This window comes from Thunnus maccoyii, chromosome 7, assembly GCF_910596095.1.
Source record: "Thunnus maccoyii chromosome 7, fThuMac1.1, whole genome shotgun sequence".
Classification (NCBI taxonomy): Eukaryota; Metazoa; Chordata; class Actinopteri; order Scombriformes; family Scombridae; genus Thunnus; species Thunnus maccoyii.
The window spans coordinates 27,446,346-27,565,399 of NC_056539.1; the positions used below are offsets into that span (position 1 = coordinate 27,446,346).

The 119,054-nt window shown below is 39.3% G+C and overlaps 13 protein-coding genes across 16 annotated transcripts; 10 read left to right on the forward strand and 3 right to left on the reverse strand.

The window, feature by feature from the left end:
- The first annotated feature begins 2,493 nt into the window (after positions 1-2,493).
- On the forward strand, positions 2,494-21,243 carry fam102bb (family with sequence similarity 102 member Bb). Its single transcript, XM_042416745.1, has 11 exons — positions 2,494-2,780; positions 7,442-7,562; positions 9,082-9,111; positions 9,598-9,714; positions 10,170-10,216; positions 11,134-11,228; positions 13,894-13,995; positions 15,087-15,321; positions 15,986-16,122; positions 16,849-16,918; positions 17,817-21,243. Exons 1-11 carry the CDS (start codon positions 2,635-2,637, stop codon positions 17,857-17,859), a joined length of 1,143 nt encoding a protein of 380 aa, XP_042272679.1. The 5' UTR covers positions 2,494-2,634; the 3' UTR covers positions 17,860-21,243.
- Positions 21,244-21,298: 55 nt separating this feature from the next.
- henmt1 (HEN methyltransferase 1) lies at positions 21,299-26,016 on the reverse strand. 2 transcript variants are annotated; one of them, XM_042416743.1, is made up of 9 exons: positions 25,836-25,998; positions 25,447-25,559; positions 24,702-24,836; positions 24,331-24,513; positions 23,482-23,668; positions 22,603-22,816; positions 22,275-22,404; positions 21,844-22,001; positions 21,299-21,724 (listed from the first exon to the last, which is right to left on the reverse strand). In XM_042416743.1, exons 1-9 carry the CDS (start codon positions 25,917-25,919, stop codon positions 21,612-21,614), a joined length of 1,317 nt encoding a protein of 438 aa, XP_042272677.1. In that variant the 5' UTR covers positions 25,920-25,998; the 3' UTR covers positions 21,299-21,611. The 2 variants fall into 2 exon arrangements, with proteins under 2 accessions (XP_042272677.1, XP_042272678.1); XM_042416744.1 differs by having other exon boundaries at positions 21,612-21,719; positions 25,836-26,016.
- Positions 26,017-26,752: 736 nt separating this feature from the next.
- Positions 26,753-33,345, forward strand: LOC121899817 (trace amine-associated receptor 13c-like). Of its 2 annotated transcripts, XM_042415514.1 has the most exons (3): positions 26,753-30,752; positions 31,278-31,365; positions 31,898-33,345. In XM_042415514.1, the coding sequence occupies exons 2-3, from the start codon at positions 31,280-31,282 to the stop codon at positions 32,706-32,708; spliced, it is 897 nt and encodes a 298-aa protein (XP_042271448.1). In that variant the 5' UTR covers positions 26,753-30,752; positions 31,278-31,279; the 3' UTR covers positions 32,709-33,345. The 2 variants fall into 2 exon arrangements, with proteins under 2 accessions (XP_042271448.1, XP_042271447.1); XM_042415513.1 differs by having other exon boundaries at positions 26,753-31,365.
- A 2,824-nt stretch (positions 33,346-36,169) lies between these two features.
- On the forward strand, positions 36,170-39,180 carry LOC121900863 (trace amine-associated receptor 13c-like). Of its 2 annotated transcripts, none has more exons than XR_006097120.1 (2): positions 36,170-36,938; positions 38,302-38,363. XR_006097120.1 is itself a non-coding variant. In XM_042417437.1 (2 exons), the coding sequence occupies exons 1-2, from the start codon at positions 37,626-37,628 to the stop codon at positions 39,110-39,112; spliced, it is 984 nt and encodes a 327-aa protein (XP_042273371.1). In that variant the 5' UTR covers positions 37,556-37,625; the 3' UTR covers positions 39,113-39,180. The 2 variants fall into 2 exon arrangements, 1 of the variants encoding a protein (XP_042273371.1); XM_042417437.1 differs by lacking the exon at positions 36,170-36,938 and adding an exon at positions 37,556-37,798 and having other exon boundaries at positions 38,302-39,180.
- Positions 39,181-43,936: 4,756 nt separating this feature from the next.
- Positions 43,937-45,581, forward strand: LOC121900571 (trace amine-associated receptor 8a-like). Its single transcript, XM_042416998.1, has 2 exons — positions 43,937-44,106; positions 44,627-45,581. The coding sequence occupies exons 1-2, from the start codon at positions 43,937-43,939 to the stop codon at positions 45,435-45,437; spliced, it is 981 nt and encodes a 326-aa protein (XP_042272932.1). The 3' UTR covers positions 45,438-45,581.
- A 6,326-nt stretch (positions 45,582-51,907) lies between these two features.
- Positions 51,908-53,478, forward strand: LOC121900572 (trace amine-associated receptor 13c-like). The gene is made up of 2 exons (XM_042416999.1): positions 51,908-52,077; positions 52,593-53,478. The coding sequence occupies exons 1-2, from the start codon at positions 51,908-51,910 to the stop codon at positions 53,398-53,400; spliced, it is 978 nt and encodes a 325-aa protein (XP_042272933.1). The 3' UTR covers positions 53,401-53,478.
- A 2,068-nt stretch (positions 53,479-55,546) lies between these two features.
- LOC121901060 (trace amine-associated receptor 13c-like) lies at positions 55,547-57,764 on the forward strand. Its single transcript, XM_042417700.1, has 3 exons — positions 55,547-55,618; positions 56,134-56,326; positions 56,805-57,764. The coding sequence occupies exons 2-3, from the start codon at positions 56,157-56,159 to the stop codon at positions 57,613-57,615; spliced, it is 981 nt and encodes a 326-aa protein (XP_042273634.1). The 5' UTR covers positions 55,547-55,618; positions 56,134-56,156; the 3' UTR covers positions 57,616-57,764.
- A 2,157-nt stretch (positions 57,765-59,921) lies between these two features.
- On the forward strand, positions 59,922-61,403 carry LOC121900573 (trace amine-associated receptor 13c-like). Its single transcript, XM_042417000.1, has 2 exons — positions 59,922-60,091; positions 60,596-61,403. Exons 1-2 carry the CDS (start codon positions 59,922-59,924, stop codon positions 61,401-61,403), a joined length of 978 nt encoding a protein of 325 aa, XP_042272934.1.
- A 1,820-nt stretch (positions 61,404-63,223) lies between these two features.
- On the forward strand, positions 63,224-64,705 carry LOC121900574 (trace amine-associated receptor 13c-like). The gene is made up of 2 exons (XM_042417001.1): positions 63,224-63,393; positions 63,898-64,705. The coding sequence occupies exons 1-2, from the start codon at positions 63,224-63,226 to the stop codon at positions 64,703-64,705; spliced, it is 978 nt and encodes a 325-aa protein (XP_042272935.1).
- A 1,823-nt stretch (positions 64,706-66,528) lies between these two features.
- Positions 66,529-68,010, forward strand: LOC121900575 (trace amine-associated receptor 13c-like). Its single transcript, XM_042417002.1, has 2 exons — positions 66,529-66,698; positions 67,203-68,010. The coding sequence occupies exons 1-2, from the start codon at positions 66,529-66,531 to the stop codon at positions 68,008-68,010; spliced, it is 978 nt and encodes a 325-aa protein (XP_042272936.1).
- A 1,821-nt stretch (positions 68,011-69,831) lies between these two features.
- LOC121900576 (trace amine-associated receptor 13c-like) lies at positions 69,832-71,316 on the forward strand. Its single transcript, XM_042417003.1, has 2 exons — positions 69,832-70,001; positions 70,506-71,316. The coding sequence occupies exons 1-2, from the start codon at positions 69,832-69,834 to the stop codon at positions 71,314-71,316; spliced, it is 981 nt and encodes a 326-aa protein (XP_042272937.1).
- Positions 71,317-72,076: 760 nt separating this feature from the next.
- Positions 72,077-105,135, reverse strand: LOC121900577. Its single transcript, XM_042417004.1, has 42 exons — positions 105,117-105,135; positions 104,752-105,009; positions 103,413-103,673; positions 102,447-102,713; positions 101,217-101,480; positions 100,409-100,666; positions 100,041-100,304; positions 98,958-99,218; positions 98,040-98,300; positions 97,089-97,352; positions 96,568-96,828; positions 96,154-96,414; positions 95,739-95,999; positions 95,081-95,350; positions 94,144-94,404; positions 93,730-93,990; positions 92,390-92,653; positions 91,639-91,899; positions 91,121-91,381; positions 90,713-90,973; positions 88,893-89,153; positions 88,475-88,735; positions 87,195-87,452; positions 86,851-87,111; positions 86,584-86,633; positions 86,194-86,404; positions 85,358-85,618; positions 84,523-84,783; positions 84,175-84,435; positions 82,767-83,027; positions 81,105-81,365; positions 80,706-80,963; positions 79,196-79,459; positions 78,757-79,017; positions 77,540-77,800; positions 77,194-77,454; positions 76,769-77,026; positions 75,738-75,998; positions 75,042-75,329; positions 74,545-74,781; positions 73,749-73,814; positions 72,077-73,418 (listed from the first exon to the last, which is right to left on the reverse strand). Exons 1-42 carry the CDS (start codon positions 105,133-105,135, stop codon positions 73,135-73,137), a joined length of 10,305 nt encoding a protein of 3,434 aa, XP_042272938.1. The 3' UTR covers positions 72,077-73,134.
- A 2,299-nt stretch (positions 105,136-107,434) lies between these two features.
- Positions 107,435-116,563, reverse strand: LOC121900579 (fibronectin type III domain-containing protein 7-like). Its single transcript, XM_042417008.1, has 14 exons — positions 116,560-116,563; positions 116,107-116,376; positions 115,406-115,669; positions 112,720-112,838; positions 112,443-112,584; positions 111,194-111,460; positions 110,816-111,076; positions 110,433-110,693; positions 109,927-110,178; positions 109,327-109,587; positions 108,964-109,227; positions 107,943-108,203; positions 107,593-107,843; positions 107,435-107,470 (listed from the first exon to the last, which is right to left on the reverse strand). Exons 1-14 carry the CDS (start codon positions 116,561-116,563, stop codon positions 107,435-107,437), a joined length of 2,913 nt encoding a protein of 970 aa, XP_042272942.1.
- Between the last annotated feature and the right edge of the window lie 2,491 nt (positions 116,564-119,054).

The following is a 119,054-nucleotide window of genomic DNA, read 5'->3' on the forward strand; positions in this document are numbered from 1 at the left end:
TGTCTATCTGAGAAGAAGTTTGAAGTCTTGGCGGGGATCCCAAAATTTCCAAAGATGCCAAAAAATGCCAGAATTAAGTTTTGCGAGCCATGTATAAAATTATGCACAACATACAGTATATCGCATATTTATTTTTGATGCAATTCGTGGTGTGAGTATTTACAATACAAGAATGTTCACTGAAGCATGGAAACAAGTTGGTAGATAATATCTGCTGCAGTGTAGTCATAGATATATTGTGGATTTTTCTTATAAAAAAGTTATTTAAAAGTTAGTTTAAAACATTATAAGAGACTGTCAAGAGGACAGTTCAAAATAGAGACCCACAACAATACTTGAATCAAACCACAGGGTGGCGACAAATGTTATATGACAGCAGCTGGAGTCAGTTTGTTGTTGTAATTAAATCAATGCTGCTGTTGTCCTGACTGACCACCAGGAGGCGACATAGAGAGGAGGCGGGCTTATTTAAAGTCACATCAAGCTGTCATCACTGTTCATCCTCTTAATCAACGCTTACATCAAGATAAAAGCAGAGACACGCTTACATTTAAACACCCAAGGACGCATTATATGTGTTGTTGATTATTTAATTGAACAAAAGGTAATAGCAGGGGAAGAACTTCAACATTATTTCTACAATTTTAGTTATACATTTACTTAAATGAGTTTAAGACTTACTGAAAAAGAAAACAAATGAGCTGATGATAAGGCTTCCAACACTTAACAAAACAACTAATTTAAGTCAAACCTTTACAATTTTTGAGTTTCCTGTACATGTAACGTTTAAAGAATAAAATACTTATCTAGTTAGGAGACACTGATTGATTTCTTGTTAAGTACTGATTTTAACTTTTTATGTTGAAGTCACGTTTCTACTATAAAGTTATTGTGCAATAAAACTGTCAGAAATATGTGTTTTTATTTTCCTGTAGGGGTCTTGTTAAAGGACCAGTCTGTAAGGTCTGGTGGTATCTAGCAGTGAGGTTGCAGATTGCAACTAACTGAATACCCCACTCTCCTCTCCCTCCCCTTGCAAGTATGTAGGAGAACCTACAGCTGTCGTGAAACTCCCCAAAAACATGTTTGGTTTGTATGTTCTGGGCTACTGTGGAAACATGGCGGTGCAATATGACCACAGATTGTAAAAAATAATGCATGTAGCCACTGTGATGTCACCCAGTGGTTTGTGGACTCCCATTCTTAAACCTCGAGTTTGCATTTTGACTGTCACCATGTTGGATTTTTGGAGTCAGAAGTGACCATTTGGACAACAGGGTGAAGCTGAACCTAACACTAGCGGCTAGCTACTAGCTTGGTTAGCGCCATGCATTTACAGTCTATGGTTACCTGTGATAATGCTAATGCAGGGTTTTTTTTAGTACAAACGCTGAACAAGACTTTTTTAGGTGACCAAAATGTTACAATTAACTTTCATGAGCTGAAAACAAACTGAAATAGCAACGGCTATGACTATACTTTGTGAATCTGGGGTTACGCCATATTTATGTCATCTAACCAATGCTGTCACCATGGTAGCCCCTGTCACTCAAAGTAGCCAAGCCCTTAATTATGCATAACTTTAAGCCTTAATAAAAAATTTAAACAGGTGAGTTATATAAAAATTCACCCCTCCGCACATGAACAGGGAAATAAGCTAAAGAGACCAAAAGCATTTTTCGTATCAGGCTGTAAACATGTTTGTTTCTGCTATAAAGTTTTAACAATAGGGTCTATGGGGATTGACCATGGATGTATTATAAGAGCTTGATACCGGAAAAATGGCACCCATTCAATCCTATAGGAATTGCTTGGCTGGCACATACGCCAAAAAAGTCTTTAGCTGGGTTTGCTTCTGCGTTGTGTGGCCCACTGAATATGCGCAGTAGTATTTCCCCCGCTGGCCCCACCCGCGAGTTCTCACTCAGCCCATAGACTTTACATTGAGATGAAGTCACAGATTTTTAAATTGCTTTTCTTAGCTCGAGGAACATTTTACAAATATAAAACCTCCATGGATCAAAAGTTCACAACAGAAAGAATCATAATTGATGTTTGCAGTTTTACAGACGTCTCTTTTACAATTGTGGTCTATGGGCAAAATGCTTTTTGGGCCACAGGGGGATTTTTCGCTGTAATACCTTGAGTGACCATTGGAAAAAATTGTCCGCAAGGCTGAGCAGCTCTTACTATACATCCATGGGATTGACATTTCTCTGTTGGCTTCATTTTTCAGCCCCAGTTGTGGCTTGAACATGGCAGCTTCCATGGAAGAGGACCTGCCCCCTATGTAGATAGAAAGGACTCATTCTAAGGTAATGAAAACACAACAAATCTTATTTTTCATGGGATTATACACTAATTAAAACATACTTATAAATATTATATTCCATTTCTGCCAAGTCTGTTCCACTAGATGCCACTAAATTCTACAGACTGGTCCTTTAATGTGTTTCAAAAACCGCTTTTATTCTGAATAATGACAACAGGAAGTCGCTCTGTGTTTAGTTTCACATTTGACTGTTGTCACATCCCCCCACAACACTACACTGGATCGGTGCGACGACACAATGGGGCTGTAATGTCAGCGACGGGCGAGACTGGAGCATCTTCTCAAGAGCATTGAGACTGTGTATGGATTTAATGATGATGAAAAAGAAGAAATTCAAGTTCAAGGTGGATTTTGAGCTGGACGAGCTGTCATCTGTCCCCTTTGTCAACGGTGTCCTCTTCTGTAAAGTCAGACTGCTGGACGGCGGCTTCTCCGAGGAGTCTTCTCGGTGAGGATGTTTGATTTTTATTTAATACAGGCATGAAACACACTGTCTGGACCTGCTTTTTTTATTGCTCGCAGGTTAAATTAACACAGTTACATTAGCTTTTAGCTCACAAAGCTACGTTACGAGCTAACAGGCTAACGTTACTAACCAGCTAATGTCAGTTATTAACGGCCAAATTTAACGTCACCGTCCGACCAGAGATTTTAACCAGAAGGCTAAATGTTAAGCAGAAATATAAACTACAAATTAACACCGACTGGCGGAAACAAACATCATCCCTGTGTAACAATGAGCGTGTGTATTAGTTCGTATTGTCTTCATATTCATAACACCTTTGTGTTTCATAGGCTAACTTCCTCGCTGAGGTTGTGGAATTGATTACTGTGCAGCTGGCAAGTCACGTAACTGCCACAAAGCCAAATATGCTTCCTTTATTTATTGCTGTCTAATCAATATTCCCCAGTCATTTCCAGTGAAGTAGGTGAAAGGAGTTTGACTCTGTTGCATACTCAACTGATTAATATTGATGAGGCCATGTCAACTGATGCTTTAGTGCTAATGCAAGAACAATGCATAGTTGTCAGTGGTGGAAAGTACATTTACTCGAGTACAATTTTGAGCTACTTGTATTTTACTTATGTATTTCCATTTTATTCTACTTCATACTTCTACTCCACTACATTTCATAGGGAAATATTCTACTTGTTATTGCACTACATTTAATTGACAGCTCTAGCTACTTTTCAGATGAAAATTTGACACAATGGATAATATAACTAGCTTTTAAAATACAACACATTATTAAAGATGAAACCAGTGGTTTCCAACCTTTTTGATGTGTAGTGTTCCTCTTTGTGCGAAAAGCAGGATGTAGTCGGGGTCACATTTCAGATGTCTATGAGTTGTTAACAGCTCCCCCAAATAGTGGTTTTTCCCTCTAAACTTCTCACATGGTTTCATTCCAATAAATGTTCAAACGATCCAATATTTCAGCAAAAATCAAAGATTAGAGAAAAAGTCCAAAAACTGAAAACAGATTTGTGTATCAGAACTTAGTTTTTTCTTCTTTCCTCTCCCATTAATCATCTCACAACCCCTCAGATTTATCTGGTGACACTTTGGAGGGGTCCGACCCCTAGGTTGGGAACCACTGGACTAAACTAGCTAACTGTACATAAAATAGTTCAAACTAGCTCCACCTCCAGCAAGTACAACAGTAACATGCTGCTCTAACACTGATGCTTCACTATTAATAATCTAATGATGTCATATAAATAATATATCAGTCAGAGGGACCAAATCACTACTGTTACTTTAATACTTGAAATACATTTTGCTGCTAACACTTATGTACTTTTACTTGTAAAGGAGTATTTTTACACTGCTGTATTGGTTTACTTCAGTAAAAGATCTGAATACTTCTTCCACCACTGATATTTTTTAACCCCCAAAAGTCACATACAGAAGTGCTTTCTCAACTAATTATTATTTTCATTATTGATTAATCTGTCGATTATTTTCTATATTAATTTATTTGTTATTTGGTCTATAAAATGTGGGAATGCAAGAGGCTTTCTCAGAGGTGTGTGTGTGAGTGTGAGAGAGACTAAAGAAACCAGAAAACCTTCACATTTGAGAAGCTGGAACAAGACAAGAGAACGATTAATCGATTAAGTAGTTGGGGATTAATTTTCTGTTGATCAACCAATCGTTGCAGCTGTAATCTTGATCAATTGTTTGGTCCATAAAATGTTAGATAATAGTGTAAACTGTCCACCAGATTTCATGTGGTGGTGTAAATGTGATAATTCACAAATAATTGTTCATTTTTACACCCAAATAGTTGTCAAAAGCAACTAGAAGATGGCATAAAATACTTTGCCATGAAAGGAAATTACCATTAGTCATTCAGCGTCATCCTGCTGTACACAACAGTGTCGGGACAATGTTGTCACTGCTGACTAGTTGGGACAAGTAAACACAGTCTTCTCTTTTGTAACCGGTTCTGCACTTTCACCCATCAGTTACAGTCCGACTGGCTTCTACCACTAAAGAAAGGAAAAACGCATTGTTTTGGAGTGAGACTGTAGAGATTAGATGGCTTCACCCTAATTATGTAACATGCCTTCTGTTTGCTCTATAGTGAATAAAAAGGCCCATTGTGTGTGGGATAATTTGAATCAGGATGGTAATAGGATCATTTTATTATTGCTGCAATTTTCTTTGCACTGTTTTTTCATTCGTGAGCAGCCGCTGCAAGAAATGAATGTCAAGAAACGATGTACTTTTAATCCCATAACCCAGACAGAGAAGTTCACATAGTTGAGATTCATATTAAAACATAATGTTCTGAAATGTTACAGCTTGAGTCATTAAATTACATTTTTCTGCAGCTCTAAATTAGATTTCTAGTGACGCTCTTTTGAGTCACTCCATCTCTGAGTGTAAGGGAAGTGTGGATTGTTGTTTTATGAGCCCTTGTTTTCCTTTGGCGTGGTTTGTCATCAAGACTGCGCCTTCGTCTCTGCCCAAAAACAAAGTTCCCTTGTTATTCTTCTTTGAGAAATTTTATGGATAGATTCAGACCTGCTGCTAAGACACAGAAAGAAGAAAAAACACACATCAAATCCATGTGAAACAGATTTGTTTTCTGTGTACCGAAGTGTTTCTGAGATTCTAGGAGAGCAGCTGCAGCTGAACATCTTACGCATGTAGAGAGATGAGAGAGACGTCCTCCGTCGGTGCTTAAAACCAGACTTACGCTCACTAATAGGATTTTACTGCACTGAGAAGTGCTGTGAACTAACAGTACATGTAATCAAGTCAGAATTTCCAAAGCACACAATGTCCAGCTGGCTGGGAGTTCCCTCTCTCCGACTCTGGAAGTTCACTCAATTTATCAACCTCAGGATAAAGTCAGCGTTTGTAAAACATTTGTCACGCATCTGCTGCTCTTCATGCATATGGAAGCAGGGATGCAATGCACAGCACGGGCCTGTATAGTCAGTCTTAACCATCTAATCCTTACACTTACTCAATCTTTTAAGTCTTATGTCATCAACAATACAGTATGTTTCTGTCTGTCTTCTATGTCTATTTTGGCATTTTTTTTCAGATTTAAAGTCTTTTCAAATATTTATTTTACTTGTTGCATTTGTTGAGAGGAAGAGTGGTCAGCCCTGCTTGTCTTTAAAGCCAAGAATAGTAGATCAGAAATGCATTGCGTTCGGGCTGTCTTGACAGAAGGGAGTCGGTTAGGTGAGTGGGAGAGGAGACGATGCCAGTGAGAGAGGGGCCATCTGGGATATCGTAATGCTGCCCACGCATACACACTTTCTCTTCCCTTTCACTTCAGTTCCTCCTCTCATTGAGAGTAGACTACTACTCTCATTTTAACCTCTAGTTATTGGCCGAGGATGTGTGTGCGCACGTGTTTCGATTCCTACTCTCATGTCAATACAAGCCGCACCTGCCACCGTTACCCCAGGATCCAGCAGTCCGATGAATCAATAGGTGAAAACAGGACTGTAATTAATTAGCTTGTTTATTAAGAGCCCAGAAAAATCTGAGGATAAGCACATAAGCTTGTATTGGCAGCTTGATTCAGTAGCAGGGAGGAGATGTAAGGATTGGTAATCCAGTAGTCATTCAGCCTAAGTGGTTTTAAGTGTTATGTAACAATGATATTAAGATTACATGAAGTTGTGCTTCCACATTTTATGACTAAACAGAAATATAACCAGGAAAGAAAAAGACAAGGCAGTAGATCAGTTTTATGAATCTGCAGTAAAAAAAAAAAATCATCTTTGAAATCTACTAAAATGTTTTTGAACACTGAGAAGAAAATCTGTTGTGGTGTTATATGCAACACTGAGAGAGTATTAGACATGAGTCATTATAGTTACACATTTTCCCAATTTTGTGTTTTATAGTTGTAAACATTTGTAGAGTTACAATGATTAATCAATTTTTTAAATGTCTAAATTCTCTGATTCCAGCTTCTCAAATATGAATGTTTTCTGGTTTCTTTGGTCCTCTATGACAGTAAACTGAACATCTTTGGGTTGTGGACTGTTGGTCTTGACAAAAGAAGGCATTTGAAGACGTCACCTTGGACTTTGGGAAATAGTGATTGATATTTTTTCAACATTTTCTGACATTTTATAGACCAAACAACTAATTGATTAATCGAGAAAATAATGGACAGATTAACTGATATTGAAAATAACCGTTAGTTTAGGTCACATGACAACAACTGAACAATCTCTGTGACAACTCAATAAACTTGCATATGCTCATGAAGGCCACCAGATGTGTCTGAAAGCTCAAGAAATGACCTGTAAGTGGACCTTGTGATTAGAATTTTTTTGTCAAACTAATAATTCCAAGGTCAATAATTAATCGTTAAGCTTAACCTAGTTCTTTCTCATGTGTAGCATGTGCTGCATCAATGAGGCAAACTGTGGATTATGAGTTATAATGTATATAATAATATATCTATAATTTATAAAGAAAATGAACTGGCTTTCTAGTTGAACAGACACATGAAAGTTTGTGCCTATGTCTATGTAAAATCTGTGAAATTGGCTTTGAGCCCACAGACTGTGCGATATCTGAGCCTGCCTCGTGCTAAAAGAAGTCTTTGTGATTTCCTCATACAGGGAGCCGGTGCAGGCCAACTGTGTTCGATGGAGGAAGAGGTTCTCTTTTCCTTGTAAGATGAGTGCCAGTGCAGGGACAGGTGTACTGGACCCCTGTGTGTGTCGTGTATCTGTCAGAAAGGTACAGTATGAGTCTTCAGACATAAATATGTTTATGGTATAGATCCACGATGTCATGCTTTGAATGCTAACAAATGTTATCAGGTTAAAGATGAATCAGGCAAGAGTTTCATGCAAATATAAAAGCCATCGGTCTTGTTGGTGTTAATATAAGGCTGCGATAAAGAGGAGTGTCTTGCAAATTTGTAGCATTGATTTTTTTTGTCTGGATTAAATTCTGATATTGGTTATGTTCAATTTCTGTGTGGCAATTAGAAACTTGAGAGTGAAATGTGAACTGTCTCCCAAACAGCAGATAGCAAGCACAGCATTCTAAAGAAAACTGACTCATCAATGTGAAATCTTGTGCCGCTCATCCTTTTGTTATCCTTCAACCTTCAGCCTTAAACACGAGTGTGCTCTGTGCAGTTACAAGAATTTATGTTGCATAGTTTTGAAGTATATGTGGGACAAAAACGTCAGTAAGAATGAGGATAATATAATAATAATAATAACCATATCTTTATTTACATAGCACTTTTTAAAAACATTGTTTACAAATTGCTTAACATCGTCTGCACATTTATAAACACAAATCACAAAGCAAAAACACATGAAAATGAAATGCATTTTTAAATTACAGTGTTTAAACAAAATACATCTGCTCACAGAATAAAGTAAAGCAAAAGAAAAGGAGAGCAATGTGGGAATTAAAACCATCAGTACTAAATAATAATAGACAGTGAAAGACGACATCACATAAAAACACATCTGTAAAAGTATGTTTTAAGAAGAGATTAAAAAGTGTCCCTTTTATTCCAGTCAGTGAAATGGTGTGAAACTGATCACATGTGTAAAATACCAACAAAACAGAAACTCACTTGTGTAAATTGTGCTCCATAGCGCTACTAGTGGTCAAAAACTCCACAGAGTACCTTTAAATTACTAAATTATTAGTCTGAATAACTTTTATGCTGTACTTTTTCTGATGATGCAAAGGAGCACATTCGTAAAATTTTATTATTGCTGTTTTAATATTTCCAGCTCATTTTTAAGGAACCGTGTGAAGTTTACTTGTAAACAAAACTTCTGTTTCTAACCAAAACACATTGTGTTTATCCTCGAGGTCTGACAAACTTGTTGAATGCATTCCCTTCCTCATAAAACATTTGCAGAGATGATTTTTTTTAATTATAATATTGCATTATTTACATTCATGTTTGCTTGTTGGTAGTGTTCTTCTTCACTACTTTTTTTGGTGCATTGCAAATTTGATGGTGTGTTACGACCGATGAGCAGAACAGCATGAATCCGATTACATATGCAAAATACCAACAACCAATGTTTAAATTGTGCTTCATAGGGCTACTAGTGGTCAAAAACTCCACAGAGAACCTTTAAATTACTAAGTTATTAGTCTGAAGTTCAATAACTTGTATAACGCCACATTTCACAGGACCAGGAATGAAGCCTCAAGACTATTTAATGATTTGAGACTTTTTTTGAGTAACCTTTTAATCGTTTATGTTTGTCTTTTCCAGGAGCTTAAAGGTGGAAAGGCTTATGCAAAGGTATTTCCACACATGCTTCTGTTATCCCACCCCCATCCCCTTACCTAACCTCCAGGTCACCTAGATGTATAGTAATCAGCCATATTTATGTAGATAGTCTTGCGAGCCCTCGGCAAACAGATGGTCTCTGATGCCTGCAGGTTGGCTCATTATGTCATATGTGTTCACTTTCACTATTTGAAAGTAATTTACTCAGCATGCAAAACCTCTTCTACACGCTTCAGACTTTATAAAATCATTTTTTATTGAATGTTAAAAGTGCAGCAGATTACCAGCCAGTCATGTAAGAAAAAAGCAATTGGAGATCCTGTCCTTTTCAAACAAGGTGAAAAGTTCAAAAGTGTTAATATTGTTCAGTTTCCTTGAAGTTTGATGATGTGAAGACTTGTCATTTTACATCCAGAAATTGTCACAGTGCTGATTGGGTAAAAGATCAGTCTCTTGAGAGAGACAGAAGGTCATCTTGTGTCATTCTTTCTTCTACAGCTCGGTTTTGCAGATCTGAATTTAGCAGAGTTTGCTGGCTCAGGGAACACAACCCGCAGATGTCTGCTGGAAGGCTACGATACCAAAAACACCCGTCAGGACAACTCCATTCTCAAGGTAACATTGAAGCTACGGTAAAACATCCACAGCCGTCTTGACTTCTTTAGGACACCTTGGTGTTTTGAATACAAGCCTGGTATTTTGCTTAACTAGGAACTAGCAGGGAAAGCGTTTTTGCATAAACGTCTAACATTGCTAACAAGAACAATGGCCAGATGCCAAGGTGGTCCATTAGATTGTAGCCAGAAATAAACCACTGAAGAAGAGCAGTATCAGCTGTGGAAAATAAAGGGAAAATGTAGATTTCTGTCTTACCACTTCTGCCATTTTCTGTGACATTTCATGAAGCATTATAACAATCCCTAATTTGTGACAAAGTTCCTTCTGAAAAAATCCTAATTCAACATTTTGAGTTAATCAGGGAATGCAGATTCTCTACAGCTTTTGATGATCAGTTGGTCTTGTGAAGCTGGCATTAAGTACAACTAAGTTTGTTTTTTTTCTGTTAATAGGTTATCATCAGTACGCAGCTCATGTCAGGGGACCCCTGCTTTAAAACGTAAGTGAAAGTAACATTTTTCTACTTTTATACAGTGTTAAATCTGGTGAGTTGTGGTTCTGTTAGGTAAAAAGTTAAACTTTCTTATTTTAATATGATCGAAAAATCATCTAATTGCAAAAGCGTTTAGACCAAAAAAGCTTGTGGTTTAAGGATGACTATTATTCTAATGCTTGTGCTCACAGTGGACCTTCTCAGATTTGGATATTTCAGGTACCTTAGGAAAACCAAAACCAACCCATGACCTACACCGCACTGTAATTTAAAGCCATGTCCTCTTTGTTCTTTTGTTCTTTTGCTCTTTGTCTTTTATAGGAATAAATGTTCTAAAGTTATGACATGATATGGCTAAATGCATTTGTTCAGGAGCTGTTCCAAAAATGCTAGTGTATAGGTGTGACACTAACAGCTACCACACCTAAAACACCTACATTGTGCTTTTTCAAACCTGGAAAAGTCTCCATAATCCAATAATCAGTTTCCCACATGTCAAAATCACAGGTTTCACCCTGCAAGTGATACACTTTTAAATTATCATACAGCTTCTTCTAGTAGAAATATGCTTTTCAGTGAAAGTATGTGTCAGTACAGAGAAAGAAATGCTGCTTTACCTAAGGGCAAAATGTGACCTAAAAATTATTCAGTAGGCTGTATGTTTGTGCCAAAAGCTGTATCTTCTTTTGTTTCAGCATGTGTTCAAACACTAAGAATCTACAGCTGTATGACAATATTTTATGACCTAACCTGTCTCTCCATTAATCTTTTTTTTTTTATTTTATTTTAATCCTCTTGTGCCCCATTTCCCCTTGTTTTTGTCTTTCTCACTTTGTATTTTTTTTTCTTAAGAATTATTTAAAACAGACACATTAAAATACAAGAGAGGAAATAAAGCCTCATTGTCTGTCCTCTGTCATCAGGCCTCCCTCCACAGCCACAGTGATAGGGATCCAGGGGGATGGAGAGAGCCTGCTGGAGGAGAGGAGGGGAGGGGACTCACAGAAAGCCTCTTCTGGTGAGACCGACCACGCCACATTACACTCCTGTGCTCTGCTTAGTCATCCCATTTGCTTTTCTAAACATTTACAGGCTCCTGATACAGCACACTTCAGCCATCCCATTGCACGCTGAGCTCATTGTTTTTGTAGATTTACATCGGAATGATATGTGTACATTCCTACCAGCTTTCAGGAAAGCTAAAATACCCCCCCCCCCCCGGCATTTTGGCTTGTAATTAAAAGGCTGAAACAGTATTCCATTTTGATTTTAATCCCACATGTAGAGTTGTGTGCTGCAGACAAATACAGAGTCAGTGTGCTGTGTGAAGCATGCTCACTGCATGAGTGAAGTCGCTCAACGTCACCTCATCGCTTGTCATTGCAGTCAAGTTCTACTCTATGTATATAGCTTTCTAGCAAACAAACAAAATGACAGATTAAGAGACGGTAATCTGGTTCCACATATAATTTTAGAGTGATTATAATCCAAGTTTACTGTCCAAGTTCAGAACAGGGGAGGATGCAAGTTATTGTAAGTATCACTATCTGATATAGTTCTGTTATATTCCTTTTTCACCCTTATTGGCACTTTATAGCAAGCAAATGTACTGTACGTTGTTTACAAAATGAACTAAACCACAACCTCTGATTTGACACATTATTACATATTTCGCCCCGATGTTGTGTCCCTAGCAACTTTGAAAACACACCTAGCCTTTGCTAGCTGCCCTGCCGCTGCTTTACATTAAGAATTTTTACACAGGGAAATGACTGGAAGGCTTTTATTGTGAAGCAGCTGTAGGACGGAAAGCCTTATTTGTCACCAAGTTTGGCAACTAACATCTACTCTAAGTGTGATGTCCAGTCTGATTTTTTTTTGCCCATTTTTAGTACTTCTTTGTTGGTGTATTGGTTAAATTAACTAGTTAGAAAAGCTGTAGGTGCTTATTGCAGCTTGGTTGAACTCAAACCTCCAACACTCCAAGAAAAGCATCACTCTTTACAACGCTGCAGCACATCACGATGTAGTTATTTCAATTTTCTGGAAATTTATGGGGAGTTCATTTGATCACTTGTGTTCACACGCTCATGTCATGACAGTTGGATCCATGTAACCGCTATTTATCTCCCATTCAGTGTTATGAAAATATTGCTCTTCCAGCTGTCCCCTTCTGCTACATTTCTCTCTCCTGTTTCACCCCCCTCCCCACCCCCTTCCTCTCCTGTCCTGTGTGTGTGTGTGTTCATGTATGTTGAATGCTTGTTCTGCCTGGAAGCTTCAGTGTAGTGCAGCTTTTTCATGTATAATTTAAACTCGCTCTCTTTTAGATTAGCTACAATCTGCTCTGACCCTGTAGGCTCTTACATGGTTAAAAATAGGACTGTGCTCAAATCTGTTAAGGGGGGGCTGTGTGCTTGCATGTGCACGTGTGTGTATTTGTTGGTTGTATATAATGCTTCTTTAGCATCATCATCATGTCCTGGCTATGCAGGTTTGCATTGTAGGTGCAGGTATATTAACTTACATGTGTCTGAGCTTTCTCTTTCACTTCAGATAGGATGTGTGGTGATTTTTTTTTTTTTGCTGATGCTTATTCTGAGAGACACAGACTGAGACAAATAATCCATTAAGATATCGTGTGTGTCCTTCAATGGCCTTTTTCTATTTTCTGTTGTGTTGCTAAGGTAGAGGCATTTCCTTCCCTGCAGGCATTTGAACTCTAAAATGTTTAGCTTTTTGACAGCTCTGCCTTTTACTGGTCTGGCCATTTGACATTAAAACGGTTGCACGTGTTCATGTTGCTGCACGAGTTCTAAACAGGCTCAAACTTTTCAGACTGTTCACACTGTTTCACCTCAGCTGTCAAAACTTCCTCTTCAGTCACACATTTTCTTGTGATGTGTTATCACAGATTGCAGAATCACTTGTGTTGCAATACTGATAAGCAAAGTATGGTGAAAGGATTTCATAAGGAGGTAACCTGTTATTTGCAGCCATTCTTCTAAACAAGAAAGTACTGTGACCAGACGCTTGCCAGGTGTGGTCACTCATTCACTCAAGGATGCTTCAATGAAGGACGATGTGTTAGAATCATTCTGTGTTTGTGCTGGTCTGTAGTATTTCTCACCTTGGAAGTTATTTGTCTACACAAAGAGGATGTTTTCTCTGTATTTTTGCATTATATGTTGCTGATGTTGCCAGTTGAAAGCAATAGGGTGCAAATAAACACTGCATTGACAGTATCCAGACTGCATACAATTTAAAACACCAAGTGAGTGTATACAGTATGGAAGAAACAGCACAAAATGGGTCCATGTCTATGATTTCAAATAAAATCTGACTGTATTTCTGACAACAGACCAGATACAGATACAGTCATATGAATATCTGAGGTTGGATGTTTTGCAAAGCAGAGAACAGTTGACACCTGTAATTGTGCTGCTGATGTTATTGATTGACTTTGGTCAAACATAATTCTAACCAGAACACGTGTTGGATCACTTATTTCAGCAACTCTTACTTTAATTTACAATGTATATGTGATACTACACAGATTTGGTGTTTATTACTTCTAAAACAGAGGCAAGTGATGGCAGTTTTCTCCAATATAACAGACTCTTGTAGAGCTTTTTCAGCCTCCGTCGTGCTACATCTGTCTCTTCTTCTGTTTTCTAATCTAGCCGAGAGTCGAGAAGGGAAGTGTCCTGTTGTTTCAGATGAGCTTGCGGGCTGCGGCCACTCACGGACTTCCAGCTACGCCAGCCAACAGTCCAAACTCTCAGGTAAGGCTGTTTCTGCTTGGAAATAAACTTCAAGCTTCATTCAGACGCTCAGATTTTGGTCTGCCGGATCAACGGTAGGGTTACTAGAGGTGGCGGAATAATGGGTAAAACGTCACGGGGCGCTTATAAAGGGGGACGGGTTGGTATGTGCAACTCAAGATGATTAGTCTGCCTCATGACAAACACGGTGTTATTGGAGCTTCCATGATTCGTCACGCCAGAAGGAGGGAGGGAAGTGATAAAATAATTTTCCAGTGACACTCCACCGGAGAGTTCAGACCTGAGGCTCTAGTTTCCATTACAGACAGATCAGATGACAGTAATAAAAGATCACAGGAAGTGCAGAGATGTACTGCAAACAGCTCTAATGGCTCTCTAATTTAGACTTTAAAAATGTATTTCCTGTTAAGTGTAACTCTCAATAGATTTATTTGAACCTCTTGTTAGTGTGTGGGAAGTTTGCTCCTCCATGGCTGCATTGAACTGATGCCCTGAGATGTCTCTTACTTTAAATGGCTCGCTGATGACAGGGACAGCAGTGTGTGGGTGGGTGTCACTGCAACTCCACTGAACTGCTAAATCATTAAACGCACTGCAAGTTGCAAATCTGCACAACAGCAAAAGGGGTTTAGAAAAAAAAGCAACAGTATAATGCTTCATAAGAATAGCTGATTATTGATTTATGAATGAATATTTTAATTCTGATGGTAGACAGTATATCTGTTTTACATTTGTCTTCATTGGGAAAGCAATTATTTGAGATTTATGTGCATATGATATCAAATTGATCCATTTTCATTAATGTTTAAATGCAGTTAAGACTTCTGGTGCTATTACTACATACTATAATACACCTTTGCAGGATTCTCAGGGCATAGAGATACTTAAACCTGCTGACAGATCTACTGAAATACCCTATTGGGAGTTGAGATGGCAAAATATTAAGAGCTGCTGATTAAAGATCAATTTTTACCGACTTCACAAGAGGAAAAGCATAATCATTTCAGTTTGAAAACATTAAAGCACCCTTGAGGTAATTCTAGAGCATATTATTTAACAACTGCTACTGAATCATTGCCTATCCCTGTCAGGCTACAGCACAGGTCACTCCCGCTCCTCCAGTATGTCAGAGTTCAGCCACCGTAGAAACCATTCGGTGGGGAGCGCCTCAACAGGAATCGGCAGCATCCCAGAACCCAGCGAGGACCGAGACAGAGAGTCCAGACCCTGTCCCGCTCTGCCTGAACATCCAGCCCCCGCCGCCACCTCTAGCAACCCTACGGGCACACCTGTCCGGAGCGCTTCGTCCTGTGAAAGACTCAACAGGTGAGCAATCAGTTCATTTTGCAAGTAAAGGAGCATAAAGAAATACAATTTATGAAAAGAAGGTATAGATGTAACCCCTGTCAATAGTACTGTTTAATTAATAGTCAGTGATTCAAACATTTGTCATCTTTTTATTGCAGATACTGTGCAAAGGACAGAAATAAATGCATGAGAAACATATGTGAGCACAAAATAGAGCAGCAGTAAGTTATATAGGGGAAGTTAACAAAAGTCCAACATAATCGCACCTTAGAGGTTTGTCACGTTTCAGGAAGCAGATGTCGAGCGGTGAAAAGCTTTGAGGCAGAGCACAGGAAGAGTGTCTGTTGTTTCATTATGTGGTGTCAATGACACGTATTGTTTAAAATAGCTTGAGGTGCTGGTAATCAAAAGAGAAACAAGGATCTACTGTATCAGTAGCCATCAGTAGCACTGATGACTGTGTGGCTGTCACCGAAAACAAACATTTTTAGTGATAATGAGTCAACTATAAAAATCATTTTCTGCTGCCCTCTGTGAAATCCTACGGCTCACTGGTTTACCACACCCCTGCTTTTAGCACTAAATGCAAAGTTATGACATAAAAAACACATCCTCAGTTTGCAGTGGAAGCTATTAGTGATCAAATAGACACAAAATGACTCCATCAGTATCCTCCCCACAGACACCCAGTGAAGCAGGACTCTATGGAGTCTCAGCTAAAGAGAATGGACGACACGCGGGTGGATGCCGACGACGTGGTAGAAAAGATTCTCCAGAGTCAAGACTTCACACCGAGCCTACTGGACTCCAGTGCGGAAGGTAAAGACACACACACACTAAAAATAAAAGGATTGTCTATGTTCTGTATGTTCCCAAATAGATTTTCCTAATCTTATAATGTCTCGTCAGTGAACAGTTAGAGTTATAAGATGCAACAATATCCTCAAACCCTGGAGTCACATATCAAGTAAAAATACCAGAAATTTGCTATTTCCAGGATTTACTTCATTTCTCTGTTTAATGTCATCATTAATTTAATATTTTGGATTGTTGGTCCGATTGAGAAAGTAATCTGAAGACATTACCTTGGGTTTTTGGAAACTGTTTTTGGCATTTTTCATGGTTTTCTGACATTTTATAGACTAAAACATGAATTAACCAAAAAAATAATTGAATACTGATTAATCCATCTATATCTTAATCAATGGATTAATCAATCATAGAAATAATCGTCAGTTGCAGCCACACTCTGAAGGATTACTGTACTGTATGTGTCAAGTGCAAGCTACTTTGCATAATGCAATAATTAACTTGACAATATTATGTTACCCCCATGAGTCAGTCTGTGTACTTTGAGGAGTAAAGCATTGTTTTTTTCTTTCCAAGGCCTCATCCAGCTCAAAGCTAGAAAAAGAAAGCTGCTGTCTATACATGAATATTTTTAGATTGCCTAGCAACTGGCTGCTCTTCATGACAAGAATTATACAACAGGATGAGGGTGCTCTCTGTACTGACTGAATGTTACTACAACTGTGTCTGTTTCAGAGGAAGGCTTGCGTCTGTTCGTAGGCCCTGGAGGAAGTACAGCCCTTGGAAGCCATCACCTTCCCACCAGGTGAGACTTTTAATCCTTGGGTTATTCACTGAACTGAAGTCATGTTACACGATTTGTTCTTTATAGTAGGTGGAACGGGTGAAGGATGTGGATGTAGTTTTTTTTGTTGCAGATTTAACCAACACTGTTTATTCCAACTTTCTCTTGATGTGACTTCACAGTAGCTGCTGTCCAGGACAACATCTTACTGTTTCAGTCTTTAATTACCTTTTACGCACAAAGATAGTTTCCTAGTAATCCTAACCCTGTTGTCCACAAAGCCCACAGATCAAAACTAACAATGCGTTAAGTCTGTTGCTTAATACTCGATAGCAGTCTGTAGCACTTAACCAGGAGACGATTTGTTCCTACTGGAGTAAATCTTTAAAAATTAAACACAAATATATAGTTTTATTTTGAAAAAAGGCTACATGATAATATAAAACAGCTGGGCACTGTAGTCTTTGGCAAACATGGTTCAAATAGGAGTAAATGGTGCATTTGTTTGGGGCTTTTTTCAGCTGTGAATCAATACTGGTTAGTATTTATGGCAGCAGGGCAGTGTGTATGGCTGGACTTAAAGTAAAAATAATTGAATTACAGTGCTGATGTTCACTGTAATGTACGAATATGGCTCACTGGTGTGTTTTTAATAGTTTTTGGACGGTAGTGGAGGTCTACAGCACAGAGGAATAAGCCATATCAAGCTTTGGCTACACTGATAACACTTATAGGATATCATCAGCTTTATCCTTTAAATTTTGATCTTGCTCGGTGCAGTCTAGCAAACATTTAACAACAGAAAAAGAGGAAATGAAATGCATCGTAAGCTGTGAGTTCCACTTTGTATATGAGTCAGATATACCATACAGTATGATAGCTAATGATGGCTGCTTTTGTCTTTTTTATGTCATTCCAGGGTCGGTGCTGGAGCGTACGAGCAGGTGGTGATGAAGCGTTAAACCTGTAGCCTCTCAGAGACAGACTGACACTGACACTTACATCCAAAAAACTGGAAGTGAGGCTGTGTCCCCTTTCAATCTTAATTCCTGCAGCACACACGTTACCTGATCAGCACTATCTCTTAACCTGATCACCCAGTGAATGGTAAACAGTGCCCTCCTGTGTTCATATCTGCTACATAACACTGTAGCTTCCTGATAGATTTCTGAGAGTTAGAGGTGGACGGTTATCATCTCAGTGTAAACACATACAGCTGTGAATCATGGGAAATGAAACCCATTGACCAGAGTGTTCAAAGTATTTAACATGCATGTGAGGAGATTTTTTTAATTCTGGCTCCCTGTGTGGAAACTTTCCACTCATGTTCTGAGTGTTTCCGGGTTGTCGTGCAGCAACCAAACTCTTTAAAAAACCATTATGAACTGGAAGGAAACCATTAACCTTTCCTCTTTAATGGAGGACTTAAGGACGGGCTCTGTGTGCGCATCATCAGAGCAAACCGAACTCTACACTGAAGAAGAATATGCCATATGTTTTCAGTACATTCCTTTTGTCTCTCAGTGATTACGTGTTTGTCGTGGACTTCCTTTTAAAATAGGACGTTCTATTTAATATCCGCCTATAAGCTGCTAAAAAGCCGTAGTTGTAAGCACTCTGAAAATAACATTGGTGTTTTGAAAGTGAGAATATTTTACTACAAAGACGAGGCGTCAGACTCGAGATATTAGATGTGTGAACGTGGACTGTGTGTGAGTGTGTATGTGTCTGCTATGTGGTAAGACCACTTTTGTTAGTAGTAACAGTAAAGCTGTTATGGAGGAGGGATTTGACATGATCTCCTGTAAGGAATGCTATGTTGGTACTTGGATTGAGAAAATGGAAAAACATGAAAATTTACTGCTTACTTTTTATAATAGAGGACCCTGTTCTTATTCATCTGGCACGCTGCTGAGGATTGTTTAGAAGATCTTGCAGTACTAATCTGCCCTTCAAAGGCAAAATGCAGTGACAACATATTTGGTGAAAACTGACTTAAGATGGATTTTTAAATGCTACATATTGGAGCTAAAAAACCAAACAGCAGTAGCTGCACTCTGGTTTCATATTGCTCCCAATGTTGCAGTAATTACCTTTTAGTTTGGTAATCTCTGGGCTCTTGTTGCATTTACTGCACTCTGGCTTTTATCTTTAAATGACAAATATCCATTTTGATGATCCAACATCTTGGTAATTCAGTTTCTTATTCTGCATGACTAAAGTCTTAACACGGAGAGGAAAAAAACTCAGCTAACTTCTGCCGGCTTTGCTTTTCACTCCCTCCAGTGAAATTCATGCAGTTTGTTGTGGTTAAGCTACTTTTAAAATCACATATTTAAATGCATTCAATTGTAAATTAATTTTACTTTTAGTATAATGTAAAATAAATGTTAATAATAGATAGACATTAGCAAAACAGGTTTAATTCCAAAAAGCCATAGACTATATATAATCAAAATAAAAGTGTATTTTCTTAAACTAGTTTAAAAGGACAAGAAAGCTGAAAGAACACATTTTGTTTATAGATATTGTATTTTCCCCTCACATTCCCTCGAGATCCAAAAAAAACAAAACAGTGCAGTATCTGCATTGTTTTTGGCGGTATGTAGATTCTATGGGATTCATTTTTGGGAGTAATCAACCTAAAAAAGGTTCAAAATGAAGGCATTACTTTCTATGTTACAGTTTGGCAGCTAGTCTGAACACTAAACCCCTTTTTTCTTGACTTAGCTGCTTCTGTAGTTACTGCTCTCTGCCTCTGTTGGGCAATACATGCCAAATATAATAGGGGCTTCTATGATAAATGTGCTTATAAAGGGCATATATCTAATTTCCAGTGTTTCAGATGCATATCTATTATATAGCTACGCTTTGCAACTCAAATACATCTATCTGAGCTGGGAGGCTTGCAGTACATCTGTGAACGAATCAAAGATCCTGTGACAGACAACAGTTCGGTTCATGTGCAACTAATGCATACTGTAGTTTGTTTCACTTCAGGATTGTACAGTGAAGGACTAGTTCAGTAATCCACTGCCATGAAGAAAATACTCAATAGCACCTGTATTTGAAAAGACCCAGAGTAATACAGTAGTTTTGTGTGTGTATGTTTATCTCCTAGCGTCATATCAACTGTTAGAATTAACAACAGGCTTTTAATCACAAATTCAATTGATACATGAACACTTATCGCTGCAAACAGAGATTTAATCTTAACAGTGTACATCTGCTGAGAGTTTAGAAATCCAGATAGCGTCATGCATGTTGACTATTTGCATCTCTAGGCTAATAGGAGATTTAAGTGCGCAATTAATTAGACTGACAGCAAATTAGCCAAAGTACACAACACACTGTTTTTACCTGGGACTCTGTCAGGCCTATGCATAATGAGAATATTAGGAACATCATAACTAGTGTTTGTAATCTGTCTCCTGTCATAAGCCATAGTAGATGCAGGATACTTACCTCTTCTAAATAACCTATATACATGTCATCTCTGCACAAGCGTCATCAGTCTATGGTGTTTTAACTATACGTCAGTGTTCTTCGTCTTTCTGTTCGTACGTTCTGCATGACTAAGATGTCCTTTTGCTAGCGAAATAGCTCTCACTTAATATCGCCATCATATTTGCAGAATTTCACATATTTGTTAATGTCCTTGAGATTTTTGATTTGATATTGTGCCATCTTTTAATCTGAACATTTCCACATTGAAAGGAACTATTTTGTTTACCTATCTAGCATGTAGGAAATCTGTTTGTTCTCATTACTTCATGTTAAATGCAGATGTCTGCACAAAACGTTGGTGTATGATGTGACTGTAAATCAGTGTTCTCCGTTCGTGTTTTTATGTTCAGCATGATTTAGATGTCCTGTTAAAAAATCACATTTACAGGACATCATCGTCTTTGTGTTTGATACTTTCATTACTGATACTGTGCCATCTTTTTGCTAAATATTTTAGTATTTAGGAAAAAGTGTTCTCACTACATAAGACAGTGTTTAGTGTATGATTTATGGCTACCGGATAAACTATTGGAGTTTTTTTTGTTGTTGTTGTTGTCTTTTTGGATAAAAATCACTTGTTTTACCTGTGTGACACAGGTAAGTTCATCTTGGTACCTAACATGTTGTTACAAACATGGTTGCTTCTTCTCTTCTGTGAAGCTGTTATCTATATAACTGTAAAATGTATTCTCCTGTAAAGTGATGTTCTGCGCTGTTCTGACACTGTCCAGTGTTTTCTGTTACAGACTTGTCCTTTCAACCAACATTTGCTTCCTGAACAAGTGTACTGGATGCTTAAAATGTGTACGTTGCACTGTTAAATAAAACAGTTGAAAGCCTTCAGCATGTACAGATTCTCCTTCAAACCAGGAAATGCACAACAGTCACAATATGAACATTTTCTCACATTTACAATTTTATTGTACTATTTACATGTGGAAGTTGCATTCAGTCAGTACACTCACATTTTAGAGGCCAATGGATATTTTATTGACCTGCTTTAATCAAGATATTTGTAATTCTCTGAACTTTGCATTCCAAAAAAGCCATCTAACAAATCCCAGATCCAGAGTTTCCACAGTGTAGTTTGGCATTTGTTAAAACAACCTGTATTGTCCAGCAGTGACCGAGGGAAACCACTTGCTCAGTCATGATTTCAAGTCATCTACGTGTCCTGAAAACAAAGCTGTATCCTCCCTCTTTCTCTTCAGGATCCAACAGCCTCCCAGTCTTCCTCGTCCACAGCACTGTGGGAGCACTGGGTGGCCTCTGCATACCCGCTGTCCTCCAAATCACTGTGATCCTCTTCGTCCTCCTGGTCTAGGAGCACAAATACTGCCTCTTAAAGACTCCCCTTCTCATTATAAATGCTGACATTTAGTACATTTAAAAAAAAAAAAAAAAAAAAAAAGACAACTGGTGGAAAATGGTAGTAATACCTTGTTCTTGATTATATACAAGCACAGCAGAGCCGTCCTCGCTCAGTTTAACTTCGGGGTCATCCATTAGTAGATGTCTGAGATTACTGAGACTTCCACCCAGCGCACTGACTTTGGGACAGCAGGACCACAGCACAGCCAGGGGTACAGACACACACCTACCAGCACAGATGAAAGGCAATCAAATCCAGCATGTGATGGGACAGTGATTGGTCAGCTGTAGCAATATTCAACGCCTGTTAATCTTAAAACCTTCAGATTTATTAGTTTGATAACTTTATGAAAGTGTTTCTGTATTGTATTGGCAGAGAGGCCAAGATGTTAACTAGTCAGAAGTGCAGATGTCACTCACAGAAACGAGGATCCTGGTCATGATCCACATGCAACAAACTGCCTTACTGTACCTCCTCATGTTCCTCTAGGAAACGCACCTGGGTGATGTGCACAACTCCTGTTGTTCTTGGCCGTTTGTCCAAAAGACCTCTTTATACTCTCCTCCTTCATCCTCTGACAAACTTCTCCCCCACTTCTGCACGGGGCTCTTCATCTCTCCTCCACATGCTGTTGGTGTGAGGTTTGATTTGTTTTCCAAAAAAGGAAAAGGCATTATATTGGCACATAATTAGTCATATTGATTAAAAACATAATCTTGCATTTACACATATAAGGCGGCCCCAAACATTATTGGTCAATTTTACTGCCACTATAGCTTTAAACAAAAATTTAAGCAACATATTATGAGCTGTTGTGGATGTTCACCTGTCTGCTTCTCCTCCATGTCCATGTGTCCCTCTGAGACACGTTCTTCTCCTCCTTCCTCAGTGTGGCATAGTGTAAAAGCACCATTCCTCTCACCAGTCTTCTCCTCTATCCATCCCCTCTTCAGCTTTTCTGCCCAGTACACTACCTCGCTCACCAGGACCCTCCGCAGGATGTTGTTGTCTTGCAGGCTGGGGTAGTTTATGCTATACAGCTTAAAAACAAATGTATACATGGACTGTTTCAGAAAATTTGACTGCTGCCCCACAGCAAAGTGATCCAAATACATCTCCAGGGTTGTCCTGTGACTGATTTTTAGAGTCTTCTAGATCTCTACTCTGATAAACTAGTTTACTCAGCCCTCTGACCTCTGTAAAAGGGCTTAAGGTCTACCTGTACTGCAGTTCCTAGCAGTCACCAGTAGAGGGCGACAAAGTTCAAAAAGTACTTATTGCTTCTCTGATAAAACTCACTACTGTCTCCTCAGGTTATCAAGTTTTGGGGCTGAATATTGTATTACTACTACTTGATTAACACTGTATTTATGAATAAAATAAAGTTCAAATCAGTTATATAATAAACACAGTGGTATAACTAAATAACTCAACTCTCAACCAACTGAAAAAGGTTGAGACGGATTTCTGTGTCACTGATTTCTGTTTGCATACACGTCAATTTCAAAAGCTCAAACATTGTTTTTAAGATATTTTTATACTATTTTGGCCTTTATTTGATAATGACAGTAGAGGGCAACATGAAACTTTGACAGAGAAAAAGGGTAACCAAAGTCCCCATGAATTGGTCACACAGCGATTATGTGGTTTTGTGTGAAGCACGATGTCCGACTCAAAACACATGAGATAAAAGAAATCTACTCACCAGTGTGTATGACAACAAATCTTCTGCATCATCGCCAAACAACCTGTTGCAGCCATCTCTCTCTCCGAGCCTGTGAAACACACCGATCTGGGAGCAGAAGCCGACTCTCTCCTGCTCTCCTGGAGGCGCCTGTCCAACACCAGTGAACTCCACCTCATAGCCATACTCCAAGCACACTTTCAGAGCCCTAGGAACACAATTCAATTCAGTCTTTATTGTTAATAAGAAAAAAATAATGAAATGATTATTCAATTAGCCCAGTTTGCTAAGAAGGCATCCATCCTCGAAGACTGAAAAATAATACGTTAGTGACTTCCAGGAATCTTTTTGTAATTAAGAGTTATTTACTTTGTTGGTGTGTTTTTTAGGCTGCAAAGTTTAAATGGTTGCCATGTGGTTAAAGTTTAAGATAACTAACAAAACAGCTTGTGAACATAGCATTATATCTTATGACTGCATTATATTTTGGTCAACAGGAGCCGATTCAAGTGTAGAAACCGGTGCCTATTCTCAGAAAGGGGGGATCTGTAGAACTGTTGACTTCGGTGCAAAATGATTGCTCTACAGGAGAGTTTTTTTATGTTTCACGTCATTCTGAGGGACTGACACCAAACTAGCTGTTTTCCAGTTATTTAATCCAGCATTAAACTCCATTGCAGCAGTGCTGGAAACATCCTTATGACATCATGTCACTGGTGTTTAGCCAATACGTGTATAACAGTGTTAATGTGTTTTAGGGTGGATTATCTATTAATACCCCCTGTCTCTACTATCTTACTTAACACCCTCCACTCTATGCTGTCTATCACTGTCTAAAAAGCCCTATATGGACCCTTAAAAACAGCATACCAGGACTGGAACTCAGCTCTGGTCCACTCGAACTTGTGGTCACTGTGCCTGAAACCTGCCAGTCCTGGGAAAAGGGGGTTAAACTCAGAGTTTGGGGTGCTGACGATAACTGCCGCTGGGGTCATGTAACCAAACACCACTTCAGAAAACAGCTCCACATCAGCAAGATGGAGGTGCTCTATGCTGCAGACAGGGAGGGAACATTTTGATAAATAATGACACACAGAGGGATAGAGAGAAAGAGTAAGAAACAAAAGAATAAAAAAAAATATAGATAAAATATGAAACAACAAAAAGACTCATTAATACTGATAGATGCCACAGCACAAAAACTTGAGTCATTGAGCCTGAAGGGCCAAACAGCAACTTACAGCTCTATACTGGTCACCAGATCAAATCCTCTTAACCGTGTGTCTTTTTGTGTGACTGAGCCCTGGTACAGCTCTATACACAGCTGATCGTAACCTGGCTGCAGATAGTCAGTTGATATCGGAGCTAATCCATGCCTGAAAGGACATACAAGCAGAATCTTAACGTTATCAAGCACCCATCACAGTACAGGTCTCACAACAACAAAACACAAAAGATGATTGAGGAATCAAAGATCAAGTTGTGCTTTGATCGTTTGGAAGCAGGTGGATAAATAGTTTCTGAAGTTTAGCACATGAATCACCATTTCTGATGGGAGAAGGACCCAAAAATTGTTATTGATTTACATGTTTTAAAAAGTCTGTGTCCCTGTAAGTTAAACTATTGATATTTAATTTGGGTCTGAGACTTTGCCACTTTTTTTTTAAACTGTTGATAATCTGATTTCATAATGTGGGCTGGATATTAATTCAATATAATAATTAATCAATTTACAGTACTGTGATAACATGATAATATTGTGCTACAAAATTATGTTGTCCGAATGAATGACTTCGAGTAAATCTATTCTCTGATATAATGCACTAATGGTTGAATAGTTCATTGCATTTTACAGCAATTTGACTATTTTGGGTGACTTACAACAGTACAACAGTAAGTTACATCTAACGTATCTCAACATATATATATTCATTGAAAAAACTCATGATAACGCATTCAGTTACGCCTTTCATTTTCAAAACATACATCTTTTTTCGTATCGTGGCACCGTTCAGGTCGACTCCAACCAGCAGTTCAATTTCACGGCAAAACTTGAGATTTTTCAGGAGTCTGCACTCGCTGCAGCCCAAGTCCACCACCTGAGGACAGAAACAGGACAGGTAGCTTAACCAGCGTCAAATAAGTGACATCTGTTTTGGGCTTGATGGAGCAGAACAGTCAAACGTTAAAGTTACCCAAACCCTAAATAGATAAGCCTGCTGTGGCTAACTAGCATTAGCTCTGTTTTTAGAGTTAGCCGTTAATTAGCGTTACGTGCAAGTTAACGTTAGCTACGATAATTAGCTTGATTGTCGTAAGAAAACGTTGATTCCCGAACGACAGTGTTGAATAAAGACTTTAACTAAGCTACCTACCTTCTTAGGTTTGTTCCTCTTGACAAAATCGATGACAAATTGATGTCTCTGTCTGTGAAGCGGCGGGCTAAACAGCGGATCCATGTTTAATTGAAGTAACGTTAGCTCTCTAACGACGGACGTTAGTCCAGCAGACTGTAGATGGCGCTATTGTGTTCTTAAGCGCTAAATACTCTGGGTGTTTTTCCAAGGTAGCAACAACTATTTCTATGTCCGAGAATGACTTCCAACTGAAGCCACATTTGCACGTAAAGACGTAAAATATCTTTAAAATGTGCATTTTGTCATGGTTTTGAAATGCTAGCTAACGTTACCATTTCTTTCTGTCTTCCTTGGTCTTTTCAGATGTAACTTTAGTTAAAGGATAGATCCACAATTTTTTCAACTCTCTCAGACAGGTGCCCATATTAACACTGTAAGAAGTTTTCCTGTAATCATTCCTCCTCTTCATACTGGCTATTAAAAGGTCCCCCTCAAATGTGCTTTCAATGTAAGTGATGGAGGCCAAAATCCACAGTGTTTCCACACAGTCACTTTGTGCAAAAATGCCTTTAAAAGTTTATCTGAAGCTTATATGAGGTTTCAGCAGTCTGAGTTAGTCATATCGAGTGGATATCTGCTAAATTTACAGTCTTTTTAGCATCACATTCCCTCAGCCTCCCTGTTGAGCAGCAGTGGAAGTATAGTAACACAAAGAGGGACTTTGGCACTAAAAAGACTGTAATGTTGAAAGATATCTACTTGATTTGACTCATTTGGACGACTGAAGCTTCATATTAGCTTCAGATAAACTTTAAAATAATTTTGCACCGAAAGAGGCTTGTGGATTTTGGTCCCCATCACTTAGATTGTAAGTACATTATGAATGGATCCTCTAGTGGTCAGTATGAACAGGAGCAAGAAAAACCTGTTTCAACGTTGATTTGGGCACCTGACTATTATTTTAAGACGGACTTGAAAAATTACAAAGCTGTCCTTTAAGGTTATGATGTAGGTTAACTAGAATGTATGCTGGAAATCAACTCATGTAAAATTTCTTGAGTCATGTGCCATTCACCATTTTTTGAAGACCACTGCCTTTTAGTGGGGGTCCTCAAATAGATTTTAGGTAATGGGTTACAATAACCTGTTTCACAAGTATTATTTGTGTTTACTGGTTGGTTATTTATTTGCAAGGGATGGGACCGTGTCAAAACATTGAAATTATGAGAGGAGATGCTACACTAAATGTATTACATCAGGTTTACAAGTAATTAGCTGACAGTCCACCACTGCAGTCCACCACTGCACCAGACACAAACACAAACTCCCTGAAAAACTGACGAAATACCTCAGAGAGTATGATATTCCCTTAACTGAGAAGAAAACATGTCAAATTAGGAGCTATATTGCATAGCAGCCTGTTCACACATCCTTGATAAATAATGATGCCTCAAACCACAGAGGCATTGCTCCAATCAAAGGTGTAAAGAAAACACACCTTCTAACATAAACACATGATAGTCTTCTCTCATCAACACATGATGTAATAGTTTGGGAAACAGCGAGTAGCCCTGTTAGTTACTTGGCCAATTCATTGCTTTGGGTGAATTTCAAGACTGTATTAGGCTGTTTTGCCTTTCAGTCACTTATTTCAAATTTACACATCCAGAGTCATGGACAAAGAAAGGAAATGAACAACAGACCAAACATGAGCTTGTTACAGGCAGCTGACTTACAGTACACTCAAATCACGTTGAAATAGCTTTGACTTCACACACCTGGACTAGTCCTCAAATAATTTCACATGTTGCTGGGCCTCCAGATATTTATCATCAGTATGTAGATAGCTGAATTTTATCTACATGTTGCTGAAATATAAGCTTACTTCTATTTAGTGCTGATACAGTTAGTCGATTAATTGATTAGCTGAATAATATTGACAACATTTCCTGTTTCCAGCTTCTCAGATTATTAATTAAGCATCTTTGGGATTTGGACTGATGGTTAGACAAAACAAGCAAGTAGAAGTGTACATTTTTTACAGTTTTCTGACACTTTATGACATTAAATTATTAATCAATTAATAAGAAAAATCAACAGATTAATCAATGGAAGTTTTTGTTAGTAATTCTTAGTTTTATTTAGTTTTTGACGCGGTTTTTTAATGTCTTTTTAGGTTAACTTTGGCATATCCAAACCATCACTTTCCACCATCATTCACACCGATGTAATGTAGTAATACTCTTGAGTTGTTCCATTTCCAACATGAAGAGTTACATATATTGTAGTTTTTTTTTTTCAGGACAAAACATATGATGACATGTAACCACCTCACTTTGTAACTAATAGCCTATTGTTTTTGTGAAACTACAAATTTGATACACAATGATGCTGTAAGAAAAACATACGGAGGCTGCTGCTGTCACTTAGCATTTGGCTAGCATAGTTTAGCATTTCTTGTTACCCTCTGGTTTAAATGGGGTTGAGTTTAGTTTAGACAACTAAAACTGCTTGGCTCAGGGTCAGTTCACCTAAATCTAACTTAACTCAAGTGTATCTCGCCATTGTGGTTCTCGTAGTGTTGAAAAATTACATTTAAAAATTTCAAGAGCAACATCTCTGTCCAAGTAATGGAAATGGATTATCTGTTACTCTGGATAATCCACAGAACATACGATTAAAGATGATATAATGGCCTTTTTTGACTCATTTTTATAAATACTGAGCCTATTTTAAACGTATCTGTGAGATTTTATTTACCAAAAGTTGTTTAGATTTCTCTAAATCCATCTTTCCTTACAGCCCACATTCCCCTGTCCTCCAGCAGACTGTTTCGGAAGCTATTTACATAAAATTTTTAATGAGCAACTTCTCCAGTTGGCTTGAGGTGTGGCCCGACATTCACCCCTGGCCAACTGGAATACTACCAAATGAACAATGCAAATTCCCTTACCTCATCTTTACCAGGAGTAATGGCTGCAGCAGGAGACGTAAGACAGTATGTAGCGGTCTATGAACCACAGTCTGATACTGAATGGGAAGGGGAAGAACCTGCTATTGCACAGTTTAGATTTCAAAATACGGTAAGATTGTGTCTAAGTTTCCTAACAAAGTAAAAGTCATAGCCAGATGTCGCTAGCTTAGCTTTAGCGCAGATATTACACACAGTTATTATATTCCTTTTGCTGAGTAACAGAAAGAAACAATATTCATGAGTGTGCTTGTTTAAGACTTCGTCCAAAGATTGAAGATGAAAAAGTAGAAAATCCTGCGGAGTATTGAGTTTCGTTAAGCAGACAGTCAGCTATAAAATGTGTGGAACACACACACAACCACTTGCCAATAACAGAGGGAAGATTGTCTCCAAAAATGAATTTCATATAAATTTCCAATTGTAAGGCTGTTTAATTGCAAACTCCCACTACAGAAATTACGGCAGGGATGGCTCATGCTAAAGCTTCCTAGAATATTTGATTTGACTTTCTGGTGTGACGTACTAATGGGTTCCGCCTCAACACCGCTAACTCTTGAACTGCGAATTTAAAAATTTCAAATAACTTAAAAAGACTGAGGAGATAAAATTGTGTAATTTTACAGCACAGGAGGGCCACCACCATCACCCCAATTCATCCCAAAGCTCATTTTCTTGTTTTCCACAGTACTAGCCCTTTAAAGAGTTTTCATGTCACCTATTGACAATATAAACTGCTATTTTTATTGAGTAGACTCTAGTTTGGACTTAATTCTAATTGGGACCTCCTCAAAGTTATGTGATTTTGACTAGGCCAACATGTCGGATCCTCAAGTTCAGACTGAGAGAGATGCAGTTACCACAGCACAGCAACGCCCAAGGGCAAGACAAGAGTATGTATATGAATACCTTTCTCCCCTGGTTTATTGGTAAGTATTGGTATTGGTAATAAGTTCCTTGTTACCTACAGTATGTTTAATAGGAAGGATGCTATGAGGTTCAGTGAGTGGCAGGCTGGGATAGAATCTTACTTGCCGGCACAGGGTCTAGGAATGGTCCAAAATATAGATTTTGTGTTAAATGTGCTAGAGGTTGATGCTAAAAGGGAAGTTTTGCTGCTCCAAGCAGTTAATAGGAATTCAGACAGTAAGATATTTGATGTCCTTGCCAATTAATATCAGCCACCTCAGTCCATTGCTTATATAAGGAGTCAGTTTTTTAGTTGTAAACAAAAAGCAGAGGAAAGGGTGGGGTCATTTATACTCAGGTTTCAGGAGTCTCATGATTAATGGGTGTCTGCAGACCTGGTGTCACACTAAGAGACCAGTTTGCCTTAGCCCTATAACCAGGCCCAGACCAGCGACAGATCCGACAGACACCAGGGACGTTTGTGCAGGCTTGTGCATAGGCCCTCGAAAAGGAGTTGCTTAGGCATGGGGACGTAGGGGTCATTCACACTAATGAAGAAGCTGTCGCAGTCCCAACAGTTGGCCCATCCAGCAACCTCTACACCAACAGTGTGCCCCCAGCCAGAGCTCAAACAGCTCAGAGACAACTTATGGACTGAATTACAACACAACATCACAACTCAGATGTCAGCAACGGGGAACTTTCTAGTAAAGGAGATAAAGGTGCAGCTGGCTGGAATGGTGTCAAGCCCCCATCAATCAATTGCACCCCCAGTTACACCTATTGTGACAGCTCAGCGCCCCTGAAGAACACCATCCATCTCCTCCTATGAACCCTGTGGGTTTCAGTAGGATGCCCAAGGAAGGCCAATTTGTTAAAACTGTTGAGAGATGGGTCATGTACAAAGGAACTGCCCAAGTCAACAGCCCAGGTAGGCAGTTTTTCGGGATCTTCGACTGCTGTAGGGCAGGTGGCCAATGAACAAACCCAACCAGCACCTCCTGGGAGGCAGGTATTCGTTGGGAAATGCCCTGAAGTAGAAGTTGTTTTGACAGGTAAGAGAATTCCTTTAGCTGGACACAGTATCCCCTGTGACCTCTTTTGGGCCGGTCTCTCCTTCAGGAGATCCATGGTGATGAGTCAATGGAGGATGCAAATGATATCCCCCATTTATCATTACGAGCAGCTAATGGCCTCAGAGTATCTTATGTGGGGTTTGTAATTCTATACTTTAGGATCAGGGGCATATAGGTAGCAGAGAGGAGTCCCTGACATGTCTGAAAGAGTCTCTGTGGTAGTCCACATTGGACCTGACAAGTGGGTATTAGCAGATGGTAGATGGGGACAAATGGGAGTGTATGGAGAGGAAAAAGGGGAGGGTAAAAGGAAGTATGATGGAAATGAAGAAGATGAGAGTTAAATAACTGATGTCATGAAGAAGTGAATCAGAGGGCTGCTAGACCTCATCAGGTCAAATCTATAGTCACTGCCTCTGATGATGCTAGTGACACTGGAACAAGCAGAGCTCTGCACCCTTCCCCGCAACACCTCCTGCATGTCAATGCCTGTTTCTCCCAAAGCCATGCTCATCAAAACACTGCTGTACTGCATCGCTCTGCTCACCGTGACGCTCAACCTGTTGGTTTTAATCTCCATCTGTCACTTCAGGTACAGATGCTTTTATTGAATTATTAAGACTGGTAATGTGTAATAGCATGTAGAGGTGTTGGGGCAGTTTGACTTTTAGTGGAAAGAGCTCAACATCAGTTTCCATAAAATTATGCTTTTTAAAATTCAATGTTATAACAAACAGTGCTATAACCAACTTTGGCTATTGGTCCACCCTGCATGCATGCTTTTTGAATGTTTTTAAAATGCTAACACAGGCTAAAGATCTTCATACTTTAACTTTTAAATGAAAATGTCTTTCTTAATGGGCTTCTCTGTATAAAGGTGTCAAAATAACAGTAGTCATGATAATCTCCGTTTCCACTTAACAGAAAACATGGAGATTTATTTTGCATGTAGAGTTTGGTTTTCATATTGTTGTGTCTATAAAAGTAAAATAATCTGTAGGTTATATTCTGTATTCTCACAATATTTGCTGTGATCTAACTTAATTTTCATTGTGTCATGAACGGAATATGATGAACATGAGGATACTACCACTAATCAGCATAATCATAATCTCTCACTCCAGGCAGCTCCACACCTCCACCAATGTCCTCCTCCTCTCCCTGGCTGTGTCTGACTTGTTTGTGGGCCTTGCACTGATGCCAACTGCAATCGCCACGCTGCAGTCCTGCTGGATCCTGGATAAAATCACATGTGCTCTCTGGATCTTGTTTAGCTCTATCCTTACATCCTCTTCTATTGGAAGCATGGTGCTCATATCAGTGGATCGTTATGTGGCCATTTGTGCCCCTCTGCACTATTCTTCCATGATAACGCAAAGAAGAGCTAAAATCTGTGTGTCTTTGTGTTGGATCTGTTCTGTTATCTACAACTTCACAATACTAAAAGATCACTTGTCCCAAACAGATATGTTAAATCCCTGCCCCCAAGAATGTATACTTATCATAAGCTACATATCAGGGGCAGTAGACTTTATTCTGACCTTTTTCTGCCCTGTTACTGTCGTCATAGTTCTCTATATGAGAGTGTTTGTGGTGGCTGTGTCACAGGCACGTGTCATGCGATCTCAAATTGTAGCTGACAAATCAAGAACTCTGATTGTAGTTGCAAGGAAATCTGAGATGAGGGCTGCTAGAACTCTTGGCATTGTCCTACTTGTGTTTATACTTTGTCTCTGTCCATACTACTCTCCTTCTCTAGCAGGACAGGACAACACAGTTGATGGTTCATCACCTCAAGTTTGGCTTTTTTTTTGTAACTCCACTTTAAATCCTCTGATCTATGCCTTTTTCTACCCCTGGTTTAGAAAAGCCATTAAACTCATTGTCAGCCTTCAAATACTGCAGCCAGGTTCCTGTGAGGCCAAGATAATGTAGAAAATAGCCATATACTGTATATAAACTGGCTCATTTTATTAAAATGAATTGATTGTAATTGAAGGTGAAGTAAATTTGTTTTGTTTTGTCAACTGTACACATCAGCTCAGAGTATTTTTTAAAGAACACAGTGAAAGCACAGTGCTGTGACATCCAGTAAATATATTAACTTGGGAAAGATAGCAAAAAGAGGTATATTGAGAATATAAAATATATTTAAAAACAAATAATTTACCAGTGTAGATGATGGAGTTTTAACAGCCTGTTTAGAAACTACTGAATAGTTATTCTTACAGTTTAATCTTACTGTTTAAAAATAGAACTATATCTGCTGTATATATCATGAATGAGGTTCTGTAGTTGCCTAAATATCGCAAAGAAAAAAGAAAAATGCATGATTTGGCTAAAGTCTACTGAATGGCCAAATATAATGAATGTCATTATTTGTGTAATTGAGGCTTGTGTTATCAATATACTGTAAGTTGTGCATGTGTTATACAGGCACCTGTATAAGTATGGCATACAAAAATGACTTGAAAAATATGACACTGCTGTCTTTAATATGCAATTATGTTATGTCTTTTCCAATTTTCTAAATGTGATGATGTGTGATGAAATGTGATTATGTAGAAAAGAATAAAACTGATAATATCTAAATCTGAGTCACATCTTTTTCCACAGACTCATACAAACAAACTTAACCCAACATATAATGCTAAAATAAATTGTTGTGAAACTGGTTTTGTGATATAAAAGGTCAAATTGATATTTTTGTGTCAGGAAAACTAGATAAAGAAGACAAAACAAAACAAAAGAATACTGTATTTTTGTGACATGCTCATAGTGTTTTAGGAATTTAATTGCTTTTACAGTAAAGGGATATATTTGAATTTTGAACACAAAGACCTTATGTTGGTTGAGGAAATTTAAGTAGCAGGAGCATGATACACCTACAACTAGTGAAGTGAAGTTTCCAGACTGTTGAGAGTTCCTTGTGGACCTTTTTTCACAGGAAACATTTGGACATGTCACAGTAAGAAGATGTGTATGTCTCTGTATAATCATTTTCACATAATCTGGCCTTTTATTACTCAATCAGAAATGATACATTTAATTTTAAAACAACAGGAAGACTAAGAAGAATTTACAGTGTTTCACACAAGCTTCATTGTTACCAAACAGCGGCTGCTGTAGGTTGTAGTGCAGGTTTCCTATTAGTAAAGGGAAATCAGTAATAGACGGTCAGTCTTCGTATCAAACTGTATGGCAAAAGATGATATCCATAAAAATTCATTTTGATGGACTTTTGATATTGAAACTCACACTGGTCTGCACCTTGCAGAATTCTCAAAATTATGAAGTGAAAGTCAGTAACCAGTTCAATACGACACAAACAGATATACACACACTGAATCTTTAAAAAAAAACAAAAAAGCAAAAAACATTGTCAACAATGATGTTTGTACAGAGCAGTAATTTAATGTTTTCACAGATTTTCTTTATTCTGCAATTTCGGGGACTGTTAAAAAAAGATCTGCATGTTGCATGGTTTTAAAAAAATATTGCTTGATAGATTAATAGCTGAATTCTATTTGATGCTGAAACGTAAGTCGATTAATCGATTAGTTGATTAATATTTACAATATTTCCCTTTTCCAGCTTCTCAAATGTCAGAATGTGCTGCTTTTCTCTGTTTTATATCATTGTACATTAAATGTCCTCTAGTGTTGGACTGTGGGTCAGACAAGACAAGCAATTTGAGGACGTCACCTTGGGCCCTGGAAAACCGTGATGGACATTTCTCAATATTTTTTGACATTTCATCAATTTGACGATTAATCGATTAATAATTTAATTGAAAAGATGATTAAAAAAATTAATCAATTATAAAAATAATTATTAAATGATTTAGTTTTTTTATTGGCACAAACTAAAACTGTAGACACTGTAGTAATATTCTTAAGTTGTTCCATTTCCAACGTGGAGAATTACATATTTTGTAGTTTTTTTGCCAGGACAAAATATATGACAACCCGTAACCACCTCACTTTGCAATTAATATCTTGTTTTTTTTATGAAATTACAAATTTGAAACACAAAATGTTGCTGCAATAAAAACATAGGGAGGCTGCTGATCTGTTACTTAGCATTTGGCTAGAATAGCATTTTCTGTCAACCTCTGGTTTAAAGGGGGTTGAATTTAGTCTAGGCAACTAAAACTGTTTGGCTCAAGGGTCAGTTCACCTAAATCTAACTTAACTCAAGTGTATCTAGCCATTGTGGTAGTCAAAGCGCTGAAAGATTACATATAAAATTTTCAACAGTAACATCTCTTCTCAAGCAATGGAAATGGATTATCTGTTACTCTGGATAATCCACAGAACATATGGTTGAAGGTCTGGTATTATGGCCTTTTTCGTCTCATTTGTCTGGATGACAGGTCAGGCAAGAAGAGTGGGCCCACTGCAGCCCCTGGGAACGAATACAGTCCTGGACAAACAAAAGATTAATGGAACCGTTACCTTGATCTGGTTGTTGACGCTGGGCTTGCTTTACCAATGACTCTATTTCCCAGGTGATAGAGGCAACGAAGCAAGTGGGTAGCAGGATAGGTTCAGGGTTAGCAGTTGACTCCTCAACAGTAAACTACCATGACAGGACATCAGGTTTGGCATTATGAGAACCTGGATGGAACCTGGTGAAAGAGAAATTAAAAGGACCAAAAAACAAAGCTCATCTTCTTTGTCGAGATTTAAACTGTTTGGCAGATTGGATATATGAGAGATTTTTCTGATCTGTCCAAACAATGAAGGGCTAGACAGTACGGTCCAACCAGTGATGCCACTCCTCTAGATCCAGTTTGACAGCAAGAAGATCCCGGTTACTGATGTCATAATTTCTTTCAGCAGGTGACAGCTTGCAGGAGAAAAAGGCACATAGATGAAGTTATCAATTGATGATTGCTGGGATAGTACTGCACCTACCCTGGTGTCGAAGGCATCCACCTCCACAACAAACTGGCGAACAGGATCTGGTTGGATGAGGATTGGTGCTGAGGCGAAGCAGCTCTTAAGATCTTTAAAGGTTGCTTCAGCCTCAGGAGACCACATGAAAATAGTGGAAGTGGAGTTGAGGGCAGTTAACGGAGCAGCTATGCGACCGTAATCTTTAATGAATCTCCTGTAGAAGTTGGCAAAGCTCGGGAAGCATTGCAACTGTTTCAGGTTAGTGGGTTTTGGCCATTCTGTAACAGCTGTCACCTTAGCTGGATCCATCAGCACCTGCCCCTGTTCAATGATATAGCCAAGAAATGACACAGAAGATACATGGAACCTTTCTGCTTTTACATACGGCTTGTTCTCCAGGAGGTGCTGTAGGACCTGACGCACATGCTGCTTGTGTTCCAACTGGGTCAAGGAAAAGATCAAGATATCATCAAGGTATACAAAGACAAACCGGTTGATCATGTCACAGAGGTCATACGGAGGAGTATGCATATGAATGCCTTTCTCTTCTCGTTTATTGGAGGTCCTTTGTAACCTACAGTATATTTAACAGGAAGAATGATATGAGGTTCAGTGAGTGGCAGGCTCGGATAGAATCTTGTTTGCACAGGGTGTGGGGACAGTCCAAAAAGTAGATTTTGTGTTAAATGTGCTAGATGGGGATGCTACAAGGGAAGTTTTGCTGCTCCGAGCAGTTAATAGGGATTCAGGCAGTAAGATATTAGATTTCCTTGCCAGTTAATATCAGCCACCTCAGTCCATTGCTTATATAAGAAGTCAGTTTTTTAGTTGTAAACAAGAAGCAGGGAAGGAGTGGTTTCAGGAGTCTCATAATCAATGGGTGTCTGCAGACATGGCTGAGTCAGATCCAGTGTCCCTTTAAGAGACCAGTTCACCTTAGCCCTACAACCAGGCCCAGACCAGCAACAGATGTGACAGACACCGGGGACAATGTTTGTGCAGGTCTATGTATAGGCCCTCGAAAAGGAGTGGGCAAAGGCTCTTGAAAAGGAGTTACTGAGGCATGGGGAGGTAGGGGTCATTTGCACTAATGAAGAGGCTGTTGCAGTCCCAACAGCCCACCCATCCAGCAACTTATGGACTGAATTACAACACAACATCCCAACTCAGATGTCAGCAATGGGGAAGGCTCGAGTAGAGGAGATTAAAGTGCAGGTGGCTGGAATGTTGTCACACACACAGACTACCGGCAGCAGTGAAACAGGTACGCTATTTCTGAGGTTTTGCTGTTTACTACCACAGAAATCCAGTCCATTGGAGTCAAGAGTGTCAGCAGAGTTTGGACCAGCTAAAGCAAGCCTTCTTACAGGCACCTATACTGGCTTATGATAATTACGACCTTACTTACAAGGTGTATGTAGATGCCAGTATGTAGGGTTTAGGGGCAGTGCTCTACCAGGTTCAGGATGGTAAAGAGAGGGTAATGGCCTGCACAAACCGCAGTCTACTACCTACTGAGAAGAATGACCAAAACTTTAGCTCATTCAAACTTAACTGGGCAGTCACTGAAAAGGTCAAGGGCTATCTGTGGGAGGCCACTTTTACTGTGTTCGCTGACCATAACTTCTTAGTTCACCTCCACACAGCCAATCTAGGGCCAACAGGGAAAACACGGTGTGAGAGGTGGGGAGCAATACTGGTTGAAAAAGTGAGTGAGCAATGAAATGGGGAAGAGAGCTTGTGAGCTGTGAGCTTGTGAAAGTTTGTGAGTAGGAGGAGTTGGGGTGGTGGTAGATGGGGACAGATGGGAGTGTATGGAGAGGAAAAAGGGGAGGGTAAAAGGAAGTACGATGGAAATGAAGAAGATGAGAGTTAAATAACTGATGTCATGAAGAAGTGAATCAGAGGGCTGCTAGACCTCATCAGGTCAAATCTATAGTCACTTCCTCTGATGATGCTAGTGACACTGGAACAAGCAGAGCTCTGCACCCTTCCCCTCAACACCTCCTGCATGTCAATGCCTGTTTCTCCCAAAGCCATGCTCATCAAAACACTGCTGTACTGCATCGCTCTGCTCACTGTGACGCTCAACCTGTTGGTTTTAATCTCCATCTGTCACTTCAGGTACAGATGCTTTTATTGAATTATTAAGGCTGGTTATGTCTAATAGCATGTAGAGGTGTTGGGGCAGTTTGACTTTTAGTGGAAAGAGCTCAATATCAGTTTCCATAAAATTATGCTTTTTAAGATTCAATGTTATAAGACCAACTTTGGCTATTGGTCCACCCTGCATACAAGCTTTTTGAATGTTTTTAAAATGCTAACACAGGCTAAAGATCTTCATACTTTAACTTGTAAATGAAAATGTCTGTCTTAATGGACTTCTCTGTATAAAGGTGTCACAATAACAGTAGTCATGATAATAAGAAAGCATGGAGATTTATTTTGCATGTAGAGTTTGGTTTTCATATTGTTGTGTCTATTAAAGTAAAATAATCTGTAGGTTATATTCTGTATTCTCACAATATTTGCTGTGATCTAACTTAATTTTCATTGTGTCATGAACGGAATATGATGAACATGAGGATACTACCACTAATCAGCATAATCATAATCTCTCACTCCAGGCAGCTCCACACCTCCACCAATGTCCTCCTCCTCTCCCTGGCTGTGTCTGACTTGTTTGTGGGCCTTGCACTGATGCCAACTGCAATCGCCACGCTGCAGTCCTGCTGGATCCTGGATAAAATCACATGTGCTCTCTGGATCTTGTCTAGCTCTATCCTTACATCCTCCTCTGTTGGAAGCATGGTGCTCATATCAGTGGATCGTTATGTGGCCATTTGTGCCCCTCTGCACTATTCTTCCATGATAACACCAAGAAGAGCTAAAATCTGTGTGTCTTTGTGTTGGATCTGTTCTGTTATCTACAACTTCATAATACTAAAAGATCACTTGTCCCAAAGAGATATGTTAAATCCCTGCCCACAAGGATGTACACTTATCATAAACTACATAGCAGGGGCAGTAGACTTTATTCTGACCTTTTTTTGTCCTGTTACTATTATCATAGTTCTCTATATGAGAGTGTTTGTGGTGGCTGTGTCACAGGCACGTGTCATGCGATCTCAAATTGTAGCTGTCAAATCAAGAACTCTGACTGTAGTTGCAAAGAAATCTGAGATGAGGGCTGCTAGAACTCTTGGCATTGTCCTACTTGTGTTTATACTTTGTCTCTGTCCATACTACTGTCCTTCTCTAGCAGGACAGGACCACACAGATAATGGTTCATCACCTGAAGTTTGGCTTTTTTATTGTAACTCCACTTTAAATCCTCTGATCTATGCCTTTTTCTACCTCTGGTTTAGAAAAGCCATTAAACTCATTGTCAGCCTTCAAATACTGCAGCCAGGTTCCCGTGAGGCCAAGATAATGTAGAAAATAACCAAATACTGTATATAAACTGGCTCATTTTATTAAAATGAATTTATTGTAATTGAAGGTGAGTTAAATTTGTTTTGTTTTGTCAACTGTACACATCAGCTCAGAATACGTTTTAAAGAACACAGTGAAACCACAGTGTTGTGACATCCAGTAAATATATTAACTTGGGAAAGATGGCAAAAAGACACATATTGAGAACATAAACTTTTTTTTTTTTTTTTTAAACACTTTGCCAGTGTAGATGATGGAGTTTTAACACCCTATGTTTAGAAACTATTCAATAGGTATTCTTACAGTTTAATTTTACTGTACTTTAAAAACAGAACAATAACTGCTGTATATATAATGAATGAAGTTCTGTAGTCGCCTAAATTTCACAAAGAAAAAAGAAAAACACATGATTTGGCTAAGGTCTACTGGATGGCCAAATGTAATGTCATGACCTGTGTAATTGAGGCCTATGTTACCAACATAGTGGAAGTTGTGCATGTGTTATACAGGAGCCTGTAATTCTTGAAAGTATGGCACACAAAAATGACTTAAAAAATATGACACTGCTGTTTTAAATATGCAATTAAATTATGTCTTTTCCAGTTTGCTAAATGTGTTGATGTGTTGTAGAAAAGAATAAAACTGATAAGTATCTAAATCTGAGTGACATCTTTTTCCACAGACTTGAACAAACATACTTAACCAAAAATGTAATGCTAAAATACATTGTTGTGAAATTGGTGTTGTGATATAAAAGACCAAATTGATATTTTAGAATAATGAATACTGTATTTTTGTGACATGCTCATAATTGTAGTGTTTTAGGGACTTAATTGCTTTTACAGTAAAGGAATACATTTGAATTGTGAACACAAAGACCTTATGTTGGTTGAGAAAATTTTAGTAGCAGGACCATGATACACTCACAACTAATGAAGTGAAGTTTGTCCAGACTGTTGAGAGTTCCTTATGGACCTTTTTTCACAGAAAACATTTGGACATGTCATAGAAAGAAGATGGAAACAACAAAAATAAATGATGGCTTAATTCCATTTAGTTATTTTGGTTTCAGAGTGCTCTTTACATACGATAGACTCTGTATAATCATTTTCACATAATCTGGCCTTTTATTACTCAACCAGAAATGATAAAGTTAATTTTAAAACAACAGGAAGACTAAGAAGAATTTACAGTGTTTCACACAAGCTTCATTTTTACCAAACAGCAGCTGCTGTAGGTTTCCTATTAGAAAAGGGAAATTAGTGACAGATGTTAAGTGTTCATGGTCATGTCTGTTTGATAGTCTGCCTAAAAATCAAACTGTATGGCAAAAGATGATATCCATAAAAATTCATAATAATAAAAAATTCCTTTTGGTGGACTTTTGATGTTGAAACTCACACTGGTCTGCACCTTGCAGAATTCTAAAAATTATAGAGTGAAAGTTGACATACCATAATTCCTTCAGTTACCAGTTCAACACAACACAAACATACACACACACATTGAATCTTAAAAAACAAACAAACATTGTCAACAATGATGTTTATACAGAAGGGCATTTTAATGTTTTCACAGATTTTCTTTATTCCACAATTTCCGGTACTGCATGCTGCATGGTTTTAATAAATATTGCTTGATAAATTAATATAAATTAATAGCTTAATTCTATTTAGTGCTGAAACGGTAGTTGATTAATCGATTTGTTGATTAACATTGACAACAATTCCCCTTTCCAGCTTCTCAAATGTCAGAATTTAATTGAAGAGATTATTTTAAAAATTAATCAATTATAAAAATAATCATTAATTGTAGCTCTAAATTATTTAGTTTTTTATTGGCACAAACTAAAACTGTAGACACTGTAGTAATATTCTTAAATTGTTCCATGTCCAACATGGAGAATTACATATTTGTAGTTTTTTTGCCAGGACAAAATATATGACAATCCGTAACCACCTCACTTTGCAATTAATATCTTGTTTTTTTTGTTTTTTTTTAATGAAATTACAAATTTGAAACACAAAATGTTGCTGCAATAAAAACATAGGGAGGCCACTGATCTGTCACTTAGCATTTGGCTAGAATAGCATTTCCTGTCACCCTCTGGTTTAAAGGGGGTTGAATTTAGTTTAGACAACTAAAACTGCTTGGCTCAAGGGTCAGTTCACCTAAATCTAACTTAACTCAAGTGTATCTAGCCATTGTGGTAGTCAAAGCGTTGAAAGATTACATATAAAATTTTCAACAGCAACATCTCTTTTCAAGCAATGGAAATGGATTATCCGTCACTCTGGATAATCCACAGAACATATGGTTGAAGGTCTTGTATTATGACCTTTTTCGTCTCATTTGTCTGGATGACAGGTCAGGCGAGAAGAGTGGGCCCACTGCAGCCCCTGGGAACGAATAGAGTCCTGGACAAACAAAAGATTAATGGAACTGTTACCTTGAATTGGTTGTTGATGCTGGGCCTGCTTTACCAATGACTCTATTTCCCAGGTGATAGAGGCAACGAAGCAAGTGGGTAGCAGGATAGGTTCAGGGTTAGCAGTTGACTCCTCAACAGTAAACTATCATGATAGGACATCAGGTTTGGCGTTATGAGAACCTGGATGGAACCTGGTGAGAGAGAAATTAAAACAACCAAAAAACAAAGCTCATCTTGTCTGTTGAGATTTAAACTGTTTGGCAGATTGGATATATGAGAGATTTTTGTGATCTGTCCAAACAATGAAGGGCTGGTCAGTATGGTCCAACCAGTGATGCCACTCCTCTAGAGCCAGTTTGACAGCAAGAAGATCCTGGTTACCGATATCATAATTTCTTTCAGCAGGTGACAGCTTGCAGGAGAAAAAGGCACATAGATGAAGTTATCAATTGATGATCGCTGGGATAGTACTGCACCTACCCTGGTGTCGAAGGCATCCACCTCCACAACAAACTGGCGAACAGGATCTGGTTGGATGAGGATTGGTGCTGAGGTGAAGCGGCTCTTAAGGTCTTTAAAGGCCACTTCAGCCTTGGGAGACCACATGAAAGTAGTGGAAGTGGAGTTGAGGGCAGTTAGTGGAGCAGCTATCCGACTGTAATCTTTAATGAACCTCCTGTAGAAGTTGGCAAAACTCGGGAAGCATTGCAACTGTTTCAGGTTAGTGGGTTTTGGCCATTCTGTAACAGCTGTCACCTTAGCTGGATCCATCAGAGCACCTGCCCCTGTGCAATGATATAGCCAAGAAATGACACAGAAGGTACATGGAACTCACACTTTTCTGCTTTTACATACAGCTTGTTCTCCAGGAAGTGCTGTAGGACTTGGCGCACATGCTGCTTGTGTTCCGACTGGATCTGGGAAAAGATCAAGATATCATCAAGGTATACAAAGACAAACTGGTTGATCATGTCACGGAGGACGTCATTTACTAAAGCCTGGAAAACTGCAGGGGCATTAGTCAGACCAAATGGCATAACCAGATTCTGAAAATGGCAAATGGGTGTGTTAAATGCGCTAGATGGGGACACTAAAAGGGAAGTTTTGCTGCTCCAAGCCATTAATAAGGATTTAGGCAGTAAGATATTAGATTTTCTTGCCAATTAATATCAGCCACCTCAGTCCATTGCTTGTATAAGAAGTCAGTTTTTTAGTTGTAAACAAGAAGCAGGGAAGGGGTGGAGCCATTAATACTCAGGTTTGAGGAGTCTCATAATCAATGGGTGTCTGTGGACATGGCTAAGTCAGATCTGGTGTAACACTAAGAGACCAGTTCACCTTAGCCCTACAACCAGGCCCAGACCAGCAACAGATGTGACAGACACCGGGGACAATGTTTGTGCAGGTCTATGCATAGGCCCTTGAAAAGGAGTTACTGAGGCATGGGGAGGTAGGGGTCATTTGGATTAATGAAGAGGCTATTGAAGTCCCAACAGCCCACCCATCCAGCAACATCTACACCAACAGTGGGCCCCAGCCACAGCTCCAACAGCTCAGATACAACTTATGGACTGAATTACAACACAACATTGCAACGCAGATGTCAGCAACGGAGAAGGCTCTAGTATAGGAGATAAAGATGCAGCTGGCTTGAATGGCGTCAAGCACCCCTCAATCAATTGCAGCCTTGGCTACAACTATTTAGGCATTTCAGTGCCCCCGGAGAACGCCATCCATCTCCTCCTATGAACCCTGTGGGTTTCGGTGGGATGCCCAAGGAAGGCCATCAGCACCTCCTTTGACGCCCTTTGACCTGTGTAACACCCCTGCGACCTTCCAGCACCTGATGCAAAGGTGTGTGGGTGACAAGGTAAATGAATACTTATTAATATATTTGGATGAAGTGATGATCTGTTCCCCTTCTTTTGACATTCACCTACAGCATTTGGAGCATGCTTTCCAGCAACTTAAACAGCACGGCCTCAAGCCACAGCCCCAAAACTGTTGTCTCTTCAGAAAGGAGATGAGGTTTCTGTGCCACGTTGTCAGCAGTCATGGGTTGGCTACAGGTCCAGAAAAGACAGCAGCTGTGAGAGACTGAGCAGCACCAGTAACAATTCATTTCCGCCCATGCAAAAACACAGCTCCCTTGCATAGCCTCCTTCGAGGGAAGGGGCCACAGAAAAACAGTCCAGTGGAGTCAAGAGTGTCAGCAGAGTTTTGACCAGCTAAACTAAGCGCTCCTATAGGCACCTATACTAGCTTATGCTTATACTAGCTTGGTTGGAAAAAGGGAGTGAGCAATGAAATGGGGAAGAGAGTGAAAGTTGGTGAGAAGGAGGAGTTGGGGGGGGGGGGGGGGGATCTGTTCAGATCTGTAGTCACTTCCTCTGACGATGGTAGAGACACTGGAACAAGCAGAGCTCTGCACCCTTCCCCTCAACACCTCCTGCACATCAACACCTGTTTCTCCCAAAGCCATGCTCATCAAAACACTACTGTACTGCATTGCTCTGCTTACCATGACGCTCAACCTGTTGGTTGTAATCTCCATCTGTCACTTCAGGCACAGCTCTTTTTCTTGAATTATATTAACTGGTCATGTGTAATAGCATGTAAAGGTGTTGGGGCAGATTAACTTTTAGTGGAAAGAGCTCAAAATCAGTTTTCATAAAATTATGCTTTTTTTAAATTCTATGCTATAAGACCAACTTTGGCTATTTGTCCACCTTGCATACAAGCTTTTTGAATGTGTTTTTAAGAAAACTAAAACAAGCTTAAGGTCTTAGTGCTTTAACTGGTAAATGAAAATGTCATTCTTAATGAGCTTATCTGTATAAAGGTGTCACAATAGCAGTAGTCATGATAATCTCCATATCTGCCCAGCAGAAAGCGTTAAGATTAACTTTGCATGTTAAGATTAACTTTGCATGTTAAGATTTTTTTTTTTTTTTATTGTTGTAAAATATTCTGCAGTCTCACAATATTCGCTGTGATCTAACCTCATTTTCATTGTGTCATGGGCTGAATGTGAGGCATGTGGGGATACTATCACTAATCGGCATAATCATAATCTCTCACTCCAGGCAGCTCCACACCTCCACCAATGTCCTCCTCCTCTCCCTGGCTGTGTCTGACTTGCTTGTGGGCCTTGCAGTGATGCCAGCTGCAATCGCTACCCTGCAGTCCTGCTGGTTTCTGGAGGAAATTACATGTGCTCTCTGGTTCTTGTTGAGCTTTATCCTCACCTCCTCCTCTGTTGGAAGCATGGTGCTCATATCAGTGGATCGTTACGTGGCCATTTGTGCCCCTCTGCACTATTCTTCCATGATAACGCCAAGAAGAGCTAAAATCTGTGTGTCTTTGTGTTGGATCTGTTCTGTTATCTACAACTTCATAATACTAAAAGATCACTTGTTACAAACAGATATGTTAAATCCCTGCCCCCAAGAATGTACACTTATCATAAGCTACATTTCAGGGGCAGTAGACTTTATTCTGACCTTTTTCAGCCCTGTTACTGTTATCATAGTTCTCTATATGAGAGTGTTTGTGGTGGCTGTGTCACAGGCACGTGTCATGCGGTCTCAAATTGTAGCAGACAAATCAAGAACTCTGACTGTAGTTGCAAAGAAATCTGAGATGAGGGCTGCTAGAACTCTTGGCATTGTCTTACTTGTGTTCATACTTTGTTTATGTCCGTACTACTGTCCTTTTCTAGCAGGACAGGACACCACAGATGATGGTTCATCCGCTCAACTTTGGCTATTTTATTGTAACTCCAGTTTAAATCCTCTGATCTATGCCTTTTTCTACCCCTGGTTTAGAAAAGCTATTAAACTCATTTTCAGCCTTCAAATACTGCAGCCAGGTTCCTGTGAGGCCAAGATAATGTAGAAAATAGCCAAATACTGTATATAAACTGACTTATTTTATCAAGGTTAATTCAGTTTGATTGGAGATGAAGTAAATTTGTTTTGTTCTGTCAACTGTACACATCAGTTCAGAATACTTTTTAAAGAACACAGTGAAACGATGGTGTTGTGACCTACAGTAAATATGTTAACTTGGGAAAGACAGTAAAAAGACACATATTGAGAACATAAGCTATATTTTTTTATAAACAATTTGCTAGTGTAGATTATGGAGATTTAACACTCTTTGTTAAGAAACTATTCAATAGATATTCTTACAGCTTAATCTTACTGTACTGAACAATACTGAACAATATCTGCTGTATATATAATGAATGAGGTTCTGTAGTCGCCTACATATCGCAAAGAAAAAAGAAAAATGTATGATTTAGCTAAAGTCTACTGAATGGCCAAATATAATGAATGTCATGACCTGTGTAATTGAGGCCTATGTTACCAACATACTGGAAGCTGCACATGTGTTATACAGGCACCTGTAATTCTTAAAAGTATGGTACACCAAAAATGACTTAAACAATATGACATTGCTGTTTTCAATATTCAATTAAATGTCTTTTCCAGTTTGCTAAATGTGATGATGTGTTGTGTCCAGACTGTCGAGGATCCCTGACAAACGGCATGATTATGTAGAAAAGAATAAAACTGGTAAGAATCCCAATCTGTGTGACATCTTTTTCCAGTCTTGTACACACAAACTAAACTTCATATATATTGCTAAAATACATTGTGATATTGGTGTTGTGATATAAAAGGCCAAATTGATATTTTTATCAGGACATTGAACAGTAGTATAAATATTCAAATACTAAATAATGACAGTAAAAACTGACTAATTACAAAAATAAACAAACAAAAAAAAATATGTTTGTGATGTATTCATAATTCCTAGTGTTTAGGAATTTTGTTGTTTTTACATTTAAGTAATATATTTGAATTTTGAATAATACAAGACACTATGGTGCATGATACAACCACAACTAGTGAAGTGAAATTGTCCAGACTATTGAAAGCTCCTTATAGACCTTTTTTCACAGAAAACATTTGGACATGTCACAGTAAGAAGATGTAAATAATAAAATGAATGATGGCTGAATCCCATTTAGTTGCTTTGGTTTCAGGGTTGTCTGAACCTTTAAATACAATAGACTCTGTGTAATCATTATTATATAATCTGGTCTTTTATTACTCAAGAAAACGCAGAAATACGCAGAAATAATTTTTTTAGACACAGGAAGAGTCAGAATATTTTACAGTGTTTCACAGAAGCTTTGTTGTCACCAAACACCGGCTGCTGTAGGTCGTAGTGCAGGTTTCCTATTAGAAAAGGGAAATCAGTAATAGACTTTCAGTCTCCATGGTCCTGTCTGTTTAATGGTCTGACTAAAAATCAAACTGCATGGAATCAAGTTGACATGTCCATAAAAATTAAACAATTTTTTGTGCGGCATATTTGGTTTTGATGGACTGCTGATATTATTGACACCCACAATGTGTTACACCTTGTAGAATGGACATTCTCAAAATAAGAAAATTAAAGTTAACGTACCATGATTCCTTCAGTTACCAGTTCAGCACAACACAAACATATAAACACACACCTAAGTTTTTAAGAAAAAGAAAATTGTCAACACTGATGTTTATACAGAGGGGCGTTTTAATGTTTCACAGATTTTCTCTATTTTGGAATTTCTGAGACCTGTCAAAAGATCTGTCAAAGTGTTCACAAAATGAGAAGGCATACAATACATCAAAAAGAGAATATACTGCATAGTTCTAAAAACTATTGCTTGATAAAGTATCATTTTATTTGTTAACACTACTTTCAGTTTAATAATTAACCAGATAATCTAATAACCTTTCTCAAAAATAGAACTATTTTTGATAAATATAATTTCATCAATACTTAGTTAGACAGATATAATGCCACATGCTCCTATGATACCAGCCACAATTATGATAATGTATATAACCTATTGCTATCAAAGATTTATAGGAATTTCAATCTAAAGTTCTCCTCATGTTTGATCATAATTTATTTGTGACCGTCAGGAGGGCAAGGAAGGGCCTCTGCAAAAGATGCACAGGAATAACTGACGTTTATGCCTTGGCAGTGTACCTCCTACACCAACAGAAGAAGACAGTCCCTGTCCAGGAGACCAGGAGGGTTGGAGTGGGTTGACAGGTCAGGGTAGCAGGCAGTACCAGGGTTTTGCTAGCCCAGTTGATTCCTGTGCCCATGTTCGAGCTTACCAATCCTGATTCAGTTGTATAGTCAGATCACCATGCTCAGGCGGTTGTGATGAGGTTAGACTAGTTTGGTATTAATGTTTCTGAATTGTGCCAAACTGACATTGATTCTGAACTACCCAAGGAACAGACCAGCCTGGTTGCCAGAACAAAATTTGGCATTGTACTTTTCTGCAAGTGACAGTTCTATCTCACACAGGCTCGGCCCTCTACTGGACTCTAAGGGTAATACTCCTCTCCAATCACAAGCATGTAATCGCTCACTGAAATTTATATGTACATAGCTGGCCAATCAGGATGCGCCTACTGATTATGTGTGTCCGCACCCTATATAAGTAGCGTCTTGCTGCCGCTTACCATCCTCTTTTCTGCTGGTAACTTCTCGTTCCTGCCTGCCATGCCCCTGTCTCATGGCCACTGCTGCCGTGCATCACTTCTGCTTCAACTGCCTCGGACGTTTCACTTCGTTGTGATGAGAGTGAGCAGGAGCTTGAGATAGATCACTGTGGTGAAGATGAAATCATTGCTCCATCTGGCCCTCCACTGCCGCTACCGCCACCACCGCCTGAGACACTCCGGGCAGCTTCTCATCTGTCTTGGCAACTTTGCTGACTTTCGGACATCCTCCGCTGACATCTGTTCACCAGGATTTCCCGAAAGTCATGGCCATGGTGGCATACCGGTTGGGCTTCCTTTGCCCATGCCCAAGCCGGTTAGCAGGCTCCATGAAGGATTTTATGGCCTGGCTCATCCTGCTCAACCTGCCTTCGTTTTTCCTCCTCTACCAGACATTTGGCAGTGCATCGAAGCGTCTTGGAAGGAGCTGCTGAAAACGAAGTCACCAGTGGTGAGACTGGTATCCTTCCTGAGAATGCAGGGCCACACGGAGACAGGCTGTCCCGCTGTGCCCCCTTGGAAGAGGTCCTTGAAGCCATCCTGATTCCCCGCTTGACTGGGTGGACACCAGCTGGAATATTTTTCGAAATATTCCAGCTGGCTGCGCAGCTGGCCATGGCAGCGAACAGTCTTGGTGTGTTGGGCATCACAGCAGCAAATACACCGCTGTTACACCGCATGAATTGAATTTCTGGGTCACACCATCGGTCGGATTAACAACCTCGTTTTTATGTGTGGTGACTGTTGCAGGACGAGCTCACGTCACGTGTGGTTGGGACTCACTACCCTACAGAGGAAGGACAGAGAGGACCTCCTAGGAGCTCCCATGTCGCTGGACGATCCCATCGGATCCTCACCCAACCAGTGCAGCGCACCTCCCTGGGAAATGGTGACGTGGTTATATCCATACACAGAAATAATGCCACGCACCCACACACTGACAGGAGTGAGGAAATTTCATGTCTGCTTAGTGTCGGCTCTGTCTCCCGCTGTTCACACCGCCCTGCTTGGGACCGGCGTATACAGCACTCCACTTGGGGTTACGTTAGCGTGGCTGATGGTGTTACTTCATCAAGGAGATAAATCTATCCTCCCAAGAGGAAATAGATTTTCTCTCCAAAGAGATCCAGGACCTGTTATCGAAACAGGCTGTCTTAGTCTTTCCCGCTCACGACAGACAGAAAGGGTTTTACTCCACGTACTTCCTGGTTCCCAAGAAGATAGGATGTTTCAGACCCATTTTGGATCTCTGGATTCTGAACCAATGTATCGCCAGATAGACATTCCGCATGCTGACCATCAGGATATTGCTGGCACTGATTTACCCAGGCAACTGGTTCACCACCATCAGCCTGAAAGATGCGTATTTCACGTTGAGGTGGTGCCAAAACAGAGGAAGTTCCTGTGTTTCGCCTTCCTGGGGACAGCCTACAAGTACAACAAGCTACAGTTCAGCTACTCCCTGGATCCCTGCATGTTCAGCAAGTGTGTGGACATGGCTCTGCAACCGCTGAGCAACCGTGGCATGAGGGTCTTCTTCTACTTAGACAACCTCATTGTCATGGCCAGGTCCAGATATTGGACCATTTTCCACACTGCCAGACTGGTGCTGCACCTAACTCAGGTAGGCTTTGCCATCAACTGGAGAGTCCCCAGCCTACAGGCAGAATATCTGGGGGTTGTGCTTGATTCGGCCAGGCTACACGCTGTTCTGTCAGAAGCCAGAAGGCAGTCCTCAGACTGCGGTGGGGAGTGGTAGTGAAAACTTTGACTGTCATGCAGGCATTGGGGCTCATGGAAGTGAGCCATCCAGCTATTCCACTGGGGCTCCTGCACATGCACTGCCTGCAACAGTGGTTTGCCAGCTCCACAGAGGCACAAGCATCGCTTGGTGAAGTGAGGGAGTGGCTGGTAAAGCCCTATCCAAGAAGCGCCTAGCTAGTTGGTTTTGTGAGTGCATCTCCCGAGCCTACAGGCAGGCAAGTAAGGATCCCCCACTGTGTTCCAAGCGCATTCCACACATGGTGTGGCAGTGCTTACGGCCTTGTTCGGTGGGGTAAGTGTCAAAGACATATGCACGGCGGCATCCTGGTCTACGCCTTGTCCATTCATAAGGTTCTATCTCTTGGACATGATGGGCTCCTTTTCAAGGTCCATGTTCGCAGGTGCAACTCAGGACTTGTGAAAAGGGTGGTGTGTGTGTCAGCTGTGTTTACCTGACCCCCCCGGGCAAATATATGCCGGCATTCTCCCGTGATCCAAGAGGACTCTAGGAATGGGGTGTACAAGGTCCTCAGTATATGACCTATGACCCCTGTGAGGTTAGGTCATTTTTTTCACCCAGCTCCGGTCCATGTTAACTGGACTGGGTTGGGCCCCCTACTGCTCCGCTAAGTGGCTGGGATTATAAAGGGGCCACAGCAACTAAACCTGTGGTTGGCTGGGCTCAGTGAGGCAGTCTGATGATGTGGCGTGGCAGGGTGTACATTCTTCAGGCTCCGCCTACTGCACCCATAGAGTCCAGTAGAGGGCAGAGCCCGTGTGAGATAGAACGAAGGTTACAATATTGTAACCCTAGTTCTATATCCACAGGCGAAGCCCTCTACTGATGGACCTGGCCGCTCCCACGCTGTTCAGTGAAGTGGTTTTGGATGGTGAGTGGCAGCGAAGCGCCGCTTATATAGGGTGTGGGATGCATGTAATCAGTAGATGCATTCTGATTGGCCGGCTACATACATGCAAATTTGTGTGATTGGAGAGGAGTATTACCCATAGAATCCAGTGGAGGACTCTGCCTGTGCTTATAGAACTAGAGTTACAATATCGTAACCTTTGATATGTTGAATCTCCATGTTTCAATATGTTTAATATGTAGCAAATCAACATTTCAACCATATGTAACATATCAACATTTCTAGGGTTAGGGTTAGGGTTAGTGACGTAGTTCAGATGACATGTATATGGGCTGACTTTCCTATTATTGGCTAGAAAGTTCGATTGAAGAAAGTTGGAAAAGCATCAAAGCAACAGAGAGCACTGTTCAAGACCATCTCACAATTAATGTCCGCTTCCAGTGTCAGTGAGATGTTGGGACATTTGCAGCTGTTTTTATTTTTTAATATTTTTTATTTTAACTCAAACCATAATCTTTCCCTAACCCTAACGTATCCGTGGTTTGCAGAAACGTACAATGCCAATGCTTTATTCTGGCGACTGGGTTGAAAAGACACAGGGGACTCCACCTGGATCCTCACAAGGAGGGTTGGTAGCAGTTTCGTCATTCATGTCGACCTAAACTGGAGGTTCTCTCTCCGAGGTATAGGGACTAACATGGTGGCTGGGACAACCATCATTTTAGTATGGGGTGGGTTATGTCATCTATGGACAGTATTTACTGCTATTTGTATTGAATGGACTCTGGTCTGGACTAAATTTTAATTGGAGCCTTCTCAAAGTTGTGTGGTTTGACATTCATAGGGGCTTTTTCTTTGGTAGACAGTAGTAATTCTGTGACATTTAGTGTTTTCTTTAACACGGTATTATTATGTCCATCCTGGCAATGTCTGGTCAATAACTAGACAAATAATGACAGGGAGCAAAACTAGTGAGTAGGGGGGGGGGGGGGGGGGCAGATGGAAGTGTGTGAAGGGGAAAAGTGGGAGGGTAAAAGGAAGGACGATGGAAATGAAAAACATGAGAGTTAAATAACTGATGTCATGAAGAAGTGAGTCAGAGGGCTGCTAGACCTCATCAGCTCTCTGTTCAGATCTGTAGTCACTTCCTCTGACGATGGTAGAGACACTGAAACAAGCAGAGCTCTGCACCCTTCCCCTCAACACCTCCTGTATGTCAACGCCTGTTTCTACCAAAGCCACGCTCATCAAAACGCTGCTGTACTGCATCGCTCTGTTCACTGTGATACTCAACCTGTTGGTTGTAATCTCCATCTCTCATTTCAGGCACAGATGCTTTTTTTTTAAATCGTTACAGCTGGTAGAGTGTAAGAACAGGTAGAGGTGTTTAACTGGTGGTTTAACTGTTTGTTAAAAGAATTGAGCATCAATTTTCATAAAATGAAATTTATGCTTTTTTAAATTCTATGCTATAAGACCAACTTTGGCTACTTGTCCACCCTGCATACAAGCTTTTTGAATGTGTTTCTAAAAAGCTAAAACAGGCTAAAGATCGTAATACATTAACTTGTAAATGAAAATGTCATTCTTAATGGGCTTCTCTGTATAAAGGTGTCAGAATGGCAGTAGTCATGATAATCTCCATTTCTGCTAAACAGAAAGTGTGAAGATTTATTTTGCATGTTGAGTTTGGTTTTCATATTGTGTCTATGAAAGTAAAATATTCTGTTTTCTCACAATATTTGCTTCGATCTAACCTCATTTTCATTGTGTCATGGATTGAATATGATGAACATGAGGATACTATCACTAATCAGCATAATCATAATCTCTCACTCCAGGCAGCTTCACACCTCCACCAATGTCTTCCTCCTCTCCCTGGCTGTGTCTGACTTGCTTGTGGGCCTTGCAGTGATGCCAGCTGCAATTGCCCTGCACTCCTGCTGGTTTCTGGATGAAATCACATGTGCTCTCTCATTCTTGTTGAGCTTTATCCTCACATCCTCCTCTGTTGGAAGCATGGTGCTCATATCAGCTGACCGTTACGTGGCCATTTGTGCCCCTCTGCACTATTCTTCCATGATAACGCCAAGAAGAGCTAAAATCTGTGTGTCTTTGTGTTGGATCTGTTCTGTTATCTACAACTTCATAATACTAAAAGATCACTTGTTACAAATAGATATGTTAAATCCCTGCCCCCAAGAATGTACACTTATCATAAGCTACATATCAGGGGCAGTAGACTTTATTCTGACCTTTTTCAGCCCTGTTACTGTTATCATAGTTCTCTATATGAGAGTGTTTGTGGTGTCTGTGTCACAGGCACGTGTCATGCGGTCTCAAATTGTAGCTGTCAAATCAAGAACTCTGACTGTAGTTGCAAAGAAATCTGAGATGAGGGCTGCTAGAACTCTTGGCATTGTCCTACTTGTGTTTATACTTTGTTTATGTCCATACTACTGTCCTTCTCTAGCAGGACAGGACACCACATTTGATGGTTCATTCGCTCAACTTTGGCTATTTTATTGTAACTCCAGTTTAAATCCTCTGATCTATGCCTTTTTCTACCCCTGGTTTAGAAAAGCCATTAAACTCATTTTCACCTTTCAAATACTGCAGCCAGGTTCCTGTGAGGCCAAGATAATGTAGAAAATAGCCATATAGCCTACTGTATATAAACTGATTTATTGTATTAGGATGAATTCAGTATAATTCAAGGTGGAGTACATGTGTTTTGTTTTGTCAATTGTACACATCATTACTGTACTTTAAAAATAGAACAATATCTGCTGTATGTATAGCCTAAATATTCAAAGAAAAAAATATATTATTTGGCTAAAGTCTTCTAAATGGCCAAATATAATGAATGTCATGATTTGCGTAACTGACACCTGTTATCAATTCACTATAAGTTGCGCATGTGTTATACAGGTGCCTGTAATTCTTTGAAGTATGGCAAACAAAAATGACTAAAAGAATGTGACACTGCTGTCTTAAATTTGCAATTAAATTATGTTTTTTCCAATTTGCTAAATGTGATGATGTGTTGTGTCCAGACTGTTGAGGATCCCTGACAAATAGCATGATTATGTAGAAAAGAATAAAAGTGATAAGTATCTAATCTGGGTGACATCTTTTTCACAGACTCGTACAAACAAACTAAACTTCACATAACGCTAAAATACATTGTTGTGAAATTGGTTTTGTGATATAAAAGGTCAAATTGATATTTTTGTGTCAGGAAAACTAGATAAAGAAGACAAAACAAAACAAAAGAATATTGTATTTTTGTGACATGCTCATAAAATACAAAATTCTCAGAATTAGAAAGAGAAAGTTGACATACCATGAATCCTTCAGTTACCAGTTCAACACAACACAAACATATACACACACACTGAATCTTTAAAAAAGGGAAAATTGTGAACAATGATGTTTATACACGGGATTTTAATGTTTTCACAGATTTTCTTTATTCTGCAATTCTGGGGACTGTTAAAAAAGATCTGTCAAAATGTTAACAAAATGAGAAGTCATATAGTACATCACAAAGAAAATATACGTCATAGTTTCAAAAAATATTGCTTGATAAATTAATAGCTGAACTCTATTTAGTGCTGACACAGTAAGCCAATTAATTAAACAGTGTGACATTGACAACATTTCCTGTTTCCAGCTTCTCAAGTGTGAGAATGTGCTGCTTCTCTGTTCAATTTGAAGATGTCACCTTGGGCCCCGGGAAACTGTCATGGACATTTCTCAATATTTTTTGATATTTTATTAACTTGACAATTAATCAGTTCATGATTTGATCGAAAAGATTATTAAGAAATTAATAAATTATGAAAATAGTAATTAACTGTACGCCTAAATTATTTAGTTATTTATTGTCATATTATTTTCTGTTTTAGGAGAGAAAGTATAATTTCAGCTGTAATTTGACTGTACTGTAGACAATGTGGTAATACTCTATTTCCAACATGGAGAATTACATATATTGTAGTTTTTTTTGTCAGGACAAAATATATGACAACTGGTAACCACCTCACTCTGTCACTAATATCTTTTTTTTCTTTGTTTGTTTCTTATGAAATTACAAATTTGATACACAAGATGTTGCTGTAATAAAATAGGGAAGCTGCTGCTCTGTCACTTAGCATTTGGCTAGATTAGCATTTCCTGTCACCCTCTGGTTTAAAGGGGGTTGAATTTAGTTTAGACAACTGAAACTGCTAATCCACAGAACATATGGTTGAAGATCTGGTATTATGGCTGTTTTGAATAATTTTCATAAATACAGTCTATTTTAAACATATCTGTAACATTTTATTCACCAAAAGTTGTTTAGATTTCTCTAAATTCATCTTTCCTTATAGCCAAGATTCCCCTCTGTCCTCCGGCAGGCTGTTTGGGAAGCCATACTCTGACTGGCTGGAGGTGTGACCTGACCTTGCACCTGATGCAAAGGTGAATATTTATTAATATATTTGGATGATTCTCCTTCTTCTGACAGTCACCTACAGCATTTGGAGCATGCTTTTCAGTGACTTAAACAGCACTGTCTCGTGCCACAGCCCCAAAAGTGTCGTCTCTTCAGAAAGGAGGTGAGGATTCTGGGCCATGTTGTTAGCAATCAGAGGGTGGCTACAGATCCAGAAAAGACAACAGCAGTGAGAGACTGGACAGTACAAGCAACAGTGAAACAGATACGCTACTTCTAAGGTTTTGCTGTTTACTACTGATGATTCATTCCTGCCCATGCAAAAACACAACTTCCTCCTTCGAGGAAAGGGGTCACAGAAATCCAGTCCAGTGGAGTCAAGAGTGTCAGCAGAGTTTTGACCAGCTAAAGCAAGTCCTCCTACAGGTACCTATACTGGCTTATGGTAATTACGACTTTGAGTGGGCCTAGGGGCAGTACTTTACCAGGTCCAGGATGGTAAAGAGAGGATAATTGCCTACACAAGCTGCAGTCTACTACCTACTGAGAGGAATGACTAAAGCTATGGCTCATTCAAGCTAGAGCTTTTAGTGCTTAACTGGGCAGTCACTGAAAAGTTCAAGGGCTATCTGTGGGGGGCCATTTTTACTGTGTCCACTGACCATAACCTCTTAGTTCACCTCTACACAGCCAATCTAGGGCCAGTGGAGCGGAAGTGGGCTGCGGGAGGTTGAGGGAGGTTGAGGGAGGCCCAGACTTGGCACCAGAGCAAAAGTTGGTGAGTAAGAGGAGTTGGGGGGGGCAGCAGATGGGAGTATATGAAGAGGAAAATAGGGAGGGTAAAAGGAAGGGCAATGGAAATGAAGAAGATGAGAGTTAAATAAATGATGTCATGAAGAAGTGAATGGGGGGCTGCTAGACCTCATCAGCACTCTGTTCAGATCTGTAGTCACTTCCTCTGACGATGGTAGAGACACTGGAACGAACAGAGCTCTGCACCCTTCCCCTTAACACCTCCTGCACGTCGACGCCTGTTTCTCCCAAAGTCATGCTCATCAAAACACTGCTGTACTGCATCGCTCTGCTCACTGTGACGCTCAACCTGTTGGTTGTAATCTCCATCTGTTACTTCAGGTACAGATGCTTTTATTTAATTATTAAGGCTGGTAATGTGTAATGGTGTTGGGGCAGTTTAACTTTTAGTGGAAAGAACTCAACATCAGTTTTCATAAATTATGCTCTCTCAAATTCTGTTATTAGACCAACTTTGGCTATTGGTCCACCCTGTATAAAGTATAAGCTCTTTGAATGTGTTTTTAAAAAATTAAAACAAGCTAAAGATCTTACTACTTTAACTTGTAAATGAAAATGTCATTCTTAATGAGATTAAAGATGTCACAATAGCAGTAGTCATGATAATCTCTTTTTCTGCCAAACAGAAAGTGTAGAGATTTATTTTGCATTTAAAGTATGTTTTTATATTGTTGTAAAATATTCTCTATTCTCAGAGTATTTGCTGTGATCTAACTTCATGGTCATTGTGTCATGGACTGAATATGAGGAACATGATGATACTACCACTAATCAGCATAATCATAATCTCCCATTGCAGGCAGCTTCACACCTCCACCAATGTCTTCCTCCTCTCCCTGGCTGTGTCTGACTTGTTTGTGGGCCTTGTACTGATGCCAACTTCAGTTGCCACGCTGCAGTCCTGCTGGTTTCTTGATAAAATTACATGTGCTCTCTGGATCTTGTTGAGCTCTATTCTCACCTCCTCCTCTGTTGGAAACATGGTGCTCATATCAGTTGACCGTTACGTGGCCATTTGTGCCCCTCTGCACTATTCTTCCATGATAACGCAAAGAAGAGCTAAAATCTGTGTGTCTTTGTGTTGGATCTGTTCTGTTATCTACAACTTCATAATACTAAAAGATTTCTTGTTACAAACAGATATGTTAAAGTTCTGCTCCCAAGAATGTACATTTATCATAAGTTACATATCAGGGGCAGTAGACTTTATTCTGACCTTTTTTTGTCCTGTTACTGTTATCATAGTTCTCTATATGAGAGTGTTTGTGGTGGCTGTGTCACAGGCACGTGTCATGCGGTCTCAAATTGTAGCTGACAAATCAAGAACTCTGACTGTAGTTGCAAAGAAATCTGAGATGAGGGCTGCTAGAACTCTTGGCATTATCCTACTTGTGTTTATACTTTGTCTCTGTCCATACTACTGTCCTTTTCTAGCAGGACAGGACATCACAGATGATGGTTCATCACCTGAAGTTTGGCTTTTTTGTTGTAACTCCACTTTAAATCCTCTGATTTATGCCTTTTTCTACCCCTGGTTTAGAAAAGCCATTAAACTCATTGTCAGCCTTCAAATACTGCAGCCAGGTTCCTGTGAGGCCAAGATAATGTAGAAAATAGCCATATACTGTATATAAACTGACTTATTTCATTAAGATGAATTCAGTGTAATTGAAGGTGAAGTAAATTTGTTTTGTTTTGTCAACTGTACACATCAGCTCAGAATACTTTTTAAAGAACACAGTGAAACCACAGTGTTGTGACATCCAGTAAATATATTAACTTGGGAAAGACAGCAAAAAGGCACATATTGAGAACATGAACTATTTAAAAAAAAACATTTTGCCAGTGTAGATGATGGAGTTTTAACAGCTTGTGTTTATAGACTATTCAATAGTTATTCTTACAGTTTAATCTTACTATACTTTAAAAACAGAACAATATCTGCTATATATATATATATATATATATATACATATATAGAATATATATATGTACATATATAAGGAATGAGGTTCTGTAGTTGCCTAAATATTGCAAAGAAAAAAGAAAAATGCATGATTTGGCTAAAGTCTACTGAATGGCCAAATATAATGAATGTCATGACCTGTGTAATTGAGGCCTATGTTACCAACATACTAGAAGCTGCACATGTGTTATACAGGCACCTGTAATTCTTAAAAGTATGGTACACCAAAAATGACTTAAACAATATGACATTGCTGTTTTCAATATACAATTAAATGTCTTTTCCAGTTTGCTAAATGTGATGATGTGTTGTGTCCAGACTGTCGAGGATCCCTGACAAATGGCATAATTATGAAGAAAAGAATAAAACAGACAAGTATCCACATGTGCGTGAACTTTTTTCCAGACTTTTATGCACAAATTAAACTTCACATATAGCGCTAAAATATATTGTTGTGAAATCAGTGTTGTGATATAAAAGGCCAAATTGATATTTTTGTTAGGAGACTAAACATTAATATAAATATTCAGATACTAAATAATTAAGACAGTAAAAACAGACTAATTGCAAAACAAAACAAAAAATATAGCTTTTTGTGATGTATTCATAATTCCTAGTGTTTAGGAATTTTATTGTTTTTACAGTCAAGTAATATATTTGAATTTTGAATAATACAAGACACTACGGTGCATGATAAAACCACAACTAGTGAAGTGAAATTGTCCAGACTGTTGAAAGCTCCTTATAGACCTTTTTTCACAGAAAACATTTGGACATGTTACAGTAATAAGATGTAAATAATAAAAGGAATGATGGCTGAATCCCATTTAGTTACTTTGATTTCAGGGTTGTCTGAACCTTTAAATACAATAGACTCTGTGTAATCATTATTATATAATCTGGCCTTTTATTACTCAAGAAAATGCAGAAATACGCAGAAATTTTTCTAGACACAGGAAGAGTCAGAATATTTTACAGTGTCTCACATAAGCTTTATTGTCACCAAACACCGGCTGCTGTAGGTTGTAGTGCAGGTTTCCTATTAGAAAAGGGAAATCAGTAATAGACGTTCAGTCTTCATGGTCCTGTCTGTTTAATGGTCTGACTAAAAATCAAACTGCATGGAATAAAGTTGACATGTCCATAAAAATTAAACAAATTTTTGTGTGGCATATTTAGGTTCGATTGACTGCTGATATTATTGAAACTCACAATGTTCTACACCTTGTAGAATGGACATTCTCAAAATAAGAAAAATAAAGTTCACATGCCATGATTCCTTCAGTTACCAGTTCAACACTACTAAACATATAAACACACACTGAAGTTTTTAAGTAAAAGAAAATTGTCAACACTGATGTTTATACAGAGGTGGCGTTGTAATGTTTCACAGATTTCATTCAATTTTTAGTACTGTTAAAAAAGATCCTGGGGGTTCTCTCTCTCTCAAGGTATAGGGACTAACATGGTGGCTGGGACAACCATCATTTTATTATGGGGTGGTTTATGTCATCTATGGACAGTATTTACTGCTATTTGTATTGAATGGATTCTGGTCTGGACTAAATTTTAATTGGAACCTGCTCAGAGTTGTGTGGTTTGACATTCATAGGGGCTTTTTCTTTGGTAGACAGTAGTAGTTCTGTGACATTTAGTGTTTTCTTTAACACGGTTTTATTATGTCCATCTTGGCAATGTCTGGACAATAACTAGACAAATAAGGATAAGGAGGAAAACCAGGGTGTGAGTGGTGAGGATAAATACTGTTTGAAAGAGGGAATGAATGATGAAATGGGGAAAGGAGCAAAAATTGGTGAGAAGGAGGAGTTGGGGGGAAACAGATGGGAGTGTGTTAAATAAGTTAGATAACTGATGTCATGAAGAAGTGAGTCAGAGGGCTGCTAGACCTCATCAGCTCTCTGTTCAGATCTGTAGTCACTTCCTCTGACGATGGTAGAGACACTGAAACAAGCAGAAATCTGCACCCTTCCCCTCAACACCTCCTGCACGTCAACGCCTGTTTCTACCAAAGCCACGCTCATCAAAACACTGCTGTACTGCATCGCTCTGCTCACTGTGATACTCAACCTGTTGGTTGTAATCTCCATCTCTCATTTCAGGCACAGATGCTTTCCTTGAATTATTACAGCTGGTAGTGTGTAATAACAGGTAGCAGTGTTGGGGTGGTTTAACTGTTAGGTAAAAGAATTGAACATCAGTTTTCATAAAATTATGCTTTTTTAAATTCTATGATATAAGACCAACTTTGGCCCTTAGTCCACCCTGCATACAAGCTTTTTGAATGTGTTTCTAAAAAGCTAAAACAGGCTAAAGATCTTAATACATTAACTTGTAAATGAAAATGTCATTCTTAATGGGCTTCTCTGTATAAAGGTGTCAGCATGACAGTAGTCATGATAATCTCCATTTCTGCTAAACAGAAAGTGTGAAGATTTATTTTGCATGTTGAGTTTGGTTTTCATATTGTGTCTATGACAGTAAAATATTCTGTTTTCTCAGAGTATTTGCTTTGATCTAACTTCATTTTCATTGTGTCATGGACTGAATATGATGAATATGAGGATACTATCACTAATCAGCATAAACATAATCTCTCACTCCAGGCAGCTTCACACCTCCACCAATGTCTTCCTCCTCTCCCTGGCTGTGTCTGACTTGCTTGTGGGCCTTGCAGTGATGCCAGCTGCAATTGCCCTGCACTCCTGCTGGTTTCTGGATGAAATCACATGTGCTCTCTCATTCTTGTTGACCTTTATCCTCACATCCTCCTCTGTCGGAAGCATGGTGCTCATATCAGTGGATCGTTATGTGGCCATTTGTGCCCCTCTGCACTATTCTTTCATGATAATGCCAAGAAGAGCTAAAATCTGTGTGTCTTTGTGTTGGATCTGTTCTGTTCTCTACAACTTCATAATACTAAAAGATCACTTGTTACAAATAGATATGTTAAATCCCTGCCCCCAAGAATGTACACTTATCATAAGCTACATATCAGGGGCAGTAGACTTTATTCTGACCTTTTTCTGCCCTGTTACTGTTATCATAGTTCTCTATATGAGAGTGTTTGTGGTGGCTGTGTCACAGGCACGTGTCATGCGATCTCAAATTGTAGCTGTCAAATCAAGAACTCTGACTGTAGTTGTAAAGAAATCTGAGATGAGGGCTGCTAGAACTCTTGGCATTGTCCTACTTGTGTTTATACTTTGTTTATGTCCATACTACTGTCCTTCTCTAGCAGGACAGGACAAGACAGTTGATGGTTCATCACCTGCAGTTTGGCTTTTTTATTGTAACTCCAGTTTAAATCCTCTGATCTATGCCTTTTTCTACCCCTGGTTCAGAAAATCAATTAAACTCATTGTCAGCCTTCAAATACTGCAGCCAGGTTCCTGTGAGGCCAAGATAATGTAGAAAATAGCCATATACTGTATATAAACTGACTTATTTTATCAAGGTGAATTCAGTTTGATTGAAGATGAAGTAAATTTGTTTTGTTTTGTCAACTGTACACATCAGTTCAGAATACTTTTTAAAGAACACAGTGAAACAATGGTGTTGTGACATCCAGTAAATATATTAACTTGGGAAAGACAGCAAAAAGATCATGTGTTGTATCCAGAGTGTCGAGAATCCCTGATAAATGCAACGATTATGTAGAAAAGAATAAAACTGATAAGTATCCACATCTGTGTGAAAGCTTTTTCCATCCTTGTATGCACAAACTAAAATACATTGTTGTGAAATTGGTGTTGTGATATAAAAGGCCAAATTGATATTTTTATCAGGACACTGAACAGTAGAATAAATATTCAAATACTAAATAATGAAGACAGTAAAAACTGACTAATTGCAAAACAAAACAAAAAATATAGCTTTTTTGTGATGTATTCATAATTCCTAGTGTTTAGGAATTTTATTGTTTTTACAATTAAGTAATATATTTGAACTTTGAATAATACAAGACACTATGGTGCATGATACAACCACAACTAGTGAAGTGAAATTGTCCAGACTGTTGAAAGCTCCTTATAGACCTTTTTTCACAGAAAACATTTGGACATGTTACAGTAAGAAGATGTAAATAATAAAAGGAATGATGGCTGAATCCCATTTAGTTGCTTTGATTTCAGGGTTGTCTGAACCTTTACATATAATAGACTCTGAGTAATCATTATTATATAATCTGGCCTTTTATTACTCAACCAAAAATTATAAAGATAATTTTAAAGCAATAGAAAGACTAAGAATAATTAAAATATGTTTCACATAAACTTCATTGTCACCAAACACCGGCTGCTGTAGGTTGTAGTGCAGGTTTCCTATTAGAAAAGGTAAATCAGTAATAGACGTTCAGTCTTCATGGTCCTGTCTGTTTAATGGTCTGACTAAAAATCAAACTGCATGGAATAAAGTTGACATGTCCATAAAAATTAAACAAATTTTTGTGTGGCATATTTAGGTTCGATCGACTGCTGATATTATTGAAACTCACAATGTTCTACACCTTGTAGAATGGACATTCTCAAAATAAGAAAATTAAAAGTTCACATGCCATGATTCCTTCAGTTACCAGTTCAACACTACTAAACATATAGACATACACTGAAGTTTTTAAGTAAAAGAAAATTGTCAACACTGATGTTTATACAGAGGTGGCGTTGTAATGTTTCACAGATTTCATTCAATTTTTAGTACTGTTAAAAAAGATCCTGGGGGTTCTCTCTCTCTCAAGGTGTAGGGACTAACATGGTGGCTGGGACAACCATCATTTTATTATGGGGTGGTTTATGTCATCTATGGACAGTATTTACTGCTATTTGTATTGAATGGATTCTGGTCTGGACTAAATTTTAATTGGAACCTGCTCAGAGTTGTGTGGTTTGACATTCATAGGGGCTTTTTCTTTGGTAGACAGTAGTAGTTCTGTGACATTTAGTGTTTTCTTTAACACAGTTTTATTATGTCCATCTTGGCAATGTCTGGACAATAACTAGACAAATAAGGATAAGGAGGAAAACCAGGGTGTGAGTGGTGAGGATAAATACTGTTTGAAAGAGGGAATGAATGATGAAATGGGGAAAGGAGCAAAAATTGGTGAGAAGGAGGAGTTGGGGGGAAACAGATGGGAGTGTGTTAAATAAGTTAGATAACTGATGTCATGAAGAAGTGAGTCAGAGGGCTGCTAGACCTCATCAGCTCTCTGTTCAGATCTGTAGTCACTTCCTCTGACAATGGTAGAGACACTGAAACAAGCAGAAATCTGCACCCTTCCCCTCAACACCTCCTGCACGTCAACGCCTGTTTCTACCAAAGCCATGCTCATCAAAACACTGCTGTACTGCATCGCTCTGCTCACTGTGATACTCAACCTGTTGGTTGTAATCTCCATCTCTCATTTCAGGCACAGATGCTTTCCTTGAATTATTACAGCTGGTAGTGTGTAATAACAGGTAGCAGTGTTGGGGTGGTTTAACTGTTAGGTAAAAGAATTGAACATCAGTTTTCATAAAATTATGCTTTTTTAAATTCTATGATATAAGACCAACTTTGGCCCTTAGTCCACCCTGCATACAAGCTTTTTGAATGTGTTTCTAAAAAGCTAAAACAGGCTAAAGATCTTAATACATTAACTTGTAAATGAAAATGTCATTCTTAATGGGATTCTCTGTATAAAGGTGTCAGCATGACAGTAGTCATGATAATCTCCATTTCTGCTAAACAGAAAGTGTGAAGATTTATTTTGCATGTAGAGTTTGGTTTTCATATTGTGTCTATAAAAGTAAAATATTCTGTATTCTGACAATATTTGCTTTGATCTTACTTCATGTTCATTGTGTCATGGACTGAATATGAGGCACGTGAAAATACTATCACTAATCAGCATAATCATAATCTCTCACTCCAGGCAGCTTCACACCTCCACCAATGTCCTCCTCCTCTCCCTGGCTGTGTCTGACTTGTTTGTGGGCCTTGCAATGATGCCAGCTGCAATTGCCCTGCACTCCTGCTGGTTTCTGGATGAAATCACATGTGCTCTCTCATTCATGTTGACCTTTATCCTCACATCCTCCTCTGTCGGAAGCATGGTGCTCATATCAGTGGATCGTTATGTGGCCATTTGTGCCCCTCTGCACTATTCTTCCATGATAACACCAAGAAGAGCTAAAATCTGTGTGTCTTTGTGTTGGATCTGTTCTGTTCTCTACAACTTCATAATACTAAAAGATTTCTTGTTACAAACAGATATGTTAAATCCCTGCCCCCAAGAATGTACACTTATCATAAGCTACATATCAGGGGCAGTAGACTTTATTCTGACCTTTTTCAGCCCTGTTACTGTTATCATAGTTCTCTATATGAGAGTGTTTGTGGTGGCTGTGTCACAGGCACGTGTCATGCGGTCTCAAATTGTAGCTGACAAATCAAGAACTCTGACTGTAGTTGTAAAGAAATCTGAGATGAGGGCTGCTAGAACTCTTGGCATTGTCCTACTTGTGTTTATACTTTGTCTCTGTCCATACTACTGTCCTTCTCTAGCAGGACAGGACAACACAGTTGATGGTTCATTCGCTCAACTTTGGCTATTTCATTGTAACTCCAGTTTAAATCCTCTGATCTATGCCTTTTTCTACCCCTGGTTTAGAAAATCAATTAAACTCATTGTCAGCCTTCAAATACTGCAGCCAGGTTCCTGTGAGGCCAAGATAATGTAGAAAATAGCCATATACTGTATATAAACTGGCTTATTTTATCAAGGTGAATTCAGTTTGATTGAAGATGAAGTAAATTTGTTTTGTTTTCTCAACTGTACACATCAGTTCAGAATACTTTTTAAAGAACACAGTAAAATGATGGTGTTGTGACATCCAGTAAATATATTAACTTGGGAAAGACAGCAAAAAGATCATGTGTTGTGTCCAGAGGGTCGAGAATCCCTGATAAATGCAATGATTATGTAGAAAAGAATAAAACTGATAAGTATCCACATCTGTGTGAAAGCTTTTTCCATTCTTGTACGCACAAACTAACATACATTGTTGTGAAATTGGTGTTGTGATATAAAAGGCCAAATTGATATTTTTATCAGGACACTGAACAGTAGAATAAATATTCAAATACTAAATAATGAAGACAGTAAAAACTGACTAATTGCAAAACAAAACAAAAAATATAGCTTTTTTGTGATGTATTCATAATTCCTAGTGTTTAGGAATTTTATTGTTTTTACAGTTAAGTAATATATTTGAATTTTGAATAATACAAGACACTACGGTGCATGATAAAACCACAACTAGTGAAGTGAAATTGTCCAGACTGTTGAAAGCTCCTTATAGACCTTTTTTCACAAAAAACATTTGGACATGTTACAGTAAGAAGATGTAAATAATAAAATGAATGATAGCTGAATCCCATTTAGTTAATATGATTTCAGGGTTGTCTGAACCTTTACATACAATAGTCTCTGTGTAATCATTATTATATAATCTGGCCTTTTATTACTCAACCAAAAATTATAAAGATATTTTTAAAGCAACAGGAAGACTAAGAATAATTAAAATATGTTTCACATAAGCTTCATTGTCACCAAACACCGGCTGCTGTAGGTTGTAGTGCAGGTTTCCTATTAGAAAAGGGAAATCAGTAATAGACGTTCAGTCTTCATGGTCCTGTCTGTTTAATGGTCTGACTAAAAATCAAACTGCATGGAATAAAGTTGACATGTCCATAAAAATTAAACAACTTTTTTTGTGGCATATTTAGGTTTGATCGACTGCTGATATTATTGAAACTCACAATGTTCTACACCTTGTAGAATGGACATTCTGAAAATAAGAAAATTAAAAGTTCACATGCCATGATTCCTTCAGTTACCAGTTCAACACTACTAAACATATAAACACACACTGAAGTTTTTAAGTAAAAGAAAATTGTCAACACTGATGTTTATACAGAGGTGGCGTTGTAATGTTTCACACATTTCCTTCAAGTTTTAGTACTGTTAAAAAAGATCCTGGGGGTTCTCTCTCTCTCAATGTATAGGGACTAACATGGTGGCTGGGACAACCATCATTTTATTATGGGGTGGTTTATGTCATCTATGGACAGTATTTACTGCTATTTGTATTGAATGGACTCTGGTCTGGACTAAATTTTAATTGGAACCTGCTCAAAGTTGTGTGGTTTGACATTCATAGGGGCTTTTTCTTTGGTAGACAGTAGTAGTTCTGTGACATTTAGTGTTTTATTTAACATAGTATTATTATGTCCATCTTAGCAATGTCTGGACAATAACTAGACAAATAAGGATAAGGAGGAAAACCAGGGTGTGAGTGGTTAGGATAAATATTGTTTGAAAGAGGGAATGAATGATGAAATGGGGAAAGGAGCAAAAATTGGTGAGTAGGAGGAGTTGGGGGGGAAAAACAGATGGGAGTGTGTTAAATAAGTTAAATAACTGATGTCATGAAGAAGTGAGTCAGAGGGCTGCTAGACCTCATCAGCTCTCTGTTCAGATCTGTAGTCACTTCCTCTGACGATGGTAGAGACACTGAAACAAGCAGAGCTCTGCACCCTTCCCCTCAACACCTCCTGCACGTCAACGCCTGTTTCTACCAAAGCCACGCTCATCAAAACACTGCTGTACTGCATCGCTCTGCTCACTGTGATACTCAACCTGTTGGTTGTAATCTCCATCTCTCATTTCAGGCACAGATACATTCCTTGAATTATTACAGCCAGTAGTGTGTAATAACAGGTAGCAGTGTTGGGGTGGTTTAACTGTTAGGTAAAAGAATTGAACATCAGTTTTCATAAAATTATGCTTTTTTAAATTCTATGATATCAGACGAACTTTGGCCCTTAGTCCACCCTGCATACAAGCTTTTTGAATGTGTTTCTAAAAAGCTAAAACAGGCTAAAGATCTTAATACATTAACTTGTAAATGAAAATGTCATTCTTAATGGGCTTCTCTGTATAAAGGTGTCAGCATGACAGTAGTCATGATAATCTCCATTTCTGCTAAACGGAAAGTGTGAAGATTTATTTTGCATGTAGAGTTTGGTTTTCATATTGTGTCTATAAAAGTAAAATATTCTGTTTTCTGACAATATTTGCTTTGATCTTACTTCATGTTCATTGTGTCATGGACTGATTATGAGGCACGTGAAAATACTATCACTAATCAGCATAATCATAATCTCTCACTCCAGGCAGCTTCACACCTCCACCAATGTCCTCCTCCTCTCCCTGGCTGTGTCTGACTTGTTTGTGGGCCTTGCAATGATGCCAGCTGCAATTGCCCTGCACTCCTGCTGGTTTCTGGATGAAATCACATGTGCTCTCTCATTCTTGTTGACCTTTATCCTCACATCCTCCTCTGTCGGAAGCATGGTGCTCATATCAGTGGATCGTTATGTGGCCATTTGTGCCCCTCTGCACTATTCTTTCATGATAATGCCAAGAAGAGCTAAAATCTGTGTGTCTTTATGTTGGATCTGTTCTGTTATCTACAACTTCATAATACTAAAAGATCACTTGTTACAAATAGATATGTTAAATCCCTGCCCCCAAGAATGTACACTTATCATAAGCTACATATCAGGGGCAGTAGACTTTATTCTGACCTTTTTCAGCCCTGTTACTGTTATCATAGTTCTCTATATGAGAGTGTTTGTGGTGGCTGTGTCACAGGCACGTGTCATGCGGTCTCAAATTGTAGCTGACAAATCAAGAACTCTGACTGTAGTTGCAAAGAAATCTGAGATGAGGGCTGCTAGAACTCTTGGCATTGTCCTACTTGTGTTTATACTTTGTTTATGTCCATACTACTGTCCTTCTCTAGCAGGACAGGACAAGACAGTTGATGGTTCATCACCTGAAGTTTGGCTTTTTTATTGTAACTCCAGTTTAAATCCTCTGATCTATGCCTTTTTCTACCCCTGGTTCAGAAAATCAATTAAACTCATTGTCAGCCTTCAAATACTGCAGCCAGGTTCCTGTGAGGCCAAGATAATGTAGAAAATAGCCAAATACTGTATATAAACTGACTTATTTTATCAAGGTGAATTCAGTTTGATTGAAGATGAAGTAAATTTGTTTTGTTTTGTCAACTGAACACATCAGTTCAGAATACTTTTTAAAGAACACAGTAAAACGATGGTGTTGTGACATCCAGTAAATATATTAACTTGGGAAAGACAGCAAAAAGATCATGTGTTGTATCCAGAGTGTCGAGAATCCCTGATAAATGCAACGATTATGTAGAAAAGAATAAAATTGATAAGTATCCACATCTGTGTGAAAGCTTTTTCCATCCTTGTATGCACAAACTAAAATACATTGTTGTGAAATTGGTGTTGTGATATAAAAGGCCAAATTGATATTTTTATCAGGACACTGAACAGTAGAATAAATATTCAAATACTAAATAATGAAGACAGTAAAAACTGACTAATTGCAAAACAAAACAAAAAATATAGCTTTTTTGTGATGTATTCATAATTCCTAGTGTTTAGGAATTTTATTGTTTTTACAATTAAGTAATATATTTGAACTTTGAATAATACAAGACACTACGGTGCATGATACAACCACAACTAGTGAAGTGAAATTGTCCAGACTGTTGAAAGCTCCTTATAGACCTTTTTTCACAGAAAACATTTGGACATGTTACAGTAATAAGATGTAAATAATAAAAGGAATGATGGCTGAATCCCATTTAGTTGCTTTGATTTCAGGGTTGTCTGAACCTTTACATATAATAGACTCTGAGTAATCATTATTATATAATCTGGCCTTTTATTACTCAACCAAAAATTATAAAGATAATTTTAAAGCAATAGGAAGACTAAGAATAATTAAAATATGTTTCACATAAGCTTTATTGTCACCAAACACCGGCTGCTGTAGGTTGTAGTGCAGGTTTCCTATTAGAAAAGGGAAATCAGTAATAGACGTTCAGTCTTCATGGTACTGTCTGTTTAATGGTCTGGCTAAAAATCAAACTGCATGGAATAAAGTTGACATATCCATAAAAATTAAAAAAAAAAATTGTGCAGCATATTCAGTTTTGATGGACTGCTGATATTATTGACACTCACAATGTTCTACACCTTGTAGAATGGACATTCTCAAAATAAGAAAAATAAAGTTCACATGCCATGATTCCTTCAGTTACCAGTTCAACACTACTAAACATATAAACACACACTGAAGTTTTTAAGTAAAAGAAAATTGTCAACACTGATGTTTATACAGAGGTGGCGTTGTAATGTTTCACAGATTTCCTTCAATTTTTAGTACTGTTAAAAAAGATCCTGGGGGTTCTCTCTCTCTCAAGGTATAGGGACTAACATGGTGGCTGGGACAACCATCATTTTAGTATGGGGTGGTTTATGTCATCTATGGACAGTATTTACTGCTATTTGTATTGAATGGATTCTGGTCTGGACTAAATTTTAATTGGAACCTGCTCAGAGTTGTGTGGTTTGACATTCATAGGGGCTTTTTCTTTGGTAGACAGTGGTAGTTCTGTGACATTTAGTGTTTTCTTTAACACAGTTTTATTATGTCCATCTTGGCAATGTCTGAACAATAACTAGACAAATAAGGATAAGGAGGAAAACCAGGGTGTGAGTGATGAGGATAAATACTGTTTGAAAGAGGGAATGAATGATGAAATGGGGAAAGGAGCAAAAATTGGTGAGTAGGAGGAGTTGGGGGGGAAACAGATGGGAGTGTGTTAAATAAGTTAAATAACTGATGTCATGAAGAAGTGAGTCAGAGGGCTGCTAGACCTCATCAACTCTCTGTTCAGATCTGTAGTCACTTCCTCTGACGATGGTAGAGACACCGAAACAAGCAGAAATCTGCACCCTTCCCCTCAACACCTCCTGCACGTCAACGCCTGTTTCTACCAAAGCCACGCTCATCAAAACGCTGCTGTACTGCATCGCTCTGCTCACTGTGATACTCAACCTGTTGGTTGTAATCTCCATCTCTCATTTCAGGCACAGATACATTCCTTGAATTATTACAGCTAGTAGTGTGTAATAACAGGTAGCAGTGTTAGGGTGGTTTAACTTTTAGGTAAAAGAATTTAACATCAGTTTTCATAAATTTAAGCTTTTTTAAATTCTATGCTATAAGACCAACTTTGGCCCTTAGTCCATCCTTGCATACAAGCTTTTTGAATGTGTTTCTAAAAAGCTAAAACAGGCTAAAGATCTTAATACATTAACTTGTAAATGAAAATGTCATTCTTAATGGGCTTCTCTGTATAAAGGTGTCACAATAGCAGTAGTCATGATAAGCTCCATTCTGCTAAACAGAAAGTGTGAAGATTTATTTTGCATGTAGAGTTTGGTTTTCATATTGTGTCTATAAAAGTAAAATATTCTGTTTTCTGACAATATTTGCTTTGATCTTACTTCATGTTCATTGTGTCATGGACTGATTATGAGGCACGTGAAAATACTATCACTAATCAGCATAATCATAATCTCTCACTCCAGGCAGCTTCACACCTCCACCAATGTCCTCCTCCTCTCCCTGGCTGTGTCTGACTTGCTTGTGGGCCTTGCAGTGATGCCAGCTGCAATCGCCACGCTGCAGTCCTGCTGGTTTCTGGGTGAAATCACATGTGCTCTCTGGTTCTTGTTTAGCTGTATCCTCACCTCCTCCTCTATTGGAAGCATGGTGCTCATATCAGTGGATCGTTACGTGGCCATTTGTGCCCCTCTGCACTATTCTTCCATGATAACGCCAAGAAGAGCTAAAATCTGTGTGTCTTTGTGTTGGATCTGTTCTGTTATCTACAACTTCATAATACTAAAAGATTTCTTGTTACAAATAGATATGTTAAATCCCTGCCCCCAAGAATGTACACTTATCATAAGCTACATAGCAGGGGCAGTAGACTTTATTCTGACCTTTTTCAGCCCTGTTACTGTTATTATAGTTCTCTATATGAGAGTGTTTGTGGTGGCTGTGTCACAGGCACGTGTCATGCGGTCTCAAATTGTAGCTGTCAAATCAAGAACTCTGACTGTAGTTGTAAAGAAATCTGAGATGAGGGCTGCTAGAACTCTTGGCATTGTCCTACTTGTGTTTATACTTTGTTTATGTCCGTACTACTGTCCTTCTCTAGCAGGACAGGACACCACAGTCGATGGTTCATTCGCTCAACTTTGGCTATTTTTTTGTAACTCCAGTTTAAATCCTCTGATCTATGCCTTTTTCTACCCCTGGTTCAGAAAATCAATTAAACTTATTGCCAGCCTTCAAATACTGCAGCCAGGTTCCTGTGAGGCCAAGATAATGTAGAAAATAGCCATATACTGTATATAAACTGACGTATTTTATCAAGGTGAATTCAGTTTGATTGAAGATGAAGTAAATTTGTTTTGTTTTGTCAACTGTACACATCAGTTCAGAATACTTTTTAAAGAACACAGTGAAACAATGGTGTTGTGACATCCAGTAAATATATTAACTTGGGAAAGACAGCAAAAAGATCATGTGTTGTGTCCAGAGTGTCGAGAATCCCTGATAAATGCAATGATTATGTAGAAAAGAATAAAACTGATAAGTATCCACATCTGCGTGAAAGCTTTTTCCATCCTTGTATGCACAAACTAACATAAATTGTTGTGAAATTGGTGTTGTGATATAAAAGGCCAAATTGATATTTTTATCAGGACACTGAACAGTAGAGTAAATATTCAAATACTAAACAATGAATACAGTGAAAACTGACTAATTGCAAAACAAAACAAAAAATATAGCTTTTTTGTGATGTATTCATAATTCCTAGTGTTTATGAATTTTGTTGTTTTTATAGTCAAGTAATATATTTGAATTTTGAATAATACAAGACACTACGGTGCATGATACAACCACAACTAGTGAAGTGAAATTGTCCAGACTGTTGAAAGCTCCTTATAGACCTTTTTTCACAGAAAACATTTGGACATGTTACAGTAATAAGATGTAAATAATAAAAGGAATGATGGCTGAATCCCATTTAGTTGCTTTGATTTCAGGGTTGTCTGAACCTTTAAATACAATAGACTCTGTGTAATCATTATTATATAATCTGGCCTTTTATTACTCAAGAAAACGCAGAAATACGCAGAAATTTTTCTAGACACAAGAAGAGTCAGAATTTTTTTACAGTGTTTCACAGAAGCTTTGTTGTGACTGAACACTGGCTGCTGTAGGTCGTAGTGCAGGTTTCCTATTAGAAAAGGGAAATCAGTAATAGACATTCAGTCTCCATGGTCCTGTCTGTTTAATGGTCTGACTAAAAATCAAACTGCATGGAATAAAGTTGACATCTCCATAAAAATTAAACAATTTTTTGTGCGGCATATTTAGTTTTGATGGACTGCTGATATTATTGACACTCACAATGTTCTACACCTTGTAGAATGGACATTCTCAAAATAAGAAAAATAAAGTTAACATGCCATGATTCCTTCAGTTACCAGTTCAGCACTACACAAACATATAAACACACACTGAAGTTTTTAAGAAAAAGAAAATTGTCAACAATGATGTTTATACAGAGGGGTGTTTAATGTTTCACAGATTTTCTTCAGCTTCTGAGACTGTTAAAAAAGATCTGGCAAATGGTTCACAAAATGAGAAGTCATATAGTACATCAAAAAGAAAATATACTGCATGGTTTTAAAAAATATTGCTTGATAAATTATCACTTTATTTGTTTACACTACTTTCAGTTTAATAATCAACCAGATAATCTAATAACCTTCCTCAAAAATAGAACCATTTTTGATAAATATAATTTCATCAATACTTAGACAGATAAAATGCCACATGCTGCTATGATACCAGCCACAATTATGATAATGTATATAACCTATTGCTATCAAAGATTTATAAGTATTCCAATCTAAAGTTCTCCTCATGTTTGATCTTAATTTATTTGTGACATGTAAGACGTACCCCAAACAGAAGACCTTTCTTAAAACTTTGTAGTTGTATTTACTTTCTTTTTACAATTTTCCCCCTAAAGGTTTAAAGATTGAACCGATAACAATTCTGTTAAGGATGCTACTGAGTGGAGACAATAAACATATAAGCCATATAATGGTATTTCTGCTTAGTCCAGTCCTTTCATTAGGAGGCACCAGTGGTTCTGCACTTTGGCCTGGAGTAGTTGCTTTGGCTGATGGCGTTTTTGGCTGCAAGCCTGACGCAGTAGGTGGTCCGGGGCCTGAGGTCAGTCTCTATGTAAAAATCACCTTCCACGGTTCTCACTCTAGGCGGCTGATTGGCCCGCTGCTCTCTCTGTTCCTCCTCAATGACGAGCATATACTGAGACGCGTCCTTCACTGTCGTCCACTTCACATACAAGGAAACTCCACCTACTGTTACGGTCAACACCTCTGGAGTTTCAAGATCTGAGAGACAGACAGAGAGATGAGCGAGGCATTAGAAGTTGTTTTGTAATACAAGACCTTTGATGAATTTATATTCATGTTTGGTCACTATTTCTAAAGCCCAAAGTGCAACTTCAAATATTTTGTTTTGTCCCAACCAACACAAAGATATTTAGGTTATGATCACAGAATACTAAAGACACCAGAAAATATTCACATTTTAAGAAACTGGAGCAAGAGAATTTTTGCATTTTTTCTTAAAATATGTCTCATAACAATTAATCAATTGTTATCTCAGATCAATATTTCTGATGATTGACTAATCGTTGCAGCCTTAAACGTTACACTTACCTCTGTCTAAATTGGCATAGACCTGAGTAGCCCGTAAATCTCTTCTTCTCCGAGTTCCTACTGGACCTGAGGAAGATGAAAATAACTCATTATATAGATTTCAGATTTCCAAAATGTCAATAAAGACAAATAAGTAATTAAATGACAAGTTGCATTTTTCAACAGGTGCAATATTGTTGTGTCAGTGTTCTTGCACTGTGCAAGCTGCAGTGTTGCTCTGGCTTGCAAGTGATGGTCTGTCATTGTTTACTTTTAGTTCTTGTTCAGTTCATCTTCACATATCGGTATCAGCATATATGTCAGCTGACACACAACAAAAAAATGAAGTTCAGAGATGCCAAAGATATGTTTTGACACAGTGTCACCATTTCATAGTTTGTCCGATAGAGAGTAGTGAAAAAGTTATTTTTCAACATCCTGCCAACCCCACATTTCTTAGTCACAAGTTACAAAAAAACTAATCTAAGGGGACCTAATCAAAAATGTCTCAGTCTCGGTCTGGTTGTTTAGTCTACAGCAGAGTTTGATTGACAGCTTTCACACAAACTCAAATGAACTGATCCAAACACAGATCGTTTGAACTGAACCAAACGGATCAGGTTTGAAAGCATCCTTATGAACTCGTACAATATTAGACGTTGAGGAATTTTGCTAAGCAGAACTATACAAAGTTAGATTTAAGAAATAATTAGATGTGGAATACAATCTTGCTGCTACAGCTCCAGTTGAATGACGTGGAGAGATTATTTTTGTGAGTCCTGTGTAGTGCTGGTGATTTTCTCACCCTGCATCTGACCTGTAATATTGCTGGTAGGGTTGCTCTGTCCTACGGCGTTGCTGGCCGTCACTTCGATGGTGTGAGGATCAAAGTTGGTCAGCGAGCAGGAGAGCCCTGTGGTGTTGCAAACCTTGACACGGCCTGCGCTCGACACATTGTAGACAATGTACCGTGTGGCAAACACCGACGCCTCCCAGGAAAGCACAGGAGACTGTCTGTTACCAGAGTATTTCACATTCTGTGGAGCACAGGGCGCTGGGAAGGAAACGGTGAAAATGCTGTTAACAGACAGACTCGAGTGTCTTATTATATCTAAACCCATGCTATGTGAGGTGAAGATAACAAGACATATTCTGCTTAAACAAATTAAAAAGCAAAATATTAATATTTAAAATATGCTATAAAACAGATACAAGACTATCTCCTCAATATATCAACCTAAATGCAAAAAGGAACAGCTTTTGCTTCAAACAAAAGACATGATGTATGGGCTACATAATCCAATGTGAATTTACCTGTGACTCCAGTAAGGGCGTTGGAAGGATTGCTGATCCCGGCTGAGTTTCTGGAGCGTACAGTGATGTTATAAACTGTGCTGCAAGGCAATGGGAACTCAAAATATTTCCTGGGCGACCAATAAGAAGAGATCTCCATCAGGGCCTGTGGGTTGTTTTGGATTCGACCGGTTATCTCCACCAAGTACTCGACTTCGGAACAGTTGACGCTGTCCCATGACGTCATGGCCCAGTAAGTTTGGCTACTCTCCTGCATCCGGACATTCAGACCAGTCGGAGCACACGGAGCTGAGGAAGAAGGAGATAGCAATTCACCAGTGAAATGAGCCAAGTTAAAAAAGTTCTGCTCTTGTTTTTGTGACATTTTCAAAGGGTAAAAGATCATCCTCACTAGCCTTTTTGGTGGGATAATTAGATTTTTCTTGACTTGCTATACTACATTGTGGGTATTAAACCAGTACAACCAACTGATTGAGTACTTCTTTAATTGATTTTTGTAACGTACACGAGAAAACAAAACATTTATCACATCTACTGAAGCCCTAAAAGTTTTCCAGTAAAAGTAGTATCTAAAAACATTTATTTATATCTGCAAATTCTATTCTATTCTTAAATTTTTGCTAAAGTACCTAAAGTAATTGCAGCATTGTAATAATTGCACTATGCTATAATTCACTTTTGAGCTCTGATATTTACCTGCTCCAGCCTGCAGAGGTGCACTGAACGAGCTGTTGCAAACGCCATTCGAGGCTTCAACGGAGAAATTGTACATGCCGCCACATTCCAGGCCTTCGATGGTGCAGGAGGTGTCGGTGCTATCACAGTAAAACGCGTCTCCACCCATATGTTGGGCACAGCCAAAATACTTCACAGCACCCTCACTGGCACTCCAAGAAAGGGTGGCAGAGTTGGTCTTGCATTCGATATCCACTGCTAGACCGGAGGGCTCACAGGGCACTGAGAGGGAAGAGAGAAAAGAACGGTACAGCGGGCCTGCAGTTTCCAAAATGTTAGAATAACATTAACTTATCCTTATTGATAAGAAAAAAATGAATAAATAAATAAAAAGGTATTTATATAGTATTTATTAAGTCCAATCAATAGAAGTGACTACTAAGAAAAAATCCAACTTCAACTTGATGGTATTAGAACATTAACAGAACAACATGAACAGGAAGAAAAGCTACTCATTAAAAATCACAGAGAACTAATTTTGATTGTTAACAAAAAAAGTAATTTTAAAAAGTAATTTTTGCAGTATTTTGCATGATGATAGAAGACGTGACATCCTGAAAATGTGGCTTTACTGGTGCCGCAACTAAAAAGTATTTTCATGATCAATTTATCTGCTTAATACTTTGTCGATTAATCAGTTTTTTTTTGTCTATAAAATGTCAGATGACAGTGGAAAACGCCTGTCTTCAAATTACTTGTTTTATGGGAACGACAGTCCAAAACACAATCGTTTTCTATCATATAAGCAGAAATCTTGATGTCTGAGAGGCTGCAATTTTTCCTAATCTATCAAGTCCTTTCCTTGACTTGATAGATTAGCCAATTAACAGAATTTTTACCAATGAATTTTCTGTCAATTATTTGACTAACCATTTCAGCTCTAGACTTTATCATCTATATCATTTACTACCATCCAATCGAAAGTGTTGCTTTAGTTAAACGATACATTTCAAACCTCAGAAAAGAAAAGAAAAGTCCGATCATCTCTCTACCTGTTCTGAAGGATGTGGTCCTGGGCGGGCTGGTGCAGTTGTCTCCACTGGCAGTGATGCTCAAGTTGTACGGCTGTCCGCAGTGCAGATTAGCAAGGGTGCAGTTGTTCACTAAGGAGTTGCATTTCGTGACGTGTCCGTCCCTTCCTGTTGCTGTCAGCAGGTAGGATGTGGCCACAGGGGAGTCGGCCCACGTCACCGTGGCTCCATTCTCCTCACATGATGGTGCCACTGTCACGTTGTCTGGGACACAGGGCGCTAGAGAAGACAAAATAACCTTATATATTTCCTCAGGTGTTTGCGCTATGGATCTGCTGTACTTTACACTTTCAAAACTTTAAGTGAGATTTGATAACAGAAGTGAGTTTTTTCATAGGTCAGTTTCTGTATGTGAATCAGGCTACATGGTGAGCAGAAAAAAATACCTGTTTTAATCTTCTTTGGTGGACTTCTGAGGCTGCTGCACTTATCAGAAGAAGCTGATACAATGATGCTGTAGTGCATGCCACAGCGAATATCCTGGAGCACACATGAATTGGAGGTGCTGTTACAGGAAATGAGGGTCTGGTCGTGGCCCTCGGCGGTCACCAGGTAGATAGGTGTGTCCTGATTCAGCTCCCATTCAACCAGGATTGTGTCACTGTTGCATCCTGTCACTGCACTGATGGACGTTAGAGCACAAGGACCTAGAAGACAGGACAGATACGATTAATAATGCTCCAGAAAACCGTTAACAGTTTGAAATCAGCAGCAGAGATTCATGTTAAATACCTGTCTCGAGCTCAAAGGTGGTGCTGTTATCACTGCGGCAGTGTTCGTTGACAGCAGTGACATGGAAGGTGTAAAGCGTCCCACATTTCAGATCTGGCACATTACAGGGAGAGGAGGCGGTAGTACAGGTAGAGTTGTGACCTCCGACCCCCTGGGCCAGCACGGTATAGCTGAGGGCTCCTTCTGAGTCGTCCCAAGTCACCCAGGCAGAATTAGATACGCAGTCCAGGCGGCCTTTGGTGTTGCTGGGCACACATGGAGCTATAGAGGGTGAAATGCAAAAGAATGACATTCAGACTATGTAGGAATTGTTTCAACAATTTTTGGGAGATTTATTGCTGCAAATGATTATACAATTTGAATTTTGTGGGAGTGAAAGGGGGTTGTGTATTTGAAGATGCTCCCCTAATGAACCCAAGTGTCATGCGACCCTTCTTAGAGTCTAAACACCCTTGCAATATTAAGGAAATACATAATTTCATAAGGGGAAATGCATACAGTGATTGATAAATAGCTTGTGTAGCTTTCTGTATACAAAAGGAAGAAGAAGGGGACATTAGGATGGTTTTCAGCAACCTAGCTCACCAGCACCAGTGCTAAGACTCGTTTAAATGTTTCTGACATCAGTGCTCTCGGTACACTTATTCACTTTCTTTGCAGTTTGCACTGAGTTAGATGAGAAGATAAATTTGCTGAGAATGTATCACATATCACTCTATAACCACAGTTTGTGTATGAGTTAAACAAATAAGATACAGTATATTAATTAGAGAGGTTTAGAGGTGCTGGTAGACATATTTTTAAACGTTGGACAGAGTCCCCCTGCTTCCAGTTACCATGCTGAGCTAGGCTAAATGCCTCCCGACTCAGCAAGGTATTGATAGTCTCATCTTACTCTCAGAAAGAAAGTGAATAATTGTATTTCCCAAAATGTTGAACTATAATTTTAAATCTAAAACTCAAAACCTAGGAAACACATGCAAATGCAAAGTCAAACTGCATCCCTAAAGAGGAAAACTGCACTGTAACACCGCCTGCATGTGGTACTTTCCTTTCCTATAGGTGGTGCAGGTTGGCATGTTTAGACCTGATATGATGTGGAGAATCTGGAGTCCGCTAAACGTGCCTTTCAGTGAATGAATTTCTGAATTACAAAGCCAGTTCCAGTGCATCATGCCACTGACACACTGAGATGTGGCTCACTGTTTGAAGTTTACCTGAAGAAGTCACAACGGTAGGGCTCGGCTTGCTCTCGCAGTCATCTCTTACAGACAACACAGTAACGTTGTAGCTCTGTCCACATGGTAGATTTTCTATGGTGCAGACTGTGCCACTCGAGTTACAGTAGAGTCTCGCCCCTTTGTTGCTCACTGCTGCCACGTGGAAGTACTGTGCATCAGGGTTGGGTGACCAGGACACGGTCATAGCGCCTTCATCACACTGGGCATCAATTGTCACGTTCTGTGGTGCACAGGGGGCTGCGGGGGGAAAAAAGGCAGGTTAATAAAGTATCGTTTAACAAAGAAGGGAATTTCTATCTTGCTGTTTTAGGGAACAAAACTTTACCACTTTACTAAATAAGACTGTCATCACAATTTAGTCACAACAAGCCTTTTACAATGAGTAGATAATTGGTCCTCCATCTTTACAGAGTACCTGTTCGCACGTAAGCCTTGTCGCTCTCCACGCTGGAGCAGGACTCATCCCGGCTGAACACGCTCACGTTGTAGGTCTGTCCACACTGCAGGCCGCTCAGGTCACAGTGGGTCATGGTGTTGTTGCACTCAATCCGGTGGCCTCCGTCCTCTGTGACACCCACAGCAAGATAGGAGACAGCTCCACTGGCTGGCTCCCATGTCACCGCAGCTGAATTTGAGCGGCACAGTAGAGACGCCTTGACATTGGTGGGCCTGCAAGGCACTGGTAGAGAGAGGAGGAAAGACGGACAGTGAGATGATGGAGTTCTTCTGTCTTAATGATGTATGTGAGAGCTGGGGGAATTAATGGGTTATATGGGTTAGTTTAATGCCAGTTTATAGAGAGAAAAGTTCATTCTTAGCATAATAAATGAATACTGAACAGACTCAGATCAAGCAAACATGGAGAAATTCATCTCAAAGTTCTTAAAATTCATTATTGATTAGTCGTTGTTGTTCCAAGCTGCATACTATCTCAAGATCCAAGTGTGATACTGTTTGAATCATGCTGTCAGTGACCACCAGGCACAGCACAAATATGAGCGACAGTTTCTTCACCAATTTGGGAGATAAGTAGGGTTGAGTCTGAAGAATGTCCTACTTGTAACAGCAATGATATCCAGGTAACTTATTAATCCATCAACTGTTCATGAATAGCGAAAAAGATGAAAAAATAAACCTGCTATAAACTGGCCCCTCACTGTTGACACAATGTCTACACAGCTTGCATCATGAAAGCAGCACGTTAGCAGAGCAGCTGTAGCAGCTTCAGTCCTGCGTCAGTTACTCAGGATGCACTGAGGCACAGTATTGAATATAGGTTTGCACATATAAAACGGACATTGAGTCACTCATCAGGCCGTATGTCACCTCTCATCTGCTCCGGTCTGCAAATGAACAAATGACTGGTACAATAATACCATCACTTCCTGGTATGAAATCACAATAAAGACTCTTCTCATTTGCAGTTTCATGATGGTGGGATGAGCTACCCAGGTCTATACTGTCTGCTGTCTCCTTTGGTACATTCAAGAAACGCCTGAAAACTCAGCTCTTCCATGAACACCTCAACATCTGATTCCCTTTAACCTTTTAGCATTTTTTGAAGTGTTGCGGTGCTTCTTGTTGTTTATGGTATTCCTTATGCACTTGTCTCCTTACAGTTGTTTCTTACTTTAATAATTATTACAAAGACTACATGTTGTCACTGTCCTTTAACACTTTATTGTTTTGCCTCACTTATAAGTCACTTTGGATAAAAGCTTCTGCCAAATGACAAAATGTAAATGTAAAATATGAGCCATTATGTGGCCTATATAGACTTCTATATTGATTAAAATAGAAGCGTATCTGTTCCGTCAGATGCACATGAGATGAACATGTGAAAAACACCTCCTGTGTTGACGGGCCTGTCCACACCAATACCATAGCATTTAACTTGTGGCAAAGATTTTATTGTTCCTATTTACCTGACTGCAAGTTGAGGTAAGCGTGACTGTTGTCACACTGTCCATCCTGAGCTGTCAGTGTCAAGTTGTAGAGTTGGCCACATTGCATGTTGGGTAGTTCGCAAATGGTTTCAGCAGTGTTACACTGGATCCTGTGACCATTGGGTCCCGAAGCTCGCACCATGTAGGAGGACACACCCTCTCCTTCTTCCCATGACACCACACCTGTGTCATTGCCGCACACCATCTCTGCTGTTACCTTCTGTGGTACGCACGGCCCTACAGACAGACAGGTATAAGATCAGTATCAGTAAAATATTATATATAACATGCAATATGCCTTATAGCTACACTGAATGCTGCGGTTTGGGATAAATGTCTGATGAAGGTGCCACATGATTAATTTAATCTTGATTCTACCTTTGCTGATCACAACAGCAGAACTTTCAGCACTGTCACACGTCTCATCTAAGGCCTTAACAATGATGGAGTAGTTGAGGCCACACAGCAAGTCGTTGAACAGGCATGTTGTGTCGTTGCTGTTGCATGTTGACTCGTAGCCACCGTTGCCCTGGGCGACTGTGGTGTAGGATAATGCCCCTCTGCTTGGCTCCCATGAGACCGCCACGGCACCAGACTCACAAGCCACCCGAGCCTCCACCTGCTGCGGTGCACAAGGCACTGCACAGACACAAAGAGAGAAATATTAATCTTCCATTATGTAAAGATGGACGCCTTAGAATTATCAGGTTCTATCTGCTGTCTGAGTGGTTTTGAGTTGTTAAAGTTCAAATGATTTACGATATATGCACAGACAATACTTTAGCTGCATGTTTTAAATTTAGACATACTACACATTTGGTTTTCATTGACTGATTTTAACTAATAATACAGTTCATAAAGTTTTTCCAACAACAAAACAAAGACAATTAGAGAGAACCTTTGAAAATGTTTCTCCGTTCATTAGCTGACCTTTCCTCTCCTCTCCTTGTTCTGCTTTGTTTTACTGTTTTTTTCTGCTCTCTGTCTATTGCTCTATTGCTTCTTTTTTTTTCTTTCTTTTTTTGACAGACTGGGGTCTCTGTCAGTGTCTGAGCTCTGAGTGTTTCACTGTCTGCTGCAGGACTCAAGTTATAACATTAAATACACACAAACCCAGTTAGCAGCAGGTAGAGTTAACATCAGCAGCGAGCAGCCTGAATGTATCTCATGTTCTTACATATTAACATTTTGCCTTTCATTGCTGTAACTTATTAAGTAGTCAGAGTAACTAATAATAATATTAATTATTGCTAACAATTCTGCTTCCTATGTAATTAAATTCGGCAAGCTAGCTGACTGGCATGGTGGATAAAAGTCAAAAATCTGCTTCGTCACTGAGTTTAAACAAGATAAAAAACTAACTCAGTTGGTGTTTATTTCTGTGTCATACATAATTATGTTGATAAAATAATTAATTTGGAGGCTTCAAAATTTAAGATTTAGCAACATTTCATGATTCTTTCTGCTCTTTTGACCACAGTCACAAAGCAGTGAGGTCACTTGGTAAAGAGGTGGAACCTGATTGGTCCTTCTGTCTACGTTCTGAGCACTGATTGGTGCTTTGCAGATGGAACCTCAGAGCACCAGAATGAGATCGAGATTGAGTTTTGAGATGAAACTTTTTCTTTTCTCAAATTTTAGGGCCAATAATGCAGAAATTAAAAAAACAAACCTACAAAAAATGTTAATAACTTGTCAAAGAATATTTTCATGTGAATAACTCATTTTTGACAAAAATGTCAGATAAAACCTTATAATTCTAGGGTCTTATTTAGTTTAAATCTGTTTCATGTAAATACTTTAAAGTATGTGACGTAAAATCAAAAATTTACTAACCTCCAACCAAAAAAGCCATATTTTTTTCACTTTTTAAATTTCTTTTTCATGATAAGTATATATACACTTAATTTATGAATAATCTTCCCCCACCCTGACACAACAACAGAAATACCCAGATATTTACAAACTACCACTAAAAAGAACAATCTGTAACATAGCTGTTATCATGCTACCAGGCCCCAACATGTTCCTTATCTTTACCTGCTTGTAGCTGTTTCATGTCACTCTGCGACACATTGCACACGTTGTTGACGGCGATCACAGTGATGTTGTAGGTGAAGCCACACAAGAGATCAGAGAGGACGCAGGAACCTGAGTCTGTCTCGCAGCCAGATTCATGTTCCTCCACGCCGAAGGCTTGGACGATGTAGGAATCAGCTCCCTTGCTGGCCTGCCACTCCACGAGGGCCGTGTTAGTAGAGCAGTTCAGTGCAACCACAACATCCTCAGGAGGACAAGGCACTGGTGGAGGGAAGGGAAAAGGAGAAAGTTTACTTTTTGGAGTAAACACAAAATCCCCATTACACACTTGTATTGTTTGGCAATTTTAAAACATTTGAGGGGTCCAAAAAAGGTCAATAGAGGTCATAGATTACTTTAAGTCCCTTGTAAACCTTCTGTTAAGACTTTAAATAGAAACTAATCACCAAACTGAAAAGCATTATTTAAACTCTGACCACATCCAGCAAGTGTAAATCTGGGAATGTTTTGTATTTATTGATATTTATTAAATAAATACCAAGATTTTTTAAATAGGCGTGTTTAAACTGACTTTTACCTTGATTTTGTGTCCCCACACATCCACAAATTATTTTGTTTCAAAATATATATTATACACTGTTGTTTACAGTAAAAGATGTCTTCCTGATAGTGTAAAATTTTTGAGAAAAAATGGTGAAATGATAAGAAATGAGCCGCTGATCATATGCTATTGTTCATAAATTGATAAAATAATTTTTCTCTCAGAATTTAAGAAGAAAAGATATTTGTTTTATTGTTGTTGTTTTTTTAAATCAAATTTTCCTGAATTTAGAAAGTGGAATATATTAACACCTGTAATCACACCTAACACCTGATTGTGTGATTACAGGTGCATCACTGCAGCCACTTCAGAACTTCAGCCACTAGAGGTCAGTGAAAACAGGATTCTCAGTTAGTGTTAAAGGATGAGTCTGGTGATGCTCTACTGTATTTTTTCTTAATCTCAGCAAATCCCATGAAGACTAAAACCAACGATGAGTTACTCCTACCATCAAACACTATTTACTCCTATTTGAGTAACATTTGCTTAAAACAATAGTGCCTGGCTGCTTTAGGAAATTATTTAGCCTTTCTTATTAAACTTTGTATTCATGGGTTACCTGTTTTTTTTTAAATTTACGTCCTCAAATGGGAGGAATGAGAGCCACAGACAGGGTAGGGAAGTCAGAAAGTATTGAGAGATGGACTAACACGTCGTTTTGGAACTTTGACCATGTTTAGCACAGATATCGGACATCACAACAGTATAAAAATAACAGAAAATCACCTCTAAGTTACTCTAAAATTGCCAAAATAAGCAGTATATAAAATCCTTGCCCCACATCTTTGACTTGGTTTTACTGCTTACCTGATTCCACCTGCAAACTGGAGCTGGGTGGGCTGTCACACTTCTCATTTGAGGCCACAGTGATCACATCATAGGTCTGGCCGCACTGCAGGTTCTCCAGCTCACAGTTGGTGAAGTTGGATTTGCAAGTGGAAACATGGCCGCTGGAGGACCGGGCTGTTGCGGTGTAGTGCAAGGCCCCCAAAGCGAAGTCCCAGTCCAACAGGGCCGAGTTGGTGAAGCAGTCCACAACCACTGAGCCAATTTTGGGTATGCAGGGAACTGAGAGAGGGTGAGGAGACAAAAAGTCAGACACCAAGCCTATCAAGTAAACATTCTGACATCCAAATTTCCATCTATATGTCCTACCTGATTTGAACTCGGCAGCTGGGCTGGGCAAACTGGAGCAGATGTCGTCCTGCGCCACCACCTGGACAGTATAAGATTGTCCGCAGGTCAAGTTGGTCAAGATGCACATCGGGTCTTTACTCTCACAGGAGGACACGGCTCCCTGTGTGCTCTGAGCTGTCACTTTGTAAGACAACGCCCCCTTGCTGGCACTCCAGGACACGAGAGCCTGATTTTTAGAACAGTTCATCTTCACATTCACATCAGTAGGAACACAAGGAACTGGAAAGAAGCACAGGAAAAAGATTTAATAAAAATGTAGTTACAGGAAGTTTTAGAACATTTTTAAAAAAGTCACAGAAATATCAAGCCATCATTTGAAGGGTGTCAGATTCAATATATTCAATGCATGGCAAACAATCAGTGTGCAGACAGTTAAATACATTTTCTTCCCCTAAAGATTCAAATTTTTATATACATTTCTTTTCACCCATTTGTCATGTTCCTGTTAGACATGTTGCCTGTCACCAATACCAACAGAGTTTTACAGTATATGCACAAAAAACAACAAAAATATACAGTAACATGGAATATAGTGAGCAGAAGGAAAATAAACCCCAAAAGTGCTTGTTTGTCACTTCTGCTTAAAGAATATAAAATAAAATTACTTATATCAAAGAAATCTGTTTTTAATCTGTTTTAACCTGTTCTATAAGTTATGACTCTTTTATTTTATTGAAAATTGACCTCTACTTGTAAGATTAGATATTTGTTTGCAGGATTTTAAAAAATATGACAGAAGTATAAGGAAATTAATTAGGGAAGTTGTGAGAATAAAATAATAATCAACTCTCACCTGACTGCAGTGTGTCGGCCTTACTGGGGTAAGAGTTGCACTTCTCGTTGGAGGCGACAACTGTCACCGTGTAGTTCTGTCCGCAGTGGACATTTGGCATGCCGCAGTGCTCACTGTCAGACCAGCAGCTTTGTGATTGGCCGTCTTCCTGCGTCACTGTGGCGGTGTAAAACTGCGCGCCAGCCGAGCCGGTCCACGATATAACAGCAATGTTGGAGAGGCAGTTCATGAAGCTGGAGACGCCGGTGGGAGGGCAAGGCTCTGAGGGAAGGATGGAGAAAAGACTTGATCACGAAAGATGTTGAACTGATCCTGAAGTTTCATTAATACAAATAGAGGAATAGTTCAGCATTCTGGGAAATATGCTTATCTGCTTTCTTGTTAAGACTTAGACACGAAGATCAATACCACTCTCATATCTATGCACTATTATGAAGCCACAGCTAGCAGCTGGTTAGCTTAGCTTAGCATAAAGACTGGAAACAGTGGAAGAGTTGGTCTGACTGTCTGATGATAACAAAATCCACTTATCAGCACCTACAGTCTCTGCTGTTTTGAGTCTTTATACTAAGCTAAGCTAAGCTAACCATATTTACCCACAAATGTGAGAATAAAATTATTGTTATAATTTATTATTATCAATGAAATAGTAAATAGTAACTGAATACAAACATAAAAACTGTCCTTGATTTGACAATTAATTTACATTTCCTTGATGAAGTGTATTTCAGATATAAGTTAACGTTTTCTTACTAGGTTAAAGCATTCAGAAAAAAAGGGTCACTTCAAAAACAGCTTCAAAACAGTGTTTTAGGGTTTATGGAATAGGAATCTACCTGACTCCAGCTTTGACGGCACACTGGGACGGCTTGTGCAAACAGAGTCTACGGCCTGAACAGACAAGAAGTACTCCTGGCCGCACTGGAACTCAGAAATGTACGTCCAGGTGTCGTTGGTGCTGAGCTGCATTTTGTGGCCGTTGTTTGTCTCTGCCGTCACAATGTAGAACGATGCGGTTTCACTTGCACTCCAGCTCAGCGAACCCACCTTAGAATAATAACAACAATATCATAATAATTTCAATTTCGATAAAAATAATTAGCCTAGAACCTTTCAAAACAACAGTTACAAAGTGCGTCACAGAGCGTAATTACAATAGATTGTTTAATATTTCTTGAGGAAGATCCTTTAGAGAAAGAGCTTTCACAAAATGGTAAAATACAAACCTTCATAGTGCAGTTAAGAGATGATTCTAGATTTTGTGGTATGCAGGGTGCTACAAAAAGAAGACAAATGATCAGTGGTGATGCTGGTGTTTTTCATGTGGTATCATTTAAGAGAATCACTGAGATTTCTTTGTTTAATTCTTGGCAGATGTCTCTCTAACATCATATGACATTTTCTATGGCATTCTGCAGTTTGTTCACATGAAACTGGCCTTTAATATTCTAGGGTAGTTTGATTTCTACAGTAGAAAATCTTCAGCTGTGTACCCATCCGTATTGAAGTCCTGTTGCTCGGCATGCTGCTGCACAGGTAGTCGTTGGCGATGACATGAACTGTGTACTGCTCGCCACAGTGCAGGTCATCCCAGGTGCAACTGGTGGTGTTTGTGCTGCACATGTGGGTGTGGCCGTCCTGTCCCACTGCGATGGCCAGGTAGGAGTCTGCCCCGTCGCTCTCAGCCCAGCTGACTGATCCCAGACTGTCCTCGCAGTGTGTAAAGCTCTGTACATGCCGGGGTACACAGGGGCCTGGAGAGACGGTGAATTGTTGCATTATCAGGATAATGACCTTCTTATACATTACGTTAGACAAAACTATAAGAAACTCATACCTGTCTTAAACTCTTTAGGCTGGCTCTCAGCACTGTCACATTGATCATCCTGAGCCTTCACAGTGAAAGTAAACAGCTGTCCACAAGGCAGCTCAGCCTCTATCGTTGTGTCATTGGTTTGGAAAGACGTGACGTATCCCAGGTCTCCCGTAGCTGTCACCTCATAGACTAATGCACCTTTAGCTGCCGACCAATCCAGTACCACCGTCTCATTGTAACACGACCCGTCAATTGTTAGGTCAGCTGGCTGGCAGGGTTCTGGAGGAGAAAGACACAAATGTCACACTCACAATAAGTGAAATTTTATTCAAGTTCAGATGATGCTGTTGAATTACCACAATCGATTGATCTGAAGATTGATTAATCAATTAATAGTTTGTACAATAAAATGTCAGAAAATCAGCATGTCATCACAACATCCTAAAGCCCATGTTAACATTTTTGGACTGCCTATTTTGTCCAATAAACAGTCTAAAACCCAAATTGACAGTCTAATTTTTAAGCGTTTTTGATTTAAAAAATGACAAATGATTAATTAATTATTAAAATGTTTACAGATTAATTTTCTGTCAATCAACTAATCGATTAATTGACTCATTGTTTCAGCTCTACTGAAGTGATTATTCACTCCAACTCCAAATACTAATGCAGGACAAATGCATTATGCGGTAATTGCAGAGAGCAACTTCATAGACAAAATGACAAATATTTTTAAAATACAAACAAATAATTATATATGATATATACTATAATGCATATAACATATAATAATAAAAATATAATGTCAATAACTAAAATATAGAAGTATGAAATTCTTTAATCTGTTTTTTCATAACTACTATAAGATTTGAAGATGAGAGAAACTTAATACAATACAGGTTACTGAATACAAAGTTTGAGAAATAAAACTTGCAAATTAGACAAACCATTTAAAAAAAATCAATACAATTAAATTAAGAAATAGTAATGCCAAAAGATGAAAAATTTTAAGACTATCACATGTCCAAATTGTGAATAATGAGGGTGAATTCTATTTATATCTTTATATACAGTTAGCTAATGTAAAGTACAACTGTAGGTAAGAAAAGAAACCACTCGTTTAATAAATTTATAATGTTCAGATTTGATCTGTGAGTAATTTTTTTATCTGTCTATCTTGGCCAAGACACTCTTGAAAGAGAGTACAACAAAAAAACACACGAATAATCAGCCAACCAGTAAAGAAATTAAATCAGTTAAATCAGTTTAACAGTTAATCAGTTGATAATAAAGCCCCCTACCTGTCTGAACCTCCGCAGTGCCGCTGATTTCGCTGTAGCACATGTTACTGAACGCAGTTACGGAGAATTCATAGGTTTCCCCGCAGTCCAAGTTGGAGAACTGGCAGGTGGAGTTGGTGGAGTTGCATTTCAGAGTCATCCCTGTGCTGGAGGTGGCAGTAGCCATGTAAAGCTCCACTCCCTCTGTTTCCTCCCAGTACATGTTGGCTGTGCTCATCCCACACTGCAGGTCCGCTCCAACACGCAAAGGTTTACATGGCCCTGGACAAGAAGTTTAGTTTAGTTTCAAAAAGAAAAAAATAGTTCCAGTTTTGAAGTGTTTTCTTTTTATGATAAACAAGATACACTACAGAATAAATTCAGGATCAGCAGTTCTTCCGCCACTCCAGCTGATCTGGGAGGACGTTGTTGGACTCACCTGTGTTAAAAGTGACATGACTGTTTGTATCAGTCTGGCAGTGGTCGCTGATGGCCGCAAGGCTGACGTTATACATCTGACCACACTGTAGCTCTGTCAGATCACACTGGCCCTCGGCAGTCTCACATGAAGCCCAGGAGCCATCAGCTGATACAGCGGTCACCAAGTAAGAGCTGGCTCCACTGGCCGAGCTCCAGGAGACCTCGGCTGTGTTGTTGTAGCAGTCCATGTTAACTGTCACGTTTCCTGCTGCACAGGGAGCTGGAGACAGAAGGGAAGACGGGCAGGGTGAGACATACAGGACATGGATACAACATCATTAGTGGTACTTTTACACTATTTTAGCGAATTAAAGTAGCTAAAACCTGCTAGAGAGGCCACTAAATACCACCAGATCACATGCATTAATGTGCATATGCATAGTATCACTACAGAATGATTTCCATATAAAATTTGTGTTGGAGGTAATAAATCAGGTTGCAAGCTTAAAATCATAGTAAACAGGGACACTGGTAAACATGAGTAATTCACACAATCAATCCAGCAAGAATGAGAACTGGTGATTCACCTCAAAGGAGAGTGGCTAATCTCTACCCAAAAAGTTGCTAGATTCATCAATAGACTCTATAGATCCATATATATCTTAAAAAATTGACAAATCTAGGTCTACACTGACAACACTGATCTCTTCTCTGCGAATTGCTTAATAATAAATACAATCAAAATGGATTGAAAAGGCAAATGACAACCTTTGTGGTTTAGACAGACTTAGTTTGCAGCTGTTAAATAGATCGTGTTTTACTCTTAAGGATTTATTCTTAATTTTTGGGGGCGTAGACATATATCCATACCCATGAGTATCAGAATGAATAAATGAATGGATTAAGCTTTCATATTTATTTTATGCATACGACTATGCTGAGCCTGAATGGGCTTACAAAACACTGTAAATTCATATAAGCCAGAACCAGAGAGCTGTGAATACATTTTAGAATTTAATTTGAGGAAAACAGGATTCAGTTGGTGAGGAATTTGGTACTTTAAAAGCTTCAGTTTACCCAAATGACAAAAAACAATAGCTTCTCAATTATAGTGTTAAAGTCATGCAGATAATTTTGCCAACATTTTGATCTGTACATCTTTGACATTTCTCCTTCAGCCCAATTCAATGGGAGTGAATGGAACCTCATTTGTTGTGCTCACAGCAATGAAAAATTACTTTCTAACAGCAGAATGTCTTTACACAAATATTTTTATGGTTAATCCAACAAGCGTTCTCTTCTCTCAGGTACTATTTCTTTAATAGAAAGTAGTTCCAGTGAAAATCATGAGATCTGAAATCTGTTTATTTTTAAATGGCATTTTCAATGCTACAGTACAGCAGCACCACAAATAAAATTATCTTCACCTAAATTGTGTTGGGGTTTGGGCAGAAATCTCACAGACACATTTCAAAACTTGGACCACTTGGACAAGTAAAACCAAGACTATCTGTATGGCGGAATACCTAAAAGGATATTTTTCTTTTTTGTTGTTGTAATTTTTAGATTTAAGCTAACAAAGCAGTTGTATTTTAACAGTTGTGAAAAAAGACAGAACTTTTCTCGAGGAACTCAACACAGAAGAGATGTAGGAATTGAGTCAAGCATTCTTTTTACCATCTTGATGTATTTTCGTATCATCTAATACTTTCACTTTAAATACATCTTAAGTAGATTCACAGTGAAATTCTGAGGGAAAAACTTCAGGTGAAAAGTGTAAATAAGGTAATCCAGCGTAATATCTGAGTAAACTGAAGTTAGCGTTTGAGAGCATTGTACCTGAGACCAGCAGGACGGTGGTAGAGATGCTGCTGTTGAGCGTCTCTCCGATGGCGATGACGTTGGTGTAGTAGACCACTCCACAGTGGAGGCCTTCTACGTTACAGAAAGTGTCCTCGGTGCGGCAGGACAGGGAGTGGCCGTCACGCCCTGCGAGACGAGCCTCGTAGCCCACGGCACCAAAACTGGCCTCCCATGTCATGACCCCTGTGTTGTTCTCACACCGCACGTCGGTCTGAACGTTGTTGGGCGGGCAAGGCTCTGAGGTTAAAATAAGAGGCGAGACGGGTTGAATGATGCACAGTGGATACATGTAGTATCTTTCATCTATGCCGCACAATAATAAACACACACATACACAAACAAATTAAAGAAAAGATGAAAAGTTACAACACAGTGTTTTCTCACCGGTCTTAATCATAAGTGAATCTGTTGAGATGGACACATCTTGGCACACATAATTGTTTGCCGTGACACTGATGTTGTACATCTGACCGCACTTCATGTTGTACAAGGCGCAGTAGGTGTCGTTGGTGGTACAGGAGACCATGAGGCCCTGCTCTGTCACCCCTTCCACTGTGTAGTGATCAGCACCAGCGGTCCTGTCCCACAATACTTGGCCGATCGTCAGGCTGTACTGGGTGCTGATGAGTTTAGGGATGCACGGCTCTGAGAGAGAGGAGAGAGGTAGTGTTGGAGATTAAATAAGACAGAATACATGATGTGTGAGTTAATGGGACAGGAGCTAAAATGGCCTAACCAGTATGAGATAAATAAAGTTTTTTGAACTGTGAATCATGCAAAGATATTCCAGTAGAGCCCCAGAATATAAATACAGACCTGGAAATGAATCAAGTGTCAAGTTAAGTTTTCTAAAATATACATTAAAGTTTGCAGCTTGGTTCATCCTGTGTCACGTTGCTCACCAGTGACCAGCTTTCCTGTCATGTGAGCGATGCTGCCGCAGGTCGTTCCTACAGCTTCGACAGAGATGGAGTAGCTCTGTCCACAGGGCAGCTCTTCCAGATCACAGTGGGTGGTGTTCGTCTCACAGGTGACATTGAGGCCTGACGCGGTGGTGGCCAAGACCACGTACGACGAAGCTCCATCACTTGGGTACCAGGTCACCATAGCCTTCTGTGTGTAGCAGTCCATGACTGCCTCGATGTGTCTCGGTTTACAGGGGACTGAGAGAAGAATGAAGTGAATGAAGACAATGTAGTTTATATTTTGTTGTCCATGGGATTAACATGGAAATATGGAAATAGTGCTTTAATATGTTTCACAGGTGACATAAGAAAAAATAATTAATGCACCAAGTAGGTATTTATCACCTTTTTTTAACAGTTAACAGTAAAACAAACACTATAAAAGATACTTTAAGTAAGATCATGTTCACAATACATTTTCACATAATGCAGTAGCTTTTTGAAAGAGTTTAATAATCATCATCAAGCATCAAAGAATCTCCTTGACCCCTAAAGAAACTACGGGATCCTTTATTTTAAGTATAAAATGAGAAAACAAAGATAAAACTAAGTTTCCTCATGTCAGCAGAGCATTTACAGTATATATGGATTAGTGCATCAGTGTCTTCATCTTTCTAGAAATGTGTTGTAGTCTGATTTTAGCCTTTGTCCTTAAGATACATGTCTGTCACTTGACTCTCGTTCTTACCTGAAGGTGTGTCAATCGCATTGGTGGGCGGGCTGTCACAGTATCCATCAGAGGAGACTACAGACACGTGGTAGATCTGACCGCAGCCGAGTCCCGTCACGTTGCAGGAGCCCTCGGTCATGCCCTGGCAGGTTGTGGTCTGACCGTTGCTGTCCTGCACTGTGGCGAGGTACGAATCGGCTCCCGAGCTCTCGGACCAGGACACAGTCAGAGCACTGGTCTTACAGTCCACCACGGAGGAGACATTTGCAGGAGTGCACGGCACTGGTGAGAAGAGGTTGAGAGAAGGTGTGGTGTAGGGTTTAATGTTTTTTTTTGTCACCTTAAAGAGTTTTTGATTACTGATTACTGGATTTATTATGAAAATGAAGTGATTTTCTGGAGATTATAGCTGTTGTTGAGAACTTTTTTGCTAAGAGTTGAATGAGAAGATTGATGCTACTTGTATATTTTTAGGGTTAGGGGTTAGGTGGTTAGTTGTGGTCTTACAGGCATTAATGTCCTGGACTATTTCTCAACTGGGCACAGTGATTTCCTGGAGTCTCTGCTGGTTGCCTGCTAACCTCAGGGGGACAAAAGGACTCCAGGAAGTCACTGCATCTGGCCAAGAAATAGTCCTGTACATAAACCTCCATGAAACTACAACTTGTGGTTGTCACGCTATAATTTTTGGGACAGATTAAATGAACAAGATATATGATGTTGAGTGAGATTTAGAGGTGCTGGTAAGTGGATTTTGATACCTTTGGAGAGAGACAGGGTAATTATTTCCTTCTGTTCCCAGTCTTTATGCTAAGCTATGATAAGAGGCTGTTAGCTGTAGCTTTATATTCAACCTACAGAGTGGTATCCATCTACTCATCTAACAACTCTCTGCAAGAAAGTGAACAACCGTGTTACCAAAAATGTCGAACTATTCCTTTAAAGCAAAAACTCATTTGATGTCACAAAATTTGTGCTAACTTTCACTGTATATTTGCTGTTTTTTTTAGTCATTTCCTGAAAAAATTCTGCTTGTGCACAGAAAAAAATAGCAACAACAGCAGTTTTGTTTAGACCTAGATAGTTAGCATGAGCTGTAACAGCAGCTGTAGATGAAGAGAAACAGAAATGAGAGCCACCGGTGGAAACCCAAGCTTCATGAACAATAAAAGACTTTCAAAGAAAAACAAAAATCAGACTATAAATCTCTAGTTTTTGATTTCTAGGGAAACTTAAGACCATTAACATAGAAGTTTGGGAATAATTTGCAGCCCTGGATAACTTATGTTTATGGTGAAAACTCTTATTTTATAATTCTTGAACACACACATAAATCAACAGTGAAAATCTGTGCATACCAGTCTTGATTTGCACACTGTCGCTCGGTTTGCTCCTGCAGTCTCTGTCCTCTGCAATCACACTAGCTGTGTAGTACTGGCCGCAGCGCAGGCCTGTCAGATCACAGTGGTTCTCATGAGAGGTGCACTCATCCACGTGGCCATCGGTACTCACGGCCCTCACATGGTAAAGCTGTCCTCCTTTGCTGTAGTTCCATGACATGGAGGCCACGTTGTCGCTGCAGCTCAGTTTGGCTTCAAGGTTATCAGGAACACACGGCACTGACGGAGAGAGATCAATAAAGACACAAATATTATTATCTCATCTCCATTCTCATCTCACAAAGCCTGCATGAGAATTCCTTACATGTGGCTTTAAGACTGTACCTGAAAATATTAGAAATGTTATACTTGTGTATGTGTAATATTCTCCACCTGTCTTGACTATGTCCCCTGAACTCTGGGAGCTGTTGCAGGTTCGTCCCTCAGCCGTGACGAGCAGGACGTAGAATTCTCCACACGGCAGGTCGGTGATGTCACAGCCGGTGTCCGACGTGGTGCAGCAGGTGCTGCCTCCGTTTGTGTTCTCCAGCGTGGCTGTGTATGTCACAGCACCAGGAATGGATTCCCAGGAGATGCTGACTGTGCGGTTGTCGCAACCCACCGACTTCTTCACGTCCTCGGGAGGACAGGGACCTGAGGAAGAGGAGGAGAAGCACTGTGAGATATGATTTAAAAAACAGCTTTCTGACCATCATCTGCCAGAAATAGGTACAAAAGTGAAAGAGGTTATCAGAGGATAGCTCTAAAAAGAGTGTAAAAAAAGAGACCACATTTAACTCGAAAACCCTCATGAGGGTTCAATGAAAATGGTTTCAGTGATTTTTTTCAGAACAGAATAGCTGATATGTTCTTCATTTCTACCACTAATGCCACTATGTATATCTAGCATCTCTCAATTTATTCTAATGGCATTAGATTTTTATAATAGAAAAAATTGACAAAAAATTGTGAAATTCTACACACAGTGACTAACTTATATTTTACACAATAAATTATTTCATTGTAATCATTTCAAGAGGTAAAAATGAGGTGCAAAACTTTCTCTGGAGAAAATTATTCCTCTATTTATTCATTCAAATGTGGCATTCGGTTCAGATCTGAAACATAATTTTTTAGTGAATAAACAGAGCCAATAAGTAAGTAAAACTATATTGAAAAGTGAAAAACTTTAATTAAAGTCAATTAACACCAGCAATTTAGTTTGACATTGACAATATCAACACCTACATCACAATATGTCTATGTCTGAGGTATAATTGATTAAAGTGACTTCCTGTTTTCTTGTTACTATTTATTTACGTTCACAGACCTGTCTCAGTCATGACAGCATTGCTGGGTGCACTGAGGCACTGCTGGTTTTGGGCTTTGAGGGTGAAGGTGAGGTTCTGGCTGCAAGTCAGAGGCGGCAGAGCACACGTCCCGTCTGAGGTGGAGTTACACTCGAATGTCTGGATGTCACCGTCGCTGTTTGTTGTTAAGACGACATAGTCTTTAACGCCGTCAGCCTCCTCCCACATCACCCAAGCTGAGTTTGTCAGGCAGTCAATCTCCACATCAGACAGGTGAGGTGTGCAGGGAACTGAAAGTAACCAGGGAGAAATCAGTACTCAAAAAGATCACTCAAAAATCTGACAGTTTATCAAGTTTATTTATCTTGACTATTTTTAAATGGTCACTGCATCAAATAATAACTTGTATAAGTGCATTACTGCTCCAGAAATTCTTTGAACTTCAAATTTCTTTTTATTTTCAGACATTAAATTACTCAAGAAATAATTTAGCATATGTGTGTTTGGCTAATTTGCTGCGTATTACAGTAATGAATATATACTATATACAAAAGGCGGTCCAGTAAAATGCAAGAACAGTTACTTCTACAGTCACTACTACACTTAGTGTAATTTAAAAACATTTACTGTATCAAGTTTTAATCTCAGTCTAAAATAAAAAAAAATATTGATGCTTGCCTGTCATGATCGTTTTTGTGGGGCTGTCTCTGCCCACACATCCGTTCCTGGATGGTGTGATGGTAACGTTGTACTGCATCCCACACTCCAGAGTGCTGAGATCACAGTAGTTGGTTTCACTGCTACAGTTGTGTCGCCGACCTGTGGCGTCAATCGCCGACACCGTGTACACGACCCCCGCGACGCTGTCGGTCCACGTTACAGATACAACGCCGGTGTCACAGTCCAGAGTGGGAATGTAGGACGTGACAGGACAGGGAGCTGAGAGGGAGATTGTGGAAGAAGAAGAGGATGGCTTTAAGTTAGAAGAAAAGAAAGTATAATGTCTTCCTGCACCGAGAGCTTTTTAATATAAGACATGGACAGAATAAAACATTCAAAAAAGTTTAAGAAAAGACAGACACATCCTGCATACCTGTAATGACCTGCTTTGTGGGGCTGTGGGAGCTATTGCAGGCCTTATCTTGGGCGACAACTGTAACGTCATAGGTCAGTCCGCACTCCATGTTGTGCACTACGCAGTGATGTTTATCCGTCTCACAGATGCTGACGTGACCGTTGCTGCTCACCACAGAGGCACGGAACTGAGGAGCGTAACCTGTAGACTGCCAGGTAACGTTGAGGACACCAGACAGACAGTCGAGGTTGTTCTGTATGTTCTGCGGCACGCATGGAGCTGGAAAGAGCAAAGAGAACGGTAAGAGAAATTGTCCTGTTTGGTCCCTCAGCCGGCACATGAGTCCTAGAGAGAGATACAGAACTGCCATTTGCTCACTTTTTGTAAGCTGCTTGGAAAAGAAAATAGCCTAACATGGATTTAAATACCCACCTGTATGAATCATTTCAACGTTGCTCTTGGCTCCAATACAATTTTCATCAAGACCAGCGACGTAGACCTGATACTGCTGCCCACATGGGAGACTAGATATCTGGCAGGTGGTGGTGCTGGTGTTACAGGACCACTGGCGGCCATGCGCATTCTCTGCTACGGCCATGTAGGTTACTGAGCCCTGCGAGGCCTGCCACGACACCGAGATGTTGTTTGATTCACAGGATGAGTCGACCCTCAACAGGGTGGGAGGGCAGGGAGCTGCAGGAGAGACACAGGAGAGGGTCAGGCAGATTTATACAGGTATCAAATTTTACTTGTCAGTGCCCTCCGGTGGACAAACTATGTAATTGCAACACTGTTTCTATATTACTTCCAATATTTTTTCAACATATTTGCACAGCAATTTCTTGTTTCTTATGGGCTGATATATCTCATCTTTTATTTCTATTGTCATCATTTCTTATCAGCATCAACTTAAACTAAAAAAAAATACTCTTTATATAGCTACTTTCAGTTACCTGTGTTGATTCGGTGCCAGTCTTGGGCAGGACTGGGGCAGTTCTGTCCTTGTCCACTGACGCTAATCTTGTAGCTCTCCCCGCAGCGCAGAGAACTGATGTTACAGGCGGAGCCGTTGGTGGAGCAAGTCATCTGGTGTGTGATGGCAAAGGCATCGGCCGAGGCGTTGTAGTACAGAATACCACTGCCGGGCGTCCAAGACACCACAGCTGTGTTGGTGTTACAGTCCAGTGTAGTCTTCAGACCACTGTGGGGGCAAGGTCCTGGACAGGGAGGGATGTAGAGAGAGAGAAAGTTAAATATATAGACAGAGGGGACATGCAGGTATGCATAGTAAAATTTGATATCTGTAAAATACAAAATAGATGTATTTTTTTTAGTTTGCTAGAACATGTTATTATTATTATAATATTATTATTTAAAGTATTGTCACTTGAGTTTAGTTGCTTCTGGTGGTACCTGACACTGTTTAAAGTGTCTACCAGTAAAAAAAAAAGGCTCTTTAGTAACACCAAGTTGCAGCAATAGGAAACAACAAGCACAAATTTCACCACAACTTCAACACGAATTTCAGTTTTACTGTTGCCTACCATAGATTAGAACTTAAGAGATGGGACAGAGGCAGCATATATTTTTGTATTTTATTCCTGATAAATGGCTAGTAAGACATTATACCATACCAATTTACTGAGGTGAGCTGACATTTGCTATGTTGCATTACATATTACTTATATGGCTAATGTTAGCTACATCACTGACTGCTTCCCTGTCCAAGAAATACTGTTTAATACCAACCCCGAAGTTTTTTAAGTCTGAGTCTCCTTCCACAGTTTTATAGAAACTACACCAACTGCTTAGCTTATGGTGAGTAGTTCAGGGTGGCTGGGAGTTTCCACCATTTCCACCATTTCCATCACTGTTAATCAGCTGATCTAGTTGTGTTTTATTACCTGTGGTGGCGTTGATGGGCTCGCTGACCAAACTGACGCAGGAGTCATGGCGAGCCACCACGGTAATCGAGTAATCCTGCCCACACGCCAGGTTGGGGAAATGACAGTTGGTGTCAGTGCTGTTACATTCGGCGTTGTAGCCGAGACTGCCCCGAGCATAGACGGTGTAAGATCTGGCGCCACGTGCTGCGTCCCACGTCACCACAGTGATGCCAGTATGACAGTCCACTCGTGCTGTGAGGTGAGTAGGAACACACGGAGCTGGTGGGGAGAGAGAGAGAGAGAGAAGCAAATACGTGTTCATTCATCTATAACTGAACACAATTATTTCCTGCATCATTCAGGCTTATTGGGTACCAGTGGTGGAAAATAAACACTATAGTTGTGCACAATTTTGAGCAACTTCTACTTTACTTGAGTATGTACATTTATGCTACTTCATAGGCTACTTGTTCTCCACTACATTTCAGAGGCAAATACAGTCATTTATTGCTATAGTTACTAGTGCAGCTTAATATTCAAATCATGTAATTACAATATACAAAATGAAAAAGTATATGAACCACCTACAACATTACAAGGATGCTCATACATATCATATTATATATAATAGAATAACACTATGGAGTCATTTGTATGACCATTTTTGATACTTAAATACATTGTGCTGATTACACTTAAATATTTTTACTACTACTACTTGCACTTAAGTAAAGATTCTGAATAATTACTCCACTGGAAAGAAAAACCTCCAATAAAACACAGGTTAAAAATGTGTTTCTACAGTTGCAAACTGAAATTATTCTTTGATTTTCGAAAATCAAAATAAGATCAAAAATCTTTGGTGAGTAGCTGTGTAATTCTACTTTGTGATGCTGAACATCTAGCTGTACATTGTCTTGTTTTAATTATTAGTACCAGTGTTGAGCCTTTCTGCGAGAGCCGGTTCACTGCTGCATGTATCTGTGTGTCCGACCACACTGATAGCATAGCTCTCTCCGCAGTTCAGCTGGTCGAAGGTGCAGTTGGAGCTGCTGGAGTTACAGGTGGTGATCAGTCCTCTGCTGTCCACCGCTGACACCATCTGGGTCTGATTTGGACCCGAGTTTCCCCAGGTCACTGACGCCACATTAGTGCTGCACTGCAGATTCACCAACACACTGTTTGGTTTACAGGGGGCTGATTATGAAGACGTGGATAAAGAAGAAAGGTGGAGTGTAAGATTAATTATTTTGGTCTATATCTGAGTCCTAGAAGTCCCTTAAACATGATGAAAAAAACCAACAACAACAAAAATCTGCAAATGCAGTAAGAATTTCAACCTGTTTTCAATTCATATCCACTTTACAGAATCTTAAAACCTATTTACACATCACAGCAGACACACTGCAACAGTAGCATTCATTTGAAGTCGTGTTTCAGGTGACCTGACGGATTTATGTCAAATCTTCACTCTTTTTTTTAGCTCTGTTGTATGTATATCCAGCTCATTAGCTGCTAAATGCTCCACTATGTTCACCAGGTAGTCATTAAATTTGTCTGTCAGCTGTTTGGTGCTGGGGAACTATTGCATATTAGGTTTATCAAAGCTTCTTTATTGAAAACAGGGGCCAGCTTTGCCTGGAAACAATGCTGATGAGAGTGAACCAAAACATTAAAGTTGCGGACTGTAAAAACCAGAAAGGTCTGTAGTGCTGAGGGACTGCAGAGGATAATTTTCTGCAGCTTCACTACGAGCATCACATTTCACAATACACATAGTAATTTAACCCATTGTTAATATAAACATATTGATTAATGCAGCTTTAAATCAATGGCTGCACTGTATAAATGCAATTGGCAGCACTACACATTTGTATTATACCACAGGGCTTGTACAACAATCCCACTAGTGGCCATATGCATGTGAAGCAGTAATTTCATGTCCCCTCAGTAACTTTTAAATGTAATATACCATAATTCAAGTAAAAAAGGCTCCATCTTGTCTTGAACTTTCAATACCTGACTGCATCATGTAGTCGGAGCCCGTGATGGTGCCACAATCGACTGACGATGTAGTAACGACGAGACTGTAGGTGAGGCCACATTTTAGGTTCTTGATGGTGCAGTTTGTGTCAGTGGTGTTACAGGTTGCACGGGTGTTGTCACTGCCGATTGCCATGGCAGTGTAAGAGCCGACATCGCCAATGCTCCCCCTCCACTGCACCACGAAGGAGTTCACCTGGCAGTCGAGCTCCGCTACCACCCTGTCAGGTAAGCAGGGAGCTGTGGCAGGGATGATAGATAGATTTATTTAGTCATGAATTTGAGGTTTAAAACCAAATGAAACAGTCGGTTCAGTTACTTAAAACAATAAATCATATTCATACCTGAGGCAAAAGTTAAGGTGGCACCCTTGCTGCTGTTGCATGTCGCACTGGAAGCCACCACAAATGCTGAGTACTGATGTCCACAGTCCAGCTTTACTGAGCAGGTTGTTGAGTTGGAGGAACAGGAAACTACGTGTCCGTGGGTACCAGTCACTTTAGCTGTGTAGTAGATAGCGTGAGTACTCGGCGCCCAGGTCAGCGTTCCCAAGTTGGTGCCACATTCGGCCGTGGCAGTCAGGTTGGTCGGAGGGCATGGAGCTGACAGGGAAGAGATTTAGGAGGAAATCATTCTGTGTTCCTTGGAGAAATACACTAAAGTATCTTTATACACAGCTGGGAACTTGAAAACCTTTTTCTTGCTATTTGACTGGAAAAAGTATTCTAATGCATAATGCCATATGCATGCAATAATTCTGTTTACACAGTTTACTTAATGCATTACTCATACTGTGAGGGGAGAAAACATTGGAGAAACAGTGTTCAAATAGATCTACTACAAAAATATATCAGTAGATCAGTAGATTTAACCACTTTCTTTACACTATCCAATGATGAAGTTGGTGTTGAGTACAGCTACGTAGTACTGCGATCATTAGAGAAAATAATTCCAACATTTTTATCATTATAACTATCTATCAAAATAAAGCATCTTTTTAAAATAAGAAAAAAATATGTCAATAAAATGCAAAAAAACCATGAAAAACATAGAATTGGATGACCACTCATTTCTCACACTGTAAAAATAACTTTTCTCTCTGTGGAAGCTTCGCTTTATTGTAATTGAGCAACTGATTATATAGATATTAACCTGTTTCAGTATATATAGGCTTGCTGGGAACGCTGGTGCACTGATTGTCCTTGGCTGCCACTGTCAGCGTATACAAATCACCACATTGCAGCCCGGTGATCACATGTGACGTCTGGTCTGTAGAGTAGTTGACACTGGCCCCACCGTCTTTCTGAGAGTGGACTAAGTAGGTAGCACCACTCTCTGGACTCTGGTCCCAGCTTACTGTGATGTCATTGTTCTCGCAATTTGTCACACCAGTCACAACAGGTGGTGGACAGATGACTGAAAACAAGAGAGGGACGAAGAGAGACGTTTGAAAATGCTGTAAATAAGCAACTTAAAAGTAAGAAAGTTAATATGATTATAACACTTTTTTATTACATTTGCAAAAAAATGATGGTTCAATATTAATCATTATTCTGATCCTCAATATTTATAACAAATGAATTACATTAACAAATTGATAGGTTCTATATTCATTTTTTATTGATTGAAATCAGTGTATTTCTATTACCTGGTGAATATTTGGTTTTACAGTAATTTACAAGATAGACTGAACTCTTTCACAACAGTTTTACACTGTTGTATATGTGGACAAGTGTTTAGTAAAACACAAATTAACATTATTTTGGCCATTTATCATTTGAAAAACATCATATAACACTTCTTCTTAATGACGGTTGGATGAAAACATTGATGTCACTCATGTCTCATGTCTCTCATATCTTGCGTTAAGTATGGAGTTGGAGCCAGGGGGCGATTAGCCTAGCTTAGCATAAAGACTAGAGACAGATACCCTTTCTAAAGGTCAAAATACACCTACCAGCCCCTCTAAAGCTCACTAATTTGCACTTTTTTATGTTGTTTGTTTAATCTGTTCACAAACCAAAACTTTAAAAATAAAAAGGACAATTTGTGGTGATGGGGAGATATGCTGTAACTACTTCTTGTTGAGTAACTGCCAGATTCTGGGTGGACAGATTCATCTAGAAAACTACAAATCTAAAACTACAAATTGTATTTTTTTAATTCCTCTTTGTATCCACATCAAACAAACGAGATACAATGTGTTAATAGGTGAGCTTCGGAGATGATGGTAGGCTGTTTTCCTGTGTTTCAAGTCTTGACGCTAAACTAAGACTACCTGCCTCCTGGCTGCAGCTCCATACTTAAGGCACAGACATGACTTGACTCTTGGCAAGAAAGCAAATCAGAGTATTTCCCAGTTCTACAGTTCTTTTCTCTGACCTGAATGGAAAGTGAAAGGCAGGCTGGGTTTGCTCCGGCAGCCCCTCTCTACGGTGACCACCGTGACAACAGCTGTCTCGCCACAGTGGAGGTCCGTGAGAGAGCAGCTTGTTCCATTGGAGGTGCAGTTGTGGGCATGGTCATCCAAATCAGAGGGTATCGCTGTGGCCACATAGAGATCTGCTTGCAGGGCAGCGTCCCACGTCACAAGGCCCATGTTACCGGCACACTGCAGGGACACGTGAACATTGGTGGGCGGGCAGGGACCTGCGAGGAAGAGGAGGAAGGGAGAGCGATCAGAGGGAGCGTGATATAATTACTTCATACTTAAAGTCAGAATCACAACCAAGAGACAAGTTAGAAAAAATGAAATCTCTGAGATCCAATAATCTAGAGTTTTCTTGAAGCATCTAGTGGCCGCTGGAGGAACTGCATCAACATTTGATGATTGTCCCAGCAACAGAAATGGCACACTTAAAGAGCTGCAACGATTAGTTGATAATCATAAGCCAATTGAAGCAAAATCAATTAATTTTGATAATTGATTAATCTTTTTCATTTCAAGCTAAAATGCCAAACATTCCCAAGTTTCAGCTACTCATTTGTGAGGATTTGCTGCTTTTATCCATTTTCTGTGATGGTAAACTGAATATATTTCGATTTTGGACTGTAAGTCAGACAAAACTAGCAATGTGAAGATGTTGCTTTAGGCTGCAGGAAATTGTTTTCCTATTTTCTGACATTTTATAGACCAAACAAATAATCCATTAATCATTCAATTTGAATTAAATAATCAACAGAATAATCAATAATGAAAATGAACGTTAGTTGTCACCTTACCTTTTATTCTAGTATTAGGGTGCTTTGATACACAATGTGTTTCGTGCAGCTTTTAAGTGTCTGGAAAGTCTTTTTTTACTCTAATAGAATGACAATATTAAAAAATACACACACGGTCTTCCTTACCTGCGATGTAGGTGAGTGGATCGCTGTCAGAGCCCTTGCAGTGATCGGAGAAAGGGGTGACAGTGATCACGTAAGTCTGGGCGCAGTGCATGTTGGGTAGCTGACAGTGTGTGCTGTTTGAGGTGCACTGTTTGATATCGCCATCTTGGCCTCGTGCTGTCACTGTGTACGACACCGCACCGGGACTGTGTAGCCAGCTCACCGCCGCCGTGTTGTTGTCACAAACCAGAGAGGCACTGACATTCATGGGAGCACAGGGGGCTGATGGGAAAACAAAGAGAGAAACAAATTGAGCCTTGATTTGAAAGATTTCGTTCTCAAAGAAATTCCACATTTTCAGATTTTGCCTCACAACATTTTGTCCCAAGAGTATGTAGACATGTAAGAGACTCATTTCTATGGTCAGTTTATGTAATTTATCAAAACCCAGTCTAATCAACCTGCTGATGTTTCTTAATATATGAAATCCTGTGCATGTATACTGTCGCAAAACTGCTGGTCCCATGATTATATTACATACCCTTCCTTGTCTAGCTTCAATCACACTATGTGTCTGTGACTTATTAATCATGTTTAGTGTCAGTTTTGCTGCTGTTGTTATTTGTCAATAAGAGTGACAGAAGTAGTCCTTCTTTTTTATAAAACTCCGAAACCAGAAAATTTGATAAAGTCTAGTTTTAGCCAATAGCTAATAAAGCAATGTTTTGCCACAGTACATATGAGGAAAAGTGTTTGTCAGCATTGGTTAACAGGAAACTTTATGGTACATTTAGCTGCAGCAACAGACTAAAAAATGGCTTTTTACCCTGTTAACAATTACAAGTATAAACTGTTTAATGGATTTTTTTTGGACGATTAATCTGTATGCATATACAATCACCATACTAGCCCATTACATTACACAGCATTACAGCTTTATGCAAACAATGCTGCAGTCGATTAGAAATTGAATCATTTACTGTTACAGACATCCATTGGCTCTTCATTTCCATACAATATGAAAATCTATTGGCAGACTCTAGAAATTTGCCTAAATTGTGTAATCTATCACAGTGAACATCAAGTCTGAAGTCATTTTGCAAAGTAAAATTGTCATTATTAGGTAACTTAGTTCAGACTACGGACAAAATAATCTGCTATTTAGCTGCATTACCATGCAATTCTATTGTAACATTGACAACTGTGTGAAAAAATGCATTAAAAAATCAAAAATATTGCTTGCATTCAAATAATGTCAGCAAAACTGTAAAGCAAACATGATTTGCAGTTAAGAAGCTAAAACTTGCAAACATAATGGTTAACCTGTGGATGTCTCAGTACCCCATCCTCTCTCTCTCACCTGTCTGTATCTGCGTCACACCCGGCACGCTGCTGTTGCAGTGGTCAGCCACAGTGATCACTTTCACATCGTACATGCGGCCGCAGAGCAGGGGGGGGAGGGAGCAGTCAGTCTGGGTGGTGCTGCAGGAGGCCATGTGGTCTTCAGAATGGACATGGGCATAGAAACTCTTCCTGCCCAAAGTCTCGTTCCAGCTCAGGGAGGCCATGCCCGTCTCGCAGGAGTATGTGTAGTCCACGTTTTCAGGGGTACAGGGGGCTGAGGGAGAGAGAAAGAGTACAGTCAGGTGCTGAATACCTAACCTATAATCCATTTATCCTGATCTCTATAGTAGCTGTTAAAGGAGGTGAGGAAAATGATCTCACTTTCTAAGATTATCCTCATTTCCTATAATTTTGAGGACATTTGGCCCTCATTAGAAAGACAATCAAAGCAAAAATATTCACCCTTTAGTAATGTAGCCCACATTTTTCACAACTTTAGCAATTAAGAGGCTGTAAAATTGTCAATTTTAGTCCAGCTTCAGAGAGCAGAGAGAGTGTTGTCTTTACACTATTTGTTTATGGAGAAAAAACATTCACAATCACACTATATTAGGATCCTGTGTTACTTAAAACAGACCATCATAACAGAGAGAACAGCCATCATAATTTAAATTAATGTTTTTGAATGTGAAGAATGGTAACTTTTTTATTCATTTATTTTTTTTATTTTTTTCATTTTTTGAATAAATTCAGGTCAAATTTAAGCTGGAACACCCTCAATGTACAAAAATGTGTCTCACCTGCACATCAATGAAAAATATATAACAATGGAATTGAAATATTTCCATTTTTGTATATTCTGGGTCACTTTAGGAAAAGTCATAAAAGCTAAAAGAAAGATGTTTTGAGAGTTTTTACTGCTCTCAAATGTAAAAATGGGTCAAATTTGACTCAGCACATCACTCCTAAACAACTCCTACAATCCCAGCAACAGTGTGTGTACCTGACCCAAGACTGAGAAATGATAGTGTATCATAAGTTAAGAAAAGATTGTACCTTTATTGATCCCAGGAGGGAAATTTAGCATTACGGTAGTAAAAGAAGAAACCTGAGAGGTTATCATAACATGAGTACCCACCACATCCTCACCATCTTATATACAAACACAAAAGAAAACACTAACAACATAAAATTCATAGTATGTCCCAGATATAACAAAATCATTATGCTTCAGTAAAAAGAAGGCATAATAACATTCTGTCTTTTACAAGCAACAGCCTTAAAACAAAGTATTGATCATGTTTATGTACCTGTGACAATCTGAAAAGTAGAGCTGGGTTTGCTCAGACACTGAACTCCTCGTGCAACAGCTTGGACGGTGTAAGTGTCTCCACACCGCAAGTCATCCAGGACACAGCTGCTGTTGGTGGTGGAGCCGCAGGAAGTAGAGTGTCCCAGGTTGGAGGTCGCGTCGACCGTGACGCTCATGGCATCCTCGTCCTCGACCCAGGAGACCAATGCGTGGTTGGAGACACAGTCCAGGGAGTGGTCCTGGATCACTGGAGCGCAGGGAGCTGGGCAGGAGATAGTCACACATATTTCCTTTGTCATTTAGAGGAACCTTTTGGGTTGGTAACGGTGCACAGAAACCCTTCTCCTAAAGGCATTCTTCAGATGTCTCTGAATTTTATAGTTAAACACTAGATTGACTTTTTATTTTACTTGCAGGAGCATTTTATTTATTTCAGCTAATGTCCCAAATAATTCAACAAAATTTAGTTTAAGTCATCTTCTTTTGCTGTGAACTTATTAAATTCAATCACATGAAAGGGGGGATTCCAAGTAGAAAAGGAGATTTCTGCACATTTACATTCAAGACAGTTGTGGAAATCAGTGCATCAAAGTGTTTTATTCCTGTAAGCACTTTGTGAAAATGACAAAAATTCAAGTATTACACTATATATCTAATTCTTGGGACCCTGAGCTCATGTGCAGATTTGTCACACATGATGGGTGTTTTAAAAGCTGATTTCAGTAATTTTAGACTCAGTATGCTTAAATTGAACTACTTTTGGGCCAACATTTTAGCATTTTCCCCCCAGAATTTTATTCCTGGAAGTAAGAAGTTGACTTTGGAAAACAATTTGGACCTCTATTGTGGGAAACTATACTGAATATATAATTGTAATGAACATTTAAGCGAATAAATAAAACATGAAAAGCCAAAGTAATTAAAAACAACATTTTTGATCAAATGTTGAGGCGAGATTTGTGAGTATTTCTGAAGTCCTGGTTATTTCCTGGCACATAAACATAACACTTGCAAAGATGAATTCACTGATAGCTGAATACAAACAGGATAAAAACTCTTATATCCAACAACGAAACAACATTCAATCATTATAATCTTAAAAATTGGCCAATCATTATATAAAAAAGCAATCTGTAGAAAATTCAAAATACACTTTCTTTCTTACCTGTTGTTATATTGGTCTTGGCGAGTACGGTGCTGTTGCAGGTCTCGTCCCCTGCCAGTACAATCACAGTGTACTCCTCCCCGCACTGCAGCTGTGTCAGCTTGCAGGAAGTGCCGGTGGAATTACAGGAGTCGACGTGTCCGTTGGCCTCAGCCAGAACTGTGTAATAATGTGCTCCAGCGCTGGCGCCCCAAGTCACCGTCGCCACACCGGAGAGGCAGTTCAGGGTAGCAGCCACGTTTGTAGGATCACATGGTGCTGAAGGAAGGACGGGAAGATGTCAGGATGCAAGATGAGTATTATGAATAGATTTACAGTTTGTTTTTACATATGCCCACAAATAAAAGGCTCAGATTTACTAAACATTTACCTGTTATCACTGGGATCTTGGCACTCTCGGAGCTGTTACACCTGTTGTTGAGGGCCACCACACTGAGCATGTACGTATGAGCACACTGCAGGCCAGGGAAGAGGCAACTTTGGTTAGCTGTAGGACAGGAAGCAGAGAAACCTCCCGCTCCCGTCAGCGTGGAGATGTAGGACACTGCGCCGGCAGCTGCATACCAGGACGCCTGCAACGTGTTAGAGGGACACTCCACAACGCCTTGGACATTAATAGGAACACAAGGAACTGAGAGAGAAAGCAGAAAAGGGAAAAAGCAGAAGTGAGTTTATGTTCTGTGAGAGCAAAAAAAGTTTGTAGTTTTTTCTGTGTAATACTCAATCTTACCAGAATCAACAATCTCCGGGACACTGCTGGGACCTTCACATGTGCTGCTGACTGCTTTGACCGCCACAGTGTATCGCTGACCACACTGTAAATTAGTCAACGTACAACTGGAAGCCTCTGTGATGCATTCGAGTGTCGTGCCATTTCCAGCAAGGGCGGTGGCACTGTAGTTTACTGGCATTGATCCGGGCACCCAGCTGATGGTCAGTGTGTTGGTGCTACAGTTCAGAGTGTTGACCACATCCTGAACAACACATGGGGCTGACACAGGAGGCAAAGAGTTAGACTCAACAGTAGTGTGATTACAAATGTAAGGAAAGAAAGGGTCTAAGGACAGATTGTGAAGCGACCTGAGGCAAATTTGTGATTTGTGGTATTGAGCTATATAAATAAATTGACTTGACTTGACTTGAAAGAACTGTAGCAGTGGCTGAAATATTAATTGATACATTAATTGATTTTGGGTTTTGGCCACTTGGTGACAGAAGAGCTCCACAACACACTCATAGATACACATCCCTGATATACAATTTATTGAAAATTTGAAACTTGGGTGGATAAACAGAGTTTTTTGTACATCAACAGTTTAATAAATCATAACTAACCGGACCTTGTGGTGATACTGATTCCAATATTAAGAATGAACTCGAATGAATCTCAATCTTTCAGTCAAAATGGATGAGACGTCCTTGAAGTGTTCAAACAATGGACATTTTCACACCTTCAATTCCATAAATACTGAGCAAACTGAGCAAAGATTCTGGTCAAAAGCTCCAGAGCATCTACTAAATGGATGATGACATTGCTTTGTCAAGTAATGTTTTTTGGATTTGGGGGGTAGAGGAGGAAAGGGAGCTTTTTTAGTCAAAGGACACATCTATGAGGAGGTGGAATGAGAAGAAAACAGAATAAGCAAGGAAGATGAAGAGTTGTAGTTAGAGAAAAAATTACAGACACGTTGACATGGTTTTGGACGACAGTATTTTAGGAAGGGAGGAAGAGAAAATAGTCTCCTTCTCACCAGTTGTATGGATGACCGGCTCGCTGTCAATAGTTCGACAGTTGCCATCTGAGGCCGACACCGTGAAGGTGTACTTCTTGCCACACTGCAGACCCTTTAACTGGCAACCGAGGTTCGTTCCTGCATCACAGGTCACATTGTGTCCGTCTGTGCTCACTGCCTTGCCGGTGTAGGACGCTGCGTTAGGGCTGCTGTTCCAGGTTAACATGGCAGAGTTATTGGCACAGTTCACTGAGGCGTTCAGCTGAGAGGGAGGGCAGGGCCCTGCAGGGGGAAGAAACAGCACAGTTGAATGATGTGAGGAGGACTGTGAAAACATATGTCAGAGTTATAAAACACTGATTGATTACCGCTCATCTTTACCTGTCCGTACTGTCACGGCAGAGCTCTCGTTGCTGGTGCAGTTGTTGTCCGAGGCAGACACGCCAACACTGTAAACCTGGCTGCACATGAGGCCCTCCAGCCTGCATGATGTCTCATTGGAAGAGCACAGCAACTGACCGCCAACTTTATCTAATGCAGATACTTGGTAGTATAGGGCGCCACGGCTTGCGTTCCACGTTACATCCATAAAGCTCTGGCCACAGTTTCTCTTTGCCACCACATTAGATGGCACGCATGGTGCTGCGGGAGGGAAAACCTCAGGTCAGATCAGCACAAATCCTATAATGCACCACAACTGTCTACACATCTGGGAATGGCAGTTTGTTCTCATTTTACAAATAAAGCAAATAATGAAAAGGGACAAACACATTACTATAGGTGATTATTAAAAAAGCAAAAAGGATAAAAACACAATTTCCATTTTAGCCTTGCTTACATTTACTCTGTATTAACTCTCTAAACTAAGACACTTTCTGTATCATGTCAGACTGACCTGATACATCATTTAGATTTTATTGTGATTTATTTCATACAGGACAAACACCTCATGTTTGTTAAAGAACTCATTTGCTCTCTTACTTTGCCGGACAGGTATCACTGTGGGATGACTGACGCAGGTGTCGTTGACGGACATCACTTTCACGGTGTAATCCCGTCCACACTCCAGTGTTTTAACACTCAACGAAGGCTTTGTGGTGTTGTAAGACATCTGCTTGGTGCCATCTGAGATCACAGTCATGTAGCCTTCCGCTTTACGTGACGCGTTCCAACCAATGGTCAGTACCTGTGACTGGCAGTCTAAGTGGGAGTCCACATGGGGCCCACATGGAACTGGATAGAGAGAAATGAGACAGGTGAAGGCAAGTGAGTGAGTTGGTTATTGTGGTTATATAAGAAAACACTCAATAAGTCTAGATGTTAATGTACAGGCTGTTAAGATGAGACCAAACTCATCAGCCTGTAAGTTAAGATGATACTTGGTCTCATGTTCTCTTTACCACATTTTGGGGTTTTGGGGAGCCCCCTCCATTTTTCAAAGGTTGACATGAATATAAATGCAAGTAATGAGCAGAATGTACTCTTACCAGACTCCATGTAGATGGCCTCAGAGGGCATGCTGGGGCAGATGCCGTCGTGGTGGCAGACAGTTACAGTGTAGAGCTGCCCACATTTCAGGTTGGGTATCCTGCAGCTGGTTGTAGTGGAGCTGCAGCTGAGAAGCCCTTGATTTTCATCCACAATGGTGGCGGTGTAGGAGTTCAAGTTGGTTTGGCCACGCCAGGAAATCATTGCCTCATTGGCTGCACAGTCCAGGGAGGCCGAGACGTGATCGGGAGGGCATGCAGCTGGAATGAGACGAAGGTTTGAAATGTGGTGAACTTATTCAAGTGTATTGCAGAACATAGATATGACAGCTTCACAATAAAATAACCTGGAAGTAGAAAAGCAGCGAGCAACGTCACCGTACCTGTCTCTATGGTGACCGCCTCGCTCTCAGTGCTGTTGCACATGAAGTTGGAGGCGATGACGTACGCTGTGTAGTTGGTGCTGCACTTCAAGCCCTCAATCTTACAGGTCGAATCCATGGAGTTACAGCTGTGAATGACGCCATCACTGTCCTTCGCCATGGCGACGTAGAAAAGCGCACTGCCGGACATGTTCCAGGTCATTGTGATGGCGTCGGCTCCACATTCCTTAACTGCTGCTGGGCTCTGAGGAGTACATGGGACTAGAGGAGAGAGAGCGAATCATAATAAGAATCACTTCCTACTTTCTGCCCATTTAAATCTGACTACTTTTTTCTGATATCTAATAAATGGGCAGTAACGTCATGGCTTTGCCTCACCTGTCTCAGCTACAGGCCCCAGTGTCTTTGGACTTGCACACTCATCATCAAAAGCTGTGATGTAGATTGTCAAGTAATCCCCGCACTGGATGCCTTCTATAGCGCAGCTGTTGGACAGTGAGGTGCAGTTGTAGCGGCTGTTATTTCCTCTGTTGCCAAAAGCCTCCACAGTGTAGCGCAGTGCCCCCTCAGCGAGGTCCCACTTGCTGAGCAGAACATTAGAGTTGCAGTTGGCTGAAGTTTGCACATTCTGGGGAATACAGGGTGCTGGAGGCAGGCAGATGAATGCAAGGATTATTTTATGTTTTTATTTGCAATTTAGAAAATTCAAGCAAAACAGATCTGAACTAATATTGCAGTAAAAATATAGTTTACATTCATTTGTCAATTCTGGGCCCATATTTATCAACTTTTAAGAATTACACTTAATAATGTTCTAAAGAGCCAATTTAGGTCTAAAAATGCTATTAGCTGAAATTGAAGAATAAAATAATAGAATAAAACATTTAGAGTAGTTTTAAAGTTAGTCTTTTAAAAAGTCCTTACATTTTACTTATTAATATGTTATTCTGCAAAAACATATACTTAAATGTTTAAGTGTTAAATCCTTAATATCTTCACAACAATCTAATCTATTTATAAAATATAAATAGGGATTATTAATAGGGATTAATATAGAGATTAAAACTGGGGAAGGAAAGAAATTCTGCTGCTGGTAAAGGAGGCACATCAGAGAAATCATGTTATAAGTGATTCCAAACAAAATGCTCTATTCTTGTTTAAACCCACGACAAATAATTTGAAAAAGGAAAAATGTTGAAATGAAGTGCAAATAATATTGTAAAACTACCCTATTCTTACCTATACCTTTTGCTTCAGCTAACGTATTATATTGTATATTATATTATACTCTGTTTCTGCACTGCAACAATCTGAGATCTACTCTCAAATAATTTAAGAGACCTCTGGATCATTTTTAAATTGTAGGAAATTTGATTTGACTCTTGCATTTGAGAATAAGAACTTGATAAATATGGGCCTTGACATTAATTAAGCAGTCTGATGAGATTTTACAAGAGAATCCACCAGAGGGTGCTCACATTTGAGTGGACAACTGTCCCAAAGTTAAATTCAGCTCCTCACAGAACTATCAATAGTGTTTAAAATTGTATTGCACACTCAAATTATGGAAATGGGATGATTAGATTAACAGACATACATCTTCATACTGGACAACATGTGGTCATACCTGTGCGAATGTCAACAGTAGAGCTAATCTGGCTTCTGCACTGTCCTGTGATGGAGTAGACTGTGAAGTAATAGTGTCGTCCACACACTGTGTGTGTAAAATAACAGGAGTTGTCTTCAGTCAGACACTCCTGAACTACTCCCTGGGTACAGACAAAACACAAAATATTTACAGTCATATGCACACAAGAAATACATCTTACGTTCTTAACAGTTCAATTTATTTTTAGTAGCAAACTGATGATGCAAACATTTTTGAATCTAGAATATATAAATACCTGAGAGTCCACGGCCTTGGCCATGTAGTGATCTGTGTTGTTTGTGTGCTCCCAGGAAAAGATGATGACTTCGCTGGAACAGTCTCGCAACAACTCCAGCTTCTTGGGAGGACAGGGGACTTGAAGGGAAGAGACATTAATCAATTCATTTAGGCTGCGTAAAGTTCTTGTTCATCATCAATCACTAGAAGATAGATAGATAGATAGATAGATAGATAGATAGATAGATAGATAGATAGATAGATAGATAGATAGCATTGTAGAGAAAAAGATTGGTTGAAAAAAAAAAAAGTAAATGAGGTTAAATAGCAACATCAAAGGCGAACGTCTCAAATCCCTTTTCAGGCTAAAACGCCCTGATACTGAAGATTACGCTCCAGTGTTGCTTTTCACTGTATGAGGTTTCAGGTTTAACACAAACACAGGCTCATTCTCAGCAGGCTGAACACAACACAATATGATATAGACAGCGGAGCTCAATAGGAGACCCAGTTTTTAAAGGAGACACTCAAACAAACGTGTGAACTTAAGATGCAAGAAAAAAAAACTAAAACAAAAAAAAAAAGTTGTAAACAGCTTTTCCCAAATGACTTGTCCGATATGAACTCAGAAATACTTATTCTGGGGTAAAAAAACAAATATATTGAAGCTGTGTTGTCTCAAAATGAAAATGTAATATTAGTGAAAGAGTTATGACGTCTTAAACCTGACAAAAACATGAATCTTTATCTTTAAATCTTTAACTTTCATATCCAGTCTCCAGTGTAATTTTGTATGTTTTTGTCAAATATGTGTGATTCCAGTGTCATAGCTGAAATGTGGATCATGGTGGCAGGTTTTGTCAGTTAAATCAGTGTAAAATATCTTGTGCTATATTTCAAAATGTAACTGCAAAACCGTCTAAAAATGACCTTATTTCCTCTTGATGTTTTACAGAAAGTTTTATTTCACTGTGTTGACTTATTTAATGTGTATTTCCTCCTCAGGTATTGAATAACTGTTTACTTGACATGTAACAATTACTGGACATAAAATCGTATTCAGCGTCGTCCAATTCATGACAGCTTAGCACTTCACAATGTGGCCTCGGGGGTGGGGTTGCACGGAGAATCTCAACCAGGCCGTCTTCACAGAAAGGAGTGACATGTGAGATGAAAGGATTAACTGCTTGTACAAAATAGATCACAGGGTGGAGCGGTAAAAATGATTGACATCCAGATCTTTTTTTACAGGCACAGCGCCATTCAGTTGACTAGCATTGATGGATCGGTTATTGGTCAGATTCTCCTCCGCTAAATCAGTGTAGAGTCGGGTTTTGTCATCATATTGGCTTTTTGTGCGTTTTGTGGTACTTTTTCTACCTTTTTTTTCTTTTAACTTTAAAGTTTGGTGGTGTAGCGGGAATCTGCTAATCTCTAATTTCTCTAGTATTTATTATACTAACCGTATTATCATCAATTTTGGAACATTAAAATTATAGTTTTGGATAGGGAGGCTGATAATCAAACTCAAGAGATGTCAGCATCTCTCTCTACAGGATTCAGAGGTCTGAAACAATCCTGAACACTTAGAGCAATTTGGTGTACATATTACACATGATTAATCAGTTATGATAAGTAAGTTCTTCCTATTGAGAGATATTCTGTTTCAATTTGTACTCTACATTGCTCTGAATATGCAACTTGGTGAACAGAAATGTTTTCAAAACCTTCCACAATAGGTTGGATCGGTATCTTTCTCACACTTACTCCAAAGCAAGAATCTAAATTAAAATAGACAATGTTTGGATCCAAGTTGGATCTTCATCTGGTCAAAATGTTTACTCTTTTTCCATCGGTGCTGTTTTTTTTAATAACCCTGCATCTACGTGATGAGCTTGATAATTGCATGTAGTGATAGCATGTATTTTCACCATCATTGCTCAGGATAACTATCAAAGGTTTAAGTTTTGTAGATTACGAATCTCAAATTTAAGGCCTTAAATTTGTGACCTGTGTTACTGTTTTGTTTTTTCTTTCCTTGTCTTCCTTCTCTGCTACTCAGTTTTTTTTCTTAGGTAGTTTCTTTAAGGGCTTTGACTCAATTCACCTTTAATTCAAAGAGGAAAAAGAAATACTTTAACTGCCTAAAACTAAAAAGAAACAGCAGTTAATATGCTTATGATGGTGTTTTATTACAGTGATAACTATCGCAGCATCCTGTGGGTTCAAAACCTGTGAAGAATAGCTAGATCCTGACTTGATTCAGGAAACATTGAACAGGAATGGTGCCTCTATTGTACATACACTTTTGACATGTCCAAAAGGTAAATATTAGTTAAATAATATCATACAGGTTATGTTTTAAGTCCTAAACAAGCAGCTTCAATGTCTATCTTGGCCTCAATCTCTGAACTTCAGGACTCTTGACTCCTCTTCCTTTGAAAGGAGATGGATCATTTTGGCTTTTACTACATTTAAACAGACACTACTAAGAAACTGGAGGAAATAAAGCATTGATCTTCTTATGAAGAAAGGGCTACAACAGCTTAGCCAACTGGTTCACATACATGAAGAGGTCAATTTAGGGATCTTGGGTAACCAAGGGGCTGCTGTGCTATGATGTCAGTCTCCTATTAAGTTAAGTGATTCTAGTTTCTCTCTTTGTCCCCTTGTTTAAACCTTTAATAAAATGTTTAGTATCTCACCGGTCTGAAATGTGGCCCAGGTGGTGTTCACCATGTTCTTGCACCCCTCTGATATGGGCGTCACATGCACCACGTAGTTTTGACCACAGCTCAGGTTGGGGATCTGACAGCTGGTGCTCTGGCTGCTGCACATCAGCCGTGTGCCGTTTTCGGTGATCGCCGTGGCCTTGTAAGAGTCGGCACCGAACACAGCCGACCAATACACCATGACAGAGTGAGTGGTGCAGGTGTAGACCACCGATACTGATGAAACCGGTGTCAACTCTGCAAGTAACACAGCATATTACAGTATTACTTTTACAGGTAATAGCAGTCAAACACTTTATAAACTCGATCAGAAAATATCTAGTTGGGAAAGATGTCTTTTAGGCATTTTTCATGGGATAATTGTTAACTGTATCCCATCATTCATGCCCTGATTGTTGAGTCAAAGATTTTATTGGTTCTCTTGGAAAATATAACACCAAAATCCTGCATATCCCATATTTAAAATACTGTAAAAACAGCTATATAATCACCTTTGATTTCTGTTTTTCTCAGGTTTATGTTTACGTGACAGCCTCAACACCAAGTAGGTTGTCAGGGCATCCTTTCCCCTGAGGATCATATTCTGCATGTCTGAAAGGAACGCCTCAGAGAGAATAGCTGACCTAGATCCTAATCACCAAGTTACTGATATTGGTTTGGCTCTGCCGACTCACTGTTGGTGGTGTATGTGTAGTCTGCTGGCTCGCTCGGCACCAGGAACTTGCTGTATGAGGACACTGATATCAGGTAGGTGGAACATGGGAGGATGCCTTGAATGTCCAGCGTGGTGTCTGTCACGTTGTAGGCAGACGGTCTGCTGTTGGGGTCCTCAGTGTCCCGAATGGTTACATAGTACATCAGGACGTCCGTCACCGGCTGCCATGTCACCCTCGCTGTGCCCCGGCCCGTCTGTGTTGCTGTGACGCCCGCCGGGGGTTGAACCACTACAAGCAGATATAGAGACTTATTTAGAGAGGAATGTTTTTTTTGCTACACTAGTTTGAAACAAATTATTGTGGCCTCTTTGATCTCAGGTAGCCATTCGATTAATGAATTCTGTTTTGCTATTAAAGCCAATGACAAGTCAATCAGTATCACAAAAATACCGTGCATATAATCTAATTCACCCATCGTCTCTTTATAGCCGTGCTGATAGTTTTCCTTTTATGTACAGAGGTTTTGAGCTGAATGGAGATAAAAGAATTGAAAAATGTAATGTGGAAAAAGTCAATAATAACATATCTTTACAGAATCTTAGTTGCTGAAAATTCACACACCTCACTGTCAACAGTTTTTGTAGGAACTATTTCTTCAGTAGAAAGTAGTTCTGATAAAAAAACTGTCCGCATTGAGGTCTGGATTCCTGAGAGTAACCACAAATTTGTGTCTGGAAAAGTTGGAAACCTTAGATGCATCAGAGCTTTGATGATCACAAATAAAATTCCATTCAGCTCCATTATATTGAGGTTGAAGCAAAAAATTCAGATACAGAACATGAACAAGTAAACCTAAAACCATCTGCATTGTATGACTACATACTGTGACGCTCCAGATAAAATAGAAAATGCTGATTTTCGTTGAACTGCCCCTTTAATAACCACTCTTTTAGAAATAGGAGAGTCAAGACATTTTGAGATTTTTGTTAAAACCACTGATGGTTGATAAAGGGACATACTGTAATGTTTGACATCTTATTTAGGCTGATCCTGAAAATCAAGAGTGCGTTCACATGCACACTAGTATCCCGGTTTTGAGTCTTATCCTGGTTTTGATTATATTCGGGATATGATGTTTACATGGGATATGAGAAACCTGATTATTCATATCCATATATACATGATTCCAACAGTATCCAGGTTTCTGAACATCTGTGTGCAGCCTCAGGATGTTCAAACCTGGACAAGGTGTTTACATGCACCAGGTTTCTATTTGAGTATTCCAGCTAGTATATCCAGGTTTCTCAAAACCTTTAGTCTTATCTTATCCAGTAAGGTCTTAGCCAGGTTCCTGAAACCAATTTACCTGTTTACATGTGGAACATATAACCAGAATACTAAGAAAATACAGGATTCTTGTGCCCATTAAACACACTCATTATTGTGGCACTTAACGTGGTTCCTACCTGACTTGTACTGTAGGTATTTAATACCTATTGTCAAATGGATATGTGTTATTTAAGAGTAGTTTCTGATAATAAAATGAATAAACTTATCAATCAACTCAATTATCTGAGAACTTTTTCTTTAAAAGTTTAGACCAACAACATCTCTTTAGTCGTCAATTATCCAAATACATTTTTTGTGTACAGTTTTTTGAGATCTCGTTGTCACCTGCGTTTGCACATACAGAGACATGTCTTCAGATCAATACACTACTTTTTTTTTTAACATCCCCGCATCCTTTAAAGTTTTCTAAGCTCCAAAGAAAGTGAAACTGGTGACTCACAGGTCGTGATGGTCCTCACTTTGCTTTTGCCTCCCAGGCCGGCCTCGTTAACCGTGTAGACGTAAAAGTCGTAGTTGGTGGAGGGCTTCAATTTTCCCACCACGGCGGTAGAGTTGGTCATGGTCAGGTTGAATATTTCTCCGGTGTCTTGAGAGTGCACCTGTAGATAGTAGTGATCAGCGGAGGGAACCTCAGTCCACTGAACCATGATTGAAGAACTCGTCAGCGCCCGGCCAGCTACTATCTGCGAAGTGTCGGGGACTGAGAGGAAAGAGCAGGGGAGAAAGCATCGTTTAGGGTGCTACATAGCTGCGTTGTGTGCGTGCGTAATGGCGCGTTTGTGCGCGTAAAGGCGCAGTTTTCAGCTCAGGTCATGAATAATTTGTTATTCAGTTAACTCATATGGCAGCTCGTTTTGTAAATGTTATTTTAAAGTTTGGTGTATATATTGGTATTTCGCTTTATGTGTATTTATAAATGCATGTGGCAATTTGATCTCTGTCCTTGTCAAGGTGATGCCACCCAAACACAAATAACCCAAATAATGCAAATCATAACCACCTTTTTTTTAACAGGTGTTACAGCGTTTTTAAGTAACTGTTGTGTTTACTGTCTTCTTCTTTACCTGTAGACGCCACAGCCGTATCCACACAATCCACAAAATAGAACTGGAAGACCTTGAGAGTCACACTATACTCGGTTCCTGGTCTCAGACCCTGGACATCCTTCTCTGTCACGGCTGCTGGCAGGGTCACCACAACTGGTGCAAAATCTGTGTTGTTTTTCACCCGAAGGTCTAAAAAATAGTTTGTCGCTCCAGGATGTTTTAGCCATTTTACCAGAATCGATGAAGGGCCTGAAGGCGTTACTGACAAGATTTTGCACCCTGAAAAGTGAACAAATAAACTTTGATACTGAAGGTTACTGAGCAGTAAACATTACAAATACACAGAAACAACATAAATGTTTGTTATCTAAACATCCATTTACTTTATTTAAGTTGCAGCAACACATATGAGGTCTGAAATATTTTAAACCAAATGTCCTCGTTTACTTACCTTCTGCACTATGAGGTATCTGTAAATAACAAAAGTAATTTAATCGATAACATGCTGCAAATATTTTAATAATAAATTGGACTCATATTGTTAATTGTTGCAGGTTTAACCATGAAAAA

Bases quoted from the DNA above. Each gene is read 5' to 3' on its own strand.
- fam102bb (XM_042416745.1), top strand. From the start codon at position 2,635: ATGGATTTAATGATGATGAAAAAGAAGAAATTCAAGTTCAAGGTGGAT. The intron at 2,781-7,441 runs GTGAGGATGTTT...TTCCTCATACAG, and splicing joins TTCTCCGAGGAGTCTTCTCG to GGAGCCGGTGCAGGCCAACT. The intron at 11,229-13,893 runs GTGAGACCGACC...TTTCTAATCTAG, and splicing joins CTCACAGAAAGCCTCTTCTG to CCGAGAGTCGAGAAGGGAAG.
- henmt1 (XM_042416743.1), bottom strand. From the start codon at position 25,919: ATGGATCCGCTGTTTAGCCCGCCGCTTCACAGACAGAGACATCAATTT. The intron at 25,560-25,835 runs GTAGGTAGCTTA...TTCTGTCCTCAG, and splicing joins AGAGGAACAAACCTAAGAAG to GTGGTGGACTTGGGCTGCAG. The intron at 24,837-25,446 runs GTATGTTTTGAA...ATGTCCTTTCAG, and splicing joins GCCACGATACGAAAAAAGAT to GCATGGATTAGCTCCGATAT.
- LOC121899817 (XM_042415513.1), top strand. From the start codon at position 31,193: ATGATGCTAGTGACACTGGAACAAGCAGAGCTCTGCACCCTTCCCCGC. The intron at 31,366-31,897 runs GTACAGATGCTT...CTCTCACTCCAG, and splicing joins ATCTCCATCTGTCACTTCAG to GCAGCTCCACACCTCCACCA.
- LOC121900863 (XM_042417437.1), top strand. From the start codon at position 37,626: ATGATGCTAGTGACACTGGAACAAGCAGAGCTCTGCACCCTTCCCCTC. The intron at 37,799-38,301 runs GTACAGATGCTT...CTCTCACTCCAG, and splicing joins ATCTCCATCTGTCACTTCAG to GCAGCTCCACACCTCCACCA.
- LOC121900571 (XM_042416998.1), top strand. From the start codon at position 43,937: ATGGTAGAGACACTGGAACAAGCAGAGCTCTGCACCCTTCCCCTCAAC. The intron at 44,107-44,626 runs GCACAGCTCTTT...CTCTCACTCCAG, and splicing joins ATCTCCATCTGTCACTTCAG to GCAGCTCCACACCTCCACCA.
- LOC121900572 (XM_042416999.1), top strand. From the start codon at position 51,908: ATGGTAGAGACACTGAAACAAGCAGAGCTCTGCACCCTTCCCCTCAAC. The intron at 52,078-52,592 runs GCACAGATGCTT...CTCTCACTCCAG, and splicing joins ATCTCCATCTCTCATTTCAG to GCAGCTTCACACCTCCACCA.
- LOC121901060 (XM_042417700.1), top strand. From the start codon at position 56,157: ATGGTAGAGACACTGGAACGAACAGAGCTCTGCACCCTTCCCCTTAAC. The intron at 56,327-56,804 runs GTACAGATGCTT...CTCCCATTGCAG, and splicing joins ATCTCCATCTGTTACTTCAG to GCAGCTTCACACCTCCACCA.
- LOC121900573 (XM_042417000.1), top strand. From the start codon at position 59,922: ATGGTAGAGACACTGAAACAAGCAGAAATCTGCACCCTTCCCCTCAAC. The intron at 60,092-60,595 runs GCACAGATGCTT...CTCTCACTCCAG, and splicing joins ATCTCCATCTCTCATTTCAG to GCAGCTTCACACCTCCACCA.
- LOC121900574 (XM_042417001.1), top strand. From the start codon at position 63,224: ATGGTAGAGACACTGAAACAAGCAGAAATCTGCACCCTTCCCCTCAAC. The intron at 63,394-63,897 runs GCACAGATGCTT...CTCTCACTCCAG, and splicing joins ATCTCCATCTCTCATTTCAG to GCAGCTTCACACCTCCACCA.
- LOC121900575 (XM_042417002.1), top strand. From the start codon at position 66,529: ATGGTAGAGACACTGAAACAAGCAGAGCTCTGCACCCTTCCCCTCAAC. The intron at 66,699-67,202 runs GCACAGATACAT...CTCTCACTCCAG, and splicing joins ATCTCCATCTCTCATTTCAG to GCAGCTTCACACCTCCACCA.
- LOC121900576 (XM_042417003.1), top strand. From the start codon at position 69,832: ATGGTAGAGACACCGAAACAAGCAGAAATCTGCACCCTTCCCCTCAAC. The intron at 70,002-70,505 runs GCACAGATACAT...CTCTCACTCCAG, and splicing joins ATCTCCATCTCTCATTTCAG to GCAGCTTCACACCTCCACCA.
- LOC121900577 (XM_042417004.1), bottom strand. The intron at 95,351-95,738 runs GCAAGCATCAAT...GGTTACTTTCAG, and splicing joins CACAAAAACGATCATGACAG to TTCCCTGCACACCTCACCTG. The intron at 84,436-84,522 runs GTAGGACATATA...ACCCTCTCTCAG, and splicing joins AGCTGCCGAGTTCAAATCAG to TTCCCTGCATACCCAAAATT.
- LOC121900579 (XM_042417008.1), bottom strand. The intron at 112,839-115,405 runs GTGAGATACTAA...CTTCCCTTCAAG, and splicing joins CTGGGCCACATTTCAGACCG to TCCCCTGTCCTCCCAAGAAG. The intron at 107,844-107,942 runs GTAAGATTGAGT...TTTCTCTCTCAG, and splicing joins CCCGGAGATTGTTGATTCTG to TTCCTTGTGTTCCTATTAAT.